At 42.7% G+C, this 144,179-nt stretch overlaps 2 long non-coding RNA genes across 2 annotated transcripts; both read left to right on the forward strand.

The window, feature by feature from the left end:
* Positions 1–23,610: 23,610 nt before the first annotated feature.
* On the forward strand, positions 23,611–68,204 carry LOC144692790 (uncharacterized). Its single transcript, XR_013579393.1, has 3 exons — positions 23,611–23,806; positions 38,933–39,022; positions 67,987–68,204. It is a non-coding gene; the product is annotated as an uncharacterized LOC144692790 (long non-coding RNA).
* Positions 68,205–75,035: 6,831 nt separating this feature from the next.
* On the forward strand, positions 75,036–85,457 carry LOC144692642 (uncharacterized). The gene is made up of 3 exons (XR_013579361.1): positions 75,036–75,170; positions 80,487–80,563; positions 82,661–85,457. It is a non-coding gene; the product is annotated as an uncharacterized LOC144692642 (long non-coding RNA).
* The last annotated feature ends 58,722 nt before the right edge of the window (positions 85,458–144,179 follow it).

Here is a 144,179-nt window from a genome sequence, read left to right on the forward strand (position 1 = left end):
CAATAAGCTGCTCACTGACACTCAATTTGAATTCTGGCAGGGCCGCTCAGCTCCTGACCTCATCACAGCCTTGGTTCAAACATGGACTAAAGAGATGAACTCCCGAGGTGAGGTAAGAGTGACTGCCTTTGACATCAAGGCAGCGTTTGACCAAGTGTGGCATCAGGGAACCGTAGCAAAACTGGAGTCAATGCAGATCAGGGCAAAACACTCCGCTGGTTTGAGTCGTACCTAGCACAAAAGAAGATAGTTGTGGTTGATGGAGGTCAATCATCTCAGTTCCAGGACATCACTGCAGGAGTTGCTCCAGATAGTGTCCTAGGCCCAACCATCTCCAGCTGCTTCATCAATGATTTTCCCTGCATCGTAAGGTCAGAAGTGGGGATGTTCACTGATGATTGCACAATGCTTAGCTCCATTTGTGACTCCTCAGGTACTGAAGCAGTCCAAGTCCAAATGCAGCAAGACCTGGGCAATGTCCAGGCTTGGGGTGACAAGTGGCAAGTAACATTCACGCTACACAAGTGCCAGGCAATGACCACCTCCAACAAGGGAGAATCTAGCCATCGCCCCTTAACATTCAATGGCATTACCATCACTGAATCCCCACTATCAACCTCCTGGGGGCTACCATTTACCAGAAACTGAACTGGACTAGCTATATAAATACTGTGGCTACAAGAGCAGGTCAGAGGCTAGGAATCCTGCAGCGAGTAACTCACCTCCTGACTCCCCAAAGCCTGTTCACCACCTACAAGACACAAATCAGGAGTGTGATGGAATACTCCCCACTTGCCTGGATGGGTGCAGCTCCAACAACACTCAAGAAGCTTGACACTATCCAAGACAAAGCAACCCAGTTGATGGGCATCCCATCCACAAACATTCACTCCCACCACCACCGACGCAGAGTGGCACCTTCCACACCCATGACCACTACCATCTAGAAGGACAAGAGCAGCAGACACGTGGGAACACCACCACCTGGAAGTTCCCCTCCGAGCCACTCACCATCCTGACTTGGAAATATATCGCCGTTCCTTCACTGTCGCTGGGTCAAAATCCTGGAACTCCCTCCCTAACAGCACTGTGGGTGTACCTACACCAAATGGACTGCAGCAGTTCAAGAAGGCAACTCAGCACCACCTTCTCAAGGACAATAATGGATGGGCAATAAATTCTGGTCCAGCCAGCAATGCCCACATCCCATGAATCAATTTAAAAAAATAGTTGGATGAGGGGCCTCTGTTCAAACTAATAAAAGCTGCCGAGATTTCTAGTAACACACGGAACAAGTAGAATGGAATTCCAGTAAACCAAAACACCTGGGGCAGAATGTTCCCCCAGTCGGGGAGAAGTTCAGGAGCGGGCGCATTCAGGTGCGCCTCTGCCGCCATTTTACTTGGGCGGGCCAATTAAGTCCCGCCCAGCGTGATGTCCGCCAGGAAGCGCTATGCGCTCCCTGTGCGAGAGGGGGTGGATTCCCTAAGCCGAGAGTGAGCTGTTTCACGCATGCGCATGAAAGAGCGCACTCATCTCCCTGAGGCTAAGTGCTGCCTCACTGTCACATGAGCTGGGACATGTCCATCACTTTTAATTAAACTTTTATTACATTTTTAAAAACCTACATGGAAACTGATCCCGCCGGTGGATGAGGTTCCATACTTTTTCTGAAGCCCACCAGGGCTCCCGGCCTGTCCGCCACCTTAAGATTGGATGGGCAGGTCCTTTAACTAGTGCAATTACTTTTTAAATGGCCTCAATTGGCCATTGACAGGTCGGCGGGCGCACAGCTGATTCGGCTGCGCCCCAACCGGCCTGAAAATGGAAATGACGTGGGGTGACACCGGGAGTTCCGCCCAACGTCATCCCGAGTCATTTTACGCGTCAGCGAGTGGGCCCCACCCCCGCACACCGACCGGGAAATCCTGCCCCTGGAATCATTTCACAAACAGTCAGATACCCTTCCTCCTGCTGGTGACATTGCAATTGAAAAGATATCCTTAGTTATTTTCTAGCCACAGCTAGTTTTAGCCTTGTACTGATAGCGAAATGCATAGGAAGCTGGAAACTCCAAAAAAAGGGGTTAAAATTGCACAAAGTAGTTTTACAGCCACACACCCAAAGTGGAGTGACTTTAATGCCGCACAATTGGCTAAGTTGCAGCTCTAGCTATTGTCATGAAGCTACTAATGTATATAATGTTTTGGGAAATATTTTTCTTTTAAAACAGAGGTTTAGTCTGCGGTTGTGTCTTAATGGGATTAAAGACAGCTAGTCTGGGTGCTTTGATGGGTACTAGTTTTGATATGGAAGAGAGATAGTGTGCGTTTGCGTTTTTTGAATAGGGCATTCAAGAAGTGGGATGAAAACTTGACGCCTATCTAGCAGATACCAAGCCATACGTTTATATTATTAATAAAATTGGTACTAAGAAAGGGGTTTCATTGTTAAAAGATGAAGTTCAAAGAGGCTGGGGAGACAATGAGAGTTTGAATTCAATCAGTGGTGGTAGGTATAACTTCAGCAGTTTTCGGGTGTGCAGGGCAGAGGCAATGTGGGATCAAAAGGCAGCTGCAAGCCTCCAACTGGCTTCACAGCAACCAAAGCGAAAGAACCTCATTTTGAATTCGTAAGGTGAAAATGCTTTGCCTGGTGTCTGGTTAAGTCTATGAGTTGCTGTTGCCTAAATGGAGTTTAGTTTGGGAATTTGTTAAAAGCTATGATAATAGTAATTTGTAGCCATGTGTATGTATGTTTTAACCTGTGTAAATTAATAAAATGTTTCAATTAGTTTAATGTAAAGCCTTGAGAACTGATAGTCTGATTCCTGAATTTAAGGTGACATCTCAAACATAACACTTAAAATTATAGGTTATGACAGTTGTTTAAAGTTTTCCTCTGGGATTTTTAAATAACTGCGATTTACCAACTGCATCAGTCATAACACTATGCATGCCATCAAATTTTTCACTATGTGTCACATGTCTTGGATTTGATAAAACATAGAGCTTCACTCTCGTACCTATTCAGTACATAGGCTGCTACATGATATTGTGGCACACCATTAATTCATATTAAGCATATGAACAATTACCAAGGCATTTGCAATATAATGATGATGAGATTGGACCGGACCAGAAAAGGGGCACAGGCATCACAATGCAGAATTTGTGCTTTCTGCTCTTTTGCAGGATAGTTGTGTGCAGTCAGCGCTAAATGCATTGCTGAGTGACTGCATACCTGAGCAGGGGGCCCAAGTTTGTATGATGCTAACACAAATTAATGCAAGCCACCACTACTTAAAGCTAACCTGCACCTCTGAAAGGGGAGGTGTATTTTAGCTGGAGCAGGTGCTGAAAGCGGTTGTAGAAGCGTGTGCAATAACAACACTCAAATATGGCACAACAGGGCAGAAAGAGTGCTCCAACATTCTCAGACACTCCTCTGGATGTCTTGCTGGAGGAGATGGATTGGAGAAGAGCGGATCTTTATCCACAGGGACCAGGAGGACTCCTGCGAAACTTTGAGATATCGTGGCAGCAGATAACTGTGGTGGTCAATGCCAGGAGTCAAACACGAGGACCTGGATGCAGTGCCTAAGAAGATCAATGACCTCACACGAGTAGTCAAGGTCATTGAATTCATCTTCAAATGCTGTATCCCACCAACGACACTAATCGTCTCTTGTACTGTTCAATTCACCACTCAAACCTCACATTCATAACTTCATCTCACTCTTACACACTTAACACTACTGCAAGTCTGACTCCCACACCTCTCAACTTGCACACGTTGCCAGCTATAAAATCATGACAGCCACAACGCCTGGCCACATTGCATCATTTTTGCTGACACACCTCACTCTCTCTTGCAGGACAAAGTGGCGCTGAAAAATAGACAACAGGAGCTAACTGGGCATGACTGCATGTCCTCATCCCGATGCAGGAGACGGAGGTCGCCATCACTGGGGCCATGGTCAGCAGAGAGGCTGAAAGCTTTGATGCTGATGCTGTTCTGATACCTAATCCTCCTGCACACATTTCCCTTCCCCCTCAACCCACACTCCCCTAATTTACAACTTGCAGATAGTGTAAGTGTGCACCTATTGCTTTCCCCAACCACCAGCTTTCCTCGTTTCAGATACCTAATAAGTATAACCCTGCCAGGGGGTGGTGGAGGAGCAAGAGAAGGAAGAGCAGAGAGACAAACAAAAAATATCGTCACTCGCTTGTGAAGCCACCAGCTCAGACATTGATGCTGTGTGTACTTTCAAGAATAGTTTAGAGGTGGAATCTGCACGTGCTAAGACAATATCACACGAGATGGGACATGTTAATAAAAAACACATCAGAGATGACTGGCCTGCAGCAAGGGCAAGTGACAAGGGTAGTGCAGATGCTAACTCGCCAAGGACGAGGTCACACATGCTGTATTGCAGAGGACTGAGGTCAGAACTTCAATGGACCGACCTATGGAAAAGGCTGCTGTGCAAGCGTAAGGAAGTGTCGGGTGCTTTGCAGACCTGCCAGAGAGCAAGCAGTCAATGCCAAGGAGCATAGAGGAGTCTAATACCAACTTGGCACAGGGGTCTGTGCAGAGCTTGGAGCCCCATTATTTCCAGTGTGGAGGTGGTGACCAACACTGTAGGAATTCTTGCAAGATCCAACCATGATGCAGCATCTGTTGGCTGATGTCTCAGCTTCCATGGCAGAACAAGCAGAAGCCACCCAACATTTGAATGCTACTGTGGGAGCACAGACAGCTCCCATGCAATCTCAGTTTGCTGGCATGCAATGTATTGCTGCTGCTTTCACAGCTGTGGATATCAGCGTGCAAAAGAGCTTTGTAGGATATTACAGCAGTCCAGCAACCTGTACTCCAACACATTATCAGGATCCTGAGACACTGCCCCAGGGGACTGGCAGCGACCCCATCAAGCGCAAACCTGTTGTTGTCTCTCAGGACTCCTCCTTCCACCACTGCCACACCACCAAAGCCCTTGCTGTTGCCAGCCAGCCAGCCCAGACTGCTGTAGCCCGTACTGAGGTGATGCAGTCTGAAGTTGGTCCCTCTCGGCTCAGAGCTGTTCGAGGTTGTCCTCCAAGGCCATCTTCAGGTTCCTCCAGTAAAAGTCAGCAGCCTTCCACCAGCCTTGCTGCAGCCACTGGATTATCAATGTGAAGGAGCACTAGGACAGGCACAGGCCATGAAAGGCAGGCACTATAAAGGGATGCACAAGGCTGATTAGTTGACTCTTGTGTGCAATATGGCATGGCTTAATTTTTAAATTTGATTTGGAATGTTTATTTTGTGGGAGCCTTTAATTTTGCATTGATGCGTAGTGACAGAGCAAAGGCAAACTGTGTAATGAGGGAGAAATTGGGGTTGTGTTTCCTAGTACTGCAGTTGGATGAGTCGATCATGGACAGTGTGGCAAGAAAGGGACTATGTTGTGTGCCTCTTCTATTGATCCTCATTCTCCTCTTCAGCCTCAGCTGTTCACCATATAACTGGTTTCAAGGACTCTACCAAGATGATCGTGAGCTAGTGCAGCATGCAGCAGACCACCAGGAACCTTGACATGCCCCCTGCTGATTCCTGCAGGGTTTCTCCAGAGTGGTCGAGGCAGCAGAGACATTGGGCAGAATTTTTCTGTCGGCGAGTTGGGGGCGGGGCCTGCTCGCCGACGCAGGATGATGTCGGGGGAAACCCCGGATGTCATCCCGCCCCATTTAAATATTCAGGAAGGCGGGGACAACATCGCAATCAGCTGTCCACCCACCGACCTGTCAATGGCCAATTGAAGCCATTGACAGGGTAATTAGAACAATTAAAGGCCCTGCCCGTCCAACCTTAAGGTTGGTGGGCAGGCCAGGAGCCCTGGCGGGCAATAGAAAAAACATGAAACCTCATCCACCGGTGGGATGATGTTTCATGTCTGTTTTTAAAAAGTTTAATTAAGTTTCTGTGTTTTTTATTAACATGTCCCATCTCGTGTGACATTGTCACATGAGGGGGACATGTTAATAATTTTTTTATTTTTCTATTTTTAAAGTTTTAAAAACTGTCAGCGATCTCTCTGAGACAGCACTTTGCCTCAGGGAGATGTGCGCTCTTTCGTGCGCATGCGTGAAACAGAGCACTCTGACAGTTGGGGAATCCCTCCCCCCACCCGCACAGGAAGTGCATAGTGCTTCCCGTTGGGCGGCCCACTGGGTGGGCCTTAATTGGCCCGCCCACTTAAAATGGAGGCGGGGCCTGTTTCGGCGACGGCGATCAGCTGCCCGCCCGCCGCCAAGTCAGTGGGGCCCGCCCACCCATCAAGGGCAAAATTCTGCCCATGGTTTAAACGGGCCAATATCTGTAATATTACATTTCCTGGGGCAGCTTGGCTTTCGTTATACACACACTGCCCATGTGTTTCTGAGAGTTGTCCACCAGAGTCATGAGCCATGTTGTCAAAGGATAGATCGTGTCACCCAATTGCCAGCCTCCAATTTGTCTGGTTAGCTCAAATGCAGGCGGCACAGTGGAGTGCCACAAAATGGAGGACATCATTACTGATATTGGGCATTGAGGTACATAACATCCAAGCACTCTGACAATCGCGCAGCAGCTGGTATAAATCAACCAGAAACAAAACTGAAAATATTTGATGATCTCTATAAAGTAGCAAAGGTGAAGGGTCCTTCCTGTTGCTGAACACACGTTCAGCTGAGGGAGGTTAAGAAAGGGAGTTAGCAGCAATGTTGAGCTCCAATATGGCAGGACAGGCAGTATTGCACTGTGATTGATGGCACGACCTGCCTACTCTGTCTACTCTGGCAGCTGAGATAATCCAGCTCACCAAAATGGCATCCAGCACGGCCAGCACAAGAAGTGTGCACGCAAGCGGCCAAAGCAGCAGTCTGGCTAACATTCATCCCTGAACCAACATTATCAGAACAGGTCATCTGATCACTTAACTCATTGTTGCTCATGAGAGCCTGGTGTGTGCAAATTAGCATCTGCATTACCTTACATTGCAGCAATGATGTCAGGTCAAAACGCTTCATTGGCTATGGGACGCCCCGAGGTTGTGAAAAGACTTATTCCTCACTAAATACTGTATCCAATTCACATTATGCACTGGGAAGCTGCAGAAAATATTTCCCCAAGCTGCAGCAAAGCTTTTTTGTGCAATGTTCATCCTGTTTTGGAATTATATTACCGTTTTTTTAATAGCAATTATTTCATTTGCGTTGAGCAGGTTTTAACAAAACAGGATTTGGAATGAATACTGGTCAGTTTGACCAACACGTTTAGCAACAGGGAATGTAACATGTGAAGATAGGTCACCAGTTAGCGTATTCCAGTGCTCATGCACACGCTATGCTGCTGCAGAAAGCAAGCATCTAAGGCAGCCTTTTCACAAGCTGCTTCCACCTGTGCACATAAACAACATCCGTAGTTTCCACTCCATCTGTAGATTTGTGGTTTCTTTCAATATTACAAATAAATAATCTGTCACTAATCCATTCCACTGTCTAATGGTTTTCACCTTTTTAAACCTCTGACTATGTTGCCTCATGTGTTTTCACTCTTTGCACAATTTTAGTTTCCCATTAGTTAGGATTGCAGCGATGTATTGTAGTCTAGCAGCCTGAAGCCACCTATAGGGTTGGCTACAATATCATCTACATAAAGCGCACTCAGTTTTCTCCCAATAGGTCCTCTTACGTCTTTTACAGCCTCCGTTAGCCCCAAGTGAGTGCCGGATCCCAGGGAACTGTAGCAGCCAGATCAGTAATAACATTTTAAATGTAATCCTAGCATATTTTTTAATCTCCCTTCCCTGAATTTGAAAGCTGAAGAAATGATGGAGAATCTATTGCTATGAAATAGCAAGCATGAACTGAGGATCATTTTATATTGATCAATTCGCTACACAGTCTTTAAGGTGAAACACAGAAACCCCATCTGATCCTTTAAAACTGGCCCCTGTGCGTTTTGTCTAGGTGTGAATTTTAGAAACGCGGTATATGAAACCATCTATGGGGTACCTGGTCGCTGGTGATGGTTCGTCAATGCCAGTGCAAAACAGAAATTTGGTCATAAAAATGCCGGTGGCTTTTTAACCATTCATTTTAATCGATAGAAAATGGTGGGCAGTTTGCTCTCAACTGGCATAATTTCCCACCAAAAGTGTGAACTTGTAAAATTATCCTGTTTAAATATATTAAATCCTTATGCCTGTGCACACCTCCTGTGAAATTTTCCATTATGTAAATCTATGCCTAGGGTTCCCATTAGTTTGTGCCGCGTTTTACCAACAATCTGGCTGGAATCAGCCAAACCAACGTTAAAGATTGTGGTATTTTAACTGCCAGTTAGAGTATCTGGTTTCAGATGATCTTTAATGCTGGTTAAAAAAAGTGCGCTATATGCCAGCCCCGCCCACAAAGCTGGCCACACCCCAAATCAAAACCACAAGCACGGCGAGTTTCCCACCGCTTGTGGCCATTTGAGGAGGCCCTTCAAATTAAGCTTTGCTGTTTAATATTGCTGAAAACAGGCATGTTGTCGAAGCTTTTTGTCTTGCATTCATCAGGTCAATTCGCAAGAATATCAAATGTAAAGGGAACAACAATTCATACTGCGTGAGAAGAGTTAACTGTCAGTCATCAGTTAACTGGTGCATTCTCCATGGTAAGACTGCAGGATTTCACCAAGGCTTCTTCGACAGCACCTTCCAAATCCACAACCTCTACCATCCAGAAGGACAAGGGCAGCAGATAGATGGGAACGCCACCACCTGGAGGTTCCCCTCCAAGTCACTCGCCATCCTGACTTGGAAATATATCACTGTTCCTTCACTGTCGCTGGGTCAAAATCCTGGAACTCCCTTCCTAACAGCACTGTGGGTGTACCTACACCACATGGACTGCAGCGGCTCAAGAAGGCAGCTCACCACCACCTTCTCAAGGGCAACTAGGGATGGGCAATGAATGCTGGCCCAGCCAGCGAAGCCCACACCCCCTGAGTGAATTTTTAAAAATGCCTCCGCCAATCAGAGTCCACTTGCCAACCAATGAGCACCCTCTTCTCATGCAGTATAAATTGTTTCCCTTTCCATGTGGTGTTCTTGTGAATTGTCCTGATGAGTGCAAGACAAAAAGCTTCCACAATGTGTGTCTTTTCTCAGCAATACTCATATTCTGTACTACCGAACAACTTTTTGTTTAGGGGCAAAGTCACATTTTAAATGTCATCAAACATTAAAAAATATTTAATTTGCTAAGAATCTGACTAGTACTCACCAGTGAAACAAGAAAATGATCCAGCACGGTTTTTATAAGTCTTTTTCAGTTATGATAAAATCAGGATATTCACAGATGATGCATTAGACACTTATTAAAATGCTTATTATTGGTGATAAATCCATTTTCAGCTGTATTAGTAAAACCTCACTCGATTACCACTCATAAGTATATCAATTAAGCCTGCACGCCCTGGTCCAATCAGTTCCCACCTTAGATCCGCACTTACCCTGAATATCACTCCTGGTTTTGACAGGCCATGTGCAACAATATTTTTGTTTCGGAGGACAATGTCTGTTGAGCTGCATACATGTTGCTTTCTGCAATAACTATTTCCATTTATTTACCACCACTTACATAAGCAGGTTTTTTATTCCTCCCCAGGATGAAGTGCCCATAAGCCCAAGTCTACACCGTATAGGTTATTGTAATGGAATACTGTTATAAATATATGGAGACCTATATGTTTGTGTGTTTGCGTTGGGTTCTATATGCTCCTTATCAGATTCTTGGAAACACCTGCAAATTTGTTTTTCTTCCTTTGCTCTTGTTTTCTCCACCTGTGATAGAGGTTGATTTGAGTTAGTTACATATATCAGATATAGTAGCTTCTGGCCATGTGGCACAGTGCAGTAGGATATCAACACAAACCTTAAAGTGATAGGATGCAATCTATCTATCAAACCAGGCTCCCCATGCACAAGACTGCCTTATTCAGGCCATATTTAACGAAAGAATGGTGCATTTGTATAGCACCAGTCCCGACTCCAGGATGTCAAGTACGCTTCACAAGGTTTTTGAGGTGTCGCCAATCATTGTTTTAATGTAGAGAGGTTCTTCCTCACTGAGAATTTTTAACTGCTCTCCCCATCTGATGCTACTTTCAGACTAATTCTTGGAGTCAGTTAGTAGCAGTCAAACTTCCACTCACTGAAGAACATGGAATGTGTTACTTCTTTACGAGCAGATGTTGTTTTAACATGAGGACGGAAAGAAAAAATGCTGCAATAGCTGCGTAAGTCGATACATTATCTGTTATGGCACTAAACATGCTGAAAAGTGTCTGCTTGCAAATGTCAAGTAAGGATCAGGCTCTATGGTGATGCTCCTGCAAATGAACCCCACATGGGTTTGCTCGTTGTGTTCCCTACATGGTGAACCCCCCTCCCCCCCTCCCCCCGCCCACTATTGGACTACTATTGGTGGTGGCGGCGGCATGAGGTCCTTAAGTGGGCATTAATTGCCGACATAAGGTCCTCAATTGGCAGCCAGGTAGGTAAACCATCCTCCCTTCCCGACATGGACTTAATTGAGATGGAGGCAGGTGGAGGGCGACAGGGTCCCCACGCTCAACCTTCCTGCCCGATTAAATCCCCCAAGCCAACAAGCTCGCCATGTGAGAGGGCACAAGATTCCACCTACAGTTCCCATTTTCTGCTATGTATTAAAGGTCCAGATGCTTGAATAATTAACGGAATTGCTGTTCTGATTTTCAGAAGTTTGCAATTATGTTACATGGCTTTGTCACTAATTGTTTGCAATCTTCCACAAGCTCAGTGCTCTGAAAGGATTGGCATTAAAACAGTGACTTTCCAATCTGAAAATCCCTGCTAACAGGGCTTTCTGCAATCAGCCACGTTGTTGAGGTCCGGACAATTTGGACCAAAACCCAAACTCTTGGATGAGGGCTTTTGGACCAAAAGAGGGAAAGCCAAGAATCTCCTCCTGCGTTAAAATAATGGCTGGGATTTTCCTGCTCCACCAGTGGCGGGCATCAGCCACTCTCCAAATTTTCCTGTCCTACCCGCGATGATGCCCTCTGCTGGCGGGCCCGGAAAATCCCGCCCAATATTTCAACAGCTAGTCTTCCTCTCTGCAACTTGGATTTAACCCATTCGCTTAATAGGGTGAGGTACCACTGCCTGAGGAAAAGTATTGGTCTGCCATGGTTCTTTGAGGAGGAACTTCACTACCCTCTGAGGAGTAGAAAATATTGGAGGCTAAAGGGAACTGGGAAAGTATTTCAAAAGAAAGAATGTCAAAGGGTCCAGAGAAAGGTCAGGGAAATAGGATTTGGTCAGTCAGCTCTAGTTTATGGGTTAGTGTGGGCAGAGGCATGATGGAATTAAATTTGCCTCATGGCATGTTACGGGTAAACATGGTCTCCTGGAACTTGGTTGATGCTTTGCGGAATTGGGGAGCAATTCCCCGGAGTTTTACACAATGTTATCTAGTTTCTTTCCTCCGCTGTTTGCTTTCCCCAGGAATGCTGAAGCATTACCAAGGCTTGAGGAAGGTGGTGAGCTAGATTACCTCATCAAATGGAAAGAGGCAGCATTGATGGACCTGAAATCTTTCTTGCTCTTCTTTTCAAACGTGTGCCGTAATTCCCACAAACTTGTTTAACTCGAGCTATTTCCCTATATCCTTTTCCCTATATCCTTTTATAGTCACCCTTTTCAAGTGCTTATCGAATTCCCTCCAAAATAATGTTATAATTCCTGTCTCAATAGCCACTTTTCGTAAAGTACTTCATGTTCTAATAACCCACTGTTTGAAAAAAAACTGTTTTTTATTTCCCTTTGCATCGCTCCAATAATGTCATGAGCATTCGAGTTACTGATTCAAAAAGCAATGGAAACAAGTTATCACTATTTCCCCTTTCTAAACCTTTCATAATCTCGAAAGGCTTAAAGGTCCCACTTAACATTTTCTGTTGAAGTGAGGGGTGGGGTGGGGGGGGGTGGGGAAAGAAACAATTTTTTGAAGCCTTTTACAGAACGATAATCTCTCACCCCTGGCATTATTCCAGTGAATCTTTGTTGTAGTCTTTCGATCTTTTGCTTAATGGAACCTTGATGGAACATTGTATGCAAACAATACTATCTGCTTTTATATCCGACCCAACTGCTGAAACCCCCTCCCACCCCCTGCCATGTATTCAACCCAGAATTTGATCTGTCATTAATGGCCCTGTTTTGTGCAGCCTTACTGTTCATGATCTACATATTCCTAGATCTTTCTGCTCCTTCACTCGTAAGAATCTCGCCGTACAGGATATACTTTCTTCACTGTTTCCTTTTCCCTAATATATTAGTTTCTATTTCCTTGGCTAAAACTGATTCTTTCCCAAATTATTGCTTCCCATTTCTCTGTAGCTGCCACCTACATTTCACATTGCCCCATGTCCTTCTGCAGTCTGCTTCATTCTTCTTCACTATTAGCGTATACCCCCAAATTTGATAGCAAAGTTCAATATCATTCCTTTACATAAATAGAAAAAACAAAACAGGCCCCGACACTGCATAGCTTCGTGCAGCTTACTGCCTAAATATTTAAAAAATTTACTCCTGCACTATAATATCTGTCTTCCAGCCATTTCTCTATCCAGCAAACTGCTTATCTCTTAATATCAGGGAATTACATTTTCCTAACAATCACATTTTCCTAACGTTTGTGTCGCACCTTATGAAAAGCTTTTCTGAATGTTGATACATCCAGCATCAATTTTATATGTCCTGGGCAGAATCTTGGCGAGGTATTGGGTGGGGGGGGGGGTCTTACCTGCTGAACGGAGGGCCAGTGAGAGATCTGTGCTGTCTCTTATCGGGAAGGCCTGCCAAACCACAAACTAATCAGGCAGTGACAAGGCCGCCAGCAGGCCTTTCCGTGGAATCAAGACCTCCCGGGGACTCCAGAGTCCCAGGTTCAGGGAGAAACCCAGGCCACAGGTAAGTGAGGTGGGTGTGGGTGTGGGTGTGGATGTTGCGGGGGAGGTAGGGTGGTGTGCAGTTTTGTGGGGTGGCGATTGCAGGGAGACGAGTGGTCAGCAGCAAGGGAAGGGGGTTGGCTCTCAGCACCCTCCCCCCCTCCCCGATATCCAGTCCCTTAATCAGGCAATACGTGTCTTTGATCAAGGACAAACCCTCCCCACCCCACCACCCTCCAAAGGTGATAATCTGGCAGTAAGGTTTTAGTTGCTATGCACACCGCAAGACGAAAGGCCGACCTGCAGCTAGATTAATACCAGCGGCGGTGGGATGAGGGCCTTAAGCGGTCATTAATTTGCCACTTAAGGGCCCCTGCAGACGGTGGGGCAGGAAGGTCGACCATGGGTCTTCCCACCCGGAACTTAATTCTGGCAGAGGCAGGAAGGCAATGCCAGGGTTCTGGGACACCACCACCCATCCTAATTATATGCCCTTCCCACCTCTAAGTTCGCCACCAGCAAGCGCAAAAGGTTCGCCCTCCCCCTCCCCCACCCCCTCCGCTTTTCAACGCAATCCAAATATTAAAGTAAATTAATCAGATCCACACAAATTAGATAAGCCCATTGTTATGACTACAGCCCGTGTTAATTGCTATGCAAAACCAAATCCCAGAGGGAAACTTGGCTCACAGGCCATACCCTTTATTTTGTATTTTGAAAACAAGAAGAAAACATACTGATCTCAGCAGCAAGAAATCGAGTAACACTTCTGGGATTTTAAAAACTAAAAGTAAAAGTTTTATTAACAAGTATAAAAGAAAATAAAATTTAAGCACACAAGATTACAGTTGCACAGTTAAAATTAGTCGTACAAAACATTCCCCCAAAAAGACTCTCTACTTGGTTAGAGCCACAAGTAAACACTTTCCAGGCAACAACACCGCCTTATAGATTTTAACTATACAAAAGCAGTAATGTTACGTAAGGCAGACAGCTGTAGCCTTAATAAAGGCATACCACATGACCTCTTAAACTCTCTACTGCTGTGCTGTGGAAATCCAAGACTTTAGAACAGGACTGCCTTTTGCAGCCCAAGGCTTTTCTGGCTTGGCTGGATGGCTGATTCAAACTGCATCTCCTCCTAGCCTAGAGTTATTTTCAGGAGATCGTCCTCACACAGCTAATAGCCCACAGCTACAGCTAACAGCTCAGCAGCTACCAACCCCCTTAAGCTTTCCACAGTAACTCTAAAATACCTTCTCCCCCTTTCACCTCAGGTTCCATTATTCTCACACCTCTTTTAAACTCTAAAATCTTCCAAATATGAAATCTTTCATGTTTCTATTTTGTCTCTGCTTTGGGGGGTCAACAAAATGTAATATCCCTTCTTCTGGTTACCTATGGAACTCCTGCAAGATGCAAACATGTTTCTTGGTACCTCTGACTTCCCTTTGATATTCAAACGAACTCTGAACTTCTCTAAAAATACAAATATTAGATCCAATCTATTCACTTGTACCTGAAACCTAACGCCTCTATCCTTTCATGTCTTAAACCTCCCAGACAACCTGTCTTCTAGTAACCTTCCTCAGCTTAATTAAGTCATTTACACACTCACAGCCTTCTTCACAGAATAACATAATATTCCCCAAAAATATTTTTAAAAATAATATCCATTCCCACACCATACTTTCTCAAGTGTACAGAAATTCCATCTCTCCAATTTTCTGCAGCATTCTATGATGTCTACCTCACCTTTCTATTTTTTAGTCCTATTAGCTTTTTGATATGCTTTAACTTCGAACCTTTCTTTCTAGTAGTGGCCCTTCCCTATTCTCCTCAAAGTCTCTGCAACAGGAGCATTTTGCCGAAAAACTGACTCAAAATATTTAATAAGCTCTTGATGTTTCTCAGTAGACAACACCTTTATTCAATTATTCTTTTACTTCTTACGTACTTACAATAGCCCTTGTTGTTTCCCTTTTTATGTTGATCACTTGTCTTCTTTTATATTCCGTTGCCCGATTAATTTTTTTTATTTCCCTAATGTAGGTCATTGAATGTATTTAAGGCTAAGCTAGACAGATTCTCGATCTACAGGGAGTTCAGAGTTTTGAGGGGAAGTGGAGTTAAGGCCACAATCAAATTAGCCATGATCTTATTGAATGGTGGAGTAGACTTGAGGGGCCAATTCCTACTCCTGCTCCCACATTCTTATGTGTGAATTTCCTTCTCTATTAAATCACAAACGTTTATTTTATCCCAATCTAACTTAGAAGCCCTTCATAATAACAACTCTTGCAATATTGAAAATGTCTGCAAATTGTCTGTAAAATCTCTTTCTTACATTGGTTTACAGTGTATTCCCAATTTCATGGTGATCAGCAAAAGAGATATAAAGACTGCTTTAAAGTGACTCCGAAACAATGCAAAATAGAGATCTCAAAGTGGGACAACTTGTCCCAAGGTGAGGGTGAAAAACTAAAAATGAAGTCAACTCCTATTATGAGGCTCACCAAATTGCCGATGAAGATGGTAAGTGGTAGCTGAGCATGTCTTAGATAAATTAAAATTTCCAACCTGGTGTATCCAGAATCCGCTGCTCATTCTGTTATGTGCTCATCTGATGAACAACCTCCCACTTCAGCAACAGGTCCCTTTATTATTTGTTATCTCAACCCAAATAAATGCCATCTGAACATTATCATCAGTAAGAAGTTTTATTTTAAGGTTGTAATGGTGTCCTTAATTAATTAGTAAGGACTCCTCTCTTTTCTTCTCTATCTATACTGAAATCCTTTACAAGGAACGTTTATTTCCAAGACTTACCCTATTGATATGAAATTGCTGCTATATTGTGTCCTCTCATTCTAATTAGCGCTTCTCATAACCCAAGTTTATTTCTTGCACTTTGTACATTTGAATATGACATTTAAAGTTCTTCACTACTGATTTTTGTTTTTAAATAATTTCCTGGATCATCCTTTTCATATACCTCTTCTACCTCTCTGTAGCTTATTTTTCTTGAGCTTTAAACATTACATTGCTATAAACCTTCACAATATTTATTCTCAGCTCCTCCCTCTAAACAGTCTAAGATTTTCCCCTTCAAGTTTAATCTTCTCTGATTTCAGCCCAGCTCCTAGCAAACATAAACCACAAAATGGCCTCTGATTTAACATTAAAGGGCATTCGCACTCAGACTGGTGCGGGGAACGGAAAATATTACACTGGCACAGTAGGGATTGAAGGTTGCAATTAAAGCAAAGAAGGGGAAGTTTCATTATTCTACACCGAACCAAAGTAAACGTGATGTGAAGTTGCTTCATATCAATCAGTGCTCAAAGTGGAAACATGTTCTCCTATTCCGATCTTGCTAAGCACAAAATTTGACTGCCTCACGTCACGAGGTAGGCTGGTCACATTGGGCTTTAACATATGTACCTTGTACCGAATTGATTGAGTGCAATTCTGGGATTCCAAAAAAACATACAGAATCATTGAAGGAGAAGTTTCCATTCAATTCTGCAAGCACCACAGGTGCAAAATTGCCGATGGAACTGATGTGAAGGTATGCAAGGGTGCCATTAACTCTAACGATAATGATGGAATAATTACGTAATGGCACATAACCTCATCCTGTGGCTTATTGCATCATCACCAGAGATGCAGCACAAATGACACATAGGAACATTTGATAAACTTTAATATTACAAGTGAGAACAATAACTACAGCCACATCCAACCATTGAGGAGATGGTTCAAGTTTCTTTTTGCCACCACCCCAGACAGGCAGAAATCTTTATCATGAAGCAAATGACGGTTAGGATCCACACCAGATTGATACAGTCACTGTAATATTTGCATGGGGAAGGGCTGTTGCCCACTGTCATTTAAAATACCATGTGAAAAGGATCTTTCCAATTGGCGCAGTCACTACAACAACAATGTGTACAATGATGGCCATAGGTGTAAGCCCTGGGTAACATCCTTGCCTCTAATATTGTGGGCTCACTGGTCCACTCCAACAACTTGAGCACAAAATCGCAATCCAAATCCATACCGTGGGTTACCTATCACCGTCCGAGTCACGGTGAACCACAGCGAAGGAGGATCACCTATGGATCGGGGCTTCTTCACCAGGAGGATCCTGTTGAAGGCGTGCAGCTTCCAAGCTCCGGAGATCTTCACCCTGCATGGCTCCCGCAAAGGTGGTTATTTTGACGTGACGTTCAAGCGGGTGGCAGACTGCGTCCGGCTCCTGAGGGTGTTCGAGGAGAAGAGAGACCTGCCGGAGATGAAGATCCTGATGGCAGAGCCGCACTTTTCTCTGCCGTTGCAACGGGAACGTGTGGTGATGGTGCATGTGTACAACCCCTTCGTCCCTGTCGCCGACGTGGTCACCTTCCTCACCAGGTACTTCGATAAGGTGGGGAGCGGCACCGAGATTCGAGACGACTTGGGGATCTGGACAGGCAAACGCCTGTTTAAGGTCACGCTAAAGACCGACGGTAAGGGAGCCATTTTCCACCCTCCTTCCAGTTTCGCTATCGGGGGAAACCGTGGCTACCTGGTCTACGCTGGGCAACCCAAGCATTGTCGCTCATGCGGCAAGGCTGGTCATGTGGCGGCCAACTGCAGCGCCTCCCTCTGCAAGATCTGCAAACAGGAAGGGCACCAGACAAAAGACTGCAAACAGGCCAAGTGCTGCAACCTGTGTGGCGAGGCAGGTCACCTCTACAGGACCTGCCCCAAACGCTGCCGTACTTACGCACAGGCAGCCAAAGCCGACCAGGGGGAAGCAGAAGAAATGTTTCGTGTCACTCCAACCACCAAGGCCCCCAGGGAGCTCAACGGGACAAAGGAGGACACAGAGAGAGACAAGGTGGAGAAAGAGATTGAGGCAACAGAGAGCCAATCAACAGCACTACCCCCTGAACCTCCCAGTCCTCAGGACAGCGAATCAATGGAGGAGGAGGCAGCAGTGGAAAAGCAGCAGGGGGAGTGGCGGACGGTGAAGAACAAGAAAAGTAAGAGGGAGCGAAGAAGAAGCAAAGGCGTTTCCCAGAGAAGCGGCAAGAGGCGTCTCCCATCCGACACGGATGACAAGGGCAGCAGCTCTTCGGATGATGAAGTGCCAGGGCGGCACCGACAGAAGAGGCGGCAAAGCTCCAGGGCGTTGGAGGACGAGACACCCGAGCTCCAGAAAATTGGAGACAACAAGGAGACCAGCGCACCCCAACTTTGCCTGCAACCTGAGGAGGCCAGTGCACCACAGCCCCTGGAATCTGGGAGCAGTGAGGCAATCATCGCACCCCAGCTCCAGGAAGCCGGGAACAGCAACACCCCAGAGGGGGTGAGTTTTGGAGAAGCTTCTCCAGCAAAGGTCATCTCAAAACCCACTCTCAACGTGAACCTCCAGATGCCACCGGAGCAGAACACGGCCAAGGAGATCTACCTCAGCCCATCCAAAGTGAAGGAATTTGAGCTCACTACGGGTATGAAGGAGCAGACTAAAGGTCTGGGACTCTCAGAGACAGTGGGTTTGGTAGGAGAATAAATGCTTTAAAATGGGTTTAAAGATTGTATCCATAAATGTGCGTAGCATTAAATCTACTACGCGATGTGTTGCGACCTTGGACTACCTAGCCAAGGTCAAAGCTGACCTGTTGTTTCTGCAGGAGTGTGCGATACCGCACCTCAGCTCCTACAGGCAATGGTCACGATGGTGGTCCCATGGGCCATCGATCTGGTCGGGCGGAAACGACTCTCGTTCCTCCGGCCTGGGTATTCTGCTGCGGGGAGGCAACTTCACCGTCTCCGAGGTCAAGGAGGTGGTGGGCGGGCGACTCCTCGTAGCAGACGTAATGTACAAGAACGCTCCACTCCGGTTAATTAACGTGTATGGCCCGGCACAAGGGGCTGAGCGGCTGGAGGTTTTTCAGCAGCTCCCACTGCTGCTGGCGACCTCCAGGCCGGTCATTCTGGGCGGGGACTTCAACTGCATCATCGATGCGGCTGGACGATCCAGCAGGGCCGGCAGCAGATTGGACGCTACGTCCAGATCCCTGATGGAAACAGTTAAGGATGCCAAGCTGCACGACGTCTTCAGCAACCCTGCAGACGGAGCGCAGCGTAGATACACCTGGTCGCGGCCAGACGGGTCCATTCGTTCCAGGATAGACTTCCTGTTTGTGTCCCGTGCATTCACAGTCAGATCCTCCGAGGTCAAGCCGGTGTTCTTCTCTGACCACTGCCTCCTTCTGGCGGACTGCCACTTGGAGAAGGACCTGAGGGTGGGCAGGGGGGCATGGAAGCTAAATGTGCAACTGCTGACCCCAGAGAACATTGAGGAGCTCAAGAGGGATTACAAAGGTTGGAGAACCGTGAAACCCCTCTTTGAGTCCCTGACACACTGGTGGGAAGCGATCAAGGGAAGCATCAAGAGGTTTTTCATCCTCAAAGGCACCCAGAAAGCTAGAAAGGAACAGAGGGAAATGTCCCGACTCCAGAAAAAGATGCAGAACCTGCTCCGGCTGCAGTCGATGGGGGTCGATGTCAAGGAGGAGCTCCAAGAGGTGAAGGGCCAGCAAGCCTCGCACTTTGCCTCGGAGGCCTCCAAGATCATCTTCCGTTCCAGAGTCCGCTCCGTGGAGCAGGATGAGACGTGCTCACGTTTCTTCTTCCAAAAGGTACACAGAGAGCGCTCTGTGATCAGCAGCCTGAAGGAAGAAGACGGCTCAGTAAAGTCATCACGGTCCGACATTCTGAGGATCAGCAAATCCTTTTATGCCGGATTATATGACGTGAAGCCCACGGACAGCACGGCCTCCCAGTCCTTCCTGTCCTCTATCACGGAGGTCTTAGACCACAGTACGCGGGAGAGCCTGGACAAACCGCTAACTCCTGATGAACTGACTAAGGCCCTTGAGTCCTTGGAGAAGAGTAAAACCCCTGGAAGGGACGGCTTGCCGGCGGAGTTGTATTCGGCTCTGTGGGACTTGATCGGCCCAGACCTGCTAGGAGTGTACGAGAGTATGCTCCTGGCCGGTAGTATGTCAGAATCCATGAGGAAAGGCATCATCACCCTCATCTACAAGCACAAGGGGGAAAGGGAGGAAATTAGAAATTGGCGACCCATTTCACTGTTGAATGTGGACTATAAGATTCTGTCCAAGGTCATCGCCAACCGGGTCAAATCCGCTCTGGAATTGGTGATTCACCCTGACCAGACCTGCTCTGTGCCAGGCAGGAAGATCTCTGACAGCCTGGCGCTGCTCAGGGATACGATTGCCTATGTACAGGACAGGGGTGTGGATACCTGCCTCATCAGCTTGGATCAGGAGAAGGCCTTTGACAGAATATCGCACACCTACATGGGGGATGTGCTCTCCAAAATGGGGTTTGGGGAGGGAATTCGAAATTGGATCCAACTGCTCTACACTAACATCAGTAGCGCAGTCTCAATCAATGGGTGGGAAACAGATAGCTTTCCGATTAAATCTGGAGTCAGGCAGGGCTGTCCTCTCTCGCCTGTCCTTTTCGTGTGTTGCATAGAACCCTTTGCCGAGTCCATCAGGAAGGATCCGGGCATAAGAGGAGTGACGATCCCAGGCAGTGGAGGCACTCAGGTAAAAGCCTCCCTGTACATGGAGGACGTCGCCGTCTTCTGCTCGGATCCGCTGTCGGTGCGCAGACTGATGCACATCTGCGACCAGTTCGAACTGGCCTCGGGAGCCAAGGTAAATCGTGGGAAGAGCGAGGCCATGTTCTTTGGGAACTGGGCTGACCGATCCTTTGTCCCCTTCACTGTCAGGGCTGACGACCTGAAGGTGCTGGGGATATGGTTCGGAGGGACCGGGGCATGCGTTAGAAACTGGAAGGAGCGAGTGGCTATGGTGAAAAGGAAACTGGGCATGTGGGAGCGACGCTCCCTCTCCATTGCGGGAAAGAACCTGGTCATCAGGTGTGAGGTACTCTCGCTGTTGCTGTACGTGGCGCAGGTCTGGCCCATTCCAGACTCCTGCGCGATGGTGATCACTCGAGCCATCTTCCGCTTTATCTGGAGGTCGAAAATGGATCGTGTCCGCAGGGACGCGATGTACAAGCCTCTAGATAAAGGGGGAAAAAACGTGCCCAACATCGCCCTCATACTGATGGCCACCTTTGTGTGTGGCTGCATCAAGCGGTGCGTAGACCCTCAGTACGCAAACACCAAGTGTCACTACGTGCTGAGGTTCTACCTGTCCCCGGTGTTGCGAAGGATGGGTCTGGCCACGCTGCCGCGGAACGCTCCAAGTAGTTGGACCGTGCCGTACCACCTGTCCCTGGTGGAAAAATTTATGCAGAAAAACACCTTTGACCACAAGTCCATCAGGCAGTGGTCAGCACGTAACGTCCTAGAGGCCCTGAGGGAAAAGGAGAGGGTGGACCCTGTGGGATGGTTCCCCGAGCAGACTGTCAAAGTCATTTGGCAGAATGCCTCATCGCCAGAACTTTCCAACAAGCACCAAGACGTAGCTTGGCTGGTGGTGAGAAAGGCCCTCCCCGTCAGATCCTTCCTACACGCCAGGAGGCTCACCCCCTCTGCACGTTGCCCTCGAGGTGGCTGTGGTGGGGAAGAGACCGTTGTTCACCTCCTTGTGGATTGTGCCTTTGCAAAGAAAGTCTGGAGAGAGATGCAGTGGTTGCTGTCGAGGTTCATCCCGAGCAGTTCTGTGACACAGGACTCTGTGCTCTACGGGCTGTTCCCAGGGACACACACCGAGACAAACATCAACTGCAGCTGGAGGATCATCAACTCGGTGAAAGACGCGCTTTGGTCTGCCCAAAACTTGTTGGTCTTCCAGCACAAAGAGTTGTCCCCGACCGATTGTTGCGGACTGGCACAATCCAAAGTCCAGGACTACGTGCTGAGGGACGCACTAAAGCTTGGGGCAGCTGCCGCAAAGGCGCAATGGGGAAGGGTCGCTGTCTAAGACCTTTCTACCACAGCGCACCGAGAGACTGGGAACTGTTTAGAGCCCCTCGGGCTGTACAGATCAAAATGAAAGGCTGTAAATGATTGTAATACTGTTTGTACTGATGCACCTGGTGATACATTTTGTAAAAGTTTAACCTGGATTGTACCCTTGTAATGTTGTTTTTGAAATGGTTTTGAATGTGATTGAAGATATTTTATGAATAAAGTATATTTTTACAAAAAAAAAACTTGAGCACAAAATCTAGGCTGAGCGTCCCAGTGCAGTAGCATGGCCATTCAAAGGGAGTATCTATTGGAAGAGATGTTAAACCAAGGCCCTGTCTGTCTTCTCAACTGGATGTAAACAAAGCCTCATGACACTATTCCGAAGAGCAGTGAGTTTCTCCTCAGTGTCTGTCCAACATTTATCTTTCAACCAACATGGCCAAAATCGATTTTCTGGCTATTTATCTCATTGCTGTTTGTGGGATCTTGCTGTGTACAAAATTGATTGCTGAGTTCCCTATGTCAAAAGAGTGGCTACACTTCAAAAGTACGTCATTAGCTGTAATGTGCATTAGGACATCCAGAGGTCGTGAAAGGCATTATAGAAATACAAGCCTTTTATTCTTCCCAAGGCGTGAATGCTTGTTTGGGTTAGGGTTAGCTAATCTGAGCCTTGAGGGCATTGAGAATTACTACAATTGGCCATGAGCATAGCAGAACAAAGCCAAACACACAACCAGGGCTCTGGTCTCTGATCAGTGTCTTGGACCTCTGCTGGGAAAGCCCACCCTAGGACAGGAGTTTCCAACCTCCTTGAACTGCAGGCTCTGCCCTTCCCCAAACATGGGTGCACTATGCTACTGCAGAGGACCAATTTTTACTCCTTAAATCAGGAGCTCCCCATTTCTGGCACTTGCACTGGCATTGTTTGAGCCAATTAAATGGTGGCATCGGTGCCACCTCAGCGATCCGGAATGGGAGTGCAGCCTGGGTCCTCAAGGGTGAAAATGTGAATTTTTAAGAACATATTTTAATTTCAGCTTCCTTACAAATATGTTCTTCTCAATAAAATTGCAATCAAATTCAACCAATTAAACATTTACCTTAAAACAATTTAAACTTAAGAATCCTGGCTCGCAGAGTAATATTATATAATGCAATGATTATTTGTTATAGGATCTCATTAGAATTAATCTAGATTGCAGCTGAGTTTCCTGCCATTTGAAAGTTATGAGAGTTTAGGATTGAGCTGATCAATTCCCCTCGTTCTGTCCTCAGCACAGGTTAGCCATTTACAAATCAACAACAATGATATGAAAAGATAGCCACTGTTAAACCAGTTAAGCTGCTCATTCCTCCTCCTCTGACCTCTGCCTAATGATGGCTTCAGATCCTTTCCCAGCTAATTCCCCTGTCAGTCTAACTCCCACACAGTCATTCTTCTGCGAAAAAAAAAAGAGGCTTGGACTGGGAGGATCTGCATGCCTTCAATCTTCCAATGTGGCCAATGGAAGAAAAAAATGTCTCGCTTAAAGATTATCAGCTGAGCCAATGATGTGCACCTATGTGTTCCACGTGACTACATTTCCCCCTGTCTTTCACATGGGTATTATATAGTTCAATTCAGTGCAGCAGATAGAAGCAATACTAGAGCACTGGGATGTCTGCACACAAGTGCCTGACTAAAGTGACTTTAAACTGAAGCATGTTTCTTTGTATAATTAATGGAACTTCCTGCTCCCTTCCCTTCTCAGCTTGTAGTAAAACTAAACAAGGCACTGTACAGCTTGAAGAAAATTCATAAGAGTCTATTCTGGCATCTGAACTGTAAGTATTTCTTTTAATACACTTGCCTTCTGAGATCGCTTCACTGCACTGCTCCAAGAGATTTGGCGTTTGTGTGATTTCTGTTAAGTGACAAATAAATGGGAAGAACATTTGAAGTTTGACGAAAACAGCTCACATACCACAGAGTAACCTTAGATCACTTTTTCGGGAGGGGGCGTTGGGTGGATGGGGGCAGTGGTGTGGGGGTTTGGTGGTGTGGGTGCGGGAGAGAAACTCGGCAGCCTGAGGGGACTGTCTGTCTGCTGACTGCAGCACAGACTCCTTTAAGCAGAGGCAGCCCTTTGCATTATTCAGGGGGCAGGATGAGATGAAGTATGCTGCTTGTGATAACACATTCACCGTGTCCAATCAGTTCCACTGCAAGCACTAAGTAGAACAAACTCGACTGACCCTATGACGAGGGGGTACGGCCCTGTCCGGCCAACTCGGAGTTTAGCTTGTACAATGAGTTGCTGAAAAGACCAGAGCTTTCGGAGGCACAGCTGAAGAGCTTTGAAATTCAAACAAAGGGCAAGCAGGAGGGATTTTTTTTTTTGTGTTGTTTACATTAATTAATCTTTTCTACATATTTTTGTATACAGCACTGAGCAGTGCTTAATAAATCCTGAAGCAATCTGGACTTCTTTACACAGACAAGCTTAAATCCGCCTCCCATTCTTGGGAGACCGCTCAGCTGAAATCAAATACATAAATTCATTTAACATGGGAATATGTTCACTTTATTCTCTCTGAGCCAAGCTCTTTTTTTTCTCCCTTTCCTTTGTCTGCCATCATGTCATCCACAGCTCCTCCTCCTCCTCCTCTCCCCCCCACCCCCCCCACTCCCCTTCACCACCACCACCCACTGTGAGCTAAGACACCTGAAGGCTAGACATAATGATCAACAGAGCTCTCGCCTGTCTGGCCTGCAGCCAGCCTTTTTCTACAATCAAGGAGCCTGCACGCAATGCATGACGAGTCTGTTCTACTGCACCGAGAGATCGGCAACTGTGGGCTTCCATATGCTGCAGATAGCTAACTGCAACAGCAGACGAGAGCGAGCGCTTCCTTTGTTGAGATTTTTCTTTAGACACAAATTAATGTAATTTTTGAGACGTCCACATTCACAACAGCCCCGGCAAGCCCTCCCGTTATAACTACCCCCATAAACTTTGTACAGAGTTTGACCAGACCAGATGGCCATGTGCCCTTTTATTATTTAGATGAGACTCTTCCTTTCAATAACATCATTCTTCCTGCTCATAAGGCCCTGCTTAAAATTTCCAGCAAAAGGAATCAGCTGAGTATTTTCAATACTAATTGACCATATGCAGAGGAAGGGCTCGTGTGGCAATCAGTGGGACCATTGTAAGGCTAACAGGATCAAGCCAGCCTTTGTCTCATTTGCAATAGTCACTGTGGAAAAACTGTACAAAAATTTAAATATTTTTGCAATCCTGACGTGCTTTATTTCAGGGCTGTTTCATTTCTGACAACTCATTTATATGAAAGCGCTGAGGCTGCTGGCTGGGCAGCAAACTGATTGAATTAACTGATCTGTTCCAGACATTCCCATTCACTTGTTTCAGTATTGCAGCAATAAAATAAAATCCTCCGACGTAATGAGCTATTTGCTCTGGACATGTAGCTTTCCACTTCAAAACTTTGTCACCCCTTTGATTTTTTTTTTTGGATGGGGGCAGGGGCTGAAAGGGCGGATATATGTATGCGCGTGGAGAAATACTTAATAAGCGCCAAATACAAATAGTAATATTGAGAGAAGCGTGCGATCCTAGTGCTTTCCAAGCAAAACCAAGCAAACTGTTCCCCACCATACATAGGATGATATATCTCGACTATTTGCATTTTTTAAAAGGCGTCTGGGTTGACACTATCAATAATGGGCCTTTAGAATTGCTGCTACCTTGCTAGCTCAGCAAGCATTCCATTCCACCATCTCCAGACAAAATACCTACTTCGCTGGCTAGTCTGATTGGGTCTTTGAAAGCAAATGACTCGCACCAAGGAATGAATTTAACTTCTTCTATGGTGATCAACTGAATCGTGCTACAGCTGTGCTTAAGTGCACACAGACAATTTGGTCTTCAAAGGACAGGGCGCTGCCACGACTTATGGCCTTTTGTAAACCTTACAATACAAGTGTCTATTACCCGGACCGTTCCTTTATTACACCTTCCTCCTCTACCTGGATTTGAATGCAAGTCAGACAGACAAATTTGCTGGCAATAGTCTGTGTTTGGTTTAAAGTGATGGGGGGGTGGGGGTGGGGGTGGGGTGGTGCGGAGGGGGGGGGGGTGGGGCAAAGACGCTTCATCTATTATGGAACGTAACAAGGGAACTGTCACCCAAAGGAGCTGTCATTTACATAACCTTCGAGCAGCCAGGTGTGTCTGAAGACATTGGAAACATGGCACGTTTACTTCTCACAAGATGGAAATTAAACAAAAGATGTGCTCATATATATCCCCTAAATAACTCTTGCAACAAGAGTCAGCTTTAAATGATAAAAGTATGTGACAGCTGAAACAAATCATCACCATGCCTGAAGAGGAGCTGTGCTTTTCTCACTGTATTAGTTCTGCTATCAAAGCACCAAAGAGCATCTGCAATCTCTCCAGACTCCAGCTCCTAATAATGCGGATTTAGATCAGTTTGATGGAATTAGGAGGTAGTCATAACAAGGGGTTCCTGTGAAATCTAATCTTTTTTTAAAAAAAAAACGCACTGCCTATTAATGCTCGGAATTCTTCCAATGCTGAACGCAAGGGTGGGGGAGGGGGGGAGGGGGAGTGGGGGTTGTGGGGGGGGAAATGAGAAGCTGGTGGATAATTACGCTGCTGGTGATCTTAAGTATATTCTTTGGATTACCACGTCTGGAAAAGAAGAAAGGCGAGTGTCGCATGATGAATCTGCAGGGGTTGTCTGGACCTTTCATACAGTGCAAAGTCTGTGTAGTCAGTGCCCTAGCCAGGGTCAGCCTTTGCCCTTATATGCTCCTCCCTGCTCCAGGTGCAGCCACTTACTTGCTGCCTTTGCACAAACTGAGCAGGATTGTGATGATGCAAGGCACGAGTTTCAGCCACTGAATGTTGGTACACGGGCCATGTTAGAGGTTTACAGCTGTATAAACCCCTACGCAAACAACGTTAAGCCAGACGGAATGCATGATGCCGCCATAGTTAAATCTGCACTGCAAAGTGTCGCATTGACCTGCTATCAATCGATGTATCAAATATCATTTTACAATTAGCTTAAACCTTTTTCAAAACCCCAGGAGTTTAGCTGTACCACAAATGGAATTTTAACCGGCTTATATTTCCTTTCAGCCTATAGGAACGATGCATTTGCTGACCTCATTACTTCATTTTGTTTCACAAAAACTCAAACATTTTAAAATACATGAAATAGTTTTGCAAAATAATTCTCTCCTTTGAAACACAAGTCACGGTTCTCAAAGGGTTAAAGGCACCCAGTCACCACACCCCACCTCCCCTCCCCCCGCCCCCCCACCCCACCACCATGGGTAGGGGAGGTGACACTTAGCTAAGAATAGCAAGAAGGCTGTTACCATGGCAAATCAAATTAATCAATCAGTTAAATCAAACATGGCGTTGGAAGAGGGAGTCATCATCACACATTAGCTAACATTGGAAAGATTCAAATGGAAGATGTCCATTGCATGTTGCAGTGTCGGGAAAAAATCCTTACTGTGGAAAATGTGGAGGAATAGCATTTTCATCATTTTTTTACAGCTCCAAACTGGCTAATATCTGGCCATAAATTTCTAGACGATGCACTATCTTAAGGTCTGCATTTGTAAGAACTAACGTTAAGAGTACAGTAATGTATGAATTTCCACACTACATTACATTATGGAGCAGTTTCCAATTAAATAAACTTCTTCAATCTCAACTCTCTGTAATGGGCCAATTGTACAAAAATAGACCTGCGGAATTTGAAAAGGAAAATTGAATCAGATTACATTGCATGGAATATGTTCAACATAAAAAGTTGATTGGTTAACTCGGTACTATTTGGTCATTTGTTGAATTTCTTCCTATTTTCATCCAACACCCACCCCTATCCATCCATCCATTTCCAACCATTCACAATTGTAATTTGATTCAGGCCACTTATGTGCACGTTTCTAGTCAATACATTTTTCCACAGATTTGATTATCAGCAAATCTTCTGACTCATTTCTTCCTAAGAAATGTGTTCCTTGTAATCCATTTTGCCACCCTCTGTCTGGAAGACGAAGCCAACCCTCGTGACAATCAATAATTGAGCAGCTAGCAATTGAATTCTGTGAAGAGATGCATTTAAAATCAAAAGTTCAGACATGCTGTGAGTCTGACTGTCTGGTTGGATTGCAGCAGACATGCGAACCTGTCTAGAAAGCTTTTCAGCAAACCTCTGTCATTCCACCTAAACCTAATGTTAGAGAATTCTTCAAGCTAGTGTATTAATCCCATCCCTTTTCAACAAAGCTGGGTATTATTGCACTATTGCTGATTCAGAAAACACACAAAAATGGGCAGTTTCAAATTAAAATGCTTAACTAAATCAGAATCTCTCTTCTGGTCAGCATATGTGGACAGATTATGCTGCACCAGGAGCACAGTCAGTTTTCCGTTTGTCAGACAGTGAGAGTTACTGAATAACCTACCATTGAACAGCACATGTTTTATCCAATTGTCCCATTTTAAGAATACACGATTATTAACAACTCAGTTCAATGGGTTAAGGTTTTTAAAAAGTATAAGAATTCCCAAAGTAAATCACAAATACACTTATTCCTGACAATTTAAAAACACAAGCTAATTTTTGAGAATTCGTTTGAAAAATACAAGAGCGCGCCCTGTAGCAGAATCTGATGTTTTCCTTCAATTTGAAGTTTTCCCTTTTGCTGTTTTATGTCGTGGAAATGCAAGGTAATGAATAACTTGGTTGTGACCGAGGGGCATCCTGTGTAGCTCGATCCATTTCATTTGCTGTACATTAGTTCCACTCCTGGTCACATAGCCTTTCCACCAGGGTATTCAGTTTCCTATTTGTGGATCATAATTTATATTTTATGAGGTTGTACATTAAGAATCAACTTTTTTTTTTAAAGCACCCTGAAGCCTTTTTTTTGGCCAGAAGCAATCCGTTTTTTTTTTTGGCTTTTAAGTTCCAGAACTGACTGTGCAAGCACAGGCAGACTCAGAAGTATTTTGTTTCAAAGCAGGAAAAGGAAGACAGTGGAATTGTGGGTTTTCTAAAGAGCTGACGAGTGCACCCAGGCTAATTGGAGAACAAGTTAGTCAGACATCAATAACTTTGTATTGATGTGTAAGATATGAATTCAATCTGTTTTTAATTTTCGCTGCCTTTGTCTTCTAAACATGTCAAATCATGCTTAATACATTCAGAAAAAAAACGCCAAGCCTATTTCCCAAGTGATCATCCCTCACAAGCTAGCATGGCGATTGAGCTTTGGTGCGCTATTTGATCAAGGGAGCTTTGCTGTCAACCTGTCCCATTTGTACACCAAGCTCACACTTCCAGGCTTGCTTCAGGCTAGTAATTGTGAGCAGGGGGTGCCAATGTTGCTTTTCCTCCCCACTAAAAGGCCAATTGTTTATAGCACAACTACTCCACTGAGATCAAGGAATATGCCAACAACTTTCCTGGCCTGTTTCACTCAGTGTTTCAACGGGCAATGTATACCTCCACTGAGCCATTGGTGGGGCAATAATGACAAGTCCTTTAGCTTTTCTCTTAGTGTTCATTCATGGGATTCGGGTGTCATTGGCTAGACCAGCATTTATTGCCCATCCTAATTGCCCTCGAGATGGTGGTGGTAAGCCACCTTCTTGAACCACTGCAGTCCATGTATTGTTGGAAGACAGTGCTGTTAGGAAGGGAGTTCCAGGATTTTGACCCAGCTGTTCACACTTTTTCTCAAAGGGTGATATGTTTCTTGAAATTCACACCCTTAAAAAAAAAGGACATGAACGCTGGAAGTTTGAATGGACTTCAATTTAATTTCCAGGGCAATTGGCCTTCAATTAAAGCTGAGGTGCTCTCCGATGTGAAAGAGCAGAGTCAGAAAATGTATGAGAAGGCGGAACTAAGGACATGTCCTTTCCGTTACTTTAACCAGCTCACCTCAATGTGCAGCTCCACGCCCAGGATCTGCAAGGAAGGTTTTCATCTCACTCTGTTTAACACTGAACTCTCATCTTTTCTCACTTTCTCACTCTCTTAAATACTGTTCAACTGAGTGAAGAAAACCGCCTGAAATACCATGGCATTTCATTACATCCTCTGGCAAAAAGAAGGTAGAATAACTGTAGTGATTTGTCACATAATCTTATAAATTACAGGAGATCTTGATGCAGAAAGAAGCAACCAGTTAAGAGAAAAAAAAAGTCCCAGGGATAGGCTTATTCATGTTGAACCTCGTACTCTACCCTTTATTTGACATCCATATTTGTTTAAAAAGAATTGCAGAGGGTAAAACATCATTAAACATGACAGTCAAACTGGCCTCTTTCTGCACCAATTTTATCAAAAACAACAGGAAATGGCTGGCTGGAAGTAGGAAAATTAAATAAAACTGTACCATCTAAGCACCTTTTATGATTAAGAAATCAATTTAAAACTGTGTAGTGTTAGTTTTAATTGTCCCATCCACTACATAGTACAGGATTCCTTTTTAAAAACGTGCAGTGTCATTTTGTTCAACGTGAAGCACTGGAATCCACTGAACCAGTGTGAATCTCAGTTCTCTGATAACAAGCCAATCCATTCACACACTGAATATTGCGGCAGAAATTTAAGCAACAGTATAGAATTACCACACCCTGACTTTCATCAGTCTTCATTCCAAAAAGGCAACTAAAACCCTCGCTAAGTTTGGTCTATAGGAAGGCATCTTAAAATTAATCTAAATGTGCAGATTTTGATATTGAGCACAATCTGCTAAGGAATTAATGCTATGGGAGCAGTCGAAAGAAAATTGCTTCACTGATATATTGGATTCCCATCTCTTTTAGCCAAGACGTCACTGTAGAAATAAAGTATTGAATGTCAACTGGGCAATGAGCTGGGTCATACCTTTGGCTCTGAGTCCTCTGAGACCTTCCTGCAATCTGCCAAACATCCTAAACTTTCATGACAAAACAGTTATCGTCTTATAAAAAGCCTTCTCATCACTGGACTCCAGTTCAATAGTTATTTTTCAAATATAAAGTGCTTTCAAATTTTCCTTTGTAGATTGTGTTTAATATACCCAATTGTTTTGTCTAAAATGAAATGTCTGCAATGTTTCAGCCAACTGTTTTCTCACTCTCACCGACTGCCATAAACCCAGGGTATTAGAGAAATGCACTGCCATCTCCCACTGCAATGGAGGAGCGCAGGTCGATTGGTTAAAGGAACCATCACAGAATCAGTCCTTTACAAACCAGTTAAGAGATAAAGGCACATCCTCCTTCTGCTCTTCCTAGTATTTCTCATTAAATGTTAATGAACTTGGTCAGTATGGTTCCTTAATGCTGTCAATTACAAGCCCTACTCTCTTGCTTTCCTTTACACTGTGCAATAGTTGCCAACATCACCAATCTTCCAACTATCAATTTGTTTTAAAAATAAAGAAACGGATTATGGGGGATTTACCAGCACTGTGTGAGGGGGGAGAAACACCTGATAGTCATACCACTGCATTAGTATTGATTTCTGTCCATCAAGGCTTGTTCCATTTATTGTGCGGGAAAAGGCAGGGTCGCTTTGACTTAACTACAATGCCAGGTGCAAGGCCATTACCAAGAGTTAAGATAAATTAATCCAGCAAATTTGTTAGATTCATCTTTGGAATTGTGACATTTTCTTTGTACAACACTTATTGGATCGGAATTGCATTCCATTCTTTCAAGTGTCTCACAATTTTACAGACTGTTGTTTTCAATTATGCAAATTATTACTTGAGCCAGAGGCAACCGACTGGTCTTTTACTCGGGTTTTTGGTCATATTAAAGGTACCATGTAACGTAAGGTGTTGAGAGAACACGACTGACTACACAGCAGGTTAATGACTTTGACTACGTTAGTTTCTTTTTTTTAAAAAAAGGATTCTTCAGCCTAGGAGCTTAAACTAAAACCAGCTATAACCACACAAAGCTACCTTTCATTGATTTGGAGCAGTTGCTGAGATGAAAAATAAAATAAGGCTGTCAATAATGCATGAAACAACCCATGCTTTCTCTGTATAACAGCTTGCAACTGAAAGGATAAATTTTACACAGTTCAGTGAGAATAGTAACAGTGAGGAATTCTGATTTTTCAGCACTTTGCTTTCCCCCCTCCACATACTGTTTGCAGTTATTTGAAAGCACTTGTAGACCCATAACTCTTAAAAGTACAGAACGTCCTTCACAGGTTTCAGGACAGCCACATATTTCCTTCTATCTTACAACATCTGCAAAACTTGACTCTACACTTTCAATGCAAAATATTGCAAAGTTGAACCAGAAGAATGTACGAAACCAAATAGGAAAACTTTAAGCATGGCATTCTACAATGAAACTAAGCATTGTTTTATTATTTTTTTTAATTCCCCCTGTAGTTCTCGAGAGGTTAATAAAAATATATGTTGGGTCATAGTATAATAACTTCTTTCTTTCTCAGCCAGTGTTCTCATGAAGCAGAACGCCATGGATTTGAATAAAAATTGTTCCAATGCTTGACCTTTGGCTAACTGAAAATGTGAGAAACTTTTTTGGGCTATAGTGCAACCCTTTATTTTAAACTTTGTGTTCAGCCAATATGTACACATAGCACTCCGTGTACTGCATGTCCACACCCTAATAAAGTAAATCTATCTAATTAATCCCAGGATGGACCAAACCTCAATGACTTTTACCTTGCTAAAATGATTTTTTTGCTGCATATCATCAATTAGACATGGATCACAACTAATTTTGGCTAAATTTAGTCTAGAAATGAAGAGGAAAGTTCCTGCTGAGTACAACGCGTTAACCCTTGAAATATATTTCATAGAGTACCACCCCACACTATTCTTTCACTATTGTCATACTTAGTCCATTGTTTGGTCCTTGATTACTTGTGATAGGTCCAGTGACCACCTTAGCTAGTATTAAAAGCTCAGGATAAATCAATAATGTATTTAGAATGGAAGCTTAAGTAAGATTAGGTAAACCAGCGGGACACAACATTCTTCCTTCCGAGCATGGACTCATCATGTGATCTGCAAAAAATCATAGGTGTGAGATGGGGTGATGGATCAGGGGGCTGGTGGAATGAATTAACTAGTATTATATAACACTAGTTTAATGAATCATGTTCAAGGTTCTCATTTAAAGATCAAGTGGGAATAAACTTATCTGACTTGAGAAGAGAATTGAAACTGAATGAAACAAATATATAAAGCTAGGTGAAAAGATGGTAGAAAGTTTGGAGCATTACATAGACATATATTTGACAGCGCATAACTAGGCCATCTGGCCCATCTGCTGATGCTGCTGTTTATGCTTCACTCAAACCTCCATCTACCTTGGAAGGAACATAATCAAAAGGAACTATCAGGAGCATTTTGAGGATTAATCTATGCATCTAACTCATGACAAAACGCTCATTTTCATGACAGGACAACAATGGAGTAAGAATGAGGTCACAAATGAGCAGTCTGTGGATGCAAGAACTAAAATTTTGTGGATGCAAGAACTAAAATCTTGTCGAGATATATTGGAGCACAAGAGAACCAACCTTTAACTTTGATCATTATCACACACCCTTGGTCACTTCTGGAATTTTTTTAGTTTTGAATTTAGTTTTAAAAGTTTTAGTTTTAAATCATTCAAGGTTTTCCTGTGCTATCGATGCGAATTTGGATTTGTGCGAGTTACTTCTGCCTTCAGTAAAGATTACATGGCGAATCCTGACAAAGGAGCACATAATAGGGCAAAGTATCGTGCAGCTCTGTAACCTTATTTAGGGTGGGTCTCATTTTCTATTTGCAGATCCAAAGATGACCTCACTGATTAGTGCCTACCTTGTATATTTAAAAAAAAAAAGTTTATTGCAATGTTTTTAGTTTGGTCTGACTGACTAATTGGAGCGCTGACTCCCCATGATCACAGCGGTTAATCATGCCTTATTTGAATGGATTTGAATGTCTAAGGAGTACGTCCAATTTTCCCTCTATGATAGCTGGTATGTCTAACGACATTTCAAAGGTATTATTTAGGGTGGAATTTTACAACTGCAGGATTTTACGCTCCCGCCGAAGTCAATAGAGTTTAAAATGGCTCGCCATATTTTATTGCCCCATCCCCACTGCAACAGGGCCATAAAATTCCAGCCATAGTGTAAACCCGCCTGGTAAACAAGTACAAAATCTGTGGAAAGGAATATCTTTGGATGTGGCTAAATAGAAGGTATGGACTTGGAGCATACTGTCTAGAAAATTGATTAAACTTGAAGATTGATGAACTTGAACTTCAGGCTTTTTCCTTAACCATTGAACCTGTAGTTAGCTAGGCAAGACAATACCTAAATGTCAATTGTTCCTTACTGATAAGAACAGTGCTGAATAGGCCAAGACATTCCAGCCTGGGACAAATACAAATATGACCCTGAAAAGCAGGCTCTCTTATATTAAAATGGGGGAAGCTTGAAGAAATCTTACTACTGCATTTACACGTTAGGTTTCAATTTGTGTTTTTTTTTTACATTTCACCAAATAGCTGTGAATATAGATGCATAAAATTCTGCACATAAAACAGAAGCAATTTTTTCATCCTTCTGAGTCCCCCACCCAATGTCCCTCTCAGATTCTGGAATTCAGCACAATCCAGAACTGTGCCATCGTAGGTTCCAAGCAGCAGTGTGTGTTATTACGATGTTATTTAAGCCACGTCATTCTCTACTCCATATTGATGTTATTCGTGGTGTTAATTAAAGTGTTACTGAGCACTTAACTCTTTGAATTGGCACATAAGGTGAGCTATGCCAATATCACTGACATTTTCCCTAAGCCTAACATTGAAAAACATCCCAAGATAGTTCAAAACTGCCATGTAAATGAAAGTCAAATTTGTTGAAGGTTGCCAATGGTAATATTTGCTGGTTATTCTTGATGGTGGCTGTATATGTCTGCTATTGATGATGGTTGGTGCAAATCACATCCATAAGGAAGACAAATCCTCTTGCATGTTTCCATCCTTCATTTTTGCTACTGTGACATGTGACAGTGTAATCATGTGCACATTAGCATTATCATATAATTGTCAGTTTCATAAAAAGCTATTTTAATTTTATCTATAAAAATAACACAATAATTAGTGGTGTAGTAATGGGCAGGTCTTGTGACACAATGGGTAGTGTCCCTGCCTCTGAGCTAGGTTCAAGTCCCATTCCAGGGCTTGATGGGCAAGGAACATGTGTTCATAATGCGGCCAAACAGGTTCTGCATAATCTGCAAATCCTTCCAACATACACCAATATCAGGTGGCAAGAGCGGGAGAGATTCCTGGTTAACCACGTGATGGGAAGAAAATTGAAGCCTCTACCATCACTAGCCATAGGTCTGGACTACAATATGCATATAGATCACTAGCCATAGGTCTGGACTACAATATGCATATAGAAGTGCATGTTATCACATGAGGGTGGGTGTGCCAGTTGGCTGGACAGGCCAGTGGGGATCAGATTGGTGCCAACAGCACGGGGTCTGACCCCTGTTCCGGCTGGCATGGATTTGGGAGCTGCCTCCTTGCTCTACCCATGGCGGAGGTCACAGTGCTGTTGTTGGGACCTGCCTTTGGGCAGAAACTGAAGAAAAATAAGTGTAGTGTAGTTCCAGGCCCAATACAATAACTATTCATCTTCTTGTGGTGACTCAGGCAAACTCAGGCCAGGGTGTGAAACTTTTCCCAGTACGTTTTATGGAAGTGAATGGATAAACCAATTCTTCCACATGATATTAAACTGCATAATGTAGAATCCATAGTTAAAAGTACTATGTACAATTTTAGGCAGTTAAGTAAAGATTTCACTTTTATTAAAGACTTAAAAAGATTTGACATGGTAAAGAATGACTTGACCCCGCTTAAATAAACTAGCCTAATAATGTGGCTTAAACTGGTTAAAATATTGTTACAATTACTGAGAATGCTAGGCAGCCCACGGACTGTCAAGATTTATCTATCACTATAATGACGTGGCACTAGTTCTGCTCATGAGTACCATGTAGATTTACAAGGATTTAATTCTGCCTGACATACAGTTGGCTTAAAATGGCATATCACTTTCAATATTAATGCACTATGCTAACTCAACTAAGGGGAAGCCAGAAAAGTACATGAGGGGAAAAAAAGAATAGGAGGATATGCGGATAGTGATAGATGAAATAAGGTGGTTTGTGTGCAGTATAGACCAGTTGAATTGAATGGCTGATTTCTGCTGTAATTTCACATAATCCTGTGCAATAATCAGTGGGGAACAGAATATAATTGAACTGGTGCCATCTGATTGGAGTCAGTGCATCATAGAGTGAAACAGGCAATGTACAGCTAATGATGCTCTATCTAATTGCCCAGTTACACCATCGGGCCATAAGCATAGCCTGTAGATAACACAATACAAATGACCCCAAGCACTCAGAGGAACTGCAATGACAGCCACTCTCTGGTTACACATGATCAGATTTCTAATGTTCACATGGCTTTGAACACTCAATATTTTCTTTCTTTTCTCCCCCTCCCCCACAATCGATAAACTACTCCACTGATTTGATAGGTATGGCTGGAGGCTGGGCAGGGCATTTTTTTGTTTGGTTTGAGCAGTTAAGAAAAACTGTTATCCGGTCATCAAATGTGACCTTTAATAGAATAACATAAGATAATAACGCAACCAACAAAACCTCTGCTAACCACAGGCATGTTTCCATCATAATAAGTAGCTGTACAGTAGAATCATGGTGCCTGGGAAAAATGTAATGAGGATTATGAGAAAGACAACCACCAGAACAAAGACATTTTGGCAAAGCAACGAGGGAGTTTCATTGAAAAACCATTGAATTCAAGGAATTCCGTCTATGTATTATCGACATACATTTACAAATGTTATTGTATCAACAAAGTATTCATTTAACACACTAAACGGAATCTAGTTTCCAGAATTTTGAGTTATAACTGAAGTTGGCCTGTGAAAGAAGGCCCTCCCATTGGAATTTGATCCCTTGTGGTTTCTGCAAACTGGTGATACCAAATTTCCTTTGCAGAGCACAACAGATCACATTATATCTGTAAAAATAGTTTTCTGCAGATCACTGGGCATTGTAAAGAACACTGAGAGATGACAGCACAAGATATTTGCCAGTTGCCACCATTCTGTTGCCAAAACAATAATCTGGACCTCTTGAAGTCCTTATTTCCTGATTGGATCGCTTCTTGCTTATTTTATGGTGACTTCTAGCATCAAATCAAAGAGTGTCATGAGCAATCTTTTTGGGACGGGTGTATTTTAGAAAATTTCATTCACGGAATCATAAAAGTTACGTCAGCAACCTGGAAGGTCCTGAAAGAGGCTGATGAACCTCATGTTAACTGTAGAGGGTTATATTATCTAGGTCAGGGTACAGTAGCTGAATAACCAGGAATGATTTTAAAGGCATTTATCATTAGCCTGCTATTCATTGATTTATAACTACACATTCAAATAAACTCGCACCAGGCACTCACTTTTCAGGTTTAAAGTTGCATTTGAAAATAGCAGCACACTTCTATTCTCTACACTGCTCTGAAGACCATAGGTTGAGGTTGCATCCATAGCATTCGTCAGAAGGGAGCAATTGAGCACATCGTGGAAAACATGAATGTTTCATTTGATGGTGGAAACTTGGGTTATTCCAAACATCTGATGCCACTCCCAGTTACTAATTATTTAGGGTAAATCATTTTCCCACTTACTGCACTGTGAACCTAAGGGTCTCCATTTCTGGCGGCAGGATATTAAAATAACCTTTCACTTTCCTCGTCTGTCAAATTGATTGACTGCTCACTGCATCTCCAGACTGAAACAGCCTAAAGGAGGTGGCTTTACTGTGGCAGAAAGCTCCAGGGGTCTTGCCTTTGCAGATGTTGGCATGTGAAGTAGACAAGGAGGGATGGAGGCAAAGAAATTTGAGGTAAAAACTTTAAGTAGAGATTGAGATACAGGATCAAGGTGAGGCCCAGCAGGTTGGAGGATTTACATTTCAGCAAGCTGCAGTCAGAGTCAAGTTGGTTCGCAGGATTTATTCCCACTTTTATTAGTTCATTCTTGTTACTTTCTTGTAGAAGACTGATTGATTGACTCCTACAAGTTTTCTGAGAGGTTTCCAGATGTTTTCAGCGCTGGCTGTCTTAATTAAATTACACAGAAGATAACATTTCTGGATCAGTAATCTCATTATTACTCCTACTATCTAAACAGATTGAGAAAGTTTCTGGAAATTATGATTCAGGGGTGACATCATCAATTCCCCCTCGCTCGCCCCTCAAATGCTGCTGAGTTGACAGAAATTTCAGGGTTGAGAGAGCCTGACAAATGACTGCCTGTCCCCTCCTCCACCATCTCAAGCAACACTGAGCTCTCATCAAGACATGCCTGAGAGCTAATAGTGAGACAAAAGCAAATAGACTGAATTTTTCCATGAATACGAGCGCGCTGTTGCCAGCAAAATCCCATAGGAAGGAGGAAAGCAGGACACTTATTTTTTTGAACAACAATGGCTGCTGAGAACTAAAATTAAGATCACAAAAACCATTTTGCTCAGGTTGAACACTTGGGCAAGAATCGGTTTTCTTTGTTAGAAAGACTTGACTCTTCATTGACAAAGTTAACTGCCACTCTCAGTGCTTGGAGTATCATACATTTCAGTTGTGCATTATACCAATTAACAGCGCAATCGTGAGATTTTACGCTTAACTTCAAAAACCTACCGAGTACAAATGCCCGTTTGCAATATTTATAGGATACTATTTTCATCTTCAGTTTCAAAATGATGAAATTACAGAAATATGTTCTGACACGCGATTCCACTTGTTTGTCCTCCAGGCCACTCAAGTCTCTCTGATTTTGGGTCAGCAGTTAAGTCAAGCATAAGAGCAATGTGACTGAGGGCATCATTGTTAGTTCCACATCAAGGTAAGTGGGGCATACTATCCAGCGTACTTACCCTAGAGGCACAGACACAGATTAGTATGTTGTGCTGGAAAAGTAAGAATTCATTCAGCTCAGCCATTTTTCTGACCCAAAGCTAAAGCCTCACGCAACTGGAAGGTAGAATTTTGTTACCCTCTTATTTACTGTGCATCTGCTGTAATTGCTATTTACTGTAACTTCAAACTGTCTGCCATAAAACAGGTGATGAGAGTCACGGGCGCCTCCAAAAAAGCATTGGAGGTGTCTGGCATTCCGGAGAGAGAGAGAGAGAGAGAGAAATCCACCTGCCTAGACATCTGCCCCATGTGATTTTTTTTTCCCTCTATTTACAATCGCGTAAAAACAAACCTTTCATTAGAACGTCTGTCTGGTTTAAACTTTTTGATCTCGTGATCTCTTCTGAAGCACAATTTAGGCAGTGTTATTAACTGATTGATTTCATAGCCATTTTAGATTGGACTCCAAACTTAAATTAGAAAGACGAGAGGACACTGGCCTTTTACGTATTCAGCCGGCTCACTCAAAAAGGTGCCTCTCAATGTGTTTTCAAATATGCTCTTATGTCCATCCTTCCTACGTTAAATTCCTACATTAAAACAGATCAGCCCGTTAAAGTGGTCAGGCAAGAGGGAGAAACTTGAAGATTCTAGGTATAGAGGATGATAGCTTTTTCTGCGCTTGAAGCATCTGAACCTGCTCTCTGGGAGCGGAGAATTACTTAGGCCACAGCCAGCAGAACCCCATGTGTCCGATTTTAAGATGCAAGATGTGTTCAGGGTCCTTTTTTATTTACAAGCTTCACACCCTCCAGCTGCTTTACATCCTGTCTCTCCTCATTCACAAGGAGATTCCATTCGCTGCCTTCCCCCCAAGCTTGTTTTTTTGTCCTACTGATTTAACAGTAATTCTCAGCCTTTGACCACTGTTCCGTGCTGGGAGTTTCCAATCCTTAGCAAACAAAAGAGGATGTTTTAAAACATGAAAGAAAGAGGATGTGTAGACATCCACTTTACAATTCCAAGCCCCCTTTGGTCCAGGTTCCGAAGCATGTTCAAACAACTTTCCTCATAACAGCAGATTCGGCAGGAACACACTGCTCAAATCAATCATCCTATCTCAACCTGAGCCCTCGCTACCTTTGTTTAATCAGGAGAGGCCTCTCTTCACCGATTCATGGTTTTTCATACAAGTGGCTTTTCAACCTTCCCTGAACCCAATCTTCTCCGTGGTTCACGGAATGCAAACTAAGATAATGTGCCCTTAATTCATCAAAATGTGGCCCAATTGTTGCTTCCGAAAGGCAACTCTGGTTGTGTGCAAGCAGATAATTTTAGATTGCTCCAGGTTCATCTCAGTGAGGTTTCTCGAGGGGCACTCATCAATTGTTTGTGGCTGTTCAAATTGACTTTACAGTTGCTCTGGGGGTACTTAAATGTGATTAGCTAAAAATAAAATTTGTTGCTTGTATATCTGGGAATAATACAAACACATGCTGAGCTGTTTAACAGGTGTAGCTTTAAATATGACAATTATCTCTGTCAGATGCTTAAATAAAAGAAGAGGTCGCTAGAATGTTAATTCATTGACAAATGTTCTTCCTGATCCTCAATATTAAGGATGAGTGCAAATCTGGGCCCAAGTAGATCAAGTGAGAACTAATCCAAATCTGGTCCATTTGATTAAATTGGGATAAAAATAAGCTTTGCTTGGACCCACCCTGGAGAAGGTTCGATTTAGTCATTTCATTAAATGCTAGACATTTTAAATGCTAGAAACATCATTGATTTAGATTTGGCATTTAGCCTTAGATAATGACCATTTAGTCGTTTACTCCTAGATGTAAATTAAAAGAGATTGGGTTTATTCAGAGTAGATTAAAATGAAAATCTAGCCTAAGACGAGTACATCATCTGTACTTAGGGAAAATTAAAATGTGAACAGGTGCACTAAGATAACACATTTTATCTACAGTTTTCAACAATACATACAGTTTGTAAGCAAGTACTTCACTCTAGTTATTACAGATTGCTTTTAAACAAATGCTGAAGAGTTGGAGGCACATCAAAAAATGTGAGGGTGCAAATACATAATTCTTTCAAAGACTGAGTACTTACAAAGTCATATAACAGGCAGTAGCATTTTGGCTTTTATAAACAGAAGCAAGAGTAAAGCAACGTGATGAGTTTGTACGAAACATTGGTTCAGAAACATTTAAACTTTAGTGTGCAGTTTTGGGCCCCCGGCTAAAGAAAGAAAATTACAAAACTGTGTAGGTTCCTCAGGATGATGTCAATTTGGGAACTTACAGTAGAAAGACTGGAGATATTGGGTTATTTCTACTGGAGTGGAGGAGGCTAAGGGCAGATTTAAAACCTATAAAGTTTCTTTTCACTGGATGAATAGACGAAAGCCAATAGTTCTTCTATTTGAGTAGCTAGTGAGGAACAACTGTCAATTTAAGATGACCACTCAGAGTGAGACAAGAAGTCAGGAGAAATGTACTTATGCAGACTGTTGTTAGGACATGGGATGCTTTGCCACAGGGAGTAGTTGAGGCAGGAGCAGATAGATGCAGAAGGCAGAGTGGGCAATGGGGCCAGTGTCGGATTGCTTGAAGTAAAGAAGTGGCCCAGACATGATGGGTTGAATGGTCTCCTTTTGTGCTGTCAACTTTTATGGAACAGTGGTTTTGTTCTACTTTAGCTTTCTGCTTAGCATAATAATTTTTTGTCAATTCATTCATTTCTAATCTTCTCTAACGTGACCTTCCAGCTGGGAGTACAGGTAAGTGGAACCCAGCCTCAACGCCAACTCTATTCACATGAGTCAGCCAGTAGGAGGAGGTGTATATATTTGCGTGAGTGTGATAATGGGTAATTAGGAAACCTGTCAGTTTTTCCCCCGTTTGGAATGTCCCCAACCAGAAGGGAGCAAAGTATCACCAACACTCATCACATTTCTGGTTGACAAGTTGAAAGGTTGACAGCTCAAGTCAGCGGCCAAGGACCGGAGGTGAATGGCCTAATTTCTTCACTGCCAAGTTGCTCAACAAAACCAAATCTTTCAGCAATTTTGAACAGCAAGGTCCAGCCTGCAATGTGCGTAGGCATCTGCAGATGTACTGATGAATCTCAAATAAAATTACACCATTTGCAAAACTTAAGAATCTGATCAACTTGAAGCTGTGTTAAGACAATAACCGCTCAAAATAGGGACTGCACCTAGACGTAACATGAAGAGAGGAAGTTACCTGACCTTTCCAGATTCTCATTCTTTAAAATAAAAAAGCACTTCAGAGTTCAGGCTTATATGGTTGCATTCAGAATGAAATTTCTACTGTCTTTTTTGTTCAAAGATTATTCTGGTGTAATTTAGGATGTTCACTTTACTACCGTGATCAGCTATAATTCATCATGAGCAACAGTTCAATAGATTATATACTTTAAGTACCTTGGCAGTAGAACAGTTAAATGCTTTGTGCAATCAAGTATGCAGTGAGCCTCCACCGATATATCTGTAACCTTATTGTACACAACTTGGAATAATTCCCAGCTTGATTGCATTTCTTGGCTCCAAATCTCCATTTTGTATTGCTATTCAGTTGCATTTATTGTCAATAATAATCAGTCAGCCAGGCAGTCCTCAAACTACTTGATCAACTCCTTCATTTTTTTGTTTTATTTTCACTTTCTATTGGTCCTGTTTGAGTGAGTGACCAGATTTGTTTAACTTCTGGCAATCGTTGTAAAAATTAGTTTTAAAACCAATTAGCACCTGACATGAGCATGAATCCAAGAGGTTCATTGTCACTGGTGTTTACCCATAAAATATTTCATGTAATGCCTTTTGCTGTTGCAATCAATAATCAGCTAGCACATCCATTTCTGAGCCATTCCTGGGAGCGATACCTTTTCCTCTCATGCAAAGGGTTCTATAATGCATGTCATCTGACACATCTGTAAATTATAGTTTATGGAAAAATCTTGTGAAAAACCTAGATCTCGTCCTCTAATCCCTCCTCCAACAAACTTTACAGCTGCTGATACTTAAAGTAAGAAAAAGGAGCCTGAGGCGGATAAACGTAAATGTCCTTATACCACAAAAATGATAGAGTATGTCGAATAGGTCAGATATAAACTCCAATTACTGTAGTTACAGGAAACCAAACTTTTTGAGCAAGAAATAAACTAATCCAAAGATGATGCAGTACTGTCCTTCAAGAAATGATTTTTGGGTTGAACTTTTAACTTGGTGCATGCTGGCTAAAGGTAAGCCTTGTGGTACACACACTCAGTGCCACACAACTCAATCATTTATGCCACGCAATGTCAAATAAACAGCATCAATGTGGGGATGTCTCATCATCTGTGTGGGACCACCTCTAAGGGACTGCCTTACATCTGTACTGACAGTGTCACACGGTCAGAATTGTTGGCTTAATGCCTCATCCGAATGACAAGGTCTCGTCTGCCATCTTGGATGGGCATTAAAAAAATCCCATGATCCTCGTCGACAAACAGCAGAGGGGTTCTCTCCTGTGTCGTGGCTAATATTTATCTCTCAACCAACATTCTTTAAGATACTTTGTCTGGGCATTGATCACAATGCTGTCTGTGGGATCTTGCTGTGTGCAAATGGCTGCCACGTTTCCCTGTGTAAAAACAGTGACTGCACTGCAGCCGACAAAGTACTTCCTTGAAAAGTGCTTTGGGACATGATGAGATTGTGCAAAGTGATATTCTTTCCCACTAGCACAGGAAGATTGAAAGCAATACAGAGCTAAGTTTTTAAACCTTAAGTACACGGACAGTTTGCTGAACCATTTCCGCATTTATTACAGTAGAAACAAGCTGACTTTCCCAAAGTTTTAGCAACAAAGAGGCCCAAGGACAAACCTTTTCCCCCTTATTTAAATGTATATGATAAATCTCTTTTAGCTTCGCAGGCAATATACCCATATAAATGACTGCTGGCTTTCAGCAGGCTTGGGGAGACTCTAGAGAGAGCATAGGATCTCTGGGCCATTTAATAAAACTTAGAGGAACAAGTTTATTCACTGTGATTGTTAGTAACTTCACAGTCAGCTGATGTGGGAATGTGTACCAAAGGAAATACCAATGGGATTCATCATTTAATTGGTCACGTCATGTAAGTCACTTGGGACTTTTATTTAATAAAAGCCTGGCCAATCACTGTTGAGAGAATAAGCAGTTACTGTATTGAACTCGATGACACTGCATTCACGTTCTCCTTTCATTCCTGAAAGAGCATTTCTGAACTCATTCACCCCTGTGGTGTTCACGAGATATGGATCTTTCACACTGCAGACAATGGGACTAGTGTAGTATTCAGTACAGTATTCAAAGGATAACTTAAGCCCTTTTTTTAATAACTGGCTGTGATAGTGACAATTTGCAACTGGAATACCAAACTAATGATTTCACACCCATGTTGTGGATAAAGGAGAGACTTGGAGACCAAGGATTTATACCTGCATAAAATTAAAAACAGACAAAAATTTTCTCCAGCTATTTGAAGCAGTTACTGTGTCTGAAATGACGAATGGAACTGAATTAAGGTGCTTCAACAATCTGATTTCAACGTTACTTGTTAATTAAGTTTCCCTGCCCTGTGGGCTCAGCATCTTGTCCACCCATGACCCTAGTGCTGCCATTAGTGCCCAAAATTTAAATATTATTTTTAAAAATCGAAAGGAATTAACCGAGTAAACAATTCATTTTAAATGTTGAATTTATAAAGTTTCCTTAAAATGAATTTGTGGTTTCAGATTGAACAAGAGCATAAATTATGATCCTTTTCAGATGAGATAAATCTAGGCACGAGGATGAAGAAATAACCTCACGAATATCACAGGGATGCGTTCATTCTAAACCTTTGAAATGGGTGGGAAAAGTGGAGGTGGAGGTGGGGGTGGGGTGGGGGGAGTATGAATTCTCTGCAAAAAATTCCAATAGTGATAATTTGCTAATTTTGAAAAAAAGGGAAAAGTAAAATCCCACAGAGTGCAGTATCAGAAAAATAACTTTAGAAAATACATTTTTAGGGAAAAAATTACTCCTATTTTGTCAGATTCTTTATTGGGAACAGACATGACCTTAATGTCACATTTATTAATTCATTTGCTGACACATGAACCCATGTCCTTTGTTAGCACAAATATATCATTATTATTCAAATTGAACCTATGATTTTTTTTAACTCACCGAAGATATAGAGATAAATAAAGATGCCAGTGGATGTTATTTAACAGGGTCCAGTAATGAAGTTCCATTCATTCACTAAAATATTGGCCCCAGATAATTCTGATTGAAAGGGGACAACATTCTAGAAGAGCAAAGCAAGAAGTTGTTAATTCCACCAAACAGCTGATGGTATTTGCAGGTAATACACAAACAAAAATGATTATTTTTCTCAAGAAAATGTCAATGTGGTTTTGTTTAAAAGTCAATGAATTTACTGTCTGGTGGTATCTGCGATTGCATGTGAAATGGTAACCACATTAAGGTTTGTTTTCTCATTAAATCTTAAAAAAGTAATGTTTTCAAAAGAAGTAAGTGAAAGGTGCTGGTGGATCTATTGAAGCCTGTGACTGATGTGAAGGGGCTTTTTAAAAAAATCTTCATTTATCTTTTAAACAAGATACATACAGGTTTGTTATGGATAATGAAGGGATGTGCAATAATGCTGGCCTTGCCAGCGACACTCACACCCCATGATTATAAAATTATAAAAATAAACACAACAGTAGTGGCCAGCTTGAACATTCCTGTTTTACAAATGTAGCAGTGTGTGTGAATGGGACAGTGAGAGAGGTGTAAATGACTGTACCTTTGCATCCCTCTGAAGGAATCCATTTCAGCCATGGTTCCCTTCGTGTATTACCCACATAGAATTTACTTTGTAAAATTCTTTACATGTATACTTCTCAGGGCAGTGTTATATAGTGTCACAGACAGAATTTGTGTGTTACCTTTTACTGCCTGTGATCAGTATGTTTGCATTAAAGAGGTGAGTATTTTCTTACCCTCAGAGTGAGTGGCCAAATTAAATAATCTAACAGCAAGCCTTTTGAGAGTTAAAAAATAAAGGTTATTTATCATTATCCACTTACCCTAAATTTGACACAACAGCTCAATACTCATCTCACACACAGTCTCGCATACATAAAAATTAGATACAGATGAAGGTAGTATACTGTTACAGTTTGTAAATATCTGAGTCTCTTTCTTGGCAGGTTTGAAGTTTGTTAGATGTCGTTGATGCTTCAGTTGAAGTGAAAGTCTTGGTAAAGCAAAGAATTCTTAGTAAGCTGTGAGGTTTCTTGTAGATGCATTTCCAGGAGTTTGGATCACAGTTGAACCTGAAGTTGGAACAGGCTGGGGAGTCTGTCTCTTTGTCAGAATCTCCCACTTCCAAGGTATTGCTGTTTATTACCTTGGCTGCTTAGATGACTTGCAGCTAGTTCGATGGCTTTCAGTGGATCTCTCTGTCTGCAAGTAGCTTCTTGCTGGTTTTAAAAGCAGACAACAAAATGGTTCCTTTATCATGTGACTTTAACGAGTTCAAAGTCCTTTTTCCAAACAAAGGGTAGTGTTATGTTTATGCTAGTCATCCTGTGCTGTCATTTGACACCTTGAAATTCACCCAGTCTAATTTGAATGAGAAAACTATCATGATAGAACGGAAGGTTGATAGGATTAATTTACACCCATCCTACAAACATTGAATTTTGATGTCTCCTTTTGTCCAGAGTGAAACAGAGTCAGATTGGCTGGAACTCTATAGTCCTGTTTTGTTGATCTATCCTTAAACAAAGGGATGTATGAATTCCCTGGATGGCCGTGAATGTCCATATTTTATTAGGTATTTGATTGAGACTTAGGATTGCCTGAAGCTCAAAATGCCAAAGGTTATATGATTTGCAGTAGTCATTTTAACAGAACATTTGTCCAGTTTTTAAACTCATTGACTGAAAGTTCATTATATGCTGGGACATGACAACAGGTACATTCTACTTTTAAACCACAGGCATCTATATAACAGTCTATGTATATGCAGTGTGTATAGCTCTTTGATGCAGTACCGAAGGAGTGCTACATTGTCAAAGTTGGCCTTTTTTTACCAATAAGAGTCTAAACCATGGCTCATTTCCCTGTTCAGCTAGAAGCAAAAGATCCTATGACATTATTGGAAGCCACTTATTTGCTATTATACACATTCAGTTACACTTTTCACTGTGAACCGCTTTCTAATCTTCCGGGGTATTTTACTGCATCATTTTGAAGTATTCTCCATTTTGAACAGTTGATGCAAGAGCTATTAATTGTGAATGCTTTATTTGCAACATAATTTTGTGTTCTTTTATCAGAAAGTTAATAGTAGGGTGGGATTATTCCTTTTGACTGATTGTGAATGATATAATTTATTTGTGATAATATTCCCAGTGAATTACATGACCTACGGGCTGCTTTGATAAAAGTGGTGCCTCGTGTTCAACAAAAGACCATTGATTTATAGACATTAACTGGCAATTTGTTCAAAATCAGTTTATTTTTCTAAGATTCATATGATGTATAAACTGTGATTTTAAAAATAGGAAGCTCTCTCAATCCCCCGAGGGATGATTCAACTCCTAATAGTTTGCCAGGTCCCACTGCATTATTATTGTACCATGACTACTGTCCATTAAATTTTGGGCATCATGGGCAGAACTTTGCCCTTGGTGTGCAGGATCGGTAGAGGCGGGCGAGGGCGGTCCGGTAGCCGACTGCCGCCCACGATCCACAGCACACCGCGATTTAGGCTGGTGAGCCAATTAAGTCCCGAGCAGCATGATACACAAGCAACAGCACCAAGCACTGCCTGTGCGGGCGGGGGAAAGAAGGGTGAGCAGGCCTAGCGCGCACTTCACGCAGGCGCGTGAAAGAGTGCTGAATAATCACCCTGAGGCATGGAGCTGCCTTAGGGAGATGAAGAATACATTGAAAAAATATTAAATAGCAGAAAAAAATAATAAAAGGTGTCCCCTCATGTAATTCTGTCACACGAGCAGGGACTCGTTTTTAATTCAAAATTAAAGTTTTTATTTCATTTGCATTTGCTTTTGGAAGCCTCATCCTGCCCATGGATAAGGTTTCCAAAAAAAATGCAAAGACCACTTGGTCTTTTCACCTGCCTGCCCACCGTTAGGTTGAACAGGCAGTGAAAAATTCAGGACAATTGATAACTTAATGGCCATAATTGTCAGAGGGGGTGCTGCCAGAGCCAGCAGCGCACCCACTGACCAAACTATTGGGCGACAGCGCGATGACGTCGGCTTGCTTGGCCCATACCATCGCGCGTCGTTTCACACTCGGTTGGGTTGAACACGCTGAGCTAAGAATTCTGGCCTATAAATGTAACATCGCAAACATGCCATTCACCTGTAGAATAAATGTTAAACAGAACATGGGGCAAAATTCTTCAACAATGGCACCATAGAAAGGGTTTGTAACTTCAGTTGTCAATGATGACACAACAAATGATGACGATCTGTGCATCACCTGATTTGGAACACTTTGAATCTTCTAATGTTAACAAATGTTTTTCTCCTGAGGCAAATGCTGAGCATTGAAATCACAGCTCATCCACAATATGAATCTCGCAAAAAAAAAAAGAAATGAACTGGTTTGGAACAAATTGCCAATTAACGCCTATAATTCAAATCCTATGTTAAACATGAGACCCATTTTTATCAAAGCACTATATAATTCACTGGAAACATTCTCACCAATGAGTTATGACATCATTCACAATCATTTAATAACAAGAGCAACTCCAACCACATCAATAACTTCTTCACAAAATAACTATAACTTTTTTAAAAAAAAACAAATGTAGCATTCACGATAGTTGGCTGCTTGTATCAACTGTTTGAAATTGAGCAAAACTTCAAAACTATGTTGTAACATATCCCAGAAAATTAGAAAGCAGTTCACTGTGAATGTGTATATTAGCAATTAAATGACTTTAAAACTCACTTTCAGCAAGCACTTAGTGGGCACAGGGAAGCCTATTGGCATCCATCACTGGCTCGCAAATGCAGGATTAAATTGCATGCAAAGTATTGTAAGGCTGCCAGAAAGCTCTTATGTGTTCGGTGTACAGTAATTACCAACATTACCTCCAATAAATGTGATATGATAACATCAGGACTTGATGAAGGTTTTAAATGCTCCAATTCCATGGCCATTTTCAAAAGGTCTAACACAAAGACACTTTTAAACAAGGTATCAAATGGTTTTCCCAGAAGAACAGCCTAGACTCAAACTTTTCATGCTGAATGTGTCCTTTTTCTGTGATTGGTTTCTCCTGTCTCAGAAACATCCCCGTACTGCCTGGGATTTCAAAAACTTGAGGCTCAGCAAACTTTAACCCATATTAATTATAGACAATTGATTAGAAATTTATACTAAAAAGATAGCCTTTGCTTCTAGTTATTCTAACATACGCATAATTATGAGAAGCAACAATTACTGGCAAATCAAAACTTCCAAGAAAAAATCAATTCAAACAAATTATAATGCTCAAAGTCATACATATGGTTCACTATTCTCTTTTGAGAAGATTTTCGACAAGCAACCAACATTGGAAAAGACAATGAATTGACTTTAAAAATGGTTATGACCTAATATGTCTGTGAAACTTAGTGCTCCCTTGATACAACAGCAGAAAATAAACCCGATGACTACTACTGCACTCAAAGCTATAAAATGCTTACTTAGAGACAGTTCTCAGAGAAAGAGCTTTCAGACGTTGCTTATTCATCATTGTCATTTAATTAGTATGCTTGAGGTTTTCATACAGTAAACCACGTCATCGTCTTTAAATCAGACTGAATGCCTGGAGGTGGGGCAAGATAAATTGATTTTTTTTTTAAATCAGAGACGCTTTCCATACAGTCACAATTCAAAGGCCTAGAATCTCACTAAGGATGACTAGGCTGAAGAAGCCGGTAGCACATTTGCATCTGAGTCTGAAGTGCTGGACTTGAGCCCTACACAGATTTGAGCCCATAATCAAGGTTGACATTTCAGTGCAGTACAGATGGACTGCTGTGCTGTTTGAGTTACTGATTTGCAGATACGATGTTAACTCATGGCCCTGTCTTCCAGCTAGAAGTAAAAGATCCCATTGCATTTCCAGAAGGAGAGCAGGGACTTCTCCGGGTGCCCTGAGAGATTCCTTCCTTAACTAACATGACTACAATCAGCTGGTCAAGGATTTATTTGTTTGTGGTGTGCAGATTGGCTGCCACATTTGTCTACATAATAACGGTGACCATGGAGTGTTCGAGATGTCTGATGTATAAAAATAAATAAGAATTTCTTTTTTTCTTAAGTAATGAGTAGAAACGGTAGTAGAAATATGGAAGTTTCTCCTCCAAAGGCTACAGATGTTGGGACAATTGGAGCTTTAAAGATTGGGATTGAGTGAATTTTAATAGAAAAGGGATCGAGGGATGGAGCTTAGGTCATTAAATGGAGTTGCAGGACAGATCAGCCATGACCTATTTGAATGGTGGAGCAGGCATAAGGGGCTGAATGGCCTACACTTGTCCCTATGATCCTAATGTTGAAACTCTTTCGAGTTATCAACAGTCACAGATTGCAACTCTTTCGTGTACGTTCACAGTTCTTGGTTTTCCGGGAGTGGGACATGAACCCACAACCCTCTGATTCAAAGGCGAGGGTGCTATGAACTGAGCCACAGCGAATGTTGAAGGAGCAGCTAATACTACATGGTGTCAAATAAACATATAGCCTAAAGCAATATGAGGGCAAGAATAATTTAAATAACCCAATAAAATGTATAAGGTGGCATTCATTTTAACAGGGAAAATTTTGCTAAATGGCATAATTGCATTTTCACCAGTGTATGTAGTTGGACATAGCTAGAAAGAACCAGTGTTGATAAAGCAGTGCATTGCTGATCTAAAATTGAAAAGAAATGATTTGCACCTACTTTATAATCTTAGTTTGGTCAGTATGATCTAAACTAATCAAGGAGATGTCACAAGAGAAATAATTTACAGTGTGAAGGGAAGCAAAGAAAATGGGTGCATGTGATGAGCTTCACTTAAAATAACTCTTCATTATCTGACAGACATAATTATTCAGTGACAGAACAGCAGACACTGTGACAACAATATCTATTTAATTTACTGTAAAATCACAGGCACCAATTTGATCAGATATCTAAGTGGGGACTGCAAGCTCTGTCATACCACTACTAGTCTTGTGTCCTACTTTGCTGTCCTAATAATGGTATTTAAATTACAGACTTGCAGATGTTTTGCAGTCACAATAAAACCTCAGCATATTCTCCAGTCTCTCATTACAGTCTGTCTGTGCAGCAACAACCCCCTCTTCTTCTTTTCATACTCCTCAGCTGCCTTCAACGAATAAAAAGTCCAAGGTATCTCGGTGGAATAGAAACTTTTATTTCTTTCTTTGAGCTAATAATGCAGCACCGCCTAAGTCTTATTTCAATTGCAGGTGAGTTGTTTTACATTTTGTTTGAAAAAGTTTGAGGAATATAACAATGAACCCAAAGCAAAAATATTGCTTGTGAATTCCCCCACGGCATGGTTTTAAAATAACTCTCCAAACCTATTCTCTTTGCTTAATACTCAGTGCCTGATCCTTCACTTTGCCTCAGGATCAGACCCTAGCCATTGCCTCAAGCTCAAACCCTACCCATAACTAGGTATCAGTACCTGTCTCTTGTTAACTTCACTCAAAAGGATGTCTCTCTTTTACTGTCTGTCTGTATTTCCCTCTCCCTGTCATTTCAAATAGTTATGTCACTGCCAATTTACTCAGTCATCTCTTCAAAATGATCTCTCTTCCTTCTCTCCTTCCAACAGTGTCAATCTCTCTCACCTTCCTTTGCCTATTTCCTGCATTACAGTGGTGTCAAAATAAAAAGTGTTGGAAATTCGTACATCAGAGATAAGCCACCTATGCACATCCATTTTCCTTACCCTTTCCGTCACTTTTTACTATTTTAATTTTCCCATTCTCTATTCCCTCTTGCTGTTCCAGTTCACTTCCTTTTCTCCTTTTTTGGAAATTCATTCATGGGATGTGGGTGTCGCTGGCAAGGCCAGCATTTATTACCCATCCCTAATTTCCCTTAAGAAGGTGGTGGTGAGCTGCCTTCTTGAACCGCTGCAGTCCATGTGGTGTAGGTACACCCACAGTGCTGTTAGGAAGGGAGTTCCAAGATTTTGACCCAACGACAGTGAAACGATATATTTCCAAGTCAGGATGGTGTGTGGCTTGGAGAGGAACTTTCAGGTGGTGGTTTTCCCATGTATTTGCTGCCCTTGTCCTTCTAGATGGTAGTAGACATGGGTTTGGAAGGTGTTGTCTAAGGAGCCTTGGTGAGTTTGTAGTGCATCTTGTAGATGGTATACACTGCTGCTACTGTTCATCAGTGCTGGAGGGAGTGAATGTTTGCGGATGGGGTGCCAATCAAGCGGGCTGCTTTGTCCTGGATGGTGTCAAGCTTCTTCAGTGTTGTTGGAGCTGCACTCATCCAGGCAAGTGGGGGGTATTCCATCACACTCCTGACTTGTGCCTTGTAGATGGTGGACAGGCTTAGAGGAGTCAGGAGGTGAATTACTTGCCACAGGATTCCCAGCCTCTGACCTGCTCTTGTAGCCACAGTATTTATATGGCTAGTCCAGTTCAGTTTCTGGTCAACGGTAATTCCCAGGATGTTGATAGTGGGGGATTCAGCAATGGTAATGCCATTCAATGTCAAGGGGCGATGGTTCGATTCTCTCTTGCTGGAGATAGTCATTGCCTGGCACTTGTGTGGCACGAATGTTACCTGCCCCTTATCAGCCCAAGCCTGGATGTTCTGCAACACTTTCCCCAATGCATTTCTTGCACTTATCTCAGTCCTGTGCAGGGTGACTGTGCAGGCTGCAAAGAAAAAGCTGCTTAAGATTAGATGATCCATAGTTAAGTCTTATTGGAAAGATGCTGTCAAGAATGTAACACTGGGTATTGCAGCTAGGATACTAACAAGCTTCAGCAAATAGTTTTCCATGTAAGCTTGAGGAGAGAGGAGGAGGAGGGAGGCAAGATGTTTGCATGGTGACTCCTGAACAGTTCCCCTGCTAAAGCTGTGATGGCTCCTCAATATTTTAGTCTTAGGATGCTGATGAATAATGTAATGCATACTTAGACCAGTTGCTTACCAGGAGAAGTTCAGAAAGTTCAAAGGCCTCCAGTAGGATATGTTATTCTACTTGTGGAAGGGTGGAGAGTTCTGCAGAAAGAGGAGGATTGCTATTGAAATCAAGTTCATATGCGAAACGATAAATTTTGTTTTATCTGGTATGTAGCAGCTGAGTGAGGAGGTGTAATCGTGGCTGTATCTTGATGAATATTTTTTGCCCTAAATGTAACTGAATGAAAAATCGATGAATAGTGAAGGAATTCCTTTTTAGGTGGAATTCGTTGTTTATGACTAATTAAAGTATCACAAAAATGGAAAATAGGGAAAAAGTAGTGAGGAACAAAACTGGACAGGTTGTCTTATGTCACAACAATTTAGTCTATGGTCACAGCAGACAAGAATTTTTTTAAGAATCTACAGTTGCTGAAATCTAAAAGCTTTACAGTTTTGTGAAAGTTGGATTTGGGAATTGTTAGGCCAGACTTTGTGTCTCTAGCGGGGTTTGGGGATGACACAAGATAATTTCCATTACAGGAGTGGCAACTTGCAGTCCTGTTGCCTCTGTGTAAAATCTTTAAACCATTAACAATGGCCATATTTAATTTCATCTGTCAGAGCAGTTAATTCTCCTCCACACTGCAGCAGCAGGATAATTTGAGTTCTGGTGTTGTCTTTCTGTGGAGAGTTGCTGGTCACATCAGCAACTCAAAATTCCTTTTGCATTGAAGTTAATAAATGGATTTCCCTCCAAGCCCTTGCTCACAATAATGATTTCCATCAAAACCACAATTCTTTTCAGCTGTGAAAGCACCTGAGAGAAATCAAAACCACTGGTAATGCTTGCCAGAATTTTCCTGGTAAATACTGGATCTCCATTGAATCAAGCTTATCGTTTTGGAGCCCATTTTAGATTGCCATTTTAATTCGCGTGCCGAATCAACAATTTGGGAAATTTCTGGATTTAGATCCAATTTAGTGGGAAGTGCTTTCATCTGCGCCGTACTATTTGCTTTGAAAAATGAGCTGCTTCTGAACAAATTCAGGGTGGTAGTGGTGGTGTTTTGTTTGTTTCTACCCTTCCCTCCAAAGCTTGAATCATGGTATTAAATCCAACAGATCTCAATGTGTCATCACAAGATGAATCTCCAGGAGTTCAAGCCTCTGATAGTTTAGTTTCCAATGCCAACAAATCATGTTAGAGATATATACAACATATGTAATTGGGTGCATTTCTCTCATTAGTATATTTATTCCTTGCAAAAAATGGGTTGATTGATGCAATGTCAAACTTGTAGATTAAACTACACTTAACTTATTAGCCCCAAATTTCCTTTGGAGTACCAACAGGCGTGCATTGTACCTCTGATGGAAGTTGAGTAGATCGAGTTTTGGTTACTCTGGATTCTAGCCAACTCTGGGAATTTCTCATTAGGAGTGAACCCACTGTGTGCCACTTTGAAGATCTCTGACACCAAGCAGGTAGAGCCGAGGTAGATTGAGAGCTCCCATTTCGCTGGTTCAGAAGGAAACTGCCAAAGTACTGGAGACCATTAAGAGAGAAGGAATAGCAGCCTTCAGAAGCACTCCATCAAAGGGTTGGAGCAAGGGATCTGACCTGAACCCCTCAAAACAGGTCATATGTTTGAGGGAAAAAAAATGAAACAACCCCTTTAAATAGAGCGTCAAGTGACAGAGCTCCATTGGCCCATGTTGTGATATCACTTTAAGTGAGAATATGCTAATGAGTAAGGTGCCAGGATGCAAACCATGTGAGCAGCAAACGTTGCTCAGAGGAGCTTTCAGTTTAGCTAGCAGCATGTGGTGTGAAGGAATTGCAGCTGTACTTTCCTATTAGCAATAGCTGTTGAATCTTTATAGTAACTGTCCACTGAGCAATCCTGTACTACATTTTCAAATAAACCAAACCTACGTTTACCAGCCCTGTGTGATATTGTTTGTTTAATGCAAACTTACCTTAGAAATACAACAGTCCAGTGAAGTGTGAGGGGGTGGGGTTGACATCTCTCCAACCCTTTGTGAGGCAGGCACTGAGTCTTCCGGCTGTATGAGATGGAAAGGTTTCAGCACCTACTGACTTCAAATGAGTTGCATTCCTGCTGGCCTCACAAACCATAATGGCACACTCGAGTCTTGTCTCACCTTTTTCAATGTACTGCTGAGTTTTAATGATGCTGCATATGCAACTTCTTATATTGCAGCTTAGGTTAGTTTCTTGCACAATTGCCATGATTAAGCTCAACACCCGACCTAAAGTGTGGTGTCCAGAATTGAATACACTATTCCGGTGACAACTATCAGCTTACAAACTGAAATAGTGGTGCTAGGAATAATCAGTGAAAATATTGGCAATGCAGTAATCAACTTTGCCATTCTCCTCTGAGGCACATTGTAGGTGCTTGCTTTTGCTCTGTTCACTGGGTCACATCATTTCCAGTCTTCCTATTTTACCAATCCACAAAAGCTGTAGAGCATTTACTGGATTATGTTTTCAAATATAAGATTTATAAATGTACAAGGGTCCAATAAACCCCAATGATTGATGGTCAATAGGCTGAGAGCTACAGGAGAACAATGAGGTTTCAGTGCTACCTGATCAACCTGTAATACGGTTACCTTTCTGCTTCCTTGTGACATGAAAACACCAAGGTCACCATTTAAGAACACATCAATGGTTTTTGCAACATAAATCAAAGGTATCACAAAGAAAATGCTGCATTATGCTCCCAACCACACGTGCCCTACACAATTTAATAATATACACCAGACATAATGTATATCAACACCTTTACCAGGAGCAGGTTGAAGATTTACTATGGTTACAATGTAAAAATTAAATTCTGGAAGAAACTTACCAAGGAAACACATTTCAACTCGAGTGCACAAAATCTGTCAAATCTCCAGTTTTGTTTTTAACAAAAAATACCCAGTGATGGAATTTATCGGTTGCTTACTCACCATTAGGATTATAAATCATCTTTGACGTATGAGCTAAAGGCAGGAAAGCTGTATTAATTGGTAGCATGTTATACATACAGTGCTATAGGACAACTTGATGAGGCTGTGCAATTGAAAATAAATAGGAACAAGGTGACTGCTGGGTTTTAGGTTTGGAATGCACCTCGCTTTTGTGACTGATATTAGCAACTGGCATCTTGTTATCTGTATACTGCATGAATGACAATAAAAAGCTCACAAAACCTTGTTTTCACTGGACTATGGAGGGAAATCAAAATGCTTAAAATTCTCTCCCACAATTGGAACCAGTTATCAAGCACCACCATCAGCCAGTGGCCTACAGAATTCATTGCCTTCCCTGCTGTCAGACATCATTGTAAGAAAAGGCTGCATTCTGACTAAATACAATGACTGCGTCTGAATCATTTCATTCCAGAGCAATGAACGTCTAAACATGTCTGTCCTGTTTCATTCATGTGTAACATGGCCAGGGGTCTGTGATAATAACAGTGTTGGTTCTAGGAGACACTTTTTCTGGAAGTACTGTATACACAGCATGTTTTCTGTATGTTAATACTGGTATCGATGTGTGATTAACATTCCTTCAGTAGCCATTTCACCCTTTTGTTCCAAAGGTCTAGAATTTCAAACATTACCTTGCCAGAATGCAATGTTTCACACTTGCCTCACCTGGAATATATCGGGATAACTGAATCACTTCAGTTTCACACCTGTGAAACGCAATTTTCTCCGTGCGCCAGAAGAAATGGCATGTGACCACATTCTATTTCAGAATTTTCAAAAGAAAACTTCTTAAGAATGAAAGACAATGCCTGAAAGTCAGCCAATTTTTCAGAGATTTGTGCATCAAGCGTCCCTACCACAGCGCAAAGTACAAAGTATGCATCAGTTGGGAGAGTAGAGGTACCAGAGGAATTCAAATAAAATGCGGAAAACACAGCAACCAAAGCTTCCAGTTTCAAAGATTCATTACTGGTTTTCCTAACATTGGTTAATTCTGACTCTTTCTGATGTGTGCTGAACCACACTTTGTATCCTTGTGCATCTAAACAGTCACACTTTGAAATATGTGTGAAATATGCGGTGAGGGGTGGGGTGGTGGGGGAGGCTGGTCTTGGGTGATAAGGCACAGTAGCTCCTTTTATACCTTGCCTGATCTCATCTTCCATTTAATTCAACGGAAAAGAGAAATCAGTAGCGTATAAAGTAGGCTGCTGATTTGTTTCTGCCTATTCTGCATTGCCCCGAAAGACCACCGCTCAAAACAAGTTTGGGAGGGGTGTTTTCCAGAAGTTTTAACTCATTGATATTTATATATCAGTTGGCGAGCCCCACCATTTTAAATAAGTAGCTAACTAAATAAAGTCAGCACAACCCTGTGACAGATCCTGGCAAATATTAAGCAGCTTCACTTGATGCCACATCCAATTCTAAATTTGCTTCCCAAAAACTAGGAGGTGAAATTAGACTTGGGCCACAAAAGCGACAGTATTGCATTGATCGCCCGCTATCCAGCCTGCCAGACGTTCAGGTCATTGACTTGAATAGAACTGAATATCGGGTGTGACTTAACATGTGCAACAAAAACGACTCACCTATTAGACGTCCCCACTCATGTCTAATTTCACCTCACTTGCATTTATACTTGGAATAATCAATACAATTTACCATATTCAAAACAGAGTATAGACACATGGGGCTACCTAATTGCCTGACTGCTAACAGATGGATGCAAATCTTGGTGCATAGCCCTGAGCACCAATGGAGCTATTTTTGCCTGTTTCCAATAGTATGAGGCACAGCTGTGGTAAGCCCTTTCTTCCAGAAAAGGAATAAGCCTGATAAAAGTCACCGGTTCCAATCTGTCAGCAGTGTATGCTGAACAGTGATGGAGTGGTACCAACAGTTGCACTGGAAGAGCTCAATATGAAGCCAGTGCAACCCTCTGATTTAGTAGACCAAGTGGATTGTGCAAGGATCTTCACAAACTTCCTCGATCTCCCACTGTAACTTTGACAGGAGAGTGACAGAAATCTTAGAGAAGGATGTTTTGGTTGGAGGGTTAAAAAAAGATAAAAACACTGGGAAGTAAATTGCTTCCATCTCAAAAAATAGAATCTTAAAGTTATTCGCCTTTTTTCAAACAAATTCCTGATGTTCTGGGATAGCTGCAGCCCAATAATTACATTTTAGTATATTTTTAAATGCATATAAACCATGTATTTTTACACTGTAAGTCCATCGTGCACAAATCAATTCCCCATTTGTCTACCCATTCCTCCTCTTCATTTTCACTTTATATTCCATTAAGGAGTCAGGCTTCCATATTTCTTAAATAGCATTGTACACACATGTTGTCTTAATGATACACTTCCTCCCATAATCTGGACGAGGCATGTTTGAAACATAGGTCTCTGGCAGGACAATTCTGCAATGCAATGTTGAAATGAAGCAGCAAAATGTTCCTGTGGCTATTGAGTGATAATAGAAGATTTACAGAAGGCATTGTGAGGAAAATATTTGTCATTCAGAAACTACTACTGTTCATTCCTATGTGAAAAGCAAAGACTGACAGGTCACAATATTTATGCACCTTCCAACAACTTGCATTTATGCAGAGCAAAATGTAGCAAGACAATTGACATGAAACTAATCAGACAAAAGCTGACAGAGTCAAAGCAGAAGGCATAAGGACAAGTGACCGAAATCAAATCGAAGATGTAGGCTTTAAAGAAGGTCTTAAAGGAGGTGGAGACACTCATAGTTTAGGGAGGGAATTCCAGAGCTTGGAGTCTAGACATCTGAAGGCATGGCTGCCAATGACAGGGCAAAGGATGTTGGGAGTGCACATGAGGCCAAACTTGAATGAACTTGGAGTTCTTGGAGTGTTGCATGACTGGAGGAGGTTACAGAGACCGTTCCAACCGTTAATGATGCTAACTCCTCGTGGCAGAAAAGGATTAAGAACATAACAGGGCATAGATGGAGCAGCGATGCATCACATTGCAGTGTCTACACAGCATGGCATGCAACCCTGCTTCCCAAATTGATGAATCATTAATCTCTTCTGAGCCGTTACAATGGAGTGCCAAGCAGAGACCAGATATCTTGCATATAAGAATGGGATAGTCAGGGGAAGCATCAGCCATGAACTGAATTTGCATGTTTCCTACTGGCCAAATTAGAGTAGCATTAGTCCTGGAACAAATCACCTTCCTGGCCCCTTCCACACAAATAAGTATTGGGAGATTTAAAAACACTTTAAGGCCTTGTAAAAGACTACTGCGAAGGTGACCTTAACTCACAAAAGGTTTTATCATTACATATTGCTTTCCATTAATATTTTCTATAATCTATGCAAAACCAAGTCAAAATTGCAAAGGAATAGGAGAATGCAGAACGTTACATTTTAATGAACACCTTTTGTCAACTGCTCTTCACCTCGTTGCTCAATTACAATATCTTTGATAAAAGCTGCCAAAGGGTGCATTTCTCTTTATTTTCCTGGTACCCCAACATTATTTGACTTCCCTAAAGCCTGACCTGTGGCTTATTTAGCCTGACTGAAGGTCTTTTCTCAGTGTGCATTCTGCTTCATTTGATTTTCTATTTTTTCATAGTTCTGTGTTGCATTGGCCTTTTCACTTGTGCAACCATCCCTGTTCTCAAAAATCCTGATGTACATTTACTAATCTTCCATCTGTATTATCCCAATACGAGACACACAAAGCACGCGGATTTGTAAATTTCCTGCAAGGAAAACATGACCATGTCGACGTTGCATTTGAATCTAGGCCAACTGTCTATATTCAAGGGAAGATTGTCCTCCTTATGTCCCCCAAAATGTGTAGTAACAATGGTCAGTAAGGAAGCTGCTTTTTTAGAAAGTCCTTTTCCTAGTAAAGACAGAAATTAGATTGAACATAATGACCTTTCACCAAAAACTGGAATGGAACCCATTATTTCATAACACAAGGGAATGAATTACCACAAGTGTTCTCCCACTTCTCCACAGGAACTTTGGCAGTAGAACTATGGGTTTCCCAGAGAAGTGGCAGAGCCAGGCCACGTCACTTTCCTCTATAAGATCCAATGGACCAGACCGAGGATCTGCCCAGAAATAAACCCCAGAAACCTTCAAGGGCCTTCTCCAGATATATGGCCTAACCCTTCCGGTCCCGCCTGCCGCGGGAATCATCGCAGGCGGGGACAGACAAGGAAAAGGTCCATTGACTTTGGGTGGGGGAAACCCTTAATAATCTCCTGAGTCCTTGTACATCATTTGTTTCAACAGCCTTCTGTGGGAATTTGTTCCACAATGCCACATATAGTGTAACAAGCAAATCAGAGTTGCTTCTTTATTCTGACCATAATTTAGTCCCTGGGATTTGAGTTTCTCACCATTGTTAGCAATTAGATTAGAGCAATTTGGTCAATGATCTTCATATTCTTCCAGCTTTTAGACACATCACTAGATCCCCAGCATCTTTGGTATTGAATTATAATTGGCTCTCCTAGCTGGCTTGCAAGTTATAGACTACTCCTTAGATTCCTTGCCCTTGAACCAATATCACTTCAAAAGATACAGCATCCTCATGCTGGAGCTCAGCCCAGGCCCTCTGGCACTTCACTAAATATGTTAGGAAAATTCAAACAAGACTGAAATAAGATACACAAGTCCATCAGTCACACAGTTTATCCAGCTTAAAGGTTTGAGAAAGTTTGCTCTGCCTCGCAGGTTAAAAACAAACTCAAGTGAGAGGTAAAACTAATCCAAGTCAAGATTGCAGAGAGTAGACAAATCCTCATCAAACTGCACCAAGTGCTTTGACTGGTGAAGACTTAACTTGCATTTGTTTATTACACAGGAGCAAGCTCTTACAGAATGATTGGAATGGTGTGTCTTTCAGCGCACACAGAAAACTGTCCTTCATTTGGAAAGTGAATGTCTGGGAATATTTTATTTCCTAAAATAGGGTGAGATAAAGTGGGAGAGGGCCCGTGTGGAGCATTTTGTGCCTCTGTAGATCTGTTGGGCCAAATGGCCTGTTTTATTGCAGTGGATACTTCAAAATACTAAGATGTGGAGGGCATTTTCAACCAATTATTATTCATTCAAGTGATTGGTTGGACAAGCCAAAAGGCCCTCTTGCGGAATATAAATGAACACAGCAATCATGCAGATGTGAGGTGAGGTGCTGCAATCACTTTGGCTTAATCTGTGGGAGAATTCATGTGACAATTGTTTAGTCTTCAGAAAAGATCAGCTGTAGCAGCAATACTCCACCAGTGGCCAGGAGGTAATTTGAGAATGGGCCATTTCTAGATGTTTTTGGTTAAGTCTACCTAACAATTCTCCTAACGAAGAAGTGAGACAATCTCTACAAAGTGAGAGTAGCACAGTAGTTAGGCTTTTCATGTGCGTGGTGCTGGTTTCTGCTTGTGGCAGTAATCCAACCATACGCATGTATAAGGAGGTCTGCCAGTTTTCAGGCTACACTGGGGCCATCCCAACCTTTGAACAGACAACGAAAGCTTCAGCTTGAAACTTTAGCCTGCTGTATGGTTCCCATTAGATACTAGATGTTATATTGCCATTAGTCAGGGCTCAGAAAGGATCCACTCACTCTCATGCCCAAAGCAGTAGAGGATCAAAAAGGACGAAGTAATACAAGTTCCAGAAAGTTGTCACATTCATGCCTTAATTTCAGTAGCTGAAGTTCTATCTGTTTGTCATGAAATAAAATTTATATTTTGCAGGTGAGTTGTGGTTAGCCTCACCGTGGAATACAAGTCATGCTTCACAGCTTCCCGTGATATATACTACATTTAAAAAAAAACTCTTCTACATAATGTTCCTTTAAAAGCCTACATTATCATCATGTAACTATCAATCCATCAGCATAAATGACCAATTCCAATGACAGTTATGGCCCTGAACTATATTAACTGACCTAGAGCTACTTTTAAATTCCAGTCTGCCTGTTAAAAAAAAACATTGTTTGATAAACAGGCGATTTGCTGCCTTGCTCATTTTCATTATATACCATAAGCTGCTGAATAAGGTACTTACTTGACTGTACAGCCTTTCTGACAACAATAAATGGTTGTACAACTACAAACTTCTCATTTCCACACCCCAACCCCCTTGCTGGAGCTGGAGATCCTGATCCAGGCACTCATGGTCAATGTTAAGCTAACTCCACTCTCAGACTAGGGATAACACAGCTAATAAAGCTCTACTCTGCACCAAGAGGATCCCTCAGCACCAACTACCTATGTACATCTCTGCTGCACAAATATTTCATTTTGTGTCCTATTTCCAACCATCCTTAGGTCTAATTCAATGGCAATGTTTCTTAGTTCTGAATTAGAGGCACCTTTTGTGCTGTGGGCTGAGTGAGCTCAAGACTAACCAAACTTATTTCTCATATGACCCTTACAGCAGGCTTGGAGAGGAGACTTTTAGTCCTGAGTAAATTTGAATGCAGATCCTGTAGGCTTAAGGCCTGTGTCTAATCCACTCCATTATCCAGTTCCCTGAAACAAGTTTTTGTTAACTTCGTCCTGAATGGAAAACAGTAATGCACTTTACTTTAACACAAAATACATTCTCCCATATCAACTACCCTTATAGAAAAAAAATACAACTGTCCAAAAAAAATGAACCCAGAGATTCATACATCCCCTAATTTAACAGATATTTTAATTTAAATGTTGAACAAAGGAATCTGATACAAATTTATGAATGTGTTCACCCACTTATGCTGTGCACTGCAATTTCACCACCAATATTTTCAGAAAGGAATCAGAAATTAAAGTGCAGAAGGATATTGCTCTGCCCAGTGTTGTTCCATAATGGAGCTAACTACCCGAAACATATTTTCCTTCTCTTTCCCCAGAAACTCGTAAGATTTCTCTCCAAGTATTGATCGAATTTCCTAAATGCTGTGAATGTCTCAGTATCAATAACTGCCTGTAACGCATTTAATATACTAACAAGTCATTACACGAAAAAAGACATTTTATCCTTCCTGTTTTTGCTTTCAATACTAATCCTAATTTTAAAACTGCTCCATGCTGAATCACCAACTCCCGGAAGTAACCTTCCACTGCTCATTGTCTTGAGCACTTCGATTACATCAGCCCTTAATCTTCTCAGTTGCAGTGAATGCGACACCAACTGTATCAGCAGAATTGATCGGTCCTGCACTCAAGTTCTCTCCCGCATTTCATCATCTTTATCATTCAATGGGATAGACAGTCAATTCCTCTCATATATGGCAACAAGAAACTTGGTTTTAGAGATATAGTTCAGTTCCTAAAACTGTCTGCTTGATCTCAGGTGATGCAGCAAAGCACACAGATAAGCAAATTTTAGTTCAATGACTGTCCAATTTTTCACATTGTTGCTACTTCCTCTTGGTTCAGATGTTGATAATAGTTGACGAATTATGCTGTAGCCAACTGCAATCACTGAGTAACTGTGCACATCTGTATTTACAAGCACAGTATTTTAAAAGAGGCTTCACTTGAGTGATAATACTTCTGTAAAAAGAACCCCTCTCAACTAAATTATATATTTAGCACACAGGGAAAAAGTGCAAAAATTATTTTGGACCTTCTTTCTGCATCATTGTTAAAAGGAGGAAGAAACAAGCTTGCAATAATACTGGACACTAAACCAACGATCTGATACATAACAAAGTTGATCTCACATGAAGGGTGTGCTCAGGAGAGTCCCCTGTGACTAAAAACTGCAGCTAGAACATCTCCATTGCCCGCCTCCCGTCCAGAATGTTCAGATATTGACTATTTTCAATGACTTATTGCTTTTTGTCCATGTTAAAATAGTTTTCTCCAATGTCCCGAGAGCTGCTTTAAACAAAGACAGAATTGTTTTAGACATGAGTTACTTCTAAAGGAGTTTGGTTGCTTAATTTAGCAAAGCGATTTATATAATCTAGGTAAGGGAGTGATCCTACTTTTGTCACCAACTGACCGTTTCTTTTCAACAATTAATTTTGCGTTTTGATGTCATTTTTCTTTTCAAAAGTAAGTCACATCGTATTGTGAGGCTCATAAATCAAAACTGAGTACCATTAGAAAGATATTATACTTCTAGCCTTTCTGCCCTGCTTTTCACTTCAGAACCAAATAGAAATTCAATTGTAAAGCTGTAAATTTTGTGTATCTATTTGGATTAACTCCACTCATAAATCCATGACTTTAATCTGCTCTCATCATTGTAGCCAGGTTTAGGTTGTCTGAAACCAGTGACTGTCTTAATGTAGTACAGGAAGTGGGACAAGACACAGTTGGAAACTGAAACCATCAAAAGTTTAATGTCATTAGCTAAGAATGGATCAACTAAGGGGGTCTAAACTTATCAAAAGCAGCAGCCCACAGACACTTGAAACTTCCGTGAGTCTCCATTTTCAGTCTGCTGCAATCCCACACCTAGTAAATGACTCCGGGCTGTAGACAGTCAGTGTTTGATGGTATCGGCTGCAGCTGAGCCCCTTGTTGCTGTTTTTTATTTTGCCGCAGACACACTGTCTCGGGTTTGCTTGAAGTGCCTCTGGAGTGCTGCCCGTGTGGAGCCAGTACATCCCCGAGGCCATGCAGTTTGACTTGGCTGTCAGTCCCAGCACCTGAGCGCTGTCGCAGCTCCAAAGGAGCAAAGAGGTCTCTGGGAACAGGCACATGTATAGGAGTCTGCAGAGAATACATCTGTTGTGCCTTCTGCTATTTGAACCTTTCCTGAAATGAGTCACCACTAGCTTAGTTCAGTAATTTATCATTACAGACAGATCTTGTTTGCACCTTGTGCAGCACTGCAACTTCAATCACAATAAGCTGATTTATTGGGACCTTTGATCCACATCCACAGTATAAAATCTCAAAGGAGAGAGGTTGAATTTTACTCCTACCCACCTGGTAGGTGGGCAGTTACGAATGAGCATGTTCCTTACCTGCTCATATCCTGACTGCGAAGTTCCCCTGCAGCATTTTGCAGGTAGAGGAGGCGTCTGCCTAAGGCAGGCCATAGCCTCAGTGATCTACCCAAATGGGGGGATTTTAGCATCAATGGAACCACAAATTTAACCGGAGCCCAGCAGGAAAGCAACTCTGGCCTTTCCGCTCAGGAGAAACTAATCTAAACACGGAAGAGGTCCTTTTACATAAAGATGCACATTTTTCACTGGACACCACGAGGAAATCTGTGTTGTCCTCAGCCCTGGACTTCGTTGCCTTCCCCCCCTTGAGACCTAGCACTTAACTGGAACTCATTGAGTGGCCAAAGCACTCTACAGGAAGGGGACTACAGCATTTAAATTGCTGGTTAAAATCTCTGCCACTTCCTGTGCTGGATTGGAAATCAGTTCACCAATGCAGTTTCCCACTGGAATCCTCTTCCGAGTTCAAATTCACCATGTAAACTTCGATTTTGGCTTTGGAGCATCTCCATAAGACATAGGAGCAGAAATTAGGCCATTTGGCTCATCGAGTCTGCTCCACCATTCAATCATGGCTGATAAATTTCTCAACCCCATTCTCCCGCCTTCTCCCTGTAACCTTTGATCCCCTTACTAATCAAGAACCTATCTATCTCGGTCTTAATTACACTCAATAACCTGGCCTCCACAGCCTTCTGTGGCAATGAATTCCATAGATTCACCGCTCTCTGGCTAAAGAAGTTTCTCCTCATCTCTGTTCTAAAAGGTCTTCCCTTTACTCTGAGGCTGTGCCCTCGGGTCCTAGTCTCTCCTAATGGAAACATCTTCCCTACGTCCACTCTATCCAGGCATTTCAGTATTCTGTAAGTTTCAATCAGATCCCCCCTCATCCTTCCAAACTCCATCGAGTATAGACTCAGAGCCCTGAAACATTCCTCATATGTTAAGCCTTTCATTCCTGGGATCATTCTCATGAACCTCCTCTGGACCATCTCCAGGGCCAGAACATCCTTCCTGAGATACGGGGCCCAAAATTGCTCACAATATTCTAAATATTAATATAAATTAATATAAGTATCTCCGTTTAGGTATTCACTCATGGCTGCAACACCAGGGCTAAACATTCACTTAGTATAGTACAGGATTCCTGATCTTGATCCTAGTATTAAGCTACCTCAATGTTTTTGATAAAAACATCGAGGCTGGGATTTTCTGGTCTCACCCACTGCGGGAATTGTCGCAGGCTTGATGGAAAATTTGATGGCCCAGCAAAAGGTCCGTTGACTTCAGGTGGGACTATCCTGCCCTGAGGGAAGAAAATAACCTTCATTGCACATTATCATTAGCATTCTTTGTGAAATAAAAGGAACACACTGATTTTTCATTGACGTGGCAACACATTCTGGTGGATTCAAAATCCCATTAATTTATTATCAATGCATTTAAGTAGCTGTTCCTAATATACTTAGGGTGAGCAGGAGAATAGTTTAGTGGTTAGGTCAAATGAACATGATGTAGATTAGAATACCAAATAGCTGTGTTAGGGTTCTGGCTGCATAGGGAGTGATCGGAATGCTACGCTTTGTACAATATAGTACAAATACAGTGTGACAGACAGCAATACTCGCATTGGGACAGTTTTGCTCTTAAAGGCCAAGATAGTTTAGCATGTAGGATTATTTGAATGAATTGTAATTGCTTCTTGTATTGAATCAATGTGCAACAAAACTCACATTAATTTAAACCTATCAAACTGTTGCTTGCCTTTGTCACTGGTGGCTGGTATCTGTAATAAGCAGTCAATTTCCAAAAGTGGATGAAACATGCCTTCGATATCCAAATTCGACAAGTGGAACCGTCTTGACTATCCTAATAACTAACTACATAGATGCTACTCATCATTGCTTTAATCCTGAAAGACAGGCCAATCAATTTAACCATCATAATGCAGCTGGTTTCTTAATAAGCTTGTGAAAGAAGCGGGATGTGATTGAGCGACATGGAAGATTTTCAGTAGGTATTTGCTGTTCTTCCATTCTGATGAAGCTCGTTGCATTGAAAAGCTTAACTCCAAACAATCAGCCAATGAGTAATAATAAAATAACTCAGCATCTCATTATAGCATCTACTGAGATAGTTACTGTGATTGTAAGTGGGACTTTCATGGTAGTTGTGGATATTTTGAGAGAATTCTGAAAAGTTTTCACATCAGGTAGAAAGAGATAAAATGCTACTTTTAAAAAAATACATTTTTAATGTATTTACATAGATAAATTACATAATACATAGATAAACTAAAAAGTCTAGAATTTCCAACTTAGAAGGGAAATTGAATATTGAGAAGATTTCTCCATCCAGCAATGATGGTCTATCTCTTGCTCCCTTGCTACCTCATGAAGATACTTAGTAGGATCTTTTCCGGTTGAATGAAGAGTGCTTTAGGACAAGAATCTTCCGTTTTATTTGCTATATTCCAGGATGATCATACCATCGAATATCTGTGCAACATAATGATAGGAAAACTTAAAAACAAGTGACCAATTAAATGTGACACTCCTCAGAGTTATTTTCTCAGTAATTGACAGCATTCACAGTTTACTTGGAATGGTAACACTGATGTACAGCCGTTTTGTTACAAATTGATTGCAGATATGCTTTTAGTACAACATGCTGAAAGGTGCTAATCACTGAAGCGTTGATTCTTGTACTAAATTTCTCTTTACTTTTTCCTTTCAGAAATCTAAAGAAAAGATAGGTTGCATGTGGAATGAGACCAGATAATGGAACAGAGTGAAATGAGCCTATAAACAACTGTGAAAATAACGGAAAAGGGTATTTTTTTTAAATGTAAGTTTTTATTCTTCCATATTAGTTGCCTACAGGGTAAATTGACTAAAGACCTGATAGGACTGATTTGATTCCCATTGTAAATCTTAGTAAATTACAGTGTTTTAAAAAATTTCTATCCTCCTCTATTTGCTACAATGCCGGCAGGAAAAGTAATTATGTCCAGCAAATTTCAAAAGAAGAAAACCAAGTGTTTTAGCGGTGTAAAACTGGATCATTGCATTCTTCATTCAGCTCTCAGTTGAATGACTGGCTTCACCGGTCACAACCAAATCATTTGTGGAACAGATTGCTCTTCTATAGTGCCCCACCTGTAACAAGATGATACAAGGTCTTTAACAGGGCGCCTGGAGCAGGAAGAGGGAGAGGAACAATGACTCAGAAAGGCCAGTTTTGGAAAAGACGATAGAAGGTGGAGAGGAGGTGGTGTGGGCAGAGAATGAAAGAGCAAGGGAAAAGGTAGGCAAGTGAGAATGAGAGAAAGGGAGAAAGAAAGAACTGGGGGGGGAGGGAAAAAGCTACATTGAACAATGAAAATAAAATGTCCTGCTAATGATGAAGTAGTGATCTGCCTAAGGGTAGGTCCACTGCTTATTACTCCACGGCTCATGGTCCTGTGCTTTCCTCTTCATAGGAGCCTCTCATTTTAAATTTCGATGAGCAATATGACTAGGGAAAAGAATCATGAGGTGGTTTCCTGTTGCCTTCCTCATATTAATATTAATAATATTTCGGCACAGACTAGAAGGGCCGAATGGCCTGTTTTCTGTGCTCTAGTGTTCTATGGTTCTATGTACACTTAAAGGAAACACAAGTCCTCTTCCTGAGGGACCTTCTGCCTCTAAGCAGCTGCTGTCCTTTGAATTTCTAGCTCTCCTGCTGTTACCACTGAAAATTCACTTGTCCTACCATAATAAAAATATCAAAATACTGTAGACGCTGGAGGTTGGAAATAAAAACAGAAAGTGCTGGAAAACCTCAGCAGGTCTGGTAGCATCTGTGGAGAGTGAAACAGGATTAACGTTTTGAGTCCAGTATGACTCTTCCGAAGAAGAATCATATCGGACTCAAAACTTTAACTCTGTTTCTCTCTCCACAGATGCTGTCAGGCCTGCTGGGTTTTTCCAGCACTTTCTGTTTTTATTATCACTGGTTCTACTGTTGGACATAGCTCATAATCCTGAGCCTGGGGCAACTCGCAAAAGGGCAGAGACAGGCATCCCCAGCAGTCTCAAATGACCCTACTACGCCTGCAGATGATGACAACCACAGGATTTACCCACACTCGGATCATGTTGCCCCCTCTGTCCACAAACACGTAAAAGAACAGTAATAGATGAGGAAGGTAAGAGAGAAACTAGCACTTGCAGAAATTAGGATGCCATCAGTTTACAAATTGCATAAATCAACACACCATGTACTAATGTGAAGAAATACCCTTTCATGCCTGAGTTGTGCCATCAATTGCCATTCTGCAAAGACTTCTTTCAAAACAGGAACATCTGGCAAATCAGGCAACATCTGGCGTTTTGGTTTCCAGTACAGTATGTTACTAATGAGGAATGCTTTTTTTAAAAGCCCTTAAAGCATCATTACAGGGTACTTTTTTCATATTATATCTTGCCCTTTTTTCCCTGAATTTGAGCATAAGAAAACTTACCACATCTAATACACATGAAAACGGAGTGGTTCATCCTCTTATTAAATCTGTTTCTACGAAAAAAATCCATTGGTGAGATTTCTCGTCAGATTTTAAGCACCTATTTTCAAGTTTCTTAGTCAAGTTTAATTATTACATTTAAAACAGATATAGATCTAACAAAAACATTTGTTCTATATCTAAGATACAAGATTATTACTTAAAGGCGAAGCTTGATTTTGACCTGACCCCTTTGTATGAAAATTCTGCCCCATTTCTTCATTCACATTAAACGAAACATTGAGCTTTGCAAGCCTAAGTGATCAGACCCACACTTACTAATTAGAGGTGGGAATAGGTTTAGTAGCATGGCACAAAGCACTAATGTTGTATGGTCATTTGGATCCCCTTCCTTTAATAATTTTGGAGCACGATGGAGAGATGGGAATAGAGGAATAATCCCCATCAGTGGAATTTGGGTCCAGAATAGCATTAGTAACAGTTACAGTTGACTTAAGTCTTTTAGGGCTAGGAAGGGGCAATTAGGCAGGGTTGTCCACCCTGGATCATTGTCCAATGAATGCTGTGGATATCGGGCAAGGACAGGGTTGGGCTCATTAGTCATTTCCCCTGTGGTTGAATTGGCTTCAAATACTCAGTGTGTTTGACCCACACATACAGAAGGGGCACTTGGGTCAGGGATCACAAAAACCAGACAGCAGTAAAATTACCTTACACCTTGCCAAAAGAGGAGGAGCAGAAAGAGAAATTGGCAAAATGAATAAATTATTAGTAGCTGCTACACAATTTCCCCCACTAATTTCCTCCTATATTCCCTTCCCCAGACATGACATGGGAAAATGGGACTTTTAAGTAGTGGGATTATGTTAATAGTAGAATAGAGTAAATTCCAGTTACACTGAAATATTATTCAGCAGCACACTGCTCATCATCACAGCATCAAATGAATGTTTTAGTGCAATGCCTAACACAATTGGCCATTTAAACTAACGTGTGAATTGAAGATGGAATCTATTGTCTTAAGAAATCAAAACATGTTAAGCTTCTGAATTTAAAAAGAGCAAGCACTTGAAAATGAGACAAAGCAGACATTCATCACTAGAAACAATATCCTATTGTTTCTTGCTGGAATAAATTGAAAGTAAAGACTTAGGGCTGTTGTGTGAGACAGTTCTTCAGGAGGTATTGTTAACTATGGTGTGTTGAGAGCCAAGTATATTCTAGACATCATTCTGTACAATTAGTCTCATAAAGAACTTGCCTTGTTTGCAATACATCTAATATTTCTCATTATCTTTCAATTGTCAATCCTTCCAGAAACAAGTATTGTATGCGTTTATTGCAAAAAATAATCTATAGTGTAATTACTTGCACCCCAATGACATGAATTGACATCAATGCAATGGCCAGCACAAGAAAAGGCATCACCAAATTAATTATGGAAATAGAATACAGCCAGTAATATTGGACCCACGTTGGGTCTGGTAAAGATCTTGTTCCATGGCAGGTTTTATATAAATTCCTACTGCCATAAAATAGATTCATACATAGAACAAACTGAACCACAATATCATCTCTCTAATGCTGTTACAACACCAATGATGGATCCATCATGTCTCCAATTTATCTAAGCCCTCTTAAAGATTATTTAGCAACCGTCAAAAGTGATCACTGCAAAGAGCACCATCTGGTACAGACAGTTTAAGTGCTACGCTTGGACCTGAGATGTCATTGTATGAGAGGCCAACATATAATTTGTACTAGCATTTTAAAAATTGTTAAATCAAAACTCCCAAAATTGGCCACTTTTGCACTAATCAATGATTCATCCTTGACTATATCCCCTTTGGTTGAAGTGGACATTAAAGATCCTAAGACACTCTTTGAAGATTAGGAAGTTATTGCACATTCTTCACTCAACTAACACTACATAAACCTTCAGATAAACCGATCATTATTCCCAATGCATTTTTGAAGATCATGTCAGGCACAAATGTCTTCCCATATTTGCCTACATAATAACCATCCAGCAGTTTGAAGATATTCATTGCATGTGAAGCATTTGGGCTATGTTGAGAATCTATATCAATGCAGACTTACTTCTTTTTGTCTGCCATCTTTTTGAGAAAACAACAAAACCTAGATCACCAACGTCATTCACCTGAGTCCAGGATGAGCTATTCTCACTTGCTGAAGTATTTGATTTACTCCAAATCCATGATACTGCACCACTACTCCTTCGGAGAGGCGATGGCGTCGTGGTAATGTTGCTAGACTAGTAATCCAGAGACACAGGGTAATACTCCCGGGACTTGGGTTCGAATCCTGCCATGGAATTAAAAGACTAATGATGATCATGAAACCATTGTGGTAAAATCCCATCTGGTTCACTAATTTCCTTTAGGGAAGGAAATCTGTCATCCTCTGATCTGGTCTGGCCAACATGTGACTCCAGACACACAGCACAGCAAAGTGGTTGACTCTGAAATGGCCTAGCAAGCCACCCAGTTGTAACAAACCGCTACAAAGTCACGCAAAAGGAATGAAACCAGATGGACCACCCGGCATCGACCTAGGCACCGGAAATGACAATGGCAATCGCAGCCCTGTCAGCTCTGCAAAGTCCTCCTTACTAACATCTGGGGGCTAGTGCCAAAATTGGGAGAACTGTCTCACAGAACAGTCAAGCAACAGCCTGACATAGTCATCCTCACAGGATCATACCTTACAGATAATGTCCCAGGCTCCACCATCACATTCCTGGTATGTCCTGTCCCACCAGCAGGGCAGACCCAGCAGAGATGGCGGTACAGTTGGGAGGGAATTGTCTGGGGAAGTCCTCAACATCGATTCTGGAACCTCCTGCTGATTACCACGTACTGTTCTCCCTTAGCTGATGAATCAGTGCTCCACCATGTTAAACATTACTTGGAGGAAGTACTGAGGGTGACAAGGGTGCAGAATGAACTCTGGGTGGGGGATTCAATGTCCATCACCAAGAGTGACTTGGCAGACCAATACTGACTGAGCTGGCTGAGTCCTAAAGGACATTGGTGCTAGGCTGGATCTGCGGCAGGCGGTGAGGAAACCAACTAGAGGGAAAAACATACTTGACCTCATCCTCACCAACCTGACTGCCACAAATGCATCTGTCCATGACAGTATCGGTAGGAGTGACCACCGCACAGTCATTGTGGAGATGAAATCCCACCTTCACATTGAGGATACCCTCCATCATGTTGTGTAGCACTACCACCGTGCTAAATGGGATCCATGAGGCACTGTGAGCCATCAGCAGCAGTAGAGTTGTACTTAAACATAATCTGTAACTTCATGGCACGACATATCCCCCACTCTACCATTACAGTCAAGCCAGGGGAGCAATCCTGGTTCAATGAAGAGTGCAGGAGGGCATGCCAGGAGCAGCACCAGGCATACCTAAAAATGAGGTGCCAGCCTGCTGAAGCTATAACACAGGACTACTTGCATGCCAAACAGCATAAGCAGCAAGTGATAGGGCTAAGCGATTCCACAACCAATGGATCAGATCTAAGCTCTGCAGTCCTGCCACATCCAGTTGTGAATGGTGGTGGACAATTAAACAACTCACTGGAGGAGGAAGCTCCACAAATATCCCCTTCCTCAATGATGGGGGAGCCCAGCACATCAGTGCAAAAGATAAAGTTGAAGCATTTGCAACAATCTTCAGCCAGAAGTGCCGAGTGGATGATCCATCTCGGCCTCCTCTGGAGGTCCCCGGCATCACAGATGCCAGTGTTCAGCCAATTTGATTCACTCCACGTGATATCAAGAGACGGCTGAAGGCACTGGATAGTGCTAAGGTTATGGGCCCTGACAATACTCTGACAATACTAATGAAGATTTGTGCTCCAGAACTTGCTGCGCCCCTAGTCAAGTTATTCCAGTGCAGCTACAGCACTGACATCTACCTGACAATGTGGAAAATTGCCCAGGTATGTCCTGTACACAAAAAGCAGTACAATTCCAACCCGACCCATTACCACCCCATCAGTCTACTCTCGATCATCAGTAAAGTAATGGAAGGGGTCATTAACAGTGCTATCAAGCGGCACTTGCTCAGCAATAACCTACTCACTGACACCCAGTTTGGGTTCCGCCAGGGCCACTCAGCTCCTGACCTCATAACAGCTTTGGTTCAAACATGGAAAAAAGAGCTGAACTCCTGAGGTGAGGTGAGAATGACTGCCCTGGGCATCAAGGCCACATTTGACTGAGTGTGGCATCAAGGAGCCCTAGCAAAAGTGGAGTCAATGGGAATCAGGGGGAAAACTCACTGCTGGTTGGAATACTCCTCACTTGCCTGGATGAGTGCAGCTCCAACGACACTCAAGAAGCTTGATATCATCCAGGATAAAGAAGCCCGCTTGTTTGGCACCACATCCACAAACATTCATTCCCTCCACCACCGGTGCACAGTAGCAGCAGTGTGTACCATCTACAAGATGCACTGCAGGATTTCACCAAGGCTTCTTCAACAGCACCTTCCAAACCCACGACCACTAGCATCTAGAACAACAAGGGCAGCACATACATTAGAACACCACCCCTCCAAGTTCCCCTCCAAGTCACTCACCATCCTGACTTGGAAATATATCGCCACTGTCACTAGGTCAAAATCCTGGAACCCACTTCCTAACAGCGCTGTGGGTGTATCTACACCACATGGACTGCAGTGGTTCAAGAAGGCATCTCACCACCAACTTCTCAAGGGCAACTAGGGATGGGCAATAAAGGCTGGCCCAACCAGCGAAGCCCACATCCCGTGAATGAATTTTTTACAAATGCAGTTATGACAGAGAAGAAACAAAACTCAGTACTCCTTAGACACTTCTTTAGAAAAATCATGCTGAAGTTTGAAATTTAGGGATGAAGATTCTGATGTGGTGCTCCTTGGAACAGACTGGGAAACCTCAGTATCCTGCCCACTAAAATGACTGGGCAGAAAGGTACAAGCTAGGTGTGCAATATGGGCTCCTGGTGTGCAATAAGGAGAAGTTTATCAGAAGCTTTACCCCTTAAGTTTTAAAGTCTCGAAAGTCCAATCATAGCAAAAGGCCAAGAAAGATCAGCATTGTAGTTGGAATGGACGGAAGTCTTTTTATGAATGCTTTTATTTAAAATGGAAATAACTACAAAATACACCAGCTAAGACATTTCTTTGCTGCACTGTGGGTATTGTTTAAGTGCATAGGCAGGACACTTTGCCTCTAATAGACTGAAATTTAATGTATTTTTTTAAGAAAGGCCGAGGCAAGCAGCCAACTGGTTACACAACAGAATTTATAATGAACCTCCTACAGACAATGGAAACGTTCATCCACTGTGCTTGGGCCGAGGCTAAGCGTCCTACAAGAGAAAATGTGAGTCAGTGGTGAGTTACTCATAGACAAAACCTCATTTACACGCATTTGCCCATTTCAAAAATCAATCTGAATCACATAGTTAGCGAAAGCAACTGTGCTTAAAACATAAAGGTAAAAGGCCCCGTGCACCTGGAATCGGTGTTACATCCAACATTAAACTACTAACTTTGTTACGACCAGGTGAGGAGGGGTCGAATGCCTCCCCTCTTTGCCTTCTCCTCAATTGACTGCAACAGATTTTTTTGTTTCAAACGTATACTTGCCAGTTTTGTGAGTGCTTAGTTATTTACTCAGTGAGATCATAGAAGAACCAATAGGACAGGTTTTTTTGAGTTTAACAAAGGAAGAAGTTAGCTTTATTGTACTTCAAGCGATCCAAGTAAAATAACAAAATACACACCAACTTTCACACACATTCATTTACTCACCCCCCCACCCCACCACCCCCCCCCCACACCCCCACACACACAGACACACGCACACGCACAGATTACAGAGTGGGGAAGGGTAGGCTGGCCAAATTAAGATTCCATAGAAAAAGTGAGAGTATACAGGGCATAATTTGACCGTACCTCCGTTGGCAGGTTTGTAGGAGGAGCATGGCCATAAAACTCTCTGGATGGCCTTCCAACTGGGCTCTCGCCCGCCCCGACCTCTTCACAATTTTGCAGTGGGATATGCGAGCCCTAGGCCGGCCCCCCTTGCTCTTTCCCCAATTGAGGCCTTTAATGACCCTGCTCAAGCCTCAGGCAGGAAGCTGGGGGCATGCCTCCATCATCAGCCTCCTTTTAAAATTGGGTGCCCCCCCCCCCCCCCCAAAAGGATCTAGGCCCTTCGGGTGCTTCTTCCCCAACTGGTCTCTCCACCAACACCACTAACCCCCTTCTACCCACACCCCTGGGCCTCACCTCCCTGTCCTGAGACCCCCAAAACTTACCCAGTCCTGGAATCCTGAGACTTAGGCACTGGGGATTGCTTGTCCTTCCAGCTTCTGGCGCTGCTGGGACTATAGAGCTACCAGACAATCGGATTAGCCGGCAACTCTCTGAGGTGGGACTTCTTCCTCCATGAAGGGCTGAATTCCTGCCACCAGCCAATTAACACACCTTGGCGTGTTAAATGGCTGTGGGACAGCTGGTAGCAACGGAAATGTGTTTGTCGCCTACTCCTCAGATGGCAAGAAGGGAAATTCCACCACCCTAAAAACCCTAGCCACTGTCTGTAGTATGGTGACTCAGCTGGCTTCCAGCTGAATTCGATGATCTCGATGCTTCCGATTTAAAGATGTAGATGACTGAGTTGGTTGTTCTTCAGAAGACAGTAGTGCTTGGTTGGATCATTTTAAGACATCTCTATCTACAGCAGGGTGTTCCTGGATGATTACAGTCAGCAAACGGGGCTCGATGCTTACAAGGTGAGTTGGAGGGAAAAAGGAGGCAGGAAGGGCCCCACTTAGGTCTTCCCCCTAAGCTGCTTGTCCTCAGTTCTGCTGAGAAAACATGTGCTTACAACATAGCAAGGGTTGGCTTGTCATATGTCCTTCCCTCTCCAACTGCTGGGGAATTTTTAAAAAAAGACATTGTCCATGTATTCCAAAGATGACTTGATTGGCTTATGCCTGGAAGCCAGCTTACCCAGGGACCTATTGCCCAACCAATTGGTCTTAATGAGCCATCTCCAACCATTGAATACCTCAGGTGATTGCCTTGCTAATGAGACAGGAGATGCAACTCCTTCACATCCCCCGAAAGTCATTGTTTTTAATGAGTTTTCAGACAGATGGATTCCACTCCAATAAATTGGAATGTGGAATGTATAATAATTGGGGTTAGCCATCTTGGGCTGTGAGTTCAAGTTACTTCGGTCTCTGTGTTTTTAAAAAGTCTGCTTTTAAAATTTCAATTCAGGTTTCCAGCTGGTGGATTAAAAATCATTATTTAGCATAAGGCACATCTTCATGACAATTTACACAATTCAATGCATCTCTGTGCTTCAAATCACACCTCAGTTCTTAGGCTCGACAACTGCCTTTGAGATGAAATGTTAAACCAAGGTCCCCATCTGCCCTCTCAGGTGCATCTTAAAGATTGCATGGTACTATTTTGAAGACGAGCAGGAGAGTTATCCTCAGTCTCCTGGCCAGTATTTGCCCCTCAATCAACATCACTAAAAAAAGCAGATCATCTGGTCATTATCACATTGATGTATATGTTCAATATGGCTGCCACATTTCCTGCATTACAATATTGACTGCACTGCAAAGGTGCATTGCATGTCCAAGAATGTCCTGAGATCATGAAAGGCACAACATAAATGCAATACTTTCTATATTTTGTTTCTATATTAAGCTTCATAAACGTGCGGTCAGTTATTTTCTTCTATTTAGATGATTATTGCAGGAAAGTAAATGCCAGTGAGGTACATGCCATAAATAGTGCCCAATATCAAGAATAGAAGGCATCCAGGGGTGTCCAAAATTCGGGGCCGTAAATACAAGATAGTCACTAATAGGTCTGTTAAGGAATTCAGGATAAACTTCTATACCCAGATAGTGATAACATTGTGGAATATGCTACTACATGGAGTAATTAAGGCAAATAGCATAGGTGTATTTAGGGGGAAGCTAGGTAAATACATGAGGGAGAACAGAATCAAAGTATGTGCTGATAGGGAAAGATAAAGTAGGGTAAGTGGAGGCTCATGCGGAGCATAATCACCAACGCAGACCATTTGGGCTGACAGCTGCTTCAGGCCTGTAATTGCTAAGTAATTCTATGTAACCACACAACTTGAAAGCTATGGTATATTAGCCTGACAGCAGAGTTGATCATTAGAGTAAAAATGGATGGATGCAAAATGAAAGCAGCATCAACTCCATCCCGAATCATCCTTTACTTTTGTATTCTAACTATGAGAAAGGGCATCACTAGACCATCATCCCTGTGCAATAGCCAGCAAAGCTGCAGCAGAAGCGATCCAAAGAGCAAGGACACATAACCAAAAGCTTTGAAGATACTTATCCCAACATAGCTATGTGATTTGAAATTGTATTTACAGAGCTTCAGGGTGGTAGTACAGTTAGAATTATAGTTGGAACTTGCACACATGCAGTTCACATCATGGGATAACGCACTAAATCAGACCCCTCTCCCTCCCACCCAGTAAGTATTAAATAGGTCATTTTAATCTGTTTCGCTGTGCATTCATGCCAGAGCTTTAATAGATCATTAGGCTAGAAACAGCCTCATTTGATGAACTGGAGCCTAAATATGCTTTTCCACCTGAAGAGAGATGAGCAAGAAAATAATGGGTGTACAAACCATTAAGAAACCCATGTGGGGTGGAAATAAGTTACATTGATGCCATACCAACATTCCGCAACAGTGCTATGGGTTAAATAAAACTTCAAACAGCAAAGTGGGAGGAATAGACCCATTGGCAAAAATACAGTTATCCAGGCATATGAATTTTTTTTAGCACAATACAAAAGGCATTAAATTTAACTCCTGGTTTCTGCTGGGGAATGAATCTTGCCACCTGAGTTGTTTGGAGGAGGAAGGGGAAGCTGATGGTGGAAGAATCTCGGTCAGGCATCAAATGCTTCTCCCGGTGGATAGACTAAGCAGCAACTCCAATTGCATCCACCTGACTGCTGTAGGCTGGTCCGCCCCAGTCTCGCCACCGAAGGAACAGAAGGCAGGATCTAAGACTGACAATCTCAGGCCCGATGGAAGCTTGAATCAGCCCAGATGGCTTCACTTAGATTATAGGACTGTAGATAGCAATCAGCTAGGATTGCTTACACTTCTTTTTCTTTCCTTTTGTAGGCTGAGGAAGGAAGGGGTATAACAATGCAGTCTTTGATATTGTATGACGACTGGAGCTCAACTCCTTACATCTCCAGAGTAGTTTTTAGATTATAGCAAGGAAAAATGACCAAATTATTTCAAACAAGGATTTAAAAAGTTTTTCAAATTTTTATTTCACTGTAGAGGACACAGCATGTTTTGCCTTTAATAGACTGAATTTCCCACTCTTTATTTGAGTGTTACATAGAATTTCAAGCACAGAAACAGGCTATTTGGTCTTTAACTACTAGCCTCAGCTTACTTCACTTAATCTCACCGTATCACCATATCCTTCTATTCCTTTTTCTGATTTAATTATTTTATGTCTCTACGAGGTGCTTTGGGGTGCTTGTTTACATTAAAAGTGTTGTTGTTGATCTGCCCTCCATTACAGATTTGGTTCAATTTAAGTTCTATTTCCACTTATTCTCCAGTATTATGTGTATCATTATAAAATGTTACGGTCAGCACATGTTTTCTGTGAGCTGTAGAAACTGAGACAGCAACTCATACATCGAGGAACATGCTACATGTATTAGATTGGCTTGATCCAAATCAGTTCCACTTTTTGGTTCGCTTCTCTGAGTAACTGGAGATCTGAACTCTGCATTCAGCCTTATTTGATGCATTGGGACCTTTAAAAGAAGTCTTTCCATCCGAAGGGTCAAGGGGAAGAAAATAATGGGTGTACAAACCATTACAGAATGTTCTGTCAGAATAGTGAACAGTCCACGATAACAGCATTATCCTTAATACAGCAGTCGCAAATTTTAGTTTTAATTTTCTAGAAAAGACCCATTGCTACTTTTACTTCATAGAATTGTCCTTATGTTAATATGGAGGTAATGCATTGTTATTGCCCTGGGCATACTTTATACAATAATCTTTCAAACAGTGTGATGTGGGGTTTACCAGTACTGTTCATTTTCTGGTATCTAATCCAGACTGACAGCCAGGATGATAGTGTTCCCTTTCCATTGGCTGCTAAAAGGATCTTGGCTGAAACAAGATTTAGGCAGCTTTAAGCCAGGTCCCCACAATGGGCACAACTTCATATATTTAAATCACCCACAGACTCGGCATACGTAGCAGGAGTTTTGCGCTTTCAATCCAGGGTCACATGGAAAGTCAAAATGGGGAATACAGAAGAAACCCCCCCTGCTGTGTCTTTTGGAGGTTGAGATTTAGGCACATCATCGGTGGAGAGGAAAAGTGAGGAGCTCTGCATTATAACAAAACTGGATTTGACAATACTTTAAATCAAACAACGTTATAGTAGAAACATCTCTCTCTTTGGTACTTTGCTGCAAGCTAACATTTTAAATACACATATATGTTCAAGTATTTGTAGCTTTTATTTCAAGCCCTGTGCTCTGCAGTCAGAATGACTTTACAACGTTCATACAAAAACCAGTAGCAACAATTGCAATTATAGACTTTTCCATTGCTATTTTAAGGCCTGCTCTCATCTTCTAGGCTGTAGAGGAACTTAATGCTGTTATCAGAGCAACCTTGTTTTTTTTTCTGGTGTCACACAGAAGATTACAAGGCCGGTGTGCATCCAGTATGGAAGGTGATGGTGACAGAGTTCTTGTTATAGAGTGAAGAAGATAGCCATCAAGTTTGATCCAGATCCTGGGGCTTTATAATGACACCATAACAGACCAAATCACACCATGTAGCCACATAAGATGCCATGAATTTATTATTATCCGTTGTAAGCAAAGGTTAGGAGAAAAGACACATGAAGAGAATTTCATAAAAATCTCCGGGAAGATTTCATTTTTATTAAGCAGCCAAAAAACAACCCTCACAATGTAGGTTTATAATTTTGTTACAAAAAATGTATCTTCCTTTGTATTCTTGGAATTTTGTGAGAAATGATTCATGAGGTTTGACAGCTTTGTCAGTTGAAATAAACTCGGTGAATAACATGGAAAACTCTTCTGAAAGATGAACAAATGAACGCTAAGGAATCATCAACAGGCTGAAGTACCAGTATCATGATTTAGATTTGGTCTCCTTAATAGTGCTCTTTGATCCCTGGGATTGTAAGCATTATATTCCAAAGAAAACACTGATTCACTCAAAGTCAGGTACTTGCATCATTTAACATTTCAATGATGCTCAATTAAAAGGTCCAACAGCTGCCCTCACTCTTCACTTTGAGTTTGTTCCAGTTTCATCATGCAGTTTGGCAGCTTTAATTTCAATACAGATTTCCATGTTCAGCCGTTGAGCGTGCTTTGCAACATCTTACAGTAGCAATTAGTCTAATCTCTCAGATCAAAGGAAGCAGGCTGCTGGAGAGCGAGAAAGCCCAGGGTGCAATTAATAATGGGCAGTAAATCCACTTCAGAAATTACTTTTCAGTCAGAAACTAATTCTTTCTGCTTTGAAGTCATGTTCCTTTGCAAAATTGGTCAGTAGACCTCATTTTATTCCATTAATGTGTTTCCGTGCCATTCCCCGAGTATCTGAGTCAAGTGGGCAATTTCTCCCACTTAAAGAATATTGATGGACATTTTTTTCACATCTGCTTAGAGTTGAACAAGTCATTTTAATGCTGGTTAAGTTACAGTCTTTTGACCTATGTGACCATTATTTCAGTTAAAAAATATGTCACTTTTAGTCCAGCAATTTTTTAAAGATCCTTATGTATGATTATTTTGACTCAAGCGTCAGCGGTATCATTATCAAAATGATCTTACAGGGAGGGGGTGGCAGGGGTAATGAATGGAAGATGGCAGTTGGTTTGAAGCTGTCGCACATCCCTTTAATCCATTCATTTGTTTAATTTAGTGGAGCAGAGAAACCATACATAATTTTGAAGGAAACATTAAAAATCAAGTATTAAACCATACTTATCCATTGTACATCCAGGAGGCTATGCAGTCTTGTGCTTAATTCATCCCCTTTGACATTTAAGCCCTCCTTCGCTCCCCCTCACATCTTCACCAATGGGAATATGTTTAAGTGCAGAGGAACTTCATTGGATGGATATATCACTGTAGAGTTGAGTACTAGACCAGAATGAAGTTATACATAATAAATATGTTAATGTGGTTACCATTCTCTGTTTAAAACATGAAGCTTGCTGACTGCAAGCAAGTTAATGTTATTTAATAACTCAGAACCAAAATAAAACCTTCCAGGTTGGAGTAGTTTATGTTCTCCGCTAGTTTTTGCACTTTCAGGATCATTTTGCTACTTCTGTATGCTAAGTGGATACAAAAATATCAAAAGGGGCCAGCATTGAAAAGCATAACCTAGTCATGGTTATCTTCCAAATTTAGTACTTAACACACTGGTACCTTCCCAGAAACTAGAACAATTATAGAATGACAGAATTACAGCTCAGAAAGGAGGCCATTCAGGCCATGCCTCTTTGAAGGAACTATCCAATTAGTCCCACTCCCCGTCTCTTTCCCCACAGCCCTGCACATATTTTCCTTTTCTGATATCTATCCAATTCCCTTTTGAAAGTTCCCATTGCATCTGTTTCCACCACCATGTCTGGTAGTGTTTTAACTTTTAAGGCAAGTTCCTAAAATACTAAGAACCTTAAAAAAATAATCTGTTTAAAGGGCAGAGCAATGTTGTTCCTTTACAAATATCAAAAGCTTATTTTTTTGTTTGCATTGTTACAGAGCCCACTAACTTCCCACATGGAAACCAGCTCATCTTAATTCAGCCCTTTATGATTCACCTACACAGCCGGTATATAAAAGCTTTCTACTTCACCATACCATAACTCAAGCATACCTGAAGCCCATTAAACATCCCTAGTGTGCTTACTTTACAACACAGTATCTCAGCAAAGACTCCTGTTATTCCATTAAACTACTTAATGCCATCACAGCAAGATTATTGACAAGGACGAGCATGTAACAGAGGTTTGTTTGTTTTTCCTTAAGCTATATTGTTGTGCGTATTAATGGATCCTGCACACCATTTGGTGGATAAAAATTAGCAGCTAAGTTCAGTTTAGCAGCTAACCATGAGATATGAGTGACCTCTGCTAACTAATTGACCATTTAATTAGGTAAAACTAACTAGCAATTACTAGGTGTTTTCTACTGATATCTTTTTCATAATTTAAATTTCTGATGAAAGCTTTTCCAGCATCCAAAGAGTTTTCTGTTACGAACTTGCTTAAACTTGATAAGATTGTTGAAGTGATTGAAGTAATGTGATACCTTCTGGAGATGGGTGTGTAGCCCTTTGGGTGGAAATTGTGGTCAAATGAGACGCCTGAGTAGGGGAACGTTCACCTAACCGGTGGAGGGAGAAAATGACTAGTTCTGGAATATGAAAGATGAGAAGGAAAACGAAAAAAAAAAAAATCAATTTTCGCTTCAACATTCATTGCTTTATTGGAACCAACCACATTTAAATATAGTCACAGCATTGCGACATGGTTCAAACCTCGTGGTGTTCTTTTTGATAGATTGGAACAATGCTAGGTGCAGTTCCACACAGATCTCATATCTCTTTGAAGTTGCCTTATTACCGACTGAACATGTTCATTTAGTATTTAACCAATAAGGGGTCTAAATGACCTTTCTCCCAACTAATCATTGACAGATCACATAGCATTACAAAATGCAGAGGGAAGGAAAATGGATCTGGGAATTGAACCTGTGACTTTGAGTTGAATTGGCCGAACTTGGCTGGGACCACAGTAGGACACCTTGAATGGCTTCTGCTTCCTTCTAGACTTCTGGCAGAGATAGAATCAAGTCGGGCCATGGTGCCTGCCATGATCTCATAGCTGAACACTTGCTAAGTAAGCTGACCGAGAAAGAAAAGAACTAATAGAACCAATGCAGCGGCTGTGGTCAAAGCCTCTGGGGAGGTTGGGGGAAGTAAACTGAGGGGAATTAAGTGAGGGAATTAAGCTCACCAAGGTGCACAGTAAATGACAAACCAGCACTTTTCAGTTAAGGGTTTGAGATGACAGGATTGTCAGCTTTCACAACAATCATAGAAATTAGCGTAGTTAATATTCATTCTGCAAGAGACTTCATAGAAACACACAGGAAAAAAAATCCTACTCCGGAATTAGAGCCAGATTAAACGAGAGTTTGTGACAAATCAACCTGAGTTTTGTAAAGATTTTGTTTGTCTCGGCAAGTGGATCCAATCAAAGCTCCTTATGTATTGATTTAAGTCTATATTGACCAGAAAACGGATTTTAATTCAATTATCAGAAATGAAAGGCTAAAAAAAGTAACCAAAGATAACCATCTATGAGGCCAACTGAGTTCACATCTGTTTTGCTGGCAAATGTTTCGCACATGTCCTTTTGGCTGCAAACTGTTACTGTTAGTATGCAACAGCCTGGGAACATTGGATATTTTCCCTTGTTGTAGCAAAACGTTCCCACCTCAATCAGAACATTTGCAATGCTAGAGTGAAGCAAAGTTTCTTGAATCTGAGTGGAGCGTTTAAAAATAATCACATTGCAATATGGAACATATTAACTCAAACGACCCTCCTGGCTGCTGGACTGCATAATCCTAAAATAGCACTACCACATTAAGAAGCACAAACCTGGCTTTCTTGGGTGTGGGTGGAATGTGTCTTGTTAATGCAGCTTCAAGCTTCTTTTATGTGGGGTGTTCCCATGGAAATACATCAGTCACGATGTTCCCAAAGGAATGTGGTATTGAATGAACTGTTTTTTTATTTAAAAAATTAAATGTTGGCACTTACAAAATTAAAAACATTTAACATTAGGCTGGGCCAGCATCTCTGTAGGAGAGACTTGACTCAGGACCAGAAAGTTCTGACTGTTGGAGTCACTGACTCAGTGATATTAGAATTCGTTTTGCTTCACTGGCTGGGTTTCCCTCCTCAGTTTGAACTGAACCACACAGAGGAGCAGCAAGAAGCACAACTGGCAGGACCACCCGCTCCTCACATTGCTCCTCACCTCGTTTCCAGAACATTCCTGCTGGCAGTTCTGAAGAGGTCCAGTCATCAAATCTATCTTGTCCTCCCAGCAAAAAGAAGGGAGATGTAAGAAGTAAAACTATTTTTTTTGAAAAAAAGAAATATTTGACCTGTTGATCTGGAAGGGGGCATTAATCCTATTGTAGCTAGTGCAGCTGTGGTTCTGACCCAGAGGATTAAAGAGACGACCCAAGCTCTTAATAATTAAAGGCTCAAAGAGATCATGTTGATCCATGCAGGTACACAGATGCTACCAAGGATAGAAATAAAAATTATTTTTTCCCTCCCCTCTGGGAATAAATCTCATCTTCTCTTCAGTCAAAGCAGAACATGCGGTTCAGGATATCTGAGCTGTGCCATGCCTCGTGACCCAGGAGGAGATGCTCTAATTCACGCACTCCTCCCGGAGATGGACTGGTTAAGACAGTTACTTCGATTTGACATGGGTCGCTGGCCATTTCCACGACAGATGCCGTTAGCAGTTCAAGGCCCCCCGTGGAGATCAGTGATCAAACACAACCTGATCCCAGATTCAGGTCTGTCATTTCTAGTTTAATGTCAGATTTTAAACAAGGGTGGTGGGGTGGGAGGGGTAAAGTGCAGGACTTTTCCCGGGCACTTGCTTTTTAAAATTTACAAGTGACACACTTACCAAAGCTTATCTGGAAAATACGCAATTAGTTGAAAGAAAAGGACTGATAATCCTTCTGAGCCATCTTTAGGGGTTGATTCCAATGCACTAAATACATACTTGCATTTTAAGAGAAATTATTATTCTGTTGTTTTTTTTTCTGAGAAAAGTTATTTCAATTTTGCTTTGGGTCTCTAATATAATAATCCAATCATTTTTGTATCTAAGTAACTTTAAAATTAGAATACAAAATTGAATACTTAATATTTAGGCTATCCCCTTTCTAGAAGGAAGGTCCCAATCCCTCATCTGTTTGTAAACAGGACACAATAATAATTACTAACTTAGTATGTGGTTGGAGTATATTCTGGCGTGTGTTTTTGCATCATATTTGATCCCAAAAAATTAAGCCAATTTACTGTAAAAAAAAAGTCTGAATCACACCAAACATTTAAAGACAGGTTTGTATTTCCAATCTTATAATATAGCATTCCATTTAATCACTTGATGACTGCAGTTATTCACATTACTAATTATACAGAGACTCTGGGTAATTTCTTTGCCTTTTGAACTTTTAACTCACTCCTCGTGTATTCAAGCGTCACTCAAATCTGCATAATAGATCAAAATGTAAGTTCCAAGTACGGTACAGTCACTCAAAGCAGTACCTTAAACCTACTTCTTCCATCCATTGTCTTCAAGATTCATTTCATACCTCCTGAGAAAATGCATAAGTATTAGTAGTTAGTATGACACAGCACGTTTGCTGGGGCTTTGATGCTTTGCGGGTTTTCCAATTATCTGGCCTTCATGAAATTGTCTGAAGGTCAACTGAGTTAATTCAAACAGGGAGTGAAACTTGACCTGCCACAGAAGCCACAGTTGTCGGCACTTGCAAGAGATGGAGTTCCGTGGGACCCACGGCACTGAGCTATGGGAATGAATCATCAGCTTTGCTGCAATTAATTCCACTGCTTAAAAAAAACCCAAATCGTACGACATTTAGCTTCCTATTAGGCTTGATCAGAAATCCTCTCCATAAGACCAAAAGGTAAAGTTAGCTTTTTGTAGTTCACAAGACAACAATCGTTCATTGCAATGTGCTGCAAGACTTTTCTTTGTGATTGAGAAAATAGTTTGTAGGAGTATCTTGATTAATATGATGCCGCAATTTTCAATCCTGTCATTTGTCTGGTAGCAAATTGTCTTCATCCAATAAAATGACCTTTATGGTGGCCACCATCCCCAATTATCCTGGTATTGTCATAATACCAGATCACCCTTACCCAACCCGAACATTGGATTTTCCAACTCTTTGATATAATCCTGGGGGTTTCCAGGATGACCTTTAACCCACCCACCCAGTTAAAGAATCTTCACTCCCTGCAACCCCCTCCACCCGCCATCACCAATATTTTTCTAAGAAAGGGAAATTTAAAAAAAAAAGAAAAACCCATTTTTGTAATGCAACAACAGAAAGCACCAGCAAGTTGATGCCTGTGGAGAGGAAGAGACAACTATGTTGTTGATGCAAATCCTTCTTCAAAATTGATGAGGGTCTTGATAGATGCTGACTGGGCTGCTGTGGGTTTCAAGCATTCCCTGGGTGTTTTTTTTTGCTTTCAAAATCTGTCTTTTCCTTTAAGGTTGAACCATTCAGATTTCATTTATTTATCTCATCAGATTTCTACAGCTCTACCCCATAGTGTGGATAGCTGTTGAATGTGGGCTTCTTGGTGGCCATGATTAATGTTGTCCCAAGGCTGGCCAGCAGGAGGTGCAATTCTGTCGACCGGGGCTGGGAAGCAGGCACTCCCTATTTAAATGTAAGTCATTCTATGCATTCTGTATGAGAAGCCCCTTCGGAGGATTTTAGCTGCTCTGGAGTTTGAGCTTATATTAGGCATTATGTCACGAGTATAAAACATACAGGTTTCTCTCCAGATTCATCGTCCTATAATTTCAATATGAGGGCAACTCTACTTAGACATTATATTTTAGATAAACCAATCCTTCTGTTGAAGGATACAAAAGAAAAATACTACGGATGCTGGAAATCTGAAACAAAAACATAAAATGCCGGAAATGCTTAGCAGGTCAGGCTGCCCCTGTGAAGAGAGAAACAGAGCTAACTTCACCTTTCATCAGAATCTTTCAACAATTTCCACAACTTTTAACAGTTCTGACAAAAAAATCATCAACCCAAAATGTTAACATTATTTCTTTCTACACATATACTGCCTGACCGGTTGAGTATTTCCAGCATTTTCTGTTTTTTCCCTTCTGTTCTGCAAATTGTTTGGAAATTCTGACCTCCCCTTAAAACCACTTGCAAAATCTAATAAGAGCTCACAAATTTGGCAGGCAAAACAGCCAATCAAAAACAATCCCAATTGGTTGTTCTCAATACCTATTGCATGATTTCCTACAACTTCAACATCACTTCCCCTCCCTTCCCCTCCCTCCCTCCAATAAAAGCTTTAACTCTGACTCTGGCTAGGAAGCACACTAATTCAATTTTGACAGGGTTAGTTACTGTTTCCAACATATCTTTTAAAGGACCATTTGGTATCCAAGGGATCTTGGACAAGTTTTCATTGATTTGAATGTCAGCTCCTGATGCATTGTACCTGAATCCTCCTAGAAAAACAAGGTAGGGAAATTGCATCTTTAAATCACTATCTTGGCAGCTGAACCCTTGCCAGACATAAAACTTAGGGTGTGAGCAACAGCTCTGTCTCTCTGTCTCTCTCTCCCCCATGGGAAGCAGTGTTTAAGCTGCTTATAAGTTCTGTTTGAACTTGATAGTTATGAAGAAATTATCCTCTGTGCTTGATGGATTTAAAGCCCTCCTGTTATCTGGGAGGCAGCAGCCAAATCAAACTAACTATGATGACATAACCACTAAGCACTGACATCTTCTATTATCCCCCGAACATGAACATTACCTTTGGAACAGTGTCAAAGACAAGATACTATTGGAAAGAATGTACTTGGTCACCCCAGTAATCCAAGAAAGGCTCTTGGCAATGGTGGGTCAACCCAGCACCTTTAGGGAGTTCAGTCTTTTTAAATTAATTTTCAACCCTTAAAGAAAACATTTCATACACAAATATGATCACGTTTCAATCAGCTTTCCTTACTTTTTCCACAAGCAATTAGGAATATATTAATTATGTCAACATAAACAGGATGATGTTATCAACTGATCAAATAAGAAAACTGTGGCTTCAAGCCCTTTTCCAGTGACCTTGAGTACCAAACTGAGGTAGACGTTCCAGTGTCGTGAGGAGTGTTGCTATCAGTGGTGTCGTCTGTCCAATTGAGGGAAGTGGTGGGGTGGGGATGGTGGGGGGAGGGTGGGCTGGGGGTGGTTCGGTTGGAGAAGGGAGGGGAGAGAGATAATTGTGTGACAAGGTATCTTGGCCAACATTTCTCCCTAATATCACCACTACAAACAAAATAAATGGGTCATTTTTCTCATGACGTGTATGAGGGGAATACTGCCTCACAATTGCTTGATTTTTTTCTTTGCCTATTGTCTGCATGGCATCAATATTTAAACATCAAAAGTAATTCACAGAGACATGAAATCCTTAAGGGTATCTTTAGTTGGAAGTCTTTCCATCCATATTTGTCTTAATGTAGAGTTCATTCTTAAAAGGATTAGTATCAAGTGTTCAGATAGAGCATACATCTTCAGGGTTCTAGGTTGATATATACTTGAGGAACTGATGGAGAAAATTGGTATACCATAAGCAAACTCATCAAATAAAGGATGGATGACAAAACTGTGATCAGCATCACTAATAAAGTGACAGTTCATATCTCATGGATCCTCCTGTGCAGTATCTACAGCTAATTTTAAACACTAAATGCACTGATATGTTGGAATGCATACAGGATTCTGGGAATAGCACTGAAATCTTTCCTTTTCTGCTGCCTTCTCTGTTCCATGGTATAATCGCCTGAGTGAACATAAAGCAGGTTTCATAGAGTTGGCATCACCACATGCACTAAGTGGTTTTCAAAGAGTTCCACCTGTCCAACCCTGTTCTGCTATTGTCCACAGAATGCTGTAGATTATATCAGAAGGAAAAAAGCCTCATTTCAGTTTCTTCCCCCCTTTTCGAATTAAATCAAACATTTTCCTGTCTCCAGCATTTCTAAATAAAATAAAATGGAACAAGCAAACAAATATTTGTGACTTTGCGGCATAGAGATGCTTTTAACGCTTTTTGTTTTATGACGATGATTATTCGAGCCTGGAAATAACCATTATAACATATCTTGTGTTTGGGTCACCATAACCTCTAAGACCATGCCATGCAAGCAACAGCCCAGCAACTCCTTTACAATTATATACTAAGCACAAACTAGTGGAAAATTTAGATCATACCTCGTGGCCAAAATGGATGAAAACAACCCACTGATTCAATGATTTGTTGTGATTTTCATATGCTGCCTTTTATGAGTCTTGTACAATGATTTACACATGTACTGCACATGCACAAATGCTCACAAATTCACTCACACACATACACTGTACAGTTGAAGAGAGGTGTAGTTATATGGCATTTAATTGAACACTTACAATACTTTGCACAAAGCCATCATACCGGCCAACTAGCTGCCATCCATGTCACAAAACCACCTCACAAGCTATTCTATTCTCTATTGATCTCATTCCAATCCTCAAGACAGGAAAAGTGATTTTCTCCCACTTATTTTTGCACTTAAAGCCAGCCGGAGGTTTCTCCTTCTATATTTCATTGAAAACATTATGCCCTTTTTGTTTACACGCTGCACGCACTGGAAATTTACACTTATTTAAACAGATGCCATTTTGTAACATAAAACCCAGAAACAGAATCGGTCACACTAACCTACTTTTCACCATAAACAGGCTGTGATCATGCAAAACAGCATGATCCACATGCTGTGGTCACCCTGTACGCCATCTAACCACAGAGATCCAAGTTGATGAAAACTGCTGTGTTAAATATTCTATATGGATTTTGCCTTTGTGTGTACATTTTAAATACATCCTTTCAACATTCGTATGATTAATCATCTCTTTCCTTTGTGCAGATTCCAGACTTATCCACAGGCAATGCAGTGTATTATTCAAAAAGTATGCCATTTGAAAAGGAATTTCTTTGTAAGGTGCTTTTCTTGCCGTCACCATTATATACTTTTCTACAAAACCTTCCATTCTCAATGGTTGAATTTTCTGGGGGCAATAAATGTCTTTTAGTGAGCACAATCAAACATTGCCTCCTCGTAGTGCGAGTATATTGTCAGCACTTTAAAGATTATAATAGCAAGAGATTTATTTTTCAACAAAACAGTTTGCAAAAATTCCTACAACAAGTTATTCAACCGCAGAAAAAAAAGTCAGAGGTTCCATGTATTCTCCTCGTTCTGAAATTTCACTCTTTTTGCAGATGTTAACCGACTAGACACCTTTGCATCAGGAATTAAACTGCAGAAGAGATGCACTCTGCAGACTAAGAAGGAACTAGGCTTCTTCGTTAGAAGTCGCACAAATCTGGGGTTTTTCCCCATTTTAAATTCTAACACATTTACTGGTGGTTTCGGGGAACATTCAACGCTGTCGGTGAGTTTGATGCTATTGGAGAAACCATCGACCGTTGATTGTACCTTGTAGCCAACCTCCTCCACCTGCCTCTGGGCTATAGTTCAGCCCATGTAGCTTGGTCTGAAACCCATTTGTTATGACAGGAGCGAACACAATCATTATAAATAATTTCAGGGAATGCGAAAAACAAGTCCCAGCAAAGGTCACAATGAACATTCATTGCTGTCGGTGGGTTTAACTATATGGTAAAGCTCGCTGAACAATGAATGCAACTGTGGCCCAGATTTTAGCAACGACGCCAACCGAATTGACATTAGACAAGGCAGAACTGCAATAGCCGGTGATCCAAGGATGGGTTTTTTACAAAGCAATTAGCCTTATCCGGACTTCACATTCTGTAGTGTGTAGATAAGGCATCAAAATCAAGGTGCAATTTGTTAACAAATGACTTGTGATGATCAAAACCCTGTCTGGAATTGATAGAATGTGTGTTGTAATTATTACATTTAAAAAAAAAATCAGGTTTCATGTTTTGTTCAAACTTCCTGAAAGACTTGGGTCTGTGTAACTGAGATATTCAGTTCAGTTAGGAAGTGGTGATTACAAAAGAGTGGTAAAGACACAACCAGGCACGTATATATATCATTGTGAAAATGGCCGGCTCAACGGCCTTTTCAAATACTTCAACTTTGAGAAAAGATACTAAATTCCCACTTGTTATGAAGCAGCTGTCACAAATTGGGATGGGTGTTTGCTAAGTGATCCTGTAGAAATAACTGAACCAACCTAAAGCAAACGAGGAATCATTCAAGGAATTGAACTAAATGAAGTACCTAAATAGTTGATCCCAGTTGGACTGGATCACAATCCCTTTCGATCTCAACCATTTACATCAGCTTTTCACCTGGTTTGTGCTGGGCTAAGCCTCTGGTCCTCAGGGTTGGTACTTGGTTTGCTCCCAACTCACAAAGAGAGCAATCACTTCTGTTTGCCACAGTTCTCCAGTAATACTGCAGGTATTATTGAATGACTGTCACCCATGTCTCCAGGAATTACGGCTAACTGTACAGAATGCACATCTTTTGCTGAATGTTTTTGCTCACTGAGTTTTATATTTTTATGTAATAAAAATGTTACGGAAAATAAACTTTGGATGTGTCTTAAAAAAAACTCTACTCCCTTATTTTATACAAGTGCCAGATGGCACTGTCATACATGTCAGATGACGATAATGAAATGTTTGTGGTAACTTTTTTAAATAGGCATACTGATAAAGAAAATGTGCTTTGCTGGTATTTCAAATAGTTTTAGGAGCTGGCTGCCAAAACAAATATTTAAAAGTGTCAAGCTGTATGATAGCACATTCAGCTGAACTTACTCTAGGCCATTTGATCTGAGATACAGTCGGTCAATCTTTCTAAATCTGGAATCATATTCTTTTGTTTTTCTTTAATGCTTGATGACTAACTGAACTAAGTTCCAAAAGACATGGCCTACCTTATTTTTTTTCTCTCTTTTCCTGGGGGCTGTTACTCATAGAAAGCACATTTGGAGCCCTAAAGTCAAGAAAGGAGCTATATAAATTGAGACTTCTTTCTTTTCTTTAGTGTAGTATGGATCCTCAGCTGCCACAATCTTCTGAGTCCTGGAACCTCACGCAGATGTAAATCAAATGATTGTAATTGTACATAAAGCTGAAGAAAATTTACCACAATTCACGGAGTAACATTCTGTGCCAATTACAAAACTGTGGACCAAAGACTATATCACATTTATTGCAAGAAATATTAGTTATGTGCAAAATCGAGATGGAGGCAGAGTAAAGATATAATCATTTTCCCTCAACTCATTCACACTTGAGTTTTCCAAATCGTTCTCGATGTGAACTGCTTTTATAATCATCCGATCCTGTAAAGCATACTTTGAGATAGAATAATTAAATCGTGCATTAATTATCTGAGACTTTCAGTTTAATCAACGTTCTTGTTTTGTAAAAAAACATTAATCTTCGATCAGAATACCTACAAGATTGGAACAATTTAAGGAACTCATGTCAATTTAGTGACATTAAAAGAGATTCAACTTTAATTGGTTGTTTCACGTCAGGAGTCACACCCAACAGCTGGGTGCAATATTATTCCGAATGTGACATGTTTGCTTTCCTCTTCCTCTCTCTCCCATTTTCATCCAGTTGAGGTACAATTTCATAGACAGTGATCGCTCTTTAGTATATCACACAAGTGACCATTAATAATGTAATTTGTGCAATTTTAAGGTTTAGATTTTCAAATTTTTGTAGCAATAACACATTTAAAATGACTGAGAGTTACTGCTGGTGACGTAATTGGAAAACCTAGTAGCCTATCCAGTTGTGGAGAGTCTCACAGGCCAGTCCAAGCCTTACCTAAGACATTTGAGTTTTCACCACCAGCGCACAGTGGCTACAGTGTGTACCATATCTACAAGATGCACTGCAGCAACTTACCAAGCCTCCTTTGACAACACCTGCCAAATCCGGAACCTCTACCACCTCAAAGAACAAGAGCAGCAGATGCATAGGAACAACACCACCTGCAAGTTCCCCTCTAAGCCACACATCATCCTGACTTTGAACTATATCGCTGTCTTTTCACTGTCGCTGGGTCAAAATCCTGGAACTCCCTCCTTAACAACACTGTGGGTGTACCTACACCACATGGGACTTAAGCAGTTCAAGAAAACAGTTCACCACCACCACCTTCTCAAGGGCAATTAGGGATAGGCAATAAACGCTGGCCCAGCCAGCAATGCTACGTCCCCGTAATTTAAAAAATGGGGATTTGGGAATCCTGACCAATTTTCAATTCACGAACCAAGGGGCACTGCTGCCAAGTGCAGTGTTCCTACTGTTGTCCTGGCTGTGGTCCAATGCCTGGGCCTCAGGCTGAGGATTGATGCTTATTGCTCAAAAACTTTACTTGGGTCAGGGGATATAAGATGGATGCCACTGAAAATCAAAGACACAACATAAGCCACATTCGCTGGCTTTTATTTATCTTGTGTAAATGTTTGATTGATCAATAAGATTTTTATCGTTCATTTCTTCAAATGAAAGTTATTTGTTCACTGAATTCTTTATGGAAACTTCATTATAAAATTATTTTGTTTTCACAAGTCATTTTCAAATCAGTTGTATTTTCTATTTGTTTGAATGAATTTAAAAAAGTAATTGTTGAATTGTTATGTTTCTATTGATTTATATTGAACCCAACATAAATATTCAACAACTGACAATTTGGAACAATGACAGTGGACCAATTAAATGTCTTCTGTAGTAGTAGAAAAATATCCAACAAATATAGTCATTTTCTGCTGGATTTTCTCCTCATGCACAGAAGGACATTTACAATCCCCCCCTCCCCCACCCCCCAATCTGCAAATTTCCTCACCAACAACTTAACCACTAATTAGTTTCAGAATTTACTAAGAAACAGATCCCGTGGCCTTAAGGAAGCAACCTAGTTCCAAAGGAGCACCTAGTTTAGCCACAGAGTGATATATTACATAATGTACATTCTTCAGTGAGCATTGCCGTGGATCTGTTAGATTAAAAAGCTATAACATCTTTTAAATAAGTATACTGATGAATTAAAAAGGGTGTGTGTAGTTTGCTGCAGCTGTAAGTTCCAGGACTAATTGCTGCCAGAACTGTTGCTTCTTACCCATCATCTAACCACATTGTACTCCTCAGCAATGACAGGTGGCAAAACACAGGCTTTTCTTGGAAATCAGCTCTTTTTTTTTTCAGACATTATACTTCAAACCACTATTTAGGCAAAAAAAGAGAGGAGGGAATGTGCAACAAAACCCGAACAACCTTTCCTGTGAGAGGTTGTCCAAGAGATTCTGCATGTTTGGTTTCTGCTGGGTAAATGCTTCAGGCTGTAAGTTGCTGCTTAATAAGAAATCAGATCGTGGAACCCATCAAGCTCACATCCTGGATCACAGACAGTTTTTATTCTGCAAACTTCACATGCAAGAAATGTAGTAAATCATACAAACACAACCAACTTAGCACTATAGTCACATGTCCAGAAAGCAGCCATCCTTCAGAACAAAAGAAGAACTAAATTTGTCTTGTTTAAAACAAATCCTTTGTGATGACATTTCATTGAACTATTTATTTTACATATTGCTAGTCAAATGTATAAACTGACTTTTTATGCACATAACACTAACACTACAAAGACTAAGAGCCTTGAGCATACTCTGGAGAGGCGATTGCACACACACACACACACACACACACACAAAGGTTTTTTTTTTAAGAAATAGGTTATTTTGAAAGTGGTCACATAAAGCATATGCTGCAATGATACAATGTGTAACAAATGCAGATGACATCGCTTACTGTAATTTACAACTGCATGAACATTATAATATTAAAGCAAACATTGCTGTATACTATATTAATAGTAATATTTAAATTATTGGACAACATTTGCTAAGAATTACGCTGACAGCCATTTAAGATTATCTGTCGGCCTCGCAGTGTAGCACATTTGCATGTACTGGAAGCTACATATATTAATACACAGGTCCTGTTCTTTGCGGACAGAAAGAACATTTACACGTATTGCATCTGTTTCAACTAAACAAATTAGGCAACAGCTATTCTCTGGTTCATTTCCCATTAACCAAAATCAACCTGCCTGGTTTGAATTTAAACAAAGCTTGTCAGTTAACTGTCAGTCATCATTTAACTGGTGCATTCTTCATGGCAATGCCTATACCAGAGTCCACTTTCCAGCCACGCAATGCCTCTACCAATCAGAGTCCACTTGCCAACCAATCAGCACTCTCTTCTCATGAAGTATAAACTGTTGTTCCCTCTACTTTTGTTATTCTTGCAAGTTGTTCTGATGAGTGCAAGACAAAAAGTTTCAATAACAGATGTCTTTTTTCAACAACATTCAAGTTCTGTACTACAAAACGACTATTAATATTTTAAAAAATGATAGTTCCAAATGAATCATAAATGGACATAGCAACGTGGCAGGATATTTATTCAAAGGCAAACAGCATTATTTAAATTTAATACAAATTATATTTATATCCTCTTTGGTGTTATACAATATGTTTTATGCAATATAGAAATCAGATAGCACATGCAGTAAAAAGAACATGAAGTTCCATGATAACTTATTTTTAGTACAGATATGTACAAGTTAGGGTTAACATACTTGATCAACATTCTTGCTAGTGGACTTAATATCCATCCTTCTATCACTATCACTGTAGCAGCACAAACTCACCAAGCTTACTTTGACAGCATTTCTAGCCTGGGACCTACACATTCAAGAAGGACAAGAGAATCAAGATCATTGGGAGCTGCACCACCTCCAGACACTGGAGCGCAAAATCTAAGCTGACATTTCAATGAAAGTGCTGTATTGTTGGAGGTGCCATCTTTTGGATGAGATGTAATAGTCCTGTTTACCTTCTCAGGTGAATGTAAAAGATCCCATGGTACTATTTCACAGGTAGTTCTCTTCAGTGGCTAATGTTTATCCTTCAAGCAACATTTCTAAAAAAGATGATCTGATCATCATCACACTGCCATTTATGCAGGTTTGCTGAATGCAAATTGGTCATTGTATTTCCCTACATTAGAACAGTGACTATAAAATGCAGTTTTATAGCACTTTGGAATATGTCCTGAGATGAAATGTGTTATGTAAATAGAAGTTCTTCCCCCCGGCCAACACCCTTGCACTCCTCACCCCCGTCCAGGATCATTTAGCATTACTTTCAAAATTGGATCTGAATTCTCCTTAGGTCTCTGCAAAGCACCCAGTATTAGAGATGCTTTACAAGGGCAACTTGTTGCTGCCCTTGAATAAGGGATCATTTCTCCTGCCTGCCCAGCTGATGGGGATCCCTGATGGCAAGGGATCATCAGGGATCCCCATGATTCCTTGGGAAACCACAAACACGGTTGAATGCTGCACACGGTTTTCCAGTCAGGAATTGAACTGGTCAGAAAATCATGCCCGCAGGGAACTTGCCCAACTATCTGAACTGTCCTCATTGTGGGCAAAAGCCCCTCCACCACAGACTTCCAACCTTAATCATTGATGCCCCTTCACAGAGGCAAGAAAAACCCAGGTTAGCAGGGTCCGTCTGCAAACTGGATCCCGTTTGAAAGGTGAATTCGGGCAGACAGAACCTCTTTTAAATCCATGTGAAGTATATGGCTCAAAGAAAGAGAGAGGAAAGCAAGAATTAAATAATACAGCAATTCCAACTGGGATTCAAATCAGAAATGTGATCAAGATTAACATCTTTCATCTGTTTTTACATTTGGGTTGCCTGAGTTTATCATCTTTCAGCCGAGTTACAATCAGTCATCCCCCTTCAGACAGGCGATGGTGGGGGGAGGGGCGGTGAGCTGCTCTGTTACTGTAAGCAATGGGCTTCTCCTGGTCATTAAGAGCTGGCTGGCAGGAGCTATAATTCAAGTCAGACAGACTGCAATCAGTCTCTCTCTCTCCCACCATCCCCTCCCCCCCCCCGCTAAATGGAGCACTTACTTCTGTATGTTATTTGATCTAGAGGCACTGGTTGGAGTCCAGACAAAACAGACCCAAGTTCAAGTGCAAGGCAGCCTAAAGGTTTGAACTCGCAGCCTTACATCGGGGAGTCAGACACTCAGGGCTGAGCTGCCAGCTTGAAATAATTCATCTCAGCAACTCATTGTTATACATGTTCAGGCAACAGAATGATGCAGAGTCAAGGTTCAAAATGGCTGAGACTGGTTTAGATAACTTCTATTCCTTTAAGCTATTCAACTTCACTGTCTTTATTCTGTGTAGATTTTTTAAAAATGGTACAAAAAAAGCAGCATTTCACTGAAAACAGGCCATCCCCTATAATCCCTTGTAAAGGCCTTTTACGCCTACAGAAGGAATTTAACCGTGCTGATTCTTAATGTCCTGGAATTGCTTTACAACTCATTGCTGGAATGTGACCCAAACTCCCACTGAAACACACCAGACAAGAAGGCAGAGTCACGTTTCATGGTTATGCAGCTTCTTGTTTGAACTTGGCATGCGTCTGCCATTGAGGAATTTTCCTGTAGATAGGCGACAGTGATTTGTCAGGGTAATTGTAAAAGACAATACAGTCGCAGACTGACAGTAATCTATGGCAAGTGCAGCCCTTGGTTGACAGTGCTGTTTGAAAATGAGCTCATTCACAGCGCAAATTCGCTGCTCTGCCCTTTAAGAATGTCATCACCGGGAGAATTTTTTTTTTTTTGCTAATGCAGACAGTTGGACCTTAATGAACGAAAAGCACCAGCCATGCAACGGATGGAACCAATCTGTGCCTGGTTCTGCCCTGAGGCGGGTGTCTGCTACAGTAATAAAAACAGCTCCAGTAGAAGCACATCTGGGAGATGCCTGCTTCTTTTCACTTTGCTTTATCTGTCAGCATTTTCCCCCTCTTGCCTTTTTGCACAAGATTATATGGCCCTGCAAGAAAGGCCCCTCCTCCATCCGCTCCGTAATAGCCGAGGCGAAATGTTTACTAACCATAATCTGGTCATTTGTGCAACCAGGTCCGTGGTGAGATGCAGCAGCCTGATAAATGCTGCTGGGGCGTGCTTCCGAGGGGGCGAAGAATTAACGGTCAGAGGAAGTACTCGACACCTGCAGAGTGGCAAACGATTCGTTATACAAAGAGCATATTGAGCAAAACAGATTTAAAGATACAGAGCCCCTTTGTGTGCCCGCATAAGTTGCACATTGTTAAAAAGGGTCAGCACTCAAAACCTACATGGCAGCCTCGCCTCTTTCTCCATTCTCCATTTAAAAAAAAAAGACAAATTCAGTGAGATAAACTCGAGGAACCACGCAGTGACTGTGCCAAGGCAACAACTTCATCCACAGAATGCCCGTGGAAAATAATTCTGTCACAGTATTGCTGTTAAATATTCATGGGTTTGAAAGGGTTTTACTGGTAGATTGTCCATGGAGTTGATGTACATTCTGGGGAAGAGATTACACTGTAACAAAAAATCATCTTCTCACATCACAGAATCACAGAATCTTAACAGCACAGAAGGAGGCCATTCGGCCCATCACGTCTCCACTGGCTGTCCAAATGAACATTATGACCCAGTGCTATTGCCTTGCCTTTTCCCTGTACCCTTGCACATTGTTCCTATTCAAATAATCACCTAATGTCTTTTTGAATGCCTCGATTGAGCCTGCCTCCACCACACTTTCAGGCAGTGCATTCAGGCCCGAACCACTCACTCAAAAGGGTACTTTCAAGGGAACAAAGAAGCAAGGGTTTGGTGTTGAAACCAAATTGTTAACTTAACTCATTAACTGTAAATTAGGAACAGGGTTGGCCATTCAGCCCCTCTCAACAACATGACTCAACCTGTTAACAGATCCAATGAATTATTTTAATGAATGATGCAATAACTTAATACTAATGCACTTTTAAATATTACATTGCCTTTCTTTTGCAATTGTGTCACAACAGGATAGAGTCTCTTTAAAATGTCCAGTGCTTGACTGGGTGGGCAACATCAATTAGGACGTTAACAGTGCCTCACCCAGTTAAAAACCTGCCTAAAGATCCAGCACCGCTTTCATTATTTTGAGTTGCTTGGTTTTAGATAATTCTGCCTATGTCGTAATTGGATGAGTCAAGCCTTCCACTCTCAGTGCATAAAACCTTGCACTTTTTCTATCTTACCAAAAGATCTTGGCACATTTTTCATGTCAATTGTGATGGAGAACAAATCAGCCTACAGGGCTGGGCACAAGGTGTTGAAATGTTATTTGAATAAGATGCACGTGTGCTTTGTTGAAGGAATGCAATATACGTGTGTATGTGCACACACGTACCCGCACAAAATTTTGCTGTTGGATTTTAAAAGAATTGAACACAGCTGTTGAGCTGTTGATGCCACCATGTGAATTTGGATGATGCATCAACAATATAAATCTTCTACAACCATCAGCTTAAGCTACATTAAGGTTGATCTTACACCTGCTAAAATAAATGATAATGGAGCACCAAAGGCCTCAGATTTGGGCTCAGCAACTTCACAGTCCCAGTTACTCTGATGATTGGGCCTCTGTGGCTTTCATGGGCCTACTGCTGGGCAGCCAAAACCTCAGCCTGTTTCAAGCAGCTGGCCCTGCTGTAAGATTGTATGTTGTCTCATGAAGAGGTCTGGAGGCTTGTATGATTGAACAATAACTGTTTATTAATAACACATAACTATATACATATAGGAATCAGCCCTGACAAGGTGCTATCTTCATGCTGACATCTACCAGACTAACTACTACACCTTAATACTCCCATGTGACTCTCTACATCACAATGTGGGCAGCACTTTTTCCCCAGTCACACATTAACCCTTACAGTACCCAACACCCTATTACTACAGGCCCTTTTTTAATACCACATTTGCAGGACCCTTACTCCCATTTTAGAATAGAACTGGTCATGCACTTTTCAACCATTTCACCACTCAGTGAGAGTGAGAATAAGAGTGACTGCCCTTGACATCAAGGCCGCATTTGACCGAGTGTGGCATCAAGGAGCCCCAGCAAAACTGGAGTCAATGGGAATCTGGGAAACTGGTTGGAGCCATACCTAGCACAAAGGAAAATTGATGTAGTTGTTAGAGGTCAGTCTTCTCAGCTCCAGGACATCACTGCAGGAGTTCCTCAGGATAGTGTCCTAGGCCCAACTATCTTCAGCTACTTCATCAATGACCTTCCTTCCATCATAAGGTCAGAAGTGGGGTTGTTCGCTGATAATTGCATAATGTTCAGCACCATTTGTGACTCCTCAGATACTGAAGCAGTCCATGTCCAAATGGTGCAAGACCTGGACAATATCCTGGCTTGGGCTGACAAGTGGGGCAAGTAACATTTACACCACACAAGTGCCAGGCAATGACCATCTCCAACAAGAGAGAATCCAACCATCGCCCCTTGACGTTCAATGGCATTACCATCACTGAATCCCCAGTTATCAACATCCTGGGGGTGAACATTGACCAGAAACAGAACTGGACTAGCCATATAAATACTGTGGCTACAAGAGCAAGTCAGAGACCAGGGGCTGAATTTTTCCGTTGGCGAGCTGGGGGTGGAGCCCGCTCGCCGACGCGAAAATGCCACAGGATGATGTCTGGCGGAACCCCCGATGTCATCCCGCCCCATTTAAATATGCAGGAAGGCGGGGGGACAGCGCGATCAGCTGTCCGCCCGCCGACCTGTCAATGGCCAATTGAGGCTATTGACGGGATAATTAAATCAATTAAAGGACCTGCCCGTCCAACCTTAAGGTTGGTGGGCAGGCCAGGAGCCCAGGTGGGCTTCTGAAAAAACATGAAACCTCATCCACCGGCGGGATGAGGTTTCATGTTGGTTTTAAAAAAGTTTAATAAAGTTTTTGTGCAATTTATTAACATGTCCCATCTTGTGTGACATTGTCACATGAGGGGGACATGTTAAGGATTTTTTTATTTTTCTATTTTTAAACTTTGAAATCCTTTCAGCGATCTCCCTGAGGCGCCACTTAGCACTCTCGCATTTGGGGAATCCCCCCCCGCCCGCACAGGAAGCGCATAGCGCTTCCCGCCGGGCGTCACGCTGGGCGGGTCTTAATTGTTCTGCCCACTTAAAATGGCAGCGGAGCCCGTTTCAGCGGCGGCGATCGGCTGCCCGCCCGCCCGTCAAGGGCAAAATTCAACCCCGGGGATCCTGTGACGAGTAACTCACCTCCTGACTCCTCAAAGCACGACCACAAGGCACAAGTCAGGAGTGTGATGGAATACTCCCCACTTGCCTGGATGAGTGCAGCTCCCACAACACTCAAGAAGCTCGACACCATCCAGGACAAAGCAGCCCGATTGATTGGCACCCCTTCCAAAAACATTCACTCCCTCCAGCACCGACGCACAGTAGTAGCAGTGTGTACCATCTACAGGATGCACTGCAGAAATTCACCAGGGCTTCTTCGACAGCACCTTCCAAACCCACAACCACTACCATCCAGAAGGGGAAGTGCAGCAAATAGATGGGAACACCACCACCTGGAAGTTCCCCTCCAAGTCACACACCATCCTGACTTGGAAATATATCACCGTTCATTCACTGTTTCTGGGTCAAAATCCTGGAACTCCCTCCCTAACAGCACTGTGGGTGTACCTACACCACATGGACTGCAGCGGTTCAAGAAGGCAGCTCACCACCACCTTCTCAAAGGCAACTAGGGATGGGCAATAAATGCTGGCCCAGCCTCCGAAGCCCACATCCTGTGAATGAGTAAGAAAAAATACGACATTCGATGAACCCTTACTGCCATTTTAGGATAGAAATGGTGATGCACTTTTCAACTATTCCACCACTGAGCACCAGTAAGCCCAAAATATTTTTGTGAAGCCAGGAGGAGTAGGAGTTCTGAGCAAGCACCTAAAAATCCTTTCACAAAATAAGTCGCATGCCTTGCTCAGGATTCTTCAGACGCCCCTCCAGCCACCAGTACAAATAGGCTTATTTCTAATTTTTAAAAAAGTGTACAATAGAACCACCTTATCGTGGAGCTGGGAGGGGCAGAAATTCCCCACCCCCCCCAACACCTTGGCACTGCTGTCTCTCCCATAATTTATTCAAGGCCCCCTTCCCAATGAGGCAAATAATCCAAAAGTCAACCCTGGAGAAGGCCTACCTGCCTGTGGATGTGAGATAGGTGTGGGAAGCTGGTCTGGGATACTTTGATGAGGCTCAAGGCCCAATTCTGGTCTGCCCTCAAAGCATGGACCCCTTTGCTCAGCTGTACATTTCCCACACTGCCCCATGTCTGTGCCTGAAAACTGAACCTCTGCCCCAGGATCTACAAAAAAAAAAGCTGCACCGTTAAATGCCGAAGTATTCATCTTGAATGCTGATCTTAAAACGGTGTTTACACTTCTCCAAATGAGAGAGTCTGGCTCTATACTACTCTAATTGCTTGCAGCTCAGGGCCCTTCTAATGTACTCTATCAAATTGCCGCAAAAGGATGTTAGATTTTTCTTGAAACTGAAGCTCTAGATTTCTTGGAGGCACTGACTGCATCCTCCTGTCGTGATGGTTGCTCCAAGCTTCCCAGAGTAATTGCAACCATCCCTCAATAATAGTTGCAAAATCCTGGACCAACTCTCAGATTTCCCTATAATTGATGCTATAGGCTTCCTGTGTTCCAGTTTCTCTAGACCGTCCCTCTGGTTACAACTTCAAACTTCGCAACATGATTAAACGCTCAGTGTTCCTAATTTCCTACAGTAAGGCAATATAAGATTGCCGGGTAGGGACAGATCAGGCTTCCCATAGCTAATCTCTTGATTTCCCCAGCTTCCTGTGATGATCTTTTTTTTCCCCAGTGGACACTTGAAAGCTCTAGCCTGACAAACATTCAGCATATTTACGCACTTTTGAGTCCCCATTTTGTTCCGACTGGAAACCCTTGTGCGATTCAGCTATCTATACAGCCAGGATTTCTTCAGCAATGGGGTCCCTCACTGGCAAGAATGTCACCGCTGACACTGCAGCAGCATGCGATCCTTGGCCCAGTCGCTGTGTCACGATGATTGATGGGTTACCGGGATGTACACTGCTGGTCTTGAATGGAATATAGCACAGAAAACACACTCTGTTGTGCAGTCCAGTCCAATAGTGTCAAAATTTTCCAAATACAATGTAGCTTTATGGTGTATATGTATTAAGATGTGCAATTCAATATGATAAATATCCACTCATGAGAATGAACTCAGTGACTTTTATCCATGGGTAATTAGATCATCGCTGTTCCATATACATGAAGCACGATTTGAAGAATCATCAATTCTACCGCGGGCCAGAAGTGAGCTTTTTAAACAAACATTTATTCCAGTCCTGCATCACCAAGCCAAGTTGTGACTGGCTCAGTACTTCTGCCCAGACCTTGATTCATGACTAATTGGGAATGAAATACAGTTGTCTTAGAAGAGTTAAAAGAAAATCGATCTTCACCCTGATTTAGTAGCTTATTGCTAAAGTTTATGAACCCACTTTTGAAGTTGTGATTTGCAATAAAATGCTGCTGCCCTTTCACTCTGTCTCCTGTCCGATCATTCTGGGGGTATGTTTCTATTGAGTCGGAGACTAATAGGCGTGCAAAAATAATGTCAGTCTCTAAAGAAACAAATCACTTTAAAAGTATATTTCTATAAGGTTGTCATTCAAAGGATTCTGAAGCATCACTATGCCACATTTAAAATATTATCCAAGCATGGTTTCCAATGCTTTCCTTCTTTCTCTTTCCATTACTGATGTTCTTTGCAATAAGTGGTCTAACTGGCAAATCTAATCCCTATTCTAGAGGAATGAATTAAGTGTCAATGATAAGATACTGGTAGTAAAGTAATAAAGGCAGAAAACAACAAATTGTACTCAAGACAACCTTGGATTAATGTATATAATGGCCATTTGGGGTTATTGTGCTGACGAATGACTACCAGTGTAACGTTCTTACAATCTACAGCATTCCTTCAGCCTGACTTTCAGAAGTGAAGTAACAATGCCAAGTTTCTTCAATCCCACCAACTTTAACTTTACCTAATCAGTTTGTGGACATTCTGAAGCAGTTGTTGCCCATTCAGGCAGCTGGGACATTTAGAAGCAGCACAGTGCAGCCTAGTGGCCAAAGTACAGTGCTCACGAGGAGCATCACAGACTAACTACTGGGGGGTTGTTCAAAATTCTGCCAGCCAGCTGCACAAATACATTCAAACCAGGTAAACAACTTCAAGTTAACGTGGTGGGGGGGCGGGGTTTGGATAGGGTTTTTTGCTTCTGTGTACAGATATAATAACTGAAGTAACAAGTGTTGTATTCTTGTGGTTAACCATTTTCAGGCCTTCGGACAGTCCAAAATTTCTATAGGAATTTCTGACTGAAGTGTTATATCTGCAAATGATTCAAAGGACATTACTGCTATCGCCATCACCACGCTTGCAAACTGTTACGACCGATGCAGTTGGTAAAGCTGAGTTATTTTTTTAAAATCCCAGAAGGAAACTTTAAACAACTGTCATAACCTATAATTTTAAGAGTTATGTTTGAGATGCAACTCTAAATTTAGGAATCATACCGGCAGTTCTCGAAAGGTTTTATATTAAGCTAAATGAAACATTTTATTAATTTACACAACTTAATATTTACATATGCCTACAAATTACTACAATCATAACTTTTAACAAATTCCCAACCTAATCTCCATTAAGGCAACAGCAACCCATAGACTTAACCAAACACCAGGCAAAGCATTTTCACCTTACAAATTCAAAATGAGCTTCTTTTCACTTTGGTTCCTGTGGAGACAGTTAGAGGGTTACAGCTACTTTTGATCTCACATTGCCTCTCCTCTGCACACACAAAAACTGCTGAAGTTATACCTAGCACAGCTCAATGAATGTAAATTCTCATTGTACCACCAGCCTCTTCTAACAATAAAACTCCTTTCATAGTACCAATTTTATTAGTAAAATAAATATATTCCTTGGTCTCTGCTCACTAGGTGCCAGAATTGACCCCACTTCTTGAATGCTCGATTCAAAAAAATGCAATTGCACTCTTCCTCTCTGTTTACATGTCAAATCTGGTACACATCAAAGCACCCAGACTAGCTGGTTTTAATCCCATTAAGACACACCCATAGGCAAAACCTCTAATTTAAAAGAAAAGTATTTTCCAATAATATTACATACATTAATAGTTTCATGACACACTGAAAAATGAACAGTCATAATTTTAGAAGATGGCTTCATTTTAATAACCCATCTCATGCTATCTCCTATATCTATTACACTATTACATTACCAGATACATGTATTAACATAATTATATATATGTCCTTGGTATCAACAGAAATCACTCCAGTTCAGTATCCAGGTTTTTTTATAAATGTCCCATTTTCCTTTAAGCTTCAAACTCTTGATAATGGATCTGCGAACACATTTCTCTTCCAGCAATATGTATAATACATAGATTAAATGGTTGTAATAATAGACTCCATCTGAAAAGCCTTGCTTTTGTCACGAAATTTGTCCAAAAATTTCAAAGGATTATGGTCTGCATAAAAAATTGTTTCTGATGAATTCTTTGCAACATAAATTTCAAAATGCTGTAATAACACCAAACCCAAAGTCCCTTTTCTGATCGTTGAACATCTTCCCTGTTGTACATTCAGCTTCCATGAAAAACATACTATCGGTTTTTCAATTCTAGTGTCATCTCCTTGTAACAGAGCAGCCCCAATGCCTATGTCGCTTGCGTTAATGGCCAACTTGAATTGCTTGGCATAATTGGGTACTGCCAACACTGGTGTCATAGTTAATACAGTTTTCAAACAATCGAATGACTTCTGACTCCCCAGTGTCCATTGAAGATTCTTGTTCTTTTTTAATAGTTCAGTCAGTGGAGCAACCACTTGGCTAAAGTTTGGTACAAATTTCGGGTAAAACCCACTCATGCCCAGAAATCTCAAAACTTTTTGTTTTGTTGTAGGCACTGGGAAATCCACGATAGTCTTGGCTTTCGCATCTCTCTGAGCCACCTTACCATGTCCAATGGTACGGCCTAGATACGTAACTTGTGATTTTGCAAATTCACTTTTAGCCAAGTTCATCACCAAATTAGCCTCTTGTAGCCGAGTAAATAATTCTTCCAGATGCTGTAAATGCTCCTCCCACATCTAACTGAAAACAATTAGATCATCAATATAAACCGCACAATTGCTGAGACCAGCTATTATGAGTTGGTAAAGCGGAGTTATTTAAAAATACGGGAGGGAAACTTTAAACAACTGTCATAACCAATACTTTTAAGTGTTATGTTTGAGATGCGACTTTAAATTCAGGAATCAGACCACCAGTTCTCGAGGTTTTACATTAAACTAAGTGAAACATTTTATTAATTTATACAGGTTAAAATATATACACGTGGCTACAAATTACTACTATCATAACTTTTACAAATTCTCAAACTAATCTCCATTAAGGCAACAGCAACCCATAGACTTAACCAAACACCAAGCAAAGCATTTTCACCTTACGAATTCAAAATGAGGTTCTTTCGCTTTGGTTGCTGTGAAGCCAGTTGGAGGCTTGCAGCTGCCTTTTGATCCCACATTGCCTCTGCCCTGCACACCCAAAAACTGCTGAAGTTAAACCTACCACCACTGATTGAATTCAAATTCTCTGTCTCACCAGCCTCTTTGAACATCGCCTTCTAACAATGAAACTCCTTTCAGAGTACCAATGTTATTAGTAATATAAACATATGGCTTGGTATCTGCTAGATAGGCTTCAAGCTTTCACCCCACTTCTTGAATGCTCTATTCAAAAAATGCAAATACACACTATCTCTCTTCCGTATCAAAATTAGTACCCATCAAAGCACACAGGCTAGATGGCTTTAATCCAATTAAGACACGCCAGCAGGCTAAACCTCCATTTTAAAAGAAAAATATTTTCCAAAATATTATATACATTAATAATTTCATGACATCTACCTCCTTATCAAAAAGCAAATCATCATAATTCTATAAGATGGCTTCATTTTAATAACCCATCTCACACTATCTCCTATATTTATTACACTATTACATTACTAGATGCATGCATTAACATAATATATATACACAAGTCCTTGCTGTCAACAGAAATCACTCCAGTTCAGTGTCCAGGTTTTTTTTAAAATGTCCCATTTTCCTTTAAGCTTCAAACTCTTGATAACGCATCTGCGAACACATTTTCCAGTATTATGTATAACATGTAGATTAAATGGTTGGAATAATAGACTCCATCTGAAAAGCCTTGCACTTTTGTCTTGAAATTTGTCCAAAAACTTCAAAGGATTATTGGCTGCATAAACAATTATTTCTGATGAATTGTTTTCAATATAAATTTTAAAATTCTGCAATACTAACACCAAACTCAAAGGCCAGAATTTTGACATTGGCATGTGGGGGTGGGTCCGACAGGTGTGCATGCGTCCTGACGTCATCATGTGTCATTTAGATCTTTCATTCGGCGGGCGTGCACTGGAGACAGCTGCGTGCCCATCGAACTGTCAAAGGCCTATTAAGCCTATTAGGAAACTAATTTAGATGATTAACAGCGCTGCCCATCCAACCTTAAGGCTGGCGGGCAGGTGAAGAGCCCAAGTGGCCTTTGCGTTTTTCAGGAAACCTCATCCGTGGATGGAGTGACGTTTCCTGAAGGTTTAATAAAATCAATGAATTAATTTTGGTAAATTAACAAACATGTCCCAGCTCATGTGACACTGTTACATGAAGGGACATGTTAAATAATTTTTCTCTTTCTCCATTAGAAAATTTCATTAAGTACGTAATCTCCCTGAGGCAGCTCCATGCCTCAGGGAGATTTCTGCACTCCTTCGTGCGCATGCCTTAATTGGCCCGCCCACGTAAAATGGCAATGCGCAGCCAATCGCGGGCTGAGATTGGCTCCGTGCCCAGCCCGCCCGACAGAGGTAGGTTTCTGGCCAAAGTCCCTTTTTTGATCGTTAAATATCTTCTCTGTTGTACATTCAGCTTCCATGAAAAATACACTATCGGGTTTTTCAATTCTAGTGTCATCTTCTTGTAACAGCCGCAATGCCTATATCGCTTGCGTCAATGGCCGACTTAAATTGCTTGGCATAATTGGGTGCTGCCGACACTGGTGTCATAGGTAATACAGTTTTCAAATTATCGAATGACTTCTGACACCGCAGCGTCCATTTAAACTTATTATTCTTTTTAATAGTTCAGTCAGTGGAGCAACCACTTGGCTAAAATTTGGTACAAATTTCTGGTAAAACCCAGAAATCTCAAAACTTCTCGTTTTGTTGTAGGTATTGGGAAATCCATGATAGTCTTGACTTTTACATCTCTCTGAGCCACCTTACCATGTCCAATGGTATGGCCTAGATACATAACTTGCGCTTTTGCAAATTAACTTTTAGCCAAGTTCAGCACAAAATTAGCTTCTTTTATTAGTCGAGTAAATAATTCTTCCAGATGCTGTAAATGCTCCTCCCACGCCTGACTGAAAACAATTAGATCATCAATATAAACCGCACAATTGCTCAGACCCGCAATTACTTTGTTTGTCAGTCTTTGAAATGTCACAGGTGCATTCTTCATACCAAATGTCATGACTTTAAACTGATATAGTTCACTTGGTGTTACAAAAGCTGATATCTCCTTTGCCCTCTCCGACAATGGAACCTGCCAATATCCTTTTAGCAAGTCAATCTTGTTGATAAATTTCAATTGTCCCACTTTCTCAATGCGACCCTCCAACCATAGCATGGGATATGATTCCTCTTTTGTCACCGCATTCACCTTCCGGTAGTCCACACAGGGTCTTTGTGTTCCATCTGGTTTTGGTACCAGTACAACAGGCAAGCTCCAGTTACTACAACTAGACTCAATGATATTATTTTGAAGCATGAAATCAATTTCTTTTTGTACTTGTGGTAACTTTGCCGGATTTAATCCATAAGGTTGTTGCCTTATTAAAGGTGATATCCCTATACATACATCATGTAAAGCTAAATGTGCCTTTCCCAACTTATTTCCATAAATAGGTTTGTGTGACTGCAATAGCTTTTCCAAATCACTTTGACACTTGCTTGGAAGGTAACTCAATATTTCATTTAAATTTTCAAGCACTCCCTCATTATCCAATTTGATTAGAGGAAAATCAGTTTCAGAGTCCTTCATTCCTTCCTCCTGAACAATGTTATCAAATACAGTGCCAGCGAATTGGATTTCGACACATTCTTGCCTTTCAGCTGCTTGCTTATCTTGTTTATCTTGTTCTTCCCCATGGGCCTTTGATCTCGTTATAACACAATCAGTAAACAATCCAGGATGTTCCTTCTGTAGCACTTCTATTGAAAACATTTCTACAGGCTGCTCAACTACCACAGGCATCACCCACATTTGCAATCCAGCTATACCATTAACCCAGAATAAATTGAACCCTTGCAATGGGCAATTTTGCCACCACTCCAACCACAACTTCACCGGCTTCCATTTGGTCTTTAAATTTACCTTCCACAATGGAATAGATTTAGCATCTCCATGAACCCCACTTATCCTGCAATACTCCTTTTGAACAACAAATTTCACTATCCCACAACATTAAGGATTGACGAGCCCCTGTGTCTTAACATTTTAACACCTTTACCTACTCCATCCTGTACACATGGAAAGACTTTCCCTTCACATACAAAATCTTTAAATATTTCTGCAACCTGCTCCTCAGAATTCTCTTGAGTAAACTGTGAACACAATCTCACTTCTTTACCTTTCACTGATTCTCCCTGTTTCAGCTGTACACAAACCAATGGTTTCTCCTGTGCCTGAACCTCAGGACTCACAGTACTTTTACTTCCAGGACTTTTCTGTACTCCTACAATTCCTATAGATTTTTCCTGCAGTCTCCAACACACTGACTTCATGTGCCCCACTTTATTACAATGAAAACACATCAATTTTTGAATGTCACTTCTACCTTCAGCACCTTCCTTTTTATTCTGAGAAAAAACTTCCTGGGAACTTCCAATTACTTCTTCTCTTCCCTGACTACCTACCTTCCTTTTACCTTCCCAATTTTTAATCCTTTTCCAATTTGAAAGTGTGATGGAAAAAAGGTTTAGCTCTATGAACTAACTCACAATCATCAGCTATCTCTGCTGCTTGTCTTACAGAATCAACCCTTTGTTCCTCCACATGAGCTCTCACTACTGAAGAGATTGAATCTTTAAATTCTTCCAAAAGAATTACTTCCCTAAGAGCTGCATAAGTTGTCTCTATTTTTAACATCCGTATCCACCGGTCAAAATTACTTTGTTTTACTCTTTCAAACTCAATATAAGTTCGCCCAGGCTGTTTTCTCACATTCCTAAATTTCTGCCTGTATGCCTCAGGAGCCAACTCATATGCACCAAAATAGCTTTCTTCACCCAATCATAATTCACTGATATTCCTTTTGATAGCAAAACATATACCTCGAGAGCCCTACCTAACAACTTAGACCGTAATAATAACCTCCAGTTTTCTTGTGGCGATTTCATCTGTTTAAGTAGCTTCTCAAATGAAATAAAGAATGCTTCAATATCTTTTTCCTCAAACTTTGGAAGAGCTTGTACAAATCTAAACATATCTCCATTGGGTTCTACTCTAGAGATAACTCCTTCCTCACTACTGGCATCTCTTTTTTAACTGCCAACATTTTCAGTTGGAATTCTCTTTCTCTCTCTCTCTCTCTCTTTCTCTTTCCTCCTTCTCTATCTTCACAATTTCTAATTCCCTTGCTTCTAATTCAAACTTCTTCATTTGCAACTGAAGTCTCACTACCTCACTAGTGTCAGGTTTCATTTCCAACTGTAGATGCTGTGCTACACTTTTAACTATATCTGATTTCCTAGCACTCTCAGGTAACCCCAATTTTAACTTATCTGCCAACTCTGTTAGCTCACTTTTGGTTATTTTCTCCAACCTAATCAGAGTTCTCTCTTCTACTCCCAGCTAAGTCTTAGCAATTGCCAAAGCCATCTTGCAGTCTCATGACTTCTAAAATACCTTACCAACTCCTGAATTCAAAGTGTCTCTCGTACTCGTAAGTTTAAGATTCACCAATTCCAAACCAATCAAGGAATTATAAATATAATTTATCCCGGCAAGAGCCCCCAATTGTTATGAGACAGCCTTTCAGTAAAGCTGAGTTATATTAAAAAATCTCAGAGGGAAACTTTAAACAACTGTCATAATCTATAATTTTAAGCGTTATGTTTGAGATGCAATTCTAAATTCAGGAATCATACCGGCTGTTCTCGAGAGGTTTTACATTAAGCTAAATGAAACATTTTATTAATTTACACAACTTAAATATTTACATATGGCTACAAATTACTACAATCATAACTTTTAACAAATTCCCAACCTAATCTCCATTAAGGCAACAGCAACCCATAGACTTAACCAACCACCAGGCAAAGCATTTTCACCTTACAAATTCAAAATGAGGTTCTTTTCACTTTGGTTCCTGTGGAGACAGTTAGAGGGTTACAGCTACTTTTGATCTCACATTGCCTCTCCTCTGCACACCCGAAAACTGCTGAAGTTATACCTAGCACAGCTCAATGAATGTAAATTCTCATTGTATCACCAGCCTCTTCTGACAATAAAACTCCTTTCATAGTACCAATTTTATTAGTAAAATAAATATATTCCTTGGTCTCTGCTCACTAGATGCCAGAATTCACCCCACTTTTTGAATGCTCTATTCAACAAAATGCGAATGCACTCTACCTCTCTGTTTACATCTTAAAACTAGTACACATCAAAGCACCCAGACTAACTGGTTTTAATCCAATTAAGACACACCCACAGACTAAACCTCTATTTTAAAAGAAAAATATTTTCCAATAATATTATTTACATTAATAGCTTCACGACACCAACTGTGATTAAAGTGTATCCCTGGAGGTTTCATCACATGACTTGCCTCCGCGCTTCAGCCATTCAGCAGCCAATCACATCCATCCTTGTGATGCACTGCCTTCCCCACCCGAATTGGAAAGCAAAAAGACTCATTATCCAATTCGATAATGTTTGATTGACAGCGAAACAGCTTTATCCCCCCACACCCCAATTTTCAATATTTTGATATGATCTTTCTCTAGGGTTACACAGCAGTGTCCTGGGGGGGTTAATCTTCAATTTCTGGAGACTCCAGGTCAATCCTGGAGGGTTGGCAATCCTAGTTATCGCTCAAAGACCGTGGGCCTTTACTGTCCAGATTGGTGTCTTTTAGCCAGTGTCTTTGGCCGGTCTGATTATTAGGTAGTTGTGAAGTTCAGTGCAATAGGATACACAATATCTCCACACAAAAATTAAAATCAGGATTACTGCTTCAGTGCAAGTTTGGGATGGAGTGGACAACTGATGCAAAGGAAGGAAATAGTTAACTCAAAGATCACAAGTGACAGACCGCCCCCTTGTGGAGTGGATACAAACACTGTTGCATTGTGGATGTAAACCCTGTAAAAATACAGGTTAGAATTTCATTGAGAAAGACCACAGAATAGTTGATTTGGGATATGGTAAAAATGACAACACTAGTTTGATAGTGGGATGGTCTATTGTGGTTGGGAGCTGAGGTGCATTGCTGGGACAGAGAGAGAAGCAGCTTTATGCTGCGTATTCCTAGCCTCGGAGTGTTTATTGCAGACACTGGATAGCTAAGTGGAAAAATATCCCTCATAAGAGACTGTTAGCTAAGGCTGAAGCCCGTGTAATTAAAGGCAAATTATTGGCTTGGTTAGGAAATTAGCTGAGTGGCAGGATACAGAGGGTAGGGGTAATGGGCAGGGGCCCAGGTTGGCAGGATGTGACTAGTGGTATCCCGCAAGGATCTGTTTTGGGGTCTCAACTATTGACCAAATTTATTAATGGCTTACACAAAGGAATGAAAAGCCACCCATCCTAATACAAAAAATAGGCAGAATTGGTAGCAGTGTAAGCTAAATTAATGGACAAACTGTGGCAAATGGATTCCAATGTAGACAAAGGTGAGGTCATCCATTTTGGACTTCAAAAGATAGAACAAGGTACTTTCTAAATTATAAGACGTAGCAACAGTTGAGTCCAAAGAGACTTGAGAGTCCAGGTACATAGATCATTGAAATGTCATCAACAGGTACAGAAAATAATCAAGAAGATATTGGAATGTTAGCCTTTATATTTTGATGACTAGAATATGAGGGGGATATAGGTCATGTTCCAGTTACACAAAGCCCTGGTCAGAGGGCTTTAGAACTGTGAGCAATTTTGGGCACCACATCTTCGGAAGGATGTACTGGCCTGGGAGAGAGAGAGCAGCTTAGATGTATCAAAATGAAAGCTGAACTTCAAGGGATAAATTACAAACAGAGATTACATGAACTAGGGTTACATTCCTGGAATTTAGAAGGCTAAGGAGTGATTTGATCGAAGTATTCAACATAATAGTTAGTTAGGGAGTCTTTGGCAGGGAGCATAATCCAAAATTAGAGTCAGGCCTTTCAACTGAAATTAGAAAACACTTTTTCATGCAAAGTTTGGGTAAAATTGGACAAGCCAAAATTGTAAATTTTAAATCTAAGACTGATAGATGCTTGTTATCCAAAGGCATTAAAGGATATAGGGCAAAGGTGGATTTTAGAAGTTCAGCCACAGATCAGCCAAGATTTCATTGAATAGTGAAGCTGGCTCATGGGGCTGAAATGGCCTACTCCTGTTTCCACGCTCCTATATTAAATAATTATCAGAGGACTCCTGGCTATAGGAACTTGCTTGAGACTACCACAGTGCATTTCACATTATACCCTCACAGCCAATTGGAAACTTTCATCACATCAACCTGGGTCACATTCAGTGCAGCGCTTTAATGTATTTCACCAAGCAGTCAGCCATTTTCACAGAAGCCATGTGAAATATCCCTAACTGCACACAAGATGAGTTTTCTGATTTTTCTCAAAACACACATTTCTAGTATCAAAAGCCCTGCAAGTAGAAAGGGATAAAAGGTTTTCTTTAATTAAAGTCCAAGCCTGGAAAAAAAAAATGCATGGTTGCCCTTTCCATTCACTGATGTAGAGACAGAACTGCATAAGGTACACAGCAGACGAAAATTTGATGCAATAAATCCCATTTTGGTCAGCTTTCTGCTATCAACATTTACCCCTCTGCTTTTACAATCCTGCTTCCATTCCAATGCTAAGTTCCATTACACATTATTTGTTTAAGTCATAAATTCAACGTACCAAGGAACTATAGTTACATACAAACAAGGGAATTAATTATCAAAGCTAAATACAAAAGCTCAAAGCTAAGCTTTAGGTGTAAGTGACATGAAGGGTTTTTAAAAAAGAAATGATTATTATGATTTCCTGCAGAAGAGATAGTTTGCACTGTTGATAATAGGGTTTTTATTGGATTTCAGTCTAAAGCTGAACTCGTTGAACATGTCTGGGCCATTCGAAACATCAATATACTCTGACCTTTTAAGAGGAACTCTTCAAAGTGTACAACCCCTTTGTGTAAGATTAAATCAGCAGCAGTGATGTAGCTTCAGAGGCTTTTTTAGCTTGATATGGACTCACCCATTCCCATCAAATCCATTGAAGCTGACACGGAGCTTAAACCATGACCATATATCCAATACTGTGCAACACTGAAAAAATACTTCTCTATTAAACTGTCTTTTGTAGCAGTAAAACAAGAGCAGCCATTGTGATGGGTACGTTGCAGAGATGGCATCATTAGAAACTTTCCAACAGCTGCATGCAATTGGGTGCCCAGATTCGTTCGAGTATTAAGACTCCTCTCCCGTCCTGCCCTGGAGGTCATGATCCCTGCTGGGGCGTGGCTTTATAGGTGCTGAGAGTTCCACAGCAAATCACAAGCAGATGATAGCAGCTACTTTAGCTCAAGAGACTTCAAAGCCAGACCCGAATCTATTCTCATCCCAACATTCACAGAAGGGTATTCTCAGTGGTTTCACTTTCCCATTCTAAAGCCCAGTGGTGTGGAGGCCACCCCACAGCTAAAGCAGGAGAAGACTTGGGATCAAATCCAAAGGCTGCTGAACGACGTGGGTTAGCATCGCTTCCTGGGATGCTGGTGCATGCAAAGCCTTTAGGGGAGCTGAGCTTTTATTTTCTCTTTTGAAAACAGGATTTTCTTCTGTTCTCCACCATATTGGGAAATCGACTGATTATCTGTCAAGCCTTTGAACCTAATAAAGAGGTTGAAATTCAGCAAGGCCAAAACAAACTGCAGTCACGTTCTGGTCATTAAGGTTTCTTAGCCTGTGGTGCACATGCTGCTACAATTTCAGCATGTCACTGACATCATGAGGTAATGTTTCAGTAACAGCTGCCAAGAGGGGATATATGGGTTACACACTTCGAAACAAATGGAAAAGAAAATTGCCAGCAGTATAAAATGGGTGGCTGATTTGCCATGACCCAACTTGAGTTCCCACCCAAGACAGATTTTATCCCCATGGTACCTTCCTAGGTGAACTCTCATGGCTAACGTTAAAACCTCACAGGATTTAAATGGTTTTAATAATAATGAATTAGGAAGACTGACTACAATCTTCTGATCTCATTAATCACATGACTGAGGGGATGAACTGAATCTATTCATAAATATTCAAATAAAAACAGTGCAACATGGAGCAAAAAATATCTCAGTAACTGCACAGACAGTTCTGGGAAATATACCTGTATTTAGAAACTGAGGCCTAGAAATTCAGGTGTTAATTAAAGAATTCTTCGTAGTCTTCAGGAGGTTAACTGTAAGTCTTTATTCACTACTATTTACACATGTACAACAAAGGGTACAAGCTAGGAGCTAGCTCCATGCTAAGGTCTTAACCCATCTCAGCTCAACACCACACTGACCTTTGGGCCATGCGCCATCTTACATCACTATGTGGGCAGCACTGTACCCAGTCCAACGTTAACCTTGTATGTGCCAGACCCTCATGCTACACCTCCTCCCACAAATATTTATCCAATGTGTATGGATTTACATTAGCTTACTTTATGTCTTACATTGTTATCAGTCTCACGCATTTACATTGTTGTTACCACATTATTGCTATTACTACATCACAGTATTAGCATTATTACAACATTTTCACTACCCCATCTCCCTCTTTCAAGCCCTTGAATTTACAGGTTCAGGCAGCCTTGAGGCCTTATAGCTCTTCCATATCTCATTCTCCATTCTATCAGAGGAATGGTAGGCTCTGTTGATTCAGGTTCTTTCTGTTGGCTTGGAGATTGGACTAGTATTGGGCTTTGCTTTCATTCTTTTCTTCCATTCTTTTGTGTTGAGCCGCACTTGGTCGGTTCAGCTGTTGCGTTGATCGGGGTGGTTGCTGCTACTCAAACTCGTTTCTTGCACATTGGATGGGCATTGCATTCATCTCCCTGTCACCTCTTTCATCATGTGGACCGTCTCGATGTATATGGACATTCACGTTTCAACAATGGAACCTTCATTTGCACTTGTTTCACAATTTTAGCCAATGTTTGATTACTTTCTTCTTTTCCGGTTGATGCCTGAGCTTACAAATCTTTTCATTCGGCTCAGCAACTGCTCTGGTAAGTTGAGTTGTTGCTGTCTCAGAGTTATCTGAGGAACTCTTATGTAAGTTTGACAATTTCACCTGGGCCTCCAGTTCTGTTAAGAATGTTTCTTCCCTGGTCACTGACTGCTGTTTAGGCTCTTTCAGTTCATTCATTAGATCCTCAATGTGTTTCTTAGAATTCTCCTTATCTGCTTTCAAAGTCTGGATTTGCTCTTCCATACTACGCATCTCGTCAATCATATTGTTCAGGTCGGATCGGAGTTCAACAATTTCAGCAGTTTTCTTCATTAATTCTGCATTCAAGCAACTGTTCTGATCTTTCAACAATTCCTTCTCCTGTCCCAAGCATTTCTCACTACCAGAGACAATGGATGCTTGAAGTTCATCAAGTTTGCATTGAATTTCAATCATCTTTGTTGAATTTGTTTGTTCAAGTTCATCATTTAAGCATTTCAGGTCCTCTTTCAAGTGTTCTTACATCCTGTGAGCAACATTCTGCTGTTCTCATCAGGTCTTGAGTGGGATTTTCTGAGCCCGCTGACAGCGGGTGTAATAGGTGGCGTGCACGGAAAACATGGCGGGACCCACTTCACGACGATGTGAAGGCAGGTCGCAATCTTCCACTCAGCCCACCGACAGCGGGCTGTGTTTCCCGCCATCGGTCAACGGGGAGCTAATTGTAATGCATCAGCATGTAACTTTTAGTTACCTCCCGCCAGGCTCTTGGAACCCCATCGTATCGTCCGTCCATGTCAGCAGGAAAGCACGCCGACGTGTTTCACAACAACACGCAGGCAACGTGCACTTGGCGGCCTTCACTTTGGGGAAACTGAGGAGACTGAGTAACAGCGTTCTCCACAGCTCACCCATTGTTTACAGGCCTCAGGAGCACGGGACGGTGGGGGGGGGGAATTGATGCCTGGCCCCACAGGTGGCTGCTGAGGGGTGGGGGAGTCCGCGGCGAAGTGCTGGCCAGCCACGGAGGCGATGGCTGGGGGAGGGGGTGTCAAGTGCAGCCCTGGCACTGCATCCCGCGTACAGGCAATCGAGGTGGGGGGGGAAGGGTAAGTGAGGGAAGTGGTCACGCATTAGGGGCATCTATATAAACTGACCATGCCTCAGCAACTAAGACAGATCAGGCGCAGCCACGGTGATATGATTGGGGTCGGGCTCCTAGCCTGCCCACCCAGGCAAGCAACGCAGAGGCACCAAAGGGCCACTAAGTGCTCCAGACCTTATCACCCCACCAACCTCCACACTCCCCCAGAACACAGACTTCGAGTCCTCCACCACTTTATTGGGCCGTGGGGCAGTTGGACTGCACACGTTGTACAATCTCCTCACCAACACTGGCCATGTAGCAGTCACTGCTGGAGGTGCTCACAGCCCCTTCCAATCTCAGCATCCCAGTTTGGACCAGTCTCCCCCATGTCGCAGGTTGACAGAGCAGCCATGCAGCGCACTCATGGCCATCCGAGGGGTGACCAGCACTCTCCGGAAAGCGGTAAGTGGCGGTCACACAGGACCAGGAAAGGTGCCAGTTACAGCCACGATAACCACGCCTCTCTCATTCCCTCTTTCATGCTGCAGGAGGACCACGTCAGGATCATGGATCCTGGTGACCTAGCTGTATGCTGATGGCCCACAGAGACTGTAGAAGACTCAGGAGAGAGTGACTGAGGCTCCTGGCCGTGCAAAGGCAGGAGCAGCAACCTCATGAAGAAGGGGCAGCAGGGGCTCCCACACACGCTGCCCAGGAGCGACAGTGAGCCGTGGCTGGTCAGTGCCTAGCGACACCCAGGGTCTATAGACTCCGCCTGACATTCCTGCAGATGACTGAGAACCAGTGTCGCCGACGACTGCGCATGTCTAGGGAGCTGGTGGCTCACATCTTCCACTTACTGTAGGACTTGGCGCCAAGAGGACATGGAAGGCATCCACTGCCAGTGGCTGTGAAAGTGACCATGGTGCTCAATTTCTATGCCAGTGGCTCCTTTCAGGGCTCCATAGGTGATCTCTGAGGGATTTCACAATCTGCCACCCACAAATGCATCCATGAGGTCACGGATGCCATCTTCTCCATGGAACACAACTTGGTGCATTTTGCCTGAGACCGGGACAGCCAGGATGCCAGGGCCATTGGATTCGCCCTGATCTCGGGATTCCCACAGGTGCAGGATGCGATTGACTGCACTCATGTGGCGCTCAGGTCTCCATTGCTGCACTCGGTGGACTGCATCAACCGCAAGGGCTTCCACTCACTGAATGTGCAGCTGGTATGTGACCACCAGAAACGCATCCTGCAGGTATACGCCCGGTTTCGAGGGAGTGTGCAAGGCGCCTACATCCTGAGTCACTCGCAGAGCCCTGCTTTCTTCCAGGGTCCACAGAGGACGTGGCTGATGACACCCGTGTGGCAGCCTCAGACTGCAGCAGAGCGACACTATAATGAGGCTCAAGCAGCAGCTCACAACTTGGTGAAGCAAACCACCGGGATGCTGAAGATGTGGTTCCGGTGCCTGGACCAGTCTGGTGGAGCCCTGCAATACAGTCCGCAGAGGGTGTCACACATCGTCGTTGTCTGCTGTGCCCTGTACAACCTGGCGCTGCAACAGGGAGAGGAGCTGGCTGAGGAGGAGATGGAGGAGCTGGAGGTCTCCTCCAATGAGAGGGATGCTGATGGGGATGAGGGTGACGGGGTCCTCGGTGGTGAGGATGACGGGGATGAGGCTCTCGCACTGGCTAGACGAGGCAGGCGCACTCAGGAGGCCTTCATAGCTGCCAGATTTGTGGAGGATGATGATGACATGCAGTGAGGTGTCCCCATAGATCCTCTCATCGCAGTTGTGAATGTTTGACTCCAGTCTGGCTTATCTCAGCGCCAGTACCCTCTGTGAGAATGCTCCTGTCATGGACATACAGTGGAGATCCTAATAGTCACTCGATCACAGGAGAATGATGACAACATGCAGTAAAGACACTCCATAGATCTTCACATAGCCTCTGAGAATGTCTGACTCCTGTCTGGCTGAGGGCAGCTCACTTATGCTCTGTGATCAGGACCATCTCAGAGACACAGCCATGAAACTTTAGATGCATCTGATGCTGTTTCTGCCTTCAGCACCTCAGCCCTTCAGGAGCTGGTGCACAGCATCACTGGTCACAGATGCTGGTGTGATGGGGGCCAGCCCCATCTTAAAGGTGCTGAGAGCTCACAGAGAGAATGAGAGAACTCTGTGGTGCCTGCCCTCCATATTCTGGCAGCAATGACCAGCACCGTTGAGGTGCAGGTATCAGTAATGTCTCCAGGGAGTGTGAGGCTGGACCATCACTTTGGCCTGAAGGCTGCACAGACACAGGGAAGAGGCCCTGGACTGAGACACCTGCCTTTATCTTGTGCAGAAAGGTTTCACATCTGAGTGACAAGAACACTGTTCATCAGAACAAGGAGCCATAGGCAGGGAGACATTCCTGGGAGTTTATTTACGACAGTGAACATTATGTACAAGTGATTAACACCCATGCCCAGGCTGTGCAACTAATTATCCTTAACTTTCCTAACCCTGCCACTACGTCTTGGTGCTCCCCAGACATCCACAGGTGGAGGCAGCCTGCTGACTGTGACACCCTGTCTGTGATGATTTTGGCGGGCATCCTCTGGAGGTCCGAGACCTGGAAGGCCCTGGCCTGCTTTCAGGGTCCTGCTGTGTGGCAGTGGCCCCCTCCTCGGCCTGTGGAGCTGGATCTGTGGAGGTCTCAGGAAGAGGGGATTCGGATGGGCCGGACACTCCCAGAGTCACCTGGGTGGATGGCCCCAGGGTGTGCACCTGCTGACCCTCCTCCCTATGGGTGCCCGAGGGCCTCTGGCTGACTCTGTGAACGGAAGCGGGAGCTGGAATGATATTGAGCTGACCAGCACTCCTCTCACATACACACTGTTGGACTATGGCATCAGCAATGGAGTTAAACTCGCGGAGCAATGCAGGAGTGACATCCTGGACCAAGGTCTCCATGGCGGCCGCCATCATACCAGTGTTGACCTCAGTGTGTTAAAATGCCAGTGCTCTCACCTCAGTCTGAAGGCGGACAGACTCCTCCATCGTGCCTTGCAATCTGAGGAGTGCAGCGGACATCCCTCCCTGATGTTCCCGAGCTTGCCTTTGCAACTCCAGCAACTGTGACATGACCGAGTCCAGACTCAGCAACATTCTGGCCAGAACTTTAATCTCCGGCATCCCTCCACCTGTCTGCGACCTTTCCCTCCTGTTGTGAGCCAGTTTGTCCTGCATGGATAGAGATGAGGAGAGTGTATCAGGACGCCTGCCGGGCCAGATGTTAAGTATGCCTGGTCTGTGTGGGTGGTGAGTGGTCCCATGGATATGATGAAGACAATGACAGTGTGTGTGAGAGTCAATGGTGATGTCCCTTGCACTGGCAGTGAGTGAGGGCCCTGTGGGTGTGTGATGGGTTTGTGAGTGTGTGAGTTGGGAGTGATGAAAAGAGTGACTTACCCTGGCAGAATGGAGGAGATCATTCATTCTTTTGTGGCACTGGTTGGCTGTCCTCTTCTGAAGGGCATTGGCACTGACCACCGCTGTCAACGCCTCCCAAGCCAGGGTGGTGACATTGCTATCCATCCTGCAGCCAGAGCAGGGGTAGAGCACATCCCGGTGGGCCTCCATGGCATCCAGCAGTCACTCGAGGGACCCGTCATTGAAGCGGGGGGGGGAGGCTGCGGTCTTTTTTCCTTTGCTGGCCGTGTCTCCCAGGCAGCGGTGGTGAGCTGGTGCCGATGAGCGTTTTGCTAGCAGCTGGTTTTAAAGATGACTTCTGGCGTGCTGCAACAGCGGGGTGATGGCGAGCGAGCGAATGAGAGCCCGCCCGCTATGGAAACAGGGTGTTTTGCGGGAGTGAATATATAATGAGGCGGGCTCGGGAAGATACGGTGTGAAAACCCGCCATTTTCATCAGCGGGTAGGACTCCATTTTACTCGCCTGCTCCCGCACTTCATGCAATTCTGGGAAAATTCAGTCCCTTAATTTTTCTCTTAACGGACTCATCATTTGTATGTGAACGCTGTTTTACACATGGTCAGTTTTTCCTTTTCCGAGTGTAATTCCGCAGATTATATAATTCCTCTGTGTTATCCTTAAGCTCATATTCTGTAATTGCACTTATGCCAGTTGTTTTTAAGACAACTCATGCTGTTTAGTGAGAACTTCAATTGCCATCCTATGTTCCTGATTTTCATCCCTTCACATTTCTCTTTGGAAGTGTAATGTTCTTCCAAAGTTCCTCCCAAATGGGTAACCATTATTTTCAGAGCTGTAGTCTCTTTCTGGCATCTCTTGGCTTCCTCCCGGAATATAGAACAATCCCGATTCTTCTCTGCCAACTGGTTCTTCAGTTCTTTCAAAGTGGCATTAAATTCATTTTGCTTCACTTCCTAATGTTCCAGAGAAACAAACTCTGACCTGAGGGATCCTTGTAGCATGTGAAGGTCCTCCAGCAAAGCTCAATTACTTCATCTTGAGTTTTCTAGTAATTTACCAGAGCCTCATTGAGTTTGTTCTGGCTGTTCTGCCATTCTGCCGCTCAAGTTAGTCTTAACTCCGTCATGTTGAAGAGTAATGCACTGTTTTTGAATTTGATCCTGAAGGACAATTAGCTGTACTTTCAACTGTTTACTTTCTTGTGTCTTCTCATTCTGTGTTTCAGTGTATTGCTTTGTCACTACCAATAGGTCTAACACAGCTTTTTCTGTCTTTTTCCAGGGGCATGTATTGGTTCCTCAATGAGTCTTTCAAGGTCTTTGAGTACCTTTCCTGCTGTTGTACCTCGCCAAACTTCTGGTTGAGTTTTCCCAAGTCCCGCTTCGATTTGCCAACCGTGGAATTAAGGGCCTCCAGGTGCCTTTGTCTCTGAAATTTGTTTAGATCGCAAACAGTTTGGTCCATTGAAGACTTTGGTTTATCGTGCGTTTTCAAAGGTATATACTCAGTTTTAATCTTGTGCTTCAAATCTTCCAGTTCAACTCTGATACCAGCATTTTCTAACTATACTTCTGCCTTTTCTTACTCTGCCTGCCGCAGGGCTGTTTCCTCATCATTCACTACCAGCTGCTGATACAGTTTTGCAAACACGTCATGGTCTTCAAAAAGGTATCAGAATGGCCCTCAAGTAAGTGAGCCTGGAGGCCAGGCCTGAAATTAGGCTGAAGCCCAGTAAAGGAACACGTTTCAGACTCAGAATCAGCAGCAATTGGGGAAGGGGGAGCTGGAATTGGTGGCGTGTTTTTATTAATCGCTCTGCCAAATGGAGCACTGCTGCTCCTCCAAGTTTCATATCCTGGTAAATAAACGTGAAAAGTATATCGTGTTGGTCACAGATGGTCCTTAGATTTAGTTTCCCTGATTATGCAGCTTGTGCTGGTAATGGCTGTCTCAGGGAAAACCAGTCTTGAAGTGGGGTCTCAAACACAGGTTCAACCCCTCATTTGAATATGCAAGAGGGTCCGATGTCTGCTCCAGGTGTGGATGAAGGGCAGCTTTTTAAAATCTTAATATGGCGGCTGGCGCACCTTTGACTAAAGTATGTGTGGGCATCCACCTGCTATACTGGGGGCTTAGTAGGCCAGTTCACGCCTGTAAAACAGGATTGCAAGGCTGAATGTATAGTTTTATTTAAAAAAAAGATGCAAGGGATATTTACCTCAGTAAATGCTCCTGTTAAAAACATTTAACAATATGAAAAAAAAAAGACCATAAACCCAATTTATAATTTCAGGCTCCAGTAAACACACAATTTCCTTGATGCACAAAATCCACTCTCTTTGACCACAGACGAGTGGTCTTAAATGCTGTCATACGTTAACCATTAGCAGCATAACTTACATAAGTTATAGGCATTTGACTTGTTCCTTGGACCCATTTGACCTTATAATGACCTCAGCACCATTCTTGATAACCTTAAACATAACCAAGGAAGAGGTTTTGAACAAAAGGCCAACCAAAGTTCAAGTTAAAAATCAGGCAAAAGTCATCTGAATAAAATAGAAAGGGTACAGACCCCAGCTGTGTCTTGTACACATCTTCATAAAACAAGATTCAAAATAAATAAATCAAATAATCCAATGTGGCCGCCCCACGTGCCCACTTAGCAACAGGTCAAAAATGTAATGAGAGAATTCTATGGCACTGTACAATAGACTTTCCAACAAATAAAGAAGTTGGTATTATTCACTCCACCTTAACATTATTGCCAATGTCCAGCACTCTGGCTGTGGGACTGCCGGGAATGGATAATCATCATTAAAACAATAATCCAGCACTGGGCCTCAGCATTTCATTTCATATCCAGGGACGCCCCACTAGCACAACTGCAACCAGCTCAGTAACATCAGGCCAGAGGCCATACACCTCAATGGCAGAAGCACTATTGGCTACACACCATTGCAAAGAGCAATCATTCTAAATTTGAATGTGGGTAAGTGCCAGCATTTAAACCAGTCTTAAATCCTTCACCCAGCACGCTCCCCCATCAAACACACCAAGGAGAAACTAAACCACAGAGATTGATTAAATAAAACTCCATCCTGCTGTTCATTCACGGAGCCAAAAATGGTATCCAGCAGAATCACAAACTGCCACACAATTACATAAAGCACTTCATCCATTCGCCAGCTGACATGTTATAATATACATTGTTGTATTTCTAAACATATTTACAGGGTATGTTTTCCTGAAAAATCCTTGTCATTCAGCTTTTATACAATGCAACAGTGGGGAGATGCTTTCTGGAGTAAGTGGTAATCTAGGCAATACTATTCGAGTGCTCTTGTATTTATTTGCATTCTCTATAAGAATTTATTTTTATTGGAAATTGTTGAAACCTAAAAGTGCTGAATGAAAACACAGGCCACTTTAGATTAAGACCTTATGATTTGCTGATTCTAATCACCTTTTGAAGTGGATTGAGCAGTTAAATGAAACCTGTTACTGCAAGGCTTCAGGTGGAATCGTCCCAGATTTGCACTAAGGGTGGTAGCGGACTGTCCACAAAGGCATGTTTTCACGCCATATCATTCCAAACCCACCCCATTACCTATACATTCCCAGGAAACAGGCTGTTTCCATGGCGGGCGGGCTCTCATTCGCCCGCCACTCCATCACCTCGCAGTGTCATCGCGCTGGGCGCCATGTTTATAGTCCTGCCGTGTGCACACTGCTCAGTGCTTCCAGCCCACAACTACTGCAGGGAAGATGTCCATGAAAGGCAAAAAGACAGCAGCTCCCAGGTTTAACGGTGTGTCACTGGAATGCCATTTGGACACCGTGGAGGCCCACTTACCCCTGCTATAGCCACAGGATGGGCAGCAGCATCACCTATCCAGCATGGCAGGTGGTTGCAGCGGTGGTCAGTGCCAATGCTGTACAGGAGAGGTTGGCCATCCAATGCAGATAGAGGATGAATGATCTCATCTATGCAGCCAGGTTATAGCAAACATCTCATCACTCTAAACTCACACACTCCAGCACATCACACATTCACTGGCATCTCACTCACTGCCAGCTCAAGGACATCACCGCCCATTCTCACACACACACCCTCACATGTCCATCTGGCCTCATCTCCTCTGGAGACTGCCTCCTCAGCCTTCACCGTCTTGAGGTCACTTGCACAGATCAATATGTGCCCCCCAACCCCTCCACACACCCTGGGATACCCTTCTGCCCCAGTACAGCTCTCATCCTGCAGCCTCTTCCCTGGCCTGAGGCCACTTCTCCCCCTCCCCCAAGCAAGACCTTGCCCTGCAGCCATTGAAAAGCCCCCCACATATGGCTGATCTGGTAGGTAGAGACCTGCCCGTGAGCCCCCCTAAAAGTGATGTGGTGCTGCCTGAGAAGCCTGGCGCTGATGACTGTGAGTGCTGATTGAAGTAAGGTAGGCAAACAAACCTTGAAGTCCCGAGTGAAGTGCAGCCCGCCGAGTGCACGCCTTATATAAGCTGTTGTGAAACACGTCGGCATGTTTTCTCGCCGATGTGGGTGGATGATCCAGTGGGCTGGCCTTATAATGATATGCTAATGTATTACAATGATGTTCCCCGGCGTCCAATGGTGGGAAACACAGCCCGCCATCAGCAGGCTGAGTGGACAATCACAAACTGGTTTCACGTCGTTGTGAAGCTGATCACACCATATTGTCCGCTCGCGCCATCGAACACGCTGGACAGCAGCAGGCACGGAACATCCTGGCCTTCAAGTCAAAAGGAGATGGGCAGTCTCAACCCATTGTGACTGCTAGTCTCATCATTGGGTAAGGATGTGAGGATTCAGGATTTAACCTTGGAGATTTCTATGACAGGATGTGAGTGGCAGGACCACTTTCGCGTCAGGAACCTGAGTTCCTAACGGGCGGACTTTGCCGACGTTCTTTCCCAGAGCACAGTCATTGCCCTTCGGCCACAATCAGTCAGGAGGGATGAGTGAGACGACACATCCATTCTGTCAAGGGAAGGATTCCTAATTAAATGTACCATACCATGGGTGACAAGGGCTCCCCACACTTGAATCTTTGAAGCTGTAGCAACCACAGGAATGTAGAGGAGACCTGGGAAAGCTGCTCCCTGAGGGTTTCACTCTTGCTTGAGGTCCTGCTGTAGACTCTGAGAGGCTGCAGTGAGGTCAGCTCTACCAAGAATGGGAGGAAGAGGACAACCTCTCTAACTAAACAGGCCTGGATGGAAGTGACTGATGAAGTCAGCAGCAGAAGTGTGGTCCCTCCAACCTGGAAATAATATGTCAAGAGCACCCAGGACTCAGGAGAACTGTAAAAGCGAGTGGCATAACACTTCCGGGTGCCAAGTCCTACATTCTGATTTTCCCAACATTCTCCTGCACACCACACCTCAGCTCAATACTCCTTGCAGCTCCACTCATTCCCCTCTCTCCAGGTACCTCACAGCCCCATCTGAACAGCCAACACTCACACTCACCCTCAGTCTATTGCCCCCCATGCCTCACAGTTACCCTCCACAAATAGTGTATTTCCTTCCTCTTCACACAAGCCATTACTAACACTCATACCTCTCAACTTTCTCTCCTTGCAGGAGAAGAAAGCACACAACATGGTGAGGGGCAGGGGCCTGGGGAGGTTGGGGGTACTATGTCGGCCATTGGCAATGCATGTCCACCTGCTCCACTGGGCAGGAGGCCTCGTTCCAGGAGGCTGCAGCTGTCAGCAGTGACCTGCCTTGAGAGACTGAGCCTCCTGGGGCACTGGTACTCAGACATATCAAGGGAGCTTATCCTCTGCCTGTGGACCTTGTGTTGGAGGGCTCACCTCCTTCCAGCTGGATCTTGGGTCCATCCTGTCTGCCTTGTGGAGGGGCATGTGGCTAAGGAGAAGGCAGTTCAGATGGAGCAGCCTTACTCACTTGCCTCCCATTGACTGGAATTTTTAATTGTAGCCAGCAAGGACACGTGCCTGAAAGCGATAGAATTTTTTTTATCTAGGATGCTTGATACCTGATTGACGTTTCATGGTCATTTTCATTGCCATTTCATTCTGGAACATGCTGAGGGCGGTAGAAGCGGAGGCAATGAATGACTTGAAAAGAAAATTGATGAGCACTTGAGGAAGTGAGGGAATAGGACTGACTGCTTTGCTCTACATAAAGCCAGCATGGACACGATGGATTGAATGGCCTTCTTCTCTGTCATAATGACTCTGAATCTACGCCAGCCTGACTGAGGAATGACATTTACTTAACAGGTTGAATCTAGTGGATGGAGGATCAGCAGGAGAAGGGATCCCTTAAGCCAAGTTGATTTCTAAGTGAGACCAGACTGTTAAACCTGGCCGTCCTCCCACTGCCGCCACTGGACAAATTGGCCACTCACTGGGCATTTTCCTGTCCGGGAGTTAAAATTATCTCCATCGCTACCTCAAGGAGCACCAATGATTGAGCACACTCTCCAGTGGTTTCGCACATGTCCTCTATCAACAAAGAACATGAACATGTTCCTCTATCTCTACTGCACCACCAGAGTTCACATACAAGCTCATGACCTGGCTATTTAGAATAGAGTAAAGGCTTTTCACCAAAGCAAATCTCTCCTCAACCAAAATACAAAGCAAATGCATTTTAAGATCTTCCCTCTGTTGCCGATACTCCAGCCACAGAGATCAAGTTACACTGAAAAAGTCAGGTCATTATTTTTAATATAAGTGAACGACAAATTCATTTTAAAACAGGCAAGTCGTGCCAGCAACAATACAATACAAACTGAACTCAAAAACTCAAACTCACACAAACGTTTTGGAAGATTTCTGCTTTGCACTTAATTGGATTTCATATTTGGTTCAACATCTATCCACATAATGCTGAGTGTCATAAGACACCAACTTGCCACAGGGATGCAAGGAGGGACGGCACCTCAAATAGAAATATCTCATGAGTGTGGTACAGACTATTCTCCTCATTTTCCAGCTCATGTGCCATGAAGACAATTGCTGAAGGAGCTTTTCCTGGCAATCAAACTGTGCTGTCAGACTAGAAAATACTTGATGTGGACACAATGCTCAGTGCAAAAGGTCTTGACAGCAATTTTAGCCCCATTTGAGAGGGACTGAGTTAGGGGTGAGGGAGGGTGGTGTGTTAGGTGTGGCAGTGGGATAAAGGAGTGGTCAGGTTCCAGTATGCTGTGGAGCTTAACTTCATTTTCTAAACAGGATTCACCATACAAAAGCCAGCCTAATTGGCAAACCTGCCTCCCGTCAGGTGGGGAGTGCTCAAGAGTGGCCTGGGCTACAGTAGCAGCTAAGGAACCTACTGTGAACATGGGGACGTGATCCAATTGCCAACTCTGGGAGAGTGTGGGCTGGGAGTTCTAATGCCCAACCCTGGAAGGAGGGGGTCTGAACATTTTGGATGCAGGGGAGGGGGTGGGCATTGATAGATCTTGGCAATGTCAAGGAAACAGGTAACCTTGGAGGGGCCAGTGATGGGGAGCACTTCTGCTCCTTGTGCCCACGAGCTGCACTGTAAGGGTACTTGCTTTTTTCCTGAAGTTGTCCTCAACTCTCTGGAGCTATTAGGTTCCTAATGCCCGGAAAATCCAGCTGTCTATGGTTAAACGTGGAAGACAGATTAAATCAGAGACCCCCATCCTTATAACATTAAAACAATTATAACATGCCTGACACTGTCCCACCTCCATTAAAGGTGAAGTGAGTGACTGTCCTTGACACCAAGGCAGCATTTGACCGAATGTGGCATCAAGGAGCCCTGACAAAACTGGAGTCAGTGGGAATCGGGAAAAACTCTCCACTAGTTGGAGTCACACTTAGCACAAAGGAAGATGGCTGTGGCTGTTGGAGGTCTATCATCTCAGCCCAATTCATCGCTGCAGGGGTTCCTCAGGGTAGTGCCCTCGGCCCAACCACCTTCAGCTGCTTCATTAATGACCTTCCCTCCAACATAAGGTTAGAAGTGGGGATTCTCACTGATGATTGCAGAGTGTTCATTTGCATTCACAACTCCACAAATATTGAAGCAGTCCGTGCCCATATACAGCAAGACCTGGACAACATTCAGACTTGGGCTGGTAAGTGGCAAGTAACATTCGCACCAGGCAAATGCCAGGCAATGACCATCTCCAACAAGAGAGAATCTAACCATTGCCCCTTGATATTCAATGGCAGTACCATTGCTAAATCCCCCACTATCAACATCCTGGGGGTCACCATTGACCAGAAACTGAACTGGACTGGTAATATAAATATTGTGGCTGCAAGAGCAGGTCAGAGGCTGGGAATTCTGTGTCCAGTAACTCACCTCCTGAATCCCCAAAGTCTGCCTGCCATCTACAAGGCACAAATCAGGAGTATGATGGAATGCTCTCCACTTGCCTCGATAAGTGCAGCTCCAACAACACTCAAGACACTCGACAGCATCTAGGACAAAGCATCCACTGATTGGCACCACCTCCACCACCTTAACATTTACTCTCTCCATCATAGGCTCACAGTGACACCATCTACAATGATGCAATGCAGCAATTCTCCTTCGACAGCACCTTCCACACTTCTGACTTCTATCACCTAGAAGGACAAGGGCAACAGATGCATGGATACACTACCACCTGCAAGTCCGCTCCAAGCCACACACCATCCTGACTTGGAACTATATCGCCAGGTCAAAATCCTGGAACTCCCTTCCGAACAATACAATGGGCCTTCCTACGCCATGTGGGCTCAAGCTCACCACTACCCTCTCAAGGGCAATTAGGCATGGCTATAAATTCTGGCCTTGCCAGCGATGCCCACATCCAACGAACGAATGAAAAAAAAACTGTAAGTGGGCAGATTGGTGGTGAGTTGGAGTCAGATTTAAACATTTTTTACATCTCACCCAAACCCAACCCACAACTTTTATTCCTTTGCCCTTCACCCCTCCCACACGAACACAACAACAAAACATCACTGCCTTCTTTATAAACACTGCACCTGCCTTTTTTTAGCAACATGACTGAATGAATGATGACATCAGGTGAAACCTGCATGTCTCTGTGTTGTCAAAGTAATCAATTAACATTGACAAGATGTCAAGATGCCTTTGATTTTAATAGCATGAAATCAAAATGCGTTCAGCAACTCAATACCAATGAATCTCAACATTCTTTTCCCTGACATGTGGACTACCTGAACATATTTGAAACATTTTGCAATTCCAGTTGGAAAGAGGAAGTTACCCTTTGTATGGAGTTGATGTAAGAGAAGTGTGATTCCTCTCTTTCTGATTACCCTTCTAACCTCAACACTGTATTTTACCCCAAAACGATGATCCAAACATCTGGTTTAAAAAAGTTCTCTTTTCCAACCTTGGGCTGTCCCCAGTGCTTTACAGTGAATTTTGAACTATAGTTGCAGTTGCAATACAGGGCGATACCACAATCAATTTGCACACAGAAAACTCACAGATAATGATGAGATAATCTCTGTTCTTGTCATGTTGGATGATGGATAAATATTGGCCAGGTCAATTCCTCTGCTCTTATACAACATAGTGCCACGGGATTTTCCGTTTCATCTCAGAGGACAGACAGGACCTCAATTTAACATTGCGTCCAAAAAACAACACACCCAAAAGTGCAGCACTCATGCCATACTGCACTAGAGTGTTAGCCTAGATCATGTGCTAAATCATCTGCTGTGAGATTTGAACCCACAGCCTTCCGGCTCAGAAACCTCCTCAAATATATTAACCAACCTGACTTGTGTTAGAGTTCAGCCCTTCACAGTTCTGGCCTCTAAATCAATGAAGCGTTGGCATCTAGACATGTCTGTCACTTATTTACTTCTCAGGCCTGTGCAAGAGGAAAGGGGTATAAATATAAAGCAGGATGTATTTCCTCAATGAGCTGTCTCCAGTTCTCTGGTTTTGATAGGTTGACTTTTACCCTACTAAGGAATGTTTTATTTCACTCAGCTTGTGATTTAATGAGCGTTAACCCTTTATCTTCCTTTCCGTATCTAGCAGTCAGTCTAGCCACTGGCCCCATTTTAAGGGCAATTGTAAAATAATCCTTACAGCATTTCTCCGACATGAAGAAGGACATGAGAGTTGAAGGTTAGAGATTTATTTTCTAGGGGGACCTAGAACATGCCCTCAGAAAGTTTTGGTTTTCCATTAGCTTGCTGTCTCCTGCAGTTCTGTCCTCTTGCCAACAAAAATTCTCCAGGAAGGAATAGAGATATTTTTGAATGTCAAAATAAATTATCTGACTTCAATAGTTGAAACAACAGATGATGTTGGATGATTTATTTGGATGTACTGAATGTCAAATTAATGTATGAAGTATCAGTTTTCTGTTATCACCAACAGCAATTTCAAGTCTACTTTGAACCCATCAAGAAGGCTTATTTTTTTCTACAAAAATAAAAACCATTGTGCACAATGCGGTTCCCAGAACCGTGTTTTCTGCACACAGATGTATCTGACTAATTGCCTCCAGCTTGGGCATGGCTGTTACATTCCGACTGGTTATTAATGTCACTCCTCATATTTGTGCTGATGTTGAGTGTTCTAATCTAGGTGGTGTGGGTATTTCCTTTCGTCACTCCACAGGAATAAAGGGACCTCAATCATTAGATACATAAACAAACTGGAAACAGCTAAGTTACAGAACCATAATCTGGAACTGCAACTCGCACAACATTTCACAGCAACGCATGGATCTAAAATCCTAAATGTGGCAATCTAGGTGTTGTTTCTTTAAATGAAGTAAAGTCTACCACCATTGCTACCTCACTATTTTCAAACTGTGCTGGTCCTTTGCCATTCTTAACAGGCTTGATGCTCAGTGTGTCTAGGGCTGCTTAACGCTAGGCTGCCATTATTTCGGGCCATAAGTCACTCTCAAAATAGTGCTAATGGTGCTCATTGTTATTTATGCACAAATGCCACAGCAGCTTCAGGTGAGGAGCAGATGCAAGATTGGTATTGTGGGGTGTTGGTTACATCCCAGTAGGTTTTACTGAAGTCTTCATAGCCTGAAGTAGGTTAACAGTAAGCCTTTATTAACTACTATAACTATTTACAAAGATATAGTAAAGGGTATAAACTAGGAGCTGTCTCCATGCTTGGGTATGCATGCAGCTTTGTCCAACACCATCCTGACCCCTAGGTGCAGGTCATGTGTTCTCCTACACCTATGTGTGGGCAGCACTATACTCAGTCCCACATTAACCCAATATGTGCCAGACCCTTATACTACATTGGAAGTGCAGAAGCTCCTGTCTGACACTCAGCAATCTGCTGTTAGCTACTTGGAAATGGTGCCCCACCCTCTGCTCACCATTGAAGACTGTGAAGCTGCTATATTTGTGCTGTGAATTTTCTGTATTTGTGCAGCAGATACAAGCTAAATTCACCACAGAAAGTTAAGTCATATCCATTTCAGTCCAAATGCCCTTTTAACAATGTGATGTGTCTTAGTTACTGTCAATCAACTTTTCTGGTACTGAAAATTACCATTACAAGTGTAGAGTCTCATTCCTTCAGGATTGAATTGTCGATGGAGATTAATTTTAAAAATGCTCTTTTCCTTTCTGTCTTTCATTCTCTATTTCTCTTTCTGCACCTGATTTGACATTGAATTCACCCACTCTAATTTACTCTTCCTTCTCAGCCTTACACTGGTAATCACACGGTTCACACTAGTTAAGGAGATACATAGTTGCTTGCCCTGATCTCTCAGGTCCCAGATGTCATGTAGAGGTTGCTGCACAGCTATCAGCACTTCCAGCAAAGTGCCATGCCAAAAAATTAAAATCCTAAACGTGCAAGGCAAGTCTACCTAACTGCAAACACATTAGGTTATTCCTACAGCCCATTTAGCCTAAAAGGCATAGATAAGATATGGTGTAAAGGGACATCACTTTTGTGTGTCTTGGGCAGCTCATACATATGTGGGTGCAGTGACTTGTGAGCACGAATCCTATCATATACACCACCAGGCATCTATGACTGGTTCTGCACAACACAAATTAGCCAAATGGTTGGGCAAGTTGTTACAACCAGTTTTCCACAAACACGATGAAGGATTCCTTCACATTTGTGAAGACCAAACAGGAGTGTTATATTGATAACAATGCTGTGTCCATGTGCTCGTTTTACATTGCTAGCCTAGTCACTAATGTATCACTCAAGGAAACCACAGACATTTGCACCACCTCACTATATCATGGCGATCTAGATGTGCTGCCATTGTCTGAATCTGTATTCATTAATCTTATGAATTTAGCGACCCACGCAGTTGAGTTCAGTTTTAACACCACCATGTATGCCCAAATAGATGGTGTTGCTATGGGATCCCCTCTCGGCCCAGCCCTCACCAACATCTTTCTTGGTTTCCACAAGAAACACGTCTTTGTTGGAATGATGCCCTGCATGTTTCTGATGTGTAGATGATATATTTGCTATATTTGAATCTGTGGTTGCATGTCAGAATTTCCTTACATAATAATGGGCTCCATCCTACACTCAAATTCACCTTTGAAATGGAACAGTCAAATCAGCTCCCTTTCCGTGACATGCAAATTGAGAAATCTGGCAGGGGTTTCTCTACTATTACACTGCAGTCCCACTTTTACTGGTCAATATATGTGTTGGGCTTCTACAGTTCCACGAGCTATAAGATTGCCTTTTTCGGCAACCTCATAAATAGGGCCTGATCCATTTCCTCACCATGGCAAACTTGATGCTGAAATAGGGTGCATCAATGCCATCGCATGATAATGACTACCCTGATCAGATCATTGCTCACTGGAATTATCACGCAAACTCATGAATGGGCCTAAGGCCACCATATACAAACCTGAGAAGTGGTCAGATTACTGCAGATTACCCTGTCTCAAAACTTTGAGCAACAGGTGAAGCTAGCTGTTTCACGCTGCTACTATGCAGTACCAACATGAGTGGTATTCACCACTAACAGGGCACTGCCGCCAAGCCAAAAGGATGTTCTGCCTACCATACAAATGAGTAATGTGGTATATGAATTTCAGTGCCAGTGTGATGCCAAGTATGTAGACCATATGTCCCAATGACTGGGGGATCCTATCAAACAGCATGTCCCTTTATCTGTTTGCATCAGGCTAAGTACTGACCATGTTCAAATAGCACATGTAAGCAAAACTCAGAACAGTGCCCGACATTGGATAACACTTGCTAAACAATCCTGATTGTGCTAAGAATTACACTGTCAACCAATTTAAGATTATCAGCCAGGCTCACAGTGTGGCTCACTTACGTGTGCTAGAAGCTGCATATATTCACACACAGGGCCCTGTGCTTTGCAAACAGAAAGACCATGTCCATGCATTGCACCCTTTTTCAACTAAACAAAAGCTTGGGGGACAGCCATTCCCTGGTTCATTCCCCGTGACAACACCTCTACCAATCAGAGTCCACTTGCCAACCAATCAGCAACCTCTTCTCAACCAGCATAAATTGATGTTCCCTTTTATATTTGGTATTCTTGCGAATCTGTCCTGATGAGTGCAAGCTAAAAGCTTCAAGACCGTATGCATATGTCTCTTTTTTCAGCAATACTCAAGTTCTGTATTACTAAGCCACTAAAATAATATTCGTTATGATGTAAGCACGCCAGCAAGGTATCATGTAAGGTTCAGAATCAAGACATCGATTGTATTTTGATCTTCACAGTAATTTCAGCCAATATTTGATTGTGACACAGGAAGAAAATTAGGATTCCTGGTTCTGTAGGACATAACCAGCAACACAGACTTGTTGGGCTCAAAAGGCTCTTTCTATTTAATTTATATATAATTCTATTCCTGAAGAAAGTAAAAAGGTTTCAAAAAGTCAAAAATCACCACTGGCCAACGTGTGGATATATAGTTAGACAAAAAAATTATTGAGAAAAGGGACAGAACACTCATGAATGACAGCATGTTCTCCAACGATCCAACAAAATCAATGTCCAATGAAACTGGTTTAAGATATCGACAACAACACAGGTAAAGATGAATAAAGCATTTGTTGCAAAAAAGCTCAAAATTGATAAATATCTACAGAGCTCAAAGTGGAGTGCAATGTAACGTCTTAAGGAAATGTATGAGGATATCAGATGAGGCTTCACTAATGTTAGTATAACCATAGAAGATATACCCATGGAATGAAGGATAGCGAATACAATCTTGACCTTCATATGATGGAGTGACACTCTCCAAGGCATAAACATAAGCTCATTCAACACCCATGTAAGAAAAATATCATAGGTTACTATCAATGTTCATCTGAGAAGCACAAGGCAATAAAGTCACTTTCATTCTACCAAAAAAATGTCATGCTGTCCAAATTCACACAGTCCTTTGAGAGAAATGCTACACTTTTAAGTTTTGACTCTAGATATTTTCCTCAGCTTCGGCACCTGAGAACAGGGGCGTAGGCAAATCTTCTCCCTCCATCGCCTGGAGTCTACTTTTTCCTGCCCAATACGTAGATAACTTGTAACAGACGGGTAAGCCGAAAATCCTCTTGATTTTGTTTTGGCTGCAAGTTATATTTTATGGCTTGAATCACCTTCCAGTTGACCATAAAAACACTTCACTAGGCCGTAGCTCAGGCGAAAGCCTGAAATTCCTCATTTTGTTAATTTAGTTTATTTGGTGGACTCCAAAAAAAAGAGTTAAACCCTGAAATTTATATTTAAAAAATGAGTAGACTGAAAAATAGCAATGACACGCTGCATGTTTAAGACAGAAACAGACTTGCTTTTCCCCCTGGGAACTAACATAATTCAGTCAGCTGCACTAAATTGTAATGTGAATAGGAACAGACACAAGAATCCTGCATATTAACTTTTACTTGCACATTTCTTTCTGACCATCTTTACAGTCTCTCTCTGACTGGCTTCAGGTTAACAAAACATTTAAGCGTGCATCTCAAACTCCATCTAAATATATACACAGCTATAAGATGCTTCTTTTGAATTAATGGCCGACGCCTTCACCAAAACACTTGGCCAGACCGATTGGAGTGGACATTCAACAGTAATTAAGTTAAGGTGTCACCACAGCCACAGTTACACTTTCACAAATATAGAGACATCATAATGCAAGCCATCTTGCATGTTGCTGGGCGAGGCATTGCTATGGGTAGAATTATCCCAACATTGCGCTAAGTGCGGTAGCGGGCGGGTAAAATGGAGTCCTACCCACCGACGAACATGGCTGGCTTTCGCGCCGTATCTTCCCGAGCCCGCCTCGTTATTTATTCACTCCTGGGAAACACGCCATTTCCAGAGTGAGCGGGCTCTCATTCGCCCGCTCGCCATCACCCCACTGTTGCATCACGCCGGCCACCATCTTTAAAAGACAGCCGGAAGCAAAGCGCTCATCGCCATCAGCTTCCCACCGCTGTCTGGGAGACACGGCCAGCAAAAGCAAAAAGACTGCAACCCCCTACTTCAACGACGGGTCCCTCGAGTGACTGCTGGATGCCGTGGAGACCCGCTGGAATGTGTTCTACCCTGGCGCTGGCAGCAGGAGGGGTAGCAATGTCACCAACCCGGCTTGGGAGGCGGTGGCAGCAGTGGTCAGTGCCAATGCCCTGCAGAGGAGGACAGCCACCCAGTGATGCAAAAGGATGAATGATCTCCTCTGTTCTGCCAGGGTAAGTCACTCTTCTCATCTCTCTCAACTCACACAGTCACAAACCCATCACACACCCACAGGGCCCTCACTCACTGCCAGTGCAAGGGACATCACCATTCACTCTTTCACATACACCATCATTGTCCTCATCCCGTCCACTCACCACCCACACAGGCCAGGCACACTTATCATCTGGCCCGGCAGGCATCCTGATACACTCTCCCCATCTCTATCCATGCAGGACAAACTGGCTCACAACAGGAGGGAGAGGTCACAGACAGGTGGAGGGATGCTGGAATTCAAAGTTCTGACAGAATTCGAAAACAGAGCCATCCAGTTGGCCGGCGATGACCGGGACCGGTCCTGTGCTGACGGTGAGGTCGGTGCTGCTCTACCAAGTGAGGGTCCAGCAGTGAAACATTCATCAGACAACCATGCTGTGAGTGATGTGTCCTGTTTCACAGGCCACTGCCAGGCACTAATTATCTCCTCTTGCTTTCACAGGCACATCTGCCAAACAGCCGACAGAGTCCATGACCCAGGGCCTCCAATCAAGCTCCGAAGAAACCTCTGAAGAGGAATCTGAAGGCACCCTCTCTGAAGACCCGTCACAGCATCACCCACACCCTCCACCAGCGCAGAGAAACACACCTCAGTGGGACCGAGCTTTAGAGTAGCCTCAGGATCACAATCTGGTGAGCACATCACACTGTCTGATCCACAGCAGGTGGAGGCAGGGACTTCCCAGATCCCTGGCAATTGGAGGGCTGCTCAGGGCAGAATGGTGCTGAGTCCGAGTCAGATGATGAGCTTCTGGACTCGGTCATGTCACAGTTGCTGGAGCTGCAAAGGCAAGCTCGGGAACATCAGGAAGGGATGTCCGTTGCACTCCTTAGATTGCAAGGCACAATGGAGGAGTTCGTCCATCTTCAGAATGAGGTAATAGTGCCAGCATTGTAACACACTGAGGTCAACACTGGCAGGATGGCGGCCACCATGGACACCTTGGTCCAGGACGTCACTCCTGCACTGCTGCACGGGCTCAACTCCATCGCTGATGCCATCGTTGGCCTTCAACAGTGTGTATGTGAGAGGGGTGCTGGGCAGCTCGATCTCACTCCAGCTTCCCCTTCTGCTCACAGAGTCAGCCAGGGGCCCTCGAACACCCATAGGGAGGAGGATCAGCAGGTGCACGCTCCGGGGCCATCCACCCAGGTGACTCTGGGAGCGACCGGCCATCCGAGTCCTATCTTCCAGTGACCTCCGCAGATCCAGGTTCACAGGCTGAGGAGGGAGTCACTGCCACACAGCAGGACCCTGAAAGCAGGCTGGGGCCTGAGGACACCCGCCAAAGTCATCACAGAAAGGGTGTTGCAGTCAGCAGGCTGCCTCCACCTCTGTTGTGGATGTCCGGGGAGCACCAAGACGTAGCTGCAGTTCGGTAAAAGTAGTTGCACAGCCTGGGCACGGGTGTTTATCACTTGTACATACTGTTCACTATTGTCAATAAACTCCCAAAAATGTCTCCCTGCCTATGGCTCCTTGTTCTGATGAGCAGTGTTCATGTCACTCAGATGTGAAACCTTTCTGTATAAAATAAAGGCAGGTGTCTCAGTCCAGAGCCTCTTCCCTGTGTCTGTGCAGCCTTCAGACCACAGAGATGGTCCAGCCTCAAACTCCCTGGAAATATTACTGATGCCTGCACCTCGGCAGTGCTGGTCATTGATGCCAGAATGTAGTGGGCAGGTGTCACAGAGTTCCCTCATTCTCTCTGTGTGCTCTCAGCACCTTTAAGGTGGGGCTGGCCCACATCACACCAGCATCTGTGACCAGTGATACTGTGCACCAGCTCCTGAAGGGCTGAGGTTCTGAAGGCAGAAACAGCATGAGGTGCTTCGAAAGTTTCATGGCTGCGTCTCTGAGATGGCCCTGATCGTGGAGCACAAGTGAGCTGCCCTCGGCCAGACAGGAGTCAGATATTCTCAGAGGCTATGTGAAGATCTATGGAGTGTCCTCACTGCATGATGTCATCATCCTCCTGCGATCGAGCGACTATTAGGGTCTCCACTGCATCTCCATGACAGGAGCATTCTCACAGAGGGTATTGGCGCTGAGATAAGCCAGGCTAGAGTCAAACATTCACAACTGCGATGAGAGGATCTATGGGGACACCTCACTGCATGTCGTCATCATCCTCCACAAACCTGGCAGCTATGAGGGTCTCCCGAGCGTGCCTGCCTTGTCTGGCCAGAGCGAGAGCCTCATCCCCGTCATCGTCACCACCGAGGACCCCCTCACCCTCATCCCCATCAGCGTCCTCCTCATTGGAGGAGATGTGCAGCTCCTCCATATCCTCCTCAGCCAGCTCCTCTCCCTGTTGCAGCGCCAGGTTGTAAAGGGCACAGCAGAGGTCGACGATGTGTGACACCCTCTGCGGACTGTATTGCAGGGCTCCACCAGACCGGTCCAGGCACTGGAACTGCATCTTCAGCATCCCGATGGTCTGCTCCATCAAGTTGTGAGCTGCTGCATGAGCCTCATTATAGCGTCGCTCTGCTTCTGAGGCCACCACACGGGTGTCATCAGCCACGGCCTCTGCGGGCATCCCTTGTCCCCAAGGAGCCAACCCTGCAGCCTCTGTGGACCCTGGAAGAAAGCAGGGATCCGCGAGTGACTCAGGATGTAGGCGCCTTGAACACTCCCTCGAAACCGGGCGTATACCTGCAGGATGCGTTTCTGGTGGTCGCATACCAGCTGCACATTCAGTGAGTGGAAGCCCTTGCGGTTGATGCAGTCCACCGAGTGCAGCGATGGAGACCTGAGCGCCACATGAGCGCAGTCAATCACACCCTGCACCTGTGGGAATCCCGAGATCAGGGCGAATCCAATGGCCCTGGCATCCTGGCTGTCCCGGTCCCGGGCGAAATGCACAAAGTTGTGTTCCATGGAGAAGATGGCATCCGTGACCTCATGGATGCAATTGTGGGTGGCGGATTGTGAAATCCCACAGAGGTCACCTGTGGAGCCCTGAAAGGAGCCACTGGCTTAGAAATTGAACGTCACTGGCACTGGATGCCCTCCATGTCCCCTTGGCACTAAGTCCTGCAGTAAGTGACCAATGTGAGCCACCAGCTCCCTAGATGTGCGCAGTCGTCGGCGACACTGGTTCTCAGTCATCTGCAGGAATGGTAGGCGGCGTCTATAGACCCTGGGTGTCACTAGGCGCTGACCAGCCACGGCTCACTGTCGCTCCTGGGCAGTGTGTGTGGAGCCCCTGCTGCCCCTTCTTCATGCGGTTGCTGCTCCTGCCTTTGCGCAGCCAGGAGCCTCAGTCGCTCTCTCCTCCGTCTTCTACTGTCTCTGTAGACTATCAGGCACACAGCTAGGTCACCAGGATCCACGATCCTGACATGGTCCTCCTGCAGCATGAAAGAGAGAGAGAGATGTGGCTATCGTAACTGTACCTGGCACCTTTCCTGGCCGTGTGTGACCGCCCCTTAATGCTTCCCAGGGAGAGCTGGTCACCCCTCAGATGGCCAGAGATGAGTGCGCTGCATGGCTGCCCTGTCAACCTGTGACAAGGGGAGACACTGATCCAAACCGGGATGCTGAGATTGGAAGGGGCTGTGAGCACCTCCAGCAGTGACTGCTACATGGCCAGCGGTGGTGAGGAGATTGTACAACGTGTGCAGACCAACTGCTCCACAGTCCAGCAAAGTGATGGAGGACTCGAAGTCTGTGCGTGGGGTGCGTATGGTATGAAGCGCTTGGTGGCCCTTTGGTGTCTGCGCGATGCTTGCATGGGCGGACAGGCTAGGAGCCCAACCCCAATCATATCACTGTGGCTGCGCCTGATCTGTCTCAGTTGCAGAGACATGGTCAGTTTATGCAGGTGTCCCCAATACATGGCCACTTCTCTCGCCCACCCTGTCCCCTGCCATGATTGCCTGTGCGCAGGTTGCAGTGCCAGGGCTGCACTTGACCACTCCCCCTCAGCAGTCACCTCTGAGGCTGGCCAGCACTTGTCCCCGAACAACAATCCTCCCACCCTCAGCAGTCACCTCCGGGCACTGCCACCCCTGAGGCCTGTAAACAATGGGTGAACTGTGGAGAACGCTGCTACTCACTCACCTCAGTTCCCCCAAAGTGAAGGTCACCAAGTGTACGTCACCTGTGTGCTATTGTGAAACACGTCGACATGCTTCCCCACCGACGTGCACGGACGATACCACAGGGTTCCAAGAGACTGGCCTTTTAATCATATGCTGATGTATTATAATTAGCTCCCCGCTGACCGATGGCGGGCTGAGCGGACGATCATGACCCGTCTTCACGCTGTCGCGAAGCAGGTCACGCCACATTTTACGCACATGTCACCTATCATGCCCGCCGCTAGCGGGCTTGGAAAGTTTTGCTCTCTGGCATTGAGTTTAACTGCCTACTCTCAACTGGACGTAGCCAGAGACAATTGACGTGAAAGAGGTGAAAGGGGGAGTGGTTGGGGCCAGGTGAGGCGGGAGGCTGGTGGAAGATGTATAGCACATTATTTGTCTTATCTCTTTTTTGTCATGAAGTCTCAGTGTCATAACTTCTTCAATAGGAAGCAGCGCTGGAGATATTGGTTTAGAATAACCAATAAAGGAATTGCCTTGTGTAAGTTTTACTCGGTCTGTCCATTTGGAATATCTGCAAACTGCAAAAAGCTACAGTGAGTGATAAGAAAGATGGTTCCCATATGGTTCCCGGTCGTTGACAGGGCCCTCAACCGTGTCCGGCCCATATCCCGCGCATCCTCCCTCACGCCTTCTCCTCCTTCCCAGAAACATGATAGGGTCCCCCTTGTCCTCACTTATCACCCCACCAGCCTCCACATTCAAAGGATCATTCTCAGCCATTTCCGCCAACTCCAGCATGATGCCACCACCAAACACATCTTCCCTTCACCCCCCCCGACGGCATTCCGTAGGGATCGTTCCCTCCGGGACACCCTGGTCCACTCCTCCATCACCCCCTACTCCTCAACCCCCACTTATGGCACCTCCCCATGCCCACGCAGAAGATGCAACACCTGCCCCTTCACTTCCTCTCTCCTCACCGTCCAAGGGCCCAAACACTCCTTTCAAGTGAAGCAGCATTTCACTTGCATTTCCCCTAACTTAGTCAACTGCATTCGTTGCTCCCAATGTGGTCTCCTCTACATTGGAGAGACCAAACGCAAACTGGGCGACCGTTTTGCGGAACATCTGCGGTCTGTCCGCAAGAAAGACCCAAACCTCCCTGTCGCTTGCCATTTTAACACTCCACCCTGTTCTCTTGCCCACATGTCTGTCCTTGGCTTGCTGCATTGTTCCAGTGAAGCCCAACGCAAACTGGAGGAACAGCACCTCATCTTCCGACTAGGCACTTTACAGCCTTCCGGGCTGAATATTGAATACAACAACTTTAGATCTTAAACTCCCCCTCCCCCCATCCCCACCCCGTTTCTCCCCCCCCACTTTTTTTTCAATAATTTATATAGATTCTTCTTTCCCCACCTATTTCCATTATTTTTAAATCTAAAACTAAAACCTTGTTAGCCTTTCCACCCCACCCCCACTAGAGCTGTACTTTGAATATCCTGTCCTCCATTCTTAATTAGCACTTTTCTCAGACAAAACACCTCTTTGACCCTTTTGTCTGTGACATCTTTTGATTATCTGCTCATCTCCACAATCACCACACCCTCAATGTCTCTCTCTCCCCCCACCACCCCCCTCCACCCCCACCACCTTAAACCAATTTATATTTCTCCCTTCTTCTAACTATGCTTCAGTTCTGCCGAAGGGCCATAAAGGCTCGAAACGTTAACTGATTTCTCCTCCGCCGATGCTGCCAGACCTGCTGAGTTTTTCCAGGTAATTGTGTTTTTGTTTTTGTTCCCATATTGTTGCATAACAATTCACCATCAACATTAGGAACTTCTAATTGGGGCATGTTCCATTCAGGCAATGTGTTTAGCTAAAAATCTCCAGCATTGAATGAACTCAACAATGACTGAATTTATACAATAGGTACAATGAATTTATCAGCATGCATGCTGAACTTACATTGTATCTGTGCTGAATTTACACAGTATCCACAATGAATTTACACAGTATCTGCACTGAGTTTATGCAGCATGTATACAATTTTGGTGCTGAATTTATACAGGATTCGCATTGAATTTATGCAGTATATGCACTGAATCAATAACTGTACAATAACTGTAATGAATTCTAGTTATACAGCATCAGAAATTGCATTATCCCATCTCCACGGAGAGGGGAGTACATGAAGATATTATCATAATACTAGGTAACATTAATTATGAACAGTCAAAAATGTCCAGTGTTACTACTTTGGGAACCAAATAGCATAGATACAAATAAGAGAAACATTCTTTAATGCAGCAGATTAAAAAAGGTGATCAGTATCAAGGGTGTGGATTTAAGCTTTTTGGTTGGAAATAAAGTCTCAGTATTTAACTTAAGTATGTTTAAGTAGCAGAATC

The sequence above is a fragment of the Cetorhinus maximus genome, chromosome 17 (assembly GCF_964194155.1).
Source record: "Cetorhinus maximus chromosome 17, sCetMax3.hap1.1, whole genome shotgun sequence".
NCBI lineage: Eukaryota > Metazoa > Chordata > Chondrichthyes > Lamniformes > Cetorhinidae > Cetorhinus > Cetorhinus maximus.